Genomic DNA, 125243 nt, shown 5'->3' with positions numbered 1-125243 from the left:
CAGTACATATAGCCCTTTCCAGTGATTCAAGGTCCCACCCACAAGTATGTACATGAACACAAGGGCCAGGGCCCTGTCAGTAATGGCCAGGACTGTTCGCCAGAAGGCTCATTGCCACACACATGTCTGTCCTTTTCTGGCAGCTTCAGGAGTGAAACCGCTGATGGCAGAGTGGCCTGGGCTTCTTTCTCTTCTTGTGAGGACAGATGAGCTCAGTCACTACTGGTTCCATAGCTGTGGGGAGCAGCTTTGGTCTTCTGTATGCTCCAGTAAGAAGCATGGGTTAGGGAAAGGGAAGCAGCTTCAAAACACTGGGAAGCAAAGTGCTCTCTTGATTATTTTCTTTTACTGATTGTGTAGAGAGAAAGAGGGAGGGAGAGAAACATCAGTTTGTTGTTCCACTTATTTATGCATCCATTGGTTGATACTCATATGTGACCCGACTGGGTACTGAACCTGCAACTTTGGTGCATTGGGAGGATGCTCTAACCAACTGAACTATCTGGCCAGGGCCGCACAGTGCTTTCTTAATGCATTCAATTATTTTACACTGGCCTTTGCTACAGGTGAGGGTTATAAACTAGGATGATGCTTCTTGGATTTTCGTGTGCAGCTGATATCACCTGGCTGGTGTGGCTCAGTGTATTGGATGCCAGACTGTGAAGCAAAGGGTCCCTGGTTCAATTCCCAGTCAGGGCACACACCAGGGACATAGGCTGGGTTCCCTGGTGGGGGGCACTTAAGAGGCAACCACACATTGATGTTTCCCTCTTTCTCCCTCCCTTCTCCTCTCTAAAAACAAATAAATAAAATCTAAAAGTTAAAAAAAAAATCACCTGGACATCAGCTTTCTGAGCCTCGCTCACACACTTTCTGGTTTGCAGGATCGCATGAACCTGAAAATTGGCTTTTCTAACAACTTCCAGGTGAGCTGACGGTCACTCTGAGAAACACTGAATTGGAGGGAAATCCTTTCATTCTCTGAGAATCGGGACAGCTGCGCTGGGATTTGGAGGCACAGCACAAACAGGACTCTCCCCAGATTCCAGGCTTAGAATTCTGGGCTCAGGCCTGCTTTCGGATGGGGCAGGATTTCTTCCAGGGCAAGGGATGGGGGCAAAAATCAAGACAATGGCCATATGAAAGTGGGAGGGAAAACAATGACATCTCCTCAAATCAGAGATTTAACCATTGAAAATAACCCTAAGAACACGGTGACATGTGGACAATTACCACCTCCTGTCTGTAATGAGGAAAGTGGGACTCAGAAATCGATAACCTTCCTGGAACCGGGCAGGGGTGGGCCTGGGACTGCCTGGCCCTGTTCTCCTGCTGCCCAGCTTAGCCCTAAGCCAGGCCGCCCTAGCAACGAATTCCGGCTCCACCTCTCAGCCAGCTGGTTGCTCAGCCTCTCTGTGCTTCGGCGGGCTACCTACAAAAGGGAGGTGCTGGAGTCCCTACTTCAGTGGGCTGTTGTTAGGACTGACGGAATTAACATGGATGAAGTGCCTAGGTCAGTACCTGGCACACAGTACTGCCGTGTAAACTAGTACCCACTGAAAATAAAGCTGGATGCCCACCAGAGGACACGCACACCTCCAGAGGACAAGCTCAGAGACCCACTATTTGGAGGTTAGGGAGCACCCAGCCTTGGGTGGGGGTGGGGAACAGGTCAGAGAGTGGCCACGACGTCTTAGACCCAAATCTTGGCTGGCTGTTCTCTCCAAGCTGCTCCCCTCCAGGATCCGACTCCAGACCAACCAGGCTGGGTTCCAATCTCCCCTCCCCGTGACACCTCTAAACGAGCAGCTCCAGGTTTCCTGCCCGCCAAGGCCCCCGCTTGGGGGCGCGGGGAGGAGGGCTGGCATTTCCTGGCGGGACCGCCAGCAGCGTCACCCGCTCCTGGACGCTGGGACAGTGCGCTGACCGACAGGCACCAGATGCTATTTCGGGCGGCGCCCGGCTCAGCTCCCAGTTTCCGTTTTTCCACCGTCCGTCGGAAACAGGGAAGGGGGAGGCTGTAGACGTCACGGGCCCCCAGTCCCAGGCAGGGGGAGGAGGGGGGAGGGGGGAGGAGGGGGAGGGGGAGGGGTGGGGAGGAGGCGGCTGTAGGACAGGTTAGGACCAGCAGGCCAACACAAGTAGAGGGGGTGGCGCAGCAGGGCTGACAAGAGCCCGAGTCCCTTGTTCTCCCCACAGCTCTTGGGCAGGGTCGTTGCCCTGTAAGATAAGACAACCGACTGTAGGTACCTCATAGGCAACTAAAGTCGGAATTCAAAGCTAAGTGCAGAATCCTTCCCCATGTCCCTTGGCCTCCAGGCAACTATCTAAGGAAAGGAGAACCAGAAAAACCTCTACCCCCCCACCCCCACCCCACCCCACCCCTGGTTCCAGGAGTTCTCCTTCCCCATCACCTCCCTAATTCTTTCAAAACAGGTTTTCTATCCTAAATACATGTCGTCTCGGTCTGCCTCTTGCCATGTCTTCTGCGAGCACCCCAGTCCACACTCCAATCCCCTTTCCATGGACCACACCACTGGCCTCAGAACTGGTCTCCCCACATCCTTCCCACCCCACAAACCTCTTCTTCACCTCACAGCCAGAGACATTCTAGAAATGCAAATCTGATGATCTTTAGGACCTTTACGCCTACCCTCAAACCAAATAAATAAAAGGGTTCTCTCAGAATCCTTTGAATTGTCCTTAGGCTGCTCAAGACTTGCTCCAGCCTTACGGGATTCTTTTCTGTCCCCACGAGGCCCTTCTGCTCTGGCCCTTGACCCGCCTGGAAGGGTCCTGATGCTCACTCTTCTACCCACCCTCGGCTCCCACTCTCAGTTCCGAGTCCGGGCATCATTTCTCAGGGAAGCGGGCCCTGGCTGGGCTCTCTGACGCGGGAGTGGCCAGGGGCTCACAGACACGAGACGACTCGCCCAAAGGTGCCACAGCCACGGGCGGCAGCGCAGGGCCCTCAGACTTACATGACTCCAACCCTTTCTACTGGGTTGGCCAAAAAAGGCTGTCAGGTTTTTTTCTGTAAACTAAAAGACATTTTTCTTTTTCACCAATAACATTATTGATTTGGATACCCTAAGTGTGTCAGTTATCTGCCACATGGTATGATGTCAGTCGTTCTCAATTACTGTCTCGATTTGATCGCTATCAACTTCAGCTGGTCTACCTGACTGTGGAGCATCGTCCAGCAAGCAATCTCCAGCACGAAACTTTGCAAACCACTTTTGACACATTCAATCAGTCACTGCGGCTTCTGCATACACTGCACTAACCTTCTTTTGTATTTCAGTTGCGTGTATACCTTTCATAAAATAACAAAGGCATAATATGCTGCAAATGTTGCTTATTTTCTTCCACCTTCAATATTAAAATAGCTACAGAAAAATTCGTCAATGTTGATTTAAAAAAACACACACTGATATGACAGCTGTCGCAATACAATCTAACAAAATTATTTCCAATGAAGTTAAAGACCGTTAAGCACTACTAGACACGTCTTATGGAAAACAACAAATGAAGTGTTTGGCCAACCCAATGTGAGGTGATACAGCCAAGCAAAGGCACTGGAGACCAGAACAGGGAGAGAGGAAAGCCAGCCCCTCGCAGGAAGGCTTCAGGCAGGAAGTGGCATCAGGTGAATCTGGAAGGATGGATGCGAGGAGAGGACCAGCAGAAGCTAAGACGCAGTGGAAGGAGAGTTAGAGTTCACAGCTGTAGAAGAGGCAAGGCTGCAGCTACGGGTGAGAGAAGTGGGGCCGAGCAAATCACAGAAGCCACTCCCCAGCGTCCCCTCTCCGCAGTGGGTGTAGCCGGGCCAGGGGAGGCCTTGTGGAATTGCACTCTTTTTCTCAGGACATGGATGGCCCTTCCTGCGTGGGGTTCTGTAAAAGTAACCTTTACCCACATGACACCCTGACTTCCACCAAGAGCGCAAGAGGAACAGGGGGGACAGACAGGCTGCGCTGAATGAACCGAGTCTTCATGGGGAGCTGTCTGGATAGCCAGGGGCGAGCCGGCACTCAGACCATTCAGACCGCAGCCGCACTCTGGGCTCAGTCCTCCACTGGGACTCAGTCTGTGATCAGGCAAAGGCCTTTTCCCTAGTTCTCAGCTCCCAAAAGGAGCTCAAAACCAGAGGTTCCGGAAATAGAAAGCGGCCAGGCATTGTGGGTTCAGCTGTAGATTGGGAAGTGAATACTTGAGTTTGGGTCTTGGTTTTTGTGCCGAGGCCGTTTCAAGCTTGGCCAAGTCACATCTCTCTGTGCCTTAATTTCTTTCTCTGTAATACCAGCTAGAACTCTCATACAAGTGCCTATGATGTAATCTGGGCTCTGGGCTGGGTGAGATTTCATAGATTACTGTCCTCGCCATCACTTTTTAAAGATCATTCTATTCAATCCTTGCAACCACTCTGTGAGGTGGGCATTACCTTTCACAGACAAAGAAACTGAGGTTCAAGGCTAAGGGACTTGTAAGATTTGAACCTGTGCTATTATCACTCCACCATAAAAGAAAGAACCCGGATACCCTCCGGGGGCTGAGCTCCAGTTCCCTACACCTCCCTGAACCCAGCTTTCTACCCCACAGTACAGATCCTGTTCCCTTCAACCAGTGAAGCCCAGATCTTCCTCCACGCCCAGGCCCCAGCTGTCCTTCTTCGTCAGCTGGGCTCTGGAGAGGACTCTGCACAATTTGCTTCAAACCCCTGCTCCACCACTCACTAGATATGGTACATTGGAAAAGTCACTATTATTCCCTGTGCCTCGGTTTTCTCATCTAGCACCAGCCTTTTAGGATTGTTTAGAAGAACTAAATGAGTTGTTTGTAGAGTGCTTAGAACCGTGCTTCAGGAGCAAGATTAAAACGTTTGAAATATTATGGGATGAGGGATATTCCTGGGCTCTGGGCTTTGCGTGAAACGCAGTAGAATGGACATTTTCATCTCTCCACTGGCACCAGTTCTGCCTCCATAGAGCCCTGGGTGCGAGCGCAGCCCGTGTCGTTCCTGGCCAGCAGGCTGCATTTTAGAGCAGAAAAGAGCGGGGAGGGGTGGGGGGGAGGGTGGAAAGGGAAGAGGGGAGGCTGGAACAGGTGGGATTTCAGGGAGTAGCTGCCCCGCGAAATCGGGGTGTCTCGGACACTGGGGAGAGAGTAAAATGGGGCTGCAAGAAAGGGTGAGGAGTGATGGTTTCGGTGTCCCGGGCTTCAGAGGCAGGGACGGAGCACTGGGAGGGGAGTCGCTGACGGAAGGCGTCTGGAAAGCCCGGGAGCCTGCTTTTTTTCCGAGAGGCCTCGAGATCAGAAATGGGGCCCGACCCTTCGGGTCCTAGACAGAACGTCCGACTTTCCGTGAGGCGCATTCCGGAGCCGGTCCCAGCCCCACGCAGCCAGTCCTCACTCCCTCCGGTGAAATTGCCAAATTAAAATGAATCATTTGGCCCATAATGGCCGAGGCGCTTATCGAGGGCGAGCGAACCCGCGGCGGTGCCTTATCTCCGCGGCGCACACCGCCCGGGCGCGCCGCGGCCCATGCTAACGAGGCCTGGAACGTGCGCGGGATTAGAGCGAGTCGGCGGAGCAGCCGGGGGCGCTGCGCGAGCGCGCGGGGGCGGGCGCGGGGGAGGCCCCCCGCACAGAGGCCCAGGCCTCAGCATGGCCACACGCGTCCCCCCGTAGCTGCAAAACGTGAGCATTCTGGCCTTTTTCTGTGGGGAAGCCACCTGCGGCCTCCTGGGAGTCCCCGTCCATTTCCTCCCTCTCGTTTCTCTGCTCTCCGGAGAGCTCTGCGCTCCTCTTCCCTGGGCTTCTTTAGATGGGGGGCATTTTCCACGGACGCCGTCGCGCTCGCCGCCGCCGCCCCTCCCGTCTCAGAGACTCTCTTCCTTCCTTCCCCTTTTCCTTACGCAATATACAGAAACGCGCGAGGCGGTGGTTGGTTTCCATTCTTTCTTCGTGGTTGTGTGCGTGCGGTGGGACTGTGAGGGCGCGTGTGTCGGCGGCGGGCAGCGTGGGCTTCTCCCGAGTGTGGTGCTGTTGGCGATCGGGTGTGCGTCCGAGTGGGGTGGTGTTCGCGCGGTTTGGGTGTGTGGATTCGAGATCTCGGTGGCTCTTCTGCGTTTTCATCATTGCCTATAATGACGTTAGTTTGGCCTCTTGACACGGGTCTTGGTCTGTGTGTGGACTGTGCGGCCTTTGAGATTTTGTCTGGGTGGTCCCGTTCTTGTGTTGGGCGTGTGTAATCTAGACTAGGTGGAGTTGTGTGTCCACGAGCGACTGCGCTGGACTGATTTCGTTGTGTTATAGTGGACAATGAACGGGTCCGACCACGTCGGTTTGTGGGGCAGAGTGGGGCTGTCTCCCTGCCACGGGGCTGGGCAGTGTGTGGTCCTGTCCCCTGGATTGTGTGACTGTGTGCTTGTGTCCTTTCGAAGTGCATTTGCACACCGCTGGCCAGCAGCAGGGAACGCGTGAGAGAGGTGGAGGCGCTAGTTGAGGGGGCTGCCTGGGAGCGGGGAGAAGGATTTCACATTTTATTCCACCTTACGAGGTATTCGGAAGCCACTGTTGGCGTGGATGGACAGCCGGAGGTCGATCGGTGGCTGCTCTGTCCGGAGGCCAGTCTGTGCCTCCGCGTTTTGGGGATTTGCTGATGCGTGGGAGGCTCTTCCACGCTCCAAGCTGAGCAGCGCCCGCCCAGGTCCTCGCCTCCCTGCGAGTAGCTGCGGGCTTGGGTCCCCGCCGCGCTTCGGCGTTTGTCCCGGTCGGTTTCGTGCGCACTACCGCGGGGGGCCGCGGTAGAGCCCGGAAAAGACAATGCGCGCATTCTCCAAGCCTCGAGCCTCAGGTGGGGGCCCTCGGGATCACCTCCAAGGAACACTTCCCCACCCCTCCCGGGTAAGCGACCTTCCCGCCAGGGTCGGGCACCCGCCGTACCGCTGACCCGGGCCGGGCTTGAAAGGACGAGGTCAGTGCTGCCTCAGGTCCGAAGGAAAGGGTTTTGTTTTCCAGCTACAGTGGTTGCTAATGTCCTCGCCATTGTCTTATTAATTAAAATAATCGTCCAGAAGTAAAGCGGCTTTTTCCTTTTAGCTCCTGTGGACCCATAACAAAGCCGGGAGGCTCCCTCCCAACCCCCCAACCCCCCAACAGCAGCTCTCTCGCTCTCTTTTTTTTTTAATTTAAGTTCCTGGATTTAGGGTTGGGGGAGAAAGGGACTGGTCACACAGCAAAAAGCGAGTCCCGACGTAAGACACCGGGAATGAGCGGATTCCTCTTCTTTCCACCCCTCTGCCCTGTGGATTAGAAGAGAAAGAAAATCTCCCGCATTGAACTGAAACCTCAGGGAGTAATTATTCCTGTATTTCCACCAAAATCGGGGCAAAAAGGTTTGCAATTAATCCAAAATCTCCATGAGTGACCCTATATAGGCTGGAAGATATAAACAAAACCTTCCGAAGGGGGGGGGGAGCAAATTAAATCTTGCTACCCCTACACGCTGGAAAGCAACAGTGGGTTTGTTTTCGCCCTCCTCTTTGCCTCATTTATCGCTGCGAGGAATTATTAGAATTCTCCCCTTCCTTGCCGTTCTGAACACTGAGAAATCGAAATTCGTTGTGTAGAGACGGTTGAGGCACTGGTGATCGCCTTCCTTCCTTTCTTTTCCTAAAATTGAATTTATTAGGGTGGCATTGGTTAGTAAAACCATATAGGTTTCAGGTTTACAACTCAATACAACACCATCTGCACACTGCGTCCTGCAGCCATGCCCAAATTAAAGTCTTTTTCTGTCCTCGTTTCCTCCCTTCCTTCTTCTTCTTCTCCCCCCCCCCCTTTTTCTTAATCAATGGGAAGAAAAAACGGTCCTGGGTAGATCAGATACCACCACCACCACCCCTCCTCCTCCGGGATCCCTGAGGTTACGACTCCATTCCTGCGCGAAAGCAGTCTTTGAATTGCGTTCTGGTTTCGCTTTGGGCTGGGGATGGGCAGGTGGGGGGCACGGAGAGAACGGAGGGCTCGGAGGTTCTGCTCCACGGACCACGGTCTGAAGACTGGATTCCCCTTTTCTGACACACGTTCCACACGAGCCCCCCCCCCCCCCCCCCCCACACACACACCGAGGCCGGGCTGCGGGCGACCGTGCGCTGCGGCCTCTGGTCCGGCCTGACGGCTGCCGAGCCGGCCTCGTCCACACGCGGTGCTGAGAGCGCACAGTCGGCCTCGCGGAGACGGACGTCCTGCTTTGAGGGTCCGCAAGCGTTTCGGGAGGACTGCGTCGGGGCTGTTGTCTTGGCCGGACTGGGTCGCTATTCCTGATTGGTCAGGTGTAGGGTCTTTCTATGGGCTGGGGGAGGCTGCGGACACCTGCAGGCGGGGGGGCGGAAAGCGGCTCTCGACTCCCCTGGGCTCGCCGGCGAGGACGTGAGGTAATTCCCAGCCACTGACCCCCATTTCTCTCCCTCCCTCCCTCTCGCCTCCCTTTTTCTCTCCACCCCCATCTTTCCTGGAAACTCGGTCTGGGCGCGGCAGACCGCCCAGGACCACGCCGCGGCCTAACTGCCGGTCTCTCGGCCAGACCCGGGGAAGCAAAGACCGGCGTCCGCGACCTGGACCTGGGCTCCCGCCGGTGTCCGGCGGCGGAGTGGAGATCCTGTGCAGGGGGTCGGCCTCTCTAACTATGCCCCAGGTGAGTTTGGGGGGAACGTTCTCCGTGGAAACTGTGTCCGAGAAGGCCTTGGGTTCCGGCCTGGGTGGGGGAGGCTCAGGACAGAGGACAGTGGGGCCGGGGAACCGGGAGGAGGGGAGGGCGAACCTGGAGCTGGGTGTCCGGCATCTGACAGCGCCCTGACCTTGCCCTCCGTGGCTTCCAGCAGGGCCCTTCCCGTTTTCTACCCTTGGTTAAAAAACAAACAATCAAAAAAAAACCCCAAAACAGAAGCTATTTATTTATTTATTTATTTATTTATTTATTTATTTATTTATTTTACAACTAATAAAACCAGGACCTTAGTCCCGCAGGGCGCTCCCATCGGTTCCGTGGACGTTGCCCAAGGCTCCCAACTCGGGGGAGGCTGCGTCCGGGTGGCGCGGGCCGCCGGCGCCAGAGGACCTGGCAGCAGGAAGAAGGCCTCAGCCATCCTGGCTAGAGAGGGCCCTCCCGACTCGGGTGGGCCCTGGCCGGGGCTGCAGGCCTAGGGTGCGGCGCCGGAGCTCCCCTCACTCCCCTAGCAGCAGGGGGAAGTGGTTCTGTTCACTGGCACTGCGGGGTCTCGAGCGAGCGTACTTGGCGCTCCCCCAGGGTGTGCGGGTGTGAGTGCACTGGGAGGTCTGGAAGCCGGGTCTGGGGCGGTGGCTGTAGCCCCAGGCACCCCGGGGGCTCATTTAGTGTAAGAAACTCTTCGTTGCAGAATTGGGAGCTGCCTGACACCCGACGCCACCTCCACCCCCTCAAAGCTCCCGGGTCCCCGGACTTGTTCGGGCTCACGGAAACGTTCTGGCCGCTCGCAACAAAAGTGAAAATCCGGTGTCGGGTGCTGGGAGCTGGGTTTTGGCTGCACAAAGACAGATGAATTGTAATCGTCGAATTCGCTAATGCCATTCAGTTTGAAACCTTCTCTCCCTTCCCTCATCTTTCCCAAATAAAAACAAATAAACGAAAATCATTCAGGCTTTCCCTTTAGTAATCTTAAACGAAGCCAAGTGATGCGGTTAGTTCCTGAAAACCGACAACGCGAGGTGTTTGTGAGTCTCCCGTGGCATTCTCTGGGGCACGGGTTTCTGGCCTGGGTGATGCGGGTTGCAGAAGAACCCGCTTGGTTTTCCTGAGTTCCGGGGAGGGCCAGGCAGGGAGTGGTCTGCCACAGGCCCTGGGGACCAATCCTAGGTTTCCCACAGGGAGCCTGGGAGATACAGATATTTATAGGTCTCTGGCAGAGGATTTGGGGCCACAGACAACTTATATGGAATATGTACTCCCCTTACTCCTCCAGGATCTGCTCCTACGCTCGGTTGGGGGAGCCCTGGGATTAATCAGAGGGTATAAATGTGTCATAAGGAGAGCCTGAGCTCAGTCCGGTTGCAGTGCATGCCGTCTGTCTCTCGGTTAGAAACTGGGGCTGAAGCACGTGTCACTGGGCGCAGCACGCGTTGGGACAGTAAGGTAGGGAGCCAGCACCTTGGGGCGTGTGTGTTTCGATGCAGAATAGTATATTCTGGTGCATTTCACTGCTGCAGAGGAACCAGGAGGGCCTGCAGGTATTCCTTGGGCACATTTCTAGTGGCCGCACTATCTTGTCAGTCCCATTCTGTGGATACAGATCTATTGTTTCCGCCATAATCATGAACTCGCTTCCAGGGAAGTGTTGTGGACCCACTGCCTTTGCAGCTCATATGCACCCGGTCTCGGTGGATTCTGTTGTTCCTGGGCCCGGCCTCAGGGTTGGCAGACCCAGGGAAGGAGCACAGCCTGAATGGTGATTCTCTGTGGGCTTGTGTGTCTCGTGGCAACTGAGCTGAGCTTAAGAAGAGGTTTCAGAAAGTCCATCCAGTCTCTCTTCTCGTCTGGGAGGATGGCGCCCAGGCCGCCTCCGTCTTGAGCACTGCAGTGGCAGAATCGAGCTCAATGGCTGCCGCGAATGATTAGATGGACTCTGGTTGGGGGTGAATTGGATAGTCGTGTATTTATTTTCTGCTACAAAATAACCCAATTATAGAATTCTGAAAACGGGAAACTTATTTTGAACAGCTTATGAAGCCTGCTGAATTTGGTTTGTTTGTTTTTTAAATAAAACACCTTACAAGCATCTCCAACCTCTGGGCCTAGAGTTTCACGTTTTTTTTGTTTTGTTTTTGTTTTAGCTCTAGATGGGGCCTGGCTCCACTGGCATTGAAGCAGGGTGATGGGAGAAACTGCTCGTGGGGCAGGGGAGCCTCTGTGGTCATCCTGGAGTATGGTTGTGGAGGAGAGGAGTGTCCTTGGCTCCAGGGATGTACATGGGATTGCGTATATGGAGGAGAGTGTAGGCAGAATGAGACCAGAGTTCCACAGATCAGTAGGACTTGGGGCAAGGCCCAGTCTTCAAGTCAATAACAATGTTTACTTGAGCTGTCGCTCAGTGCTTTTAAATGCATGAGGAGGTATTTCCCAGAGGACGTGGCCAAGGCAGAACGGCGGGAGGGGAGTGCTGGAAGGGTGCAAGGGCCTTTATGACACCCCTTCCCACGTTCGGGTGGGAGGCCAGACCCCAGTAACCTCAGGGGCACCCTTTAAATATTCCGGCTCCTGACGGCCTCAGCCGGCCCACCCTTCCAGACCCCACCTCACCTCTGAGTGCAGGTGAGCAGAGAGGGTGGAGCGTGCAGGGAAGTAGGGCCAGGATTTTTATCTTCCCTTCCAGATGTTTCATCTACCGTCTCGGTGGGGGCAGAGGGTGGCTGGGGTTTTCAGCGACTGCACAGAATACAACGTGGGCCTGCTTAGTGTAGACAGACACCCCGACGCGGGCGAATACATGTTGAAAGGGGTGCTGGTTCTCTGGCAGCTCCAGGAGAGGGGACCCCAAGTCCTGTAGCCTCCATTCCTTAATCTCCCTGCTTGCAACCCACCAGGTTTCTAGGTGTGTGTACGGCGGTAGGCTGGAGGCGGTATCGCTGAGAGGTTCTTAAAGCCCCCACCTCCTCGGGACAGATTCCCCGCCAAAACCAAAAGAGGGGCGGGAGCAACTCGGTCGGGGATTTGCTCCCTCCTCTTCCCCTGCGGCTTGAGAAGGGGGACTGGGTGGTGGTGGTGATATTTCTCTCTCGCCTCTTTCTACATTTCCTTCCTCCTTTCCCCTCTTCTGTTTGTCTTCCGACGCTGTATTCCTTTTCTTCCACGGTGTCTGTCGGCCCTTTCTGTCTGTCCTTTCGGCCTCGGTCTCAGTGTCTCTCGGGCACCCTTCCCTCTTTTCCCAAACCAGAGTTCCCCCACCCATCCCAGCTTCCCCAGCCCTGCTTGGGCTTTAGGCCCAGAGGGCCAGTGTGTGTCGATGTGGCTCTAAGTTTGTCGCCTTTTCTCACGTCTCGGTGCGTGAGTTTCTCCTTCTGCCTTAACCCCCTTACCCCACCCACGTCAGTGGATTGGGGTTGGTTTTTAGAGCGGGCGTCCGCTTGTTTGTCTGTCTGCCGGCAGGATGACGGAGCAGCCGCCCAGCGAGGCGGCACGCAGTGACCCCCCGCTGGAGGGACGGGAGGCGGCCGAGGCCCGCATGGCCCCCCCGCACCTGGTCCTGCTGAACGGCGTCGCCAAGGAGACGAGCCGCGCTACCCCAGCCGAGCCCCCGGTGATCGAGCTGGGAGCGCGCGGCGGCCCGGGGGGCGGCCCCGCGGGTGGGGGCGGCGCCGTGCGAGACTTAAAGGGCCGCGACGCCGCCGCGGCCGAAGCGCGCCACCGGGTGCCGACCACCGAGCTGTGCAGACCTCCGGGGCCCGCCCCGGCGCCCGCGCCCGCTCCGGCACCCGCCGAGCTGACCGGGGACGGCCGGATGGTGCAGCTGAGCCCGCCCGCGCTGGCGGCCCCGGCCGGCCCCGGCCGCACGCTGCTCTACAGCCTGAGCCAGCCGCTGGCGACCCTCGGCAGGTAAGCGCCCGGAGGGAGGGCGCTGCGGGCGGGCGGTCACCGGCGTCTGCTCTTCGTGGGCTGCCTGACTGGAGCTCAGGAAGAGAAGGGGTGTTCTAAACTCATGGGCGTCAAAGCCTAGAAGCTGGGGTCCCCGTGTGCAAGTGAGAAAGGAGCTCGCTGTGAGCGTGTGTGGGAGCGTGTGCGTGGGCCGGCGCGGGCAGATGTGGGATGCCCTGTGACTGCAGCGCGCCCGGGGGTGGGGGAGCCGCGAAGGCGGAGTGCAGGCCTGTGGCCGTGGGCGCGCAGAAGCAGGGTGAGTCCTGTGGTTTCGGGGTAAGGGACTCCAGGAGGGAGTTTCTTGAATGTGAGTACCAGGCAAGAGTGTGTCTGAATGTGCTCCACTGTGAGTCCTTCTGGAAGCAGCCGCCCTCTCGGGACAGGTAAGAGAGAAGTGTCTGAGGGTGGTTGGAAACAGGCCCTCTCCTCTGCACCCAAAATCTCTGATCCAGGCCCTGCCTTGGGAGTGGAACACTTCCTCTTCTGTCTAGCCCCTCTGTCCCCAGCTGTGGTCTCTGGCCCCAAGCTTTTCCACCCCTTGGTGTGAGGGTGTCCACTTCCCTGCCAAGGCCAGAGAAGCTGGTGAAGAGATGGTGGTGGGGTTGGGGTGGGGACAGGGGGATGAGGCAGGGATGCAGAGTGTGGGTCATTCCAAGAGTCTGCAGGAGACTCCAGAAAACAGCTATAGAAAGCCCCAGATGGGTGACGGAGGGGGCATGGCAGCCATGTGGGGTTAGGGTTTCCTGTCTGTTGTCTGTCTGTCCACAGGCCCCTTGGGACCAGGGTGGAAGTGGGGTGTTGTGGGGAGGGGACAGTGTGCTCTTTTGTGGTGCTAGAGTTGCACAGCACCGAGTGAGAAGGTCACGTCTACGGGTGTGAGCACCTGTTTGAGAGTGGAGGTTATAGATTATGTGATTGTATTGGGGGAAGGGAGTATGACTATTTGTGGGGTGTGTGTTCATTTTTTGTGTCTGTTCCATATGTTCACTTCTGATTGTGTGTGCGTGTGTGTGTGTGTGTGTAGGGGTGTGTGGGTATGTGACCCTACCACCCCTTGCTTGTTTCACCACGGAGAGAGGGTGGGAGCATTCTGTGTACGCCTGTGTGTGTGTTTCGTGCTCCTATCCCCAATTCAGGTGTGAGGGGACCAGGGCTGCCCCTGTTTTTCCAGGGGTGGGAGGTTCAAGGACATGCAGAGGGATTGCGAAGGAGCCTCTGCCTCACCCCCACCCTACGTGTGATCTTGTGATTTGCCTGCTCCTTCCCACAGTGGGTTCTTTGGGGAACCAGATGCCTTCTCTATGTTTGCCACCAACAACCGAGTGAAGAGGAGACCCTCCCCTTATGAGATGGAGATTACTGATGGTGAGTCTGTCTGTCCCCACCTTTGTTATTTGCCTCTCGTGCTGGTTAGATCCCTTGAAGGAGGGGGCATGGGGACTACTCCTAGGTGTCTCACGTGGATGGGTAGGCTACCTCGGAACCCCCAAATGCTGGAAGTTTGTAACTGAGTGGGTACTAAGGAAGAGGGGACATGGGAGCGAAGATACATTGTGGCCTTTAGCCCACACTTCTTAGGGTCCATTGCGGTCTCCACTATAGCTCTGTTCCTATGCTTAGCAAAGATCCTGGGGGAGGACAGAAACACAGGTTGCCCCTAAACTAAGCACTAACCCTCAAGGATTCCTGCTGCACTTCTTTTTAAGACCTCTTTGGAGTCTGGAGTCTTCTCCTTGCCTGGAATTGCACATTCATGGTGCAATTCTTTCTAAGTCCCTACTTTGTGGGGCTTTCTTGTCCCTTGTTCCACACTCAGGACAGAGACCTGAAGTTCCCTTCTTGACATCATAGATTCTACACTGCCCCTTTGCTTCCCCAGAAGGGCCTCCAGCTATTATGTACTGTCTGAGTAGTCTTTGGCCCTGAACTTGAGGGAAGAGGTTGAATGAGTAGATAATTTGAAGACCCCTTCCCTCTTCCCAAGGATGACCTGATGTAGGAGATGAGGCCCAGCACCAGGAGGCCAGGAGAGTAAGCTCTTCAGACCTGAGGGGTGTGGAGGGAATCCCTGGAGCTCCCAGTGCTGGGCCTGGACTCCTGAAGGAAATACACTTGAGGCCTTGAAGCCAGGCTGGGATTCATGCAAAGGACAGGTGGGAGGGATGTGCATTGAGCTGGAGCTTTTGGAGGGGACCTCTCTGTAGTCTTCTGGAGAAAAGGGATAGAGTCTAGACAAGGAACAAACCTCAAAAGATCCAACCAGTTTGGGGCAACATGGATGTCAGGCCAAGAGGGAAGGGTGGTAGGGTGTCAGTGATGTTAGGTTAGAGAGGGGAGGTGAGTGTACCAAACAGGAAGTAGGCAAGACCAGCCCTGAACTTCCCCAGGCAAGAGGTATTTTCTATGAAGAGTAGAAGCAACAGAAATAGGCACAGAAGAGAGGAAGGAGATGGGAAGGGCGTAAGGGTTTGCAGGGAGTGCAGGAGGGTTAGGGAAGCCATTACTCATAATGTTACCAATATTTACTGAGCATCTATTCAGTGGCCAGCCAGAGAGAAACAGAGGTCATACAGGATGGATAGACTCAGGCAGGAGAGTGAGGAGAGGTGGGTAGTTCTCTGGGGAGGAGCTACAGAAGAATAGACAGAAATGATGGTGAAGGGGAGGGCACATGGGTGCAGGATAAGCCCACTGACTTTGAATCAGAAATTTAACCAAAAAGAATGCATAGTAGTGGAACTAATGCAAGGTCTAAAGTCAGGACTCGATGTGGTTTCTGTTGCTGAACTTCTCTGGGCCTTGGTTTGCTCATCTGTAAAGTGAGGGGTGTAACAGCTTCCTCACATTACTGAAAGTGTACAATGGGGTAAAGTGTTTTTAGTGACTGGCCCAGGGTAGGTGTTCCTTCTGGAGCCTGTCTAGCTCTACCTGTGACAGCAGTCACAAAGCTCCCCTCTCCTCCTCATATAGGAGCTCCCTCAAGATCAGCTACCATGAGTCATGGAGCAGGGGCTGGTTCTCCCTAGTCACAACTGAGGGACTCCCCATTGTCTGGCCTGGAGGCAGAGAACAGCAAGTTATCTGAGGCACCGAGGGTAGGGCTACTTAGCAGGTGTGCTGTGTTTTTCCTAGCTTGGGTCTGCCCTTTGGCAAACAGTCAGCTGGGCTGGGGCCTGTTGGGGTTTGGAAGGACAGCTTCAGAGGCACCGTGGCAGGGGCCGAGTGATCTTTCCCAGGAAAACATGTGTGTGAGTGCACGTGCACACATGTAGGAGAGACGATCAAGCAGGAAGTGTTGGCATGGAGGAGCTGGGTCACAGACTGACCTTGGGGGCAAGATTTTCTCTGTCCTGGCTCCCTTAGCTGTGAAATGAGAAGTGGGTCTCAGGGGATGTCTTGGTTTTTCCTTTCTTCTTCTCCCCTACCCAAGTTTCCACATATTGAGGTCTGGTTCCAGGGGTCATAGGAAGAGGACAAACAAATATGCCAGTACTGGCAATTCCTTCCATATGTAGAGCTTCCTGAAGACTGCTGGGAGCCCAGCTCTGTGATGGGGAGGGAAGTGGCCACCCCAGCCCAGAGCTTGGAAGCACTAGCAGGGCTCACCTCTATTTTCCCTGGCTTTGGGAATCCTGGTCAGGTCTGGATGTAACACAGTGCTTTGTATATCATACGTGCTAGATACACTCACACTGGATACATGCCACTGCTCTGCAAGTCTTAGCACATGAATGCCAGTGAATATTGATTCAGTCTGTAATCAATGTATTGTAGACATGGGTAGACTGAGGCAGCCCTCAGATGCTTGCCTACAGCCTCAGGCCGAGCCTGTGCATGGCTGTCTTTCCACTCCTCTCCTGGGGGAGAGAGCCCACAGTGTAAGTCCTTTTCCCTTTGGTCTCTGCTTTCTCCTCCAGTCTCCTAGCTGCCAGCATGATCAGTTGTTTACTAAATCCTTATGCTGTGCTTTTCATCACCCTTTGAATAAAATCCTCACACCTTACTGCAGGGCCCTGTGGAACTGGACTGAGCCTCCTCTGATCTCATGCACAATGATCCCAGGCAGGCTGCTTTCAGTTCTTTTTCAGGGCCTTTGCACATGCCATTTTGTCTTTCCGTGCCTGGCTGGCTCTTCTTCAGCTTAAGTTCTTACCTTACCTCCTCCAACAGGCCATCCTCAACCAACTCAGCTAAATCTAGTAGTTCCCTTCCATCGTTTATTTGCATTCAGTCTCCTGTCTGTTTGTTATCTGTTTATTACTTATTCATCATCTGTCATTCCCATTAAAATGTAAGGTCCAGGAGGACAGCCACTCTGTCTGTTTTGTTCACCATTATTCCTTAGTGCCTGGTTCTTAGGAAATAATTGATGCACAGATAATAATAGCTAACATTGATTTACAAATGTTTAGTCTGAGATGGGCATTGTTCTAAAGTCTTTGCCCGTGTTAGTTGTTAGATCCATGTGATAATCCTACACTTGAGTGACTAGTATTATCTCCATTTTACAGATGATGGAGCTAAGGCAGAGAGGGTTTGAGTAAATTGCTCAAAGTCACTATCTAGTGAGTAGTACTCAGGAATTGAACCCAGAAAATTTGGCTCCAGAGTTTGTCTTCATAACTAGTGTAATATGGCCTCTTGGTACCAGTGAGTTAGTGAACACATGAATGAATGAGTGAGTGAATGAATGAATGAATGAATGAAAAGCAGCCCCGTCCTCAAATGTCTTACTTCCCAGAGATAAAGAGAGAGAGAGAGAGAGAGAGAGAGAGAGAGAGAGAGAGAGGGAGAGAAGCACAGGAGCATACAGCAACGATCAAGAGTAATGGAGACTCAGGGATGTTAGGGCTGTGGCAGTTGGTTAGATCTCTTTGGAGGGAGTGAGAGGAGTCCTCGGAGAAGAGGAAACAGATGTACTGGGTTTTGAAGGGTGAGTAAGAGTTTTCTAAGTAATTGGAAAGAAGGCATTCTGGGTTTCCCAAGTTTCCCAAAGGATGTTTTTTCCCCCTTCCCTTCAGCAGAAGATGTTTGGGAGATTCCAAATTCATTCTCCTAACCCTGCCCTTGTGCCCTCCAGGTCCCCATACCAAAGTCGTCAGGCGCATCTTCACCAACAGCCGGGAACGATGGCGACAGCAGAATGTGAACGGGGCCTTCGCTGAGCTCCGCAAGCTGATTCCCACGCACCCCCCAGACAAGAAGCTCAGCAAGAATGAGATCCTCCGCCTGGCCATGAAGTACATCAACTTCCTGGCCAAGCTGCTCAATGACCAGGAGGAGGAGGGCACCCAGCGGGCCAAGCCTGGCAAGGACCCCGTGGTGGGGGCTGGTGGAGGGGGTGTGGGAGGAGGCGGTGGTGCACCTCCAGACGACCTCCTACAGGATGTGCTGTCCCCCAACTCCAGCTGTGGCAGCTCCCTGGATGGGGTGGCCAGCCCAGACAGCTACACAGAAGAGCCTGCACCCAAGCACACAGCCCGCAGCCTCCATCCTGCCATGCTGCCTGCCACTGATGGAGCCGGCCCTCGGTGATGGGTCTGGGGCCATCCTGGGCCAGCCAGGAAGGTGCCCTCAGGCCGCTGGGACTGTGGGCTTCTGGGCAGGTGGATGAAGATTAGGCAGCTCTGAAGTAGGGCAATGGACTTGATGAGCTTTCCTTGATGCCTGAACTTTGGGAAGCCCACACTGCCCCTGGGGCTGGCTTTTTCATTTCCCACCTCAGTAGGAGAACAGAAAAGTGGAGCAAAGTGGTAGGTACTTTTTATGAAGACGGCACGGTCTTCTCCCTTCCCCAAATCTTAAGACTTCTCAAGTAAGAGGCTTGAGCAGTACTGCTTTTGGCCTGGAGCTTGGAAGCCCTGTCTTTCCTGAGACCTGGGGTTGTCAGCTCTCACCTGAGGTATTCAGCAGCCTCTGCCTTGCCTTTAGCCCCTCCCAAGCTGGCTGTGTGGCTTTTGTGGCCACACTGTCCAAGTATATAGGTACCCAATAGCTGCCCATTTCTTGAGCCTCATCTTCACCCAGGCCCACGTTGGTCCATCCAGCTTGCCAACTGCTGCAGAGTCACAGCCTCGAGGTGCCTTCTTCAGGGCCTGGTTGAAAAAGACGGCCAGTGGACCACCTGCTCCCGACTACTTGGGCCAGAGGGTCAGAAAACCAAGTGGCCCTTACTTCTTGCCCTGAGGATTGAAGCTTTACTTTCTCCCCACTGAGACCTGCCTTCCCAATTCTTGTGGCTGTGGGGACCAAGTCTGCAGCTGTAGGCATGCCCTTTGGGCTTTGTGTAATGGCAGAGAAGGGAAAAGTGATCAGATGAAATTGAACAAGTGCTATTTGGGGCACATGGGCTTCAAAGGCCGGTTGTGTCTCAAGAGCTACCTGCCTCTGTTCTCAGCTACACATCCCTGTTTCTGCAGTGAGCAAATGCCAGTGTGCTGGTGGGCATGTGCTGGGGCCAGCAGTTGATGGGGGCCCTGTCTGTGCATTGTCCAAGATGCTCAGAGGAACCTCCCTGCTGCAGGATGTCTGTTAGCTAATGGTCCTGGTTGGCGTTCTGAACCGAAATGAGCACAAACTGTCCTAGGATGCACCCTGGCATGTGGGGTTTCCCCCCCCCCCGGCACTTGGGACTTTTTCTGACTTTAGTGATTGGTGGGATCTTTAGGTCTTGATATTAGCCAGGATCCAGTCTCACTTGTAGGACACAGGGAAGCCAGTCCAAAACCAGGCCTTAGCTGGGACTCACAGATGCACATATTCACTTAGCAGAAGCTTAAACACCCTCGACTGTGTCACTTTCAGTCATCACAGATGTATGCGGGAGGCTGGCTTAATGCAATAGGAGTGGCCCCCTCCAAAAGCTGTACATGACATTTTTGTAAGTCAAATCTTTATCCTTCATCTTTCAAAGAATACTACTGCAAGTCTTTTTCTAAGTGAAGAATCCTTTTGCAGAGTGGACCACTGCCCCCTCCTTGACCTTCTGTGTCAATCCAAGTGATGGGACATGGTTTTCTTAAGGTGAGGCCTGCCTGTGACTTGCATTTCAAGCCCATGGAACAAACTGCAAACAAGGCCTGCACACCCGTCATTGTACCCTCAAGCCACCCCAGCCGCCCTCAGCCAGGCTCTGCCTTTGAGGTCAGAGGGGAAAGATCCGATGGCCCGGCCCTGCCCATGGCAGTGTGGACCAGCACTGCAGCGGTTGGGAAAGGTCCCACATGTTTTGGGTTTCCGCTCAGGGCTGGCCCTCACCGTGCGGGGGCCTCGAGTGCAGCCTAGTACAGCCACATGATCCCCGCCCCCACTCCCTCTCCTCCTAAGTCGTGAGGTCCAGTGCGTGGGGATGGGAGCACCATGGTTAACCCTGTAGCACTCTCACTGTCTGTCCCATGTCAGCCCCCAAAAATCATGTTAGTGAATATTAGGAATGGTTCCTTTCCGGTACTTGGAAGCTCCTGTGAGAAATCCCGTCTGCCTGAAGACAGAGTGCCTGTCCTAAGGCTGTGTGTGTACTTCCCGGTGGGTTTCTCTGACTGGGGGCTGCAGTGTGGATGGGTGCATGGGTTTTAAGAGACGGATCACACATTCTACTGGGGGCTCAGCTCCTGCCTCCCTCTTCTCTCAGACTACTAGGGTGGCCTGGACAAATGGTCTCTTTCAGTGCCAATTTCTCATTCACACCCTGGCTTCCCCGTCTCCTAGGGCTCTGGTGGGGGCTGACTGGAACCATGAAAGTAGAATCCTGAGACCACAAAGAACCCCGCTGCCCACAACGGCAGTCTTGCAGCGGGGGTTCCCACCCTGAGTCCAGGAGCTAGGCAGTGGGCAAGTCTACCTGACCACTCAGCTTTGGGTAATTTAGGTTCTAAACCGTTTTTGCCTGAGTTACTGTATCTAGGCTGTTCTACTTTCTTCATGATTGACTTCGTTTCTGTCTCATTCCAAGGCAAGGTACAGGAGCGAGAATGGATAAGACACATGGGAACACGGGCAGAATGTGCAAAATGTAATGCAACTGCCTAAAATGGGCCTGGATAGGGAGGCACAAAGCTTCAGGTCTTTGTAAGAACTAGAGAAGATCCATATTGTATTTTCCCTTCCCACCCGCACCCCCCATACCCTTCTATTTCCTCTGCTTCCTCCTCACCCACGAAAAAAGGGCAACATTCTAAGAACAGTATCTGTACTAAAGGGAAAACATGGAAAGGTAAAAAAAAAATGAGAACAAAAATGACCGGAGGGACTCCCATCTTTTAAGAAAAATTTATATTCTTTTATTTGTAGTGGCAAGAGACAAGATGGTACAACCTTTATCCTTTTTCCAAAAACAAAACCAAGGGCACAGAGTCTGTAGTCAGTCGACAACTATCTCGGCCTTTGGGGGTGGTCTGGTCGTACTGGTGATGTCAATGGTACGTGGCCCCCACCGAAGGCTTGCCCCTGCCCATGTACATAGCGCAGCGCTCCTGTGGGCGGGCCCAGCACTTTCCCTCAATGTTGTACTGTACGTGATGAATTGATGAATCATGTTGGTCTCCGCATTTTTCTGCAGAAGAGGAGTAACCGCTCCAGGTACCTGACCTTTGTACAGTCCAGAGGCCAACACTGTGGGCGTGTGACTCTTTAGTGACAAAACCCCTATGGTGATGATGTGTGTATATATATAAGGATATATTGGGAAGATTTCTAAATAAAAGTTTTACAAAGGGGGCTGGACTTTGTGCTTGCATGTTGCACCCATAGGCCTGAGCATTGGGACATTAAAAGGAAAGGCACGAAAAGAACCTGGCTCCCCCGAGATGGGGGCCTCTGGGACCCAGCTGTCCTCTGAGGGAGAATCCTACCCCTCCGAGGGCTTCCCCAGTAGGGTTGCCATTCTTTTCCCTCTTCCAGGCCTCTCAGAAGGGGCCTCTTCCCAGCACTTGTGCACCAACACTTTCCAGTCAGGGCTGCCCCACGGGTATGGTTCAGCTCCCGTGGTTGGTCTGGTGCTTTATAAAAATAATTAAGTTTTTAGAGCAAGAGGATGGGAAGGAGAAAGAGAGGGAGAGAAATGTCGATGGTTGCCTCTCATATGCATCCCAGCCTGGGACCAAACCTGCAACCTAGATATGTGCCCTGCCCAGGAGTCGAAACTTTGACCTTCACTTCGAAGGATGACGCTTAATCAACTGAGCCACATGGTCAGGGTGGCAAGGTGCTTTATCAGAGGTTCAAGACAGATTAAGTCCTCACCAAAGGAGGCTCCCAGGTTCCCTGGTGGCTCCCAGTAGAGGCGGCAGCCCTTATTTCTGGCTCTTGATGGTTGTGGGGTGTAGGTCTCACATAGGGCTCAGGAATGGAGGCTGAGGCTTTGGGGTTAGCGAACAGAGACTTAGGAGTGGGAATACTCTTCAGAGGTGGGGCACTGGGTTCTGAGGAGGCCTCTGCATGGGGATGCTGGACCTTGGATCTTTAGGACCCCCAGTAGGTTGGGCAGGCATTTCCAGTGGAGTACCAGTCCTTTCTTGATTTCATTTAACAAATATTTATTAAGCACTTCTATTGAGCTGGGTATTGTTCTATGTACTGGGGATCCAGCCATGAAAAAAACAGTAATTCCTGTTCTTGTGTTGCTTAAATTCTAATAGGGAGACTATGAACACAGACATACACGATCACCATAAATGGGTTGATCATATGGTAAGTTAGAAGGCAATTAATATTAAGGAAAAAAGATGTGCCACGAAGGGAAGTCCAGGAAGTCCATTTTACCTAATGCTGGCTCCCCTTGGATGACTCATCTCGCCAGGTTTGGATCGTGACTGTCCTGTCCTGGGTGTTTCCAACTGCAGCTACGGGGGTAAAAGCTTAACAGTGCTTGGGGTCATGCTCTGGCCTGTAGGGAAGATCTTTGGTTTTTGGAAGACTGTGTGTCTCTCCCTAGCCCAGTGTTAGGAGGTCTCTGTGCAGGTGGGATGGTGAGTCTTAGCTCTGGGGCAGGGGGATCATTGGGGCCCTAGTGGTGACTGACAGTGATGGGTGGGTCCTGGACCCAGGATCTGACCTCTGCTTACAAGCCTGAGGAGCAAATGGTGAATGGATGAGGCACAGAGACAGAGAGAGGAGGCCAAGGCAGCAGTCGGGGAGGCGGGAGAACACTGGGAGAGTGTGGCGTTACAGAGGCTAAAGCAAATGTGGGGTGAGCCAAGCCCAGTGCCTCTGAGAGGTCCAAAAAAAGGCCTGACTTGTGGGCTGGATTTGGCAATGTGGAGGTCACTGATGCCACTGGTGAGAGCAGTGTCAGGGGGGCATGGAGGCATCTGCCTGACTTGTCATGGATGGAGCATGGAAAGGAGGAGCATCTGTTTCAGAAGGTCCTTTCCCAGGAGCGGGCGAGGCTGTCCGTCTGCAAAGAGGTCAGGAAGAGTCCATCAGCTCTGTGGCACCAAGGCAGAGATTCTGAGACTATCAAACGTCCAGGCTGCCCAGGGCCCGGGGATCATCTGGGCTAGTGTCCTTACCTGCAGATGAGAAGACGGAGGCCCAGAGAGGAAAGGAGTCTTCCCAGGGCCACATGTCCCGTAAATAATGGCAGCAGTGGCAGGCAGGGCAGAACCAGGCTTTCTGCCTCCCAGGACAACCTGTGCCCCCCACAGGGAAGGGGCCTTGCCTGAATGGCCTGCTGATCTTCCCAGCCTCACTCTCACCATCTGCCCTTCGTTCTCTGTGCTCCTATTGACCCTTTCTGGTCCATTTGTTTCTTTTTGTAACTATTCAGTGCTCATACTTTTTGTTTTCACCCATCCTCTGCTCCCACACTCCCTGCTGGTTAACTTGTCCTCAGCATTCAGGAGACTTTAGGGGGTCAGCCACCTCCTTTTTGTCCCCACAGGCTTTCCTTCGTTCTGTGCTGCCTGCTGCTTGTCCACTTGTCTGCTTCCTGATTCAAACACGAGCTCCTGGAGGAAAAAAAAAAAACCACGGTTGATTTGTCTCACCCTGTGTCAGACCTTTCCCAGGTCACGTTCTACATTTGTTGAATGAAAAGTTTCCCCCATATAGAATGTTTTAGCTGGGTTTTGAGGGCAGTATGGAATGAGAGGGTGGAGGGGAGATGAATGGGTGGGAGACAGGGTCACTTCTATAAAATGCCTGCTCTAGGTGCCCACCTAATACCACTGTCCTGGGCTGGTATGGGGCCAGTGACAGTTCTGGTTATCATACTGGACCTGGATGGAGTAAGGTGGGGTGATGAAGATGAGGAGGCTGTGTATCGGGTCTGTTCATAGCAGCCTTGCCTCCTCCTGCTGCCCGCTGTCTCCTTCCTACTTATAAAACAATGAACTGTCCCCAGCATCCAGCACACCCGCTCTGCCCCTGCGGCCTGTGTGAGCCAGGCAAGCACCTCTGACCAGCCTTCGGGGGACAGGCCATGGTGCTGGGCACAGTGTCAGGCAGCAGAGGCTCAGTCATCATGAGTCATAATAAGAAAAGAGCAAGACAAGATCACATAGGGCCCCCTCCATTGTCCAGCGGAGGAAATGAAGCCTAATGAGGGGATAGGACTTCACCAAGGGACCCAGGGTTTGAATTCTGGTCTGAATCCAAAGGTACACTGGGAGAGTGGCTCATTGGCCCTCAGGAGAAGAAGAAACAGCCAATAGGGAGTTGGTGCTCTTACAGCAGATAGGCCTGCACTCTGCAGTGGGGGAGATGGCAGCTCAGCTTGTCCAGCCATCTGCTCAGGGCCACGGGCGATCCTCGTGGGTTCTGGAGAGCTTGCCCACAGCAAGAGGTTCAGCTCAAAAACAGACTCCGGGGCAGTGAGGACAGTCAGTGTGGTGTCAGCTCTGGGAGGGAAAGGCTGGAGCACAGGTGGGACTAAGCAGGGAAGGCAGCTGGGCCACAGAAAGATCCCTTTGGGGTCAGGCTTACCTGGGTTTAAGGTACACTGGCACACTTACTATACCTGCTGTGTGACTTTGGGTAAGGCATTGAATCTCTCTGAGCTCCAGTTTCCTTGTCTGTTAAATGAAGATATTAACACTCATCTTACAAGGCTGTCTGTCATGTGATTTCAAAACAATATATGTTAAGTTGTTATGTTTTGGAGGAAGCAGCTTTATTAAACCCCATGGCTGGCACGGGGTTGGGGTAAGGCTGTACTTGGGAATGGCAGAATAAAGGAAAAGCATAAAAAAAGAAGTGGTCACAGCAGCAGGGATTTCTCTGGACTTGCCCCATGCTGGGCAAAGCTGGGGAGCTAGCAAGGGACCTTTCCTTGTCCCTATCCCTAGAGGGCTCATAAGCTGCATGGAAGTGGGGTATAGGGAGGGATGCAGAGCATTACAACCCTGGAGGCAAGTGCTGTGAGAGAGAGACACACACACACCCAGTGGCTTATGGGGATTGGTTCTGGCAATGGAGGCCCAGAGTAAATGTTTCTTGAATTGAAGGAGTTTGAGGAGGATGCTGGGGAAGACTTCCTGGAGGAGGTGCCATTTCCTTTCTTCCAGGAGTCTTTGCAGTGAGGCACAGCCTGATCTGAGCCCCAGCATCTTCTCTCGGTGGCAGAGTCAAGCCGCTCCAGGGATACTGTTCTTTCCTTCTGGGTGCCCTACTCCTGTCCTAGCTACTTAGGGTCAGGCAGGACTGGGCTGCCGGAGCTACCCAATGCCCACTGTGTCATTCTCTTGGCTCCTCCTTGTTCTCCCCCTCATTTGGTCCGAGCCCTGCCTCCCTCCCCAGCTCCTGGCCTTCTCTGTCCACACAATAACAGGATGTGATCCGTTCGAAGAGAGGAAGTGGGGAGGACGGGCAGTGCTGATAGTGCATTTCTGACTCTCCACGCCTCTCCTCCCCTTTGGACCAGCCCCTGAGTCTGCTTCCTCCCCCAAGCCATGCCCAGACCTCTCTCCAGGTTTGGGAGGGATCAGTTTAGGATCTTCAGGCTGCCCTCAGGCCCGTGTATGTGTAAGCCCACTGAAAGAAACACACTAGCCCTAAGCAGGACCTGCCCTCCTGGCTCTGGCTTTGCTGCCTGGAGACAATTGTCTGAGACATGAAGACTCAGAAGCTTGCCTGACAAGCTCTGGGCTCTAAAGTATTTTCTTGAGCTGCTGGAGCCTGAGGATGGCAAGTGGGTCCCTCAGCCTTCACATTAGCAGGGCTCCACCTACCCACCTCTTTCCCCAAGTCCAAGTAGGCCTGCCCCAAGGCAGTAGGGAGACAGTGTATCAAGAGGTCCGTGCCAAGCATTGGCTGTGCTCTGCCTTGCACAGGGTGGGGGGTGGGCTGAACAGATGGGAAAACTGAGACTCTAAGAAACAAAGGGACTTGTCTAAACTCAACATGAACTAAGAGCTAAACTGGAGCTAGAACTTAGGCCTCCTGATTCCCAAACTGGCATTCTTTAGACAGTGCTGTCCAATAGGGCTTTCTGTCGTGAAGGGCCTGGGCGATATTTGCCCTGCCCAGTGTGGCGGGCACTAACCACAGGCAGCTATGGAGCATCTGAAAAGTGGCTACTGCCACTGAAGAACTGAACTTTTCCTTTTGTTTCATTTGAATTCATGAAAACATAGACCTATTAAAGTGCCACTTTCCCCCGGAAGAGTGAAGTGGATGGAGACTCTGATCTGTCGGAGTGCAGAGATGTTACATGGATTCTCAGTGAAGAACAGGGTGTGGCAGAACCAGGCCAAGGGCTCCAGATCCCAGACCCAGGAAACCGGGGGAGCGGATGTGGGCCACCACAGGTCAGCCTCACTGCACTCTGTGTCAGCAGCTTATCTCCAAGGGATGTGCTCTCAGTCTGCTGTCTCACCTTCCGCATCCCCCAAGAACCCAGTGCAAGGGGACAGCCACTCCCATTCTACAGGTGAGGAAACGCTGAGGTCAGAGACCATGAGTGGTTTGTCCAAGATCAAGTGGGAGCCAGTTCTCTTACCCCATAGTGGGTGGAGCCCTGAACACTGCCAGGATCACTGCAGAGAAGGACCCCACAGTCCCAGCCCTTAGGATGAGACCATTCTGAGGGGAAATTAGAGGGGCTCCCCCTCCTCCCCCCCCCCCACACACACATTACGGGAGGGAGGTTTGGCTATTTGTTATTTCGTGTTCCCTGATTCTTAGAGAAGATAATCCCTCCTGGCTGGGTCTATCATGCAGATGGGAATCTGAAGATAACATCCCTTCCTCCTGCCTGGTCTCTACCCCTTTGTCATCCTATAATCAAGCCCCCTCCCCTCCCAGACCCCTGTCTTTCTGAGACCCAGTGGAGCGACGGGACCAGGGTGGAAAACCTTTTCCCATCCCATGCCTCGTGACAGCTCAGCCAGCTGAGACCCCTCGAGCTCAGGGTCCTCAATCCTTCCCAGCTCACCCTCTGCCGTCTGGGACCAGTGGTGCTCCGGGGTCCCAGGCTCTGAGCATCTCCAGGGGCCAGGCCTTCTGCCCTCTGGCTGTTCCCACACAGGCTGGCCAGGGCTCCTGCTTGGAGCGCTCCGCCCCTCTCTCCAGCTGCCCCCTGGGAGCTGCGTATTCAATGGGCTATCAGGCTTCCTCATCACTCCCACGCCCCCTCTCCATTACCCCTGAGTAGGTGGGATCCAGACAGACAGAGGCATTTCCAACCCCAAGTCCCCAGGCCACCCCTCCCAGGATGGCCTGGGACCTCAGCTCTGATGCGCTACCTGCCTTACCCTGCTCAGGATGAAGTCCCGGGAGGCTGCGATTCTGTTGTCTGGCAAAGGCGTGTTCTAAAGCAGCAGTCTAAGGGAGATCCCACTGTGCTGGGATTGCCCTGGCGGATGATGCCGACGGTACTAAGATTTGACTCCATGGGTCTAATGACGGGAAAGTTGAGGTCTCTAAGGCCCACAGAATGTATCACCCTAGGAGCCTTCATGCCATTCAGGGATTGGAGGCTCCCTTTGGCTTTGCCGCCTGCAGCAGACGGTGTGGCAATGTAAGGAAGGCTCACGGGGCAGGCAGGACAGGGTGGTGGCTGCCTTGCTTGGTTATTTTTGGGGGGAGGAGGGCAGGGTTGGCCACAGGACCCTTCAGGGCCCACATCTGCTCAGTTGGGGCTCTGCCAAAGCCGGGCTGGCCTGTCCAGTTGCCGGGCTGCAGTGAGGCTGGAAGCCTGGTTGGCAGTTTTTCTGTGTGATGCTAATGAGGGCAGTGGCAGGCGAGGAGGGGGAGGCAATGCTTTTGTCCTGCACTTGTCCTTGCTGGAGGGTCCTCAGAGAGACGAGGGGCCCCCCTCAGATCCAAGTGGCCATGATTAGCCTGCCATCACTCACTTTGTTGGCTCCCAGTGCTCGGGGGGGGGGGGGTGGGGTGGACAGAGATTGGGGAGGGAAGGACTCCCCGTGTTTTCCAGGGAGCATCCTAAAAAAATCACTCTAGTTTAAAGTTGGAGTGAAAAATGGGGCCCAAATTTCCCTCCAACATCTTCCCTTAAGGGGCTGCTGAGCTCCTCAACATGTTCCACATCCATCGTCTCTTACTTTCTCACCTCTAAGCCTTTGCATACCTGAGGAGCCTTCCCTGCTGACTGCCACCATGGTAACCGTTCTCTGTGTTAAACTCGATCTCAGATGCCGCATTACCTGGCTTCCGCCACAGGCAGCAGTCTCTCCTACTTCTGAACTCACAGAGCCCCTGGACCATATCTGGCCGTTGCTCACCATCTGCCCATAATTGAGTCCTGACCTCACCTCCTGTTTTTCTGTGAGCTAGTTGACACTGGCTGGGCCAGTGTGTCACTCACTGGCCACTCACCGGTGGCTCTTGGTTAACCGAGAGGGTCTTGGTTAACTTTTGAGCTTTTAAGAGAACTAGTAAATATCTGGTGAAGTGACCTGATTTTGCCTTTTTATGCACATTTAGTTTTTAAAGATTTTATTTATCTTGTTTTAGAGAAAAGGGAAGGGAAGGAGAAAGAGAGGCAGAGAAACATTGATGTGTGAGAGAGACATGAAGCAGTTGCCTTTCTCACGCCTGCAGCTGGCAGCCTGGCCCACAACCCACGCATGTGTCCAGATTGGGAATCGAACCAACGATCTTTCAGCCAGGGCTGCACATTTACTTTGTTTCATTCTAAATTATGAGTTTTAACCCCCTCCAACAAGCACTTCTTGTTATAAAAATTCTGGAAAGAATATAAGAAAAACAAACAAACAAACAAACAAATCACAAACTCAGTCTAAACTCAGAACATTTTTGTTGTTCATTCAGAAAAAAATCTGCATATTTTGCTCCAGTTTGAAATTATTTGTATTTTGTTTAACTTTTGCCTGCAGCCCCAGCCTTTTAAAGTCATTTTCATTTTGAAGGTCAAAGTCTGACCTTTCCAACGAAAGCTTCAAGGGTGAAATGGCCACATTGTTTGGGTGCGGCTCCTTGACCGAGTTTGGGGCAGTGGTGAACATGTTGGCCAACATGTGGCCTGTAATGCCTCTCACCGTCCCACTGGGGCTTCTGCTCTGGAAAAGAGTTGGTCTGGCACAGGGCAGTGCGGCTCAAACCTGTTATGCCCTGTTTCGACCTGGGAGATCCTAACACTTACCAGGTATCCTCAGCTACAAGTCATTCAGATGCATTGTTCTCCTGCCAATTCAGTGCAGCATTACCAGGAACAGAGGCTCAGAGAAGTGAAGCCTCTGTTCAGCTCACACAGCTAGTGGTGGGTGAGGGTCCTTCTGGGCCCCAGGAACTGCAGCGTTGAGACCCTGCACCCATTCCCTGCCCTTGCTATGCTCTACCTGCCTCCCTCCTGCGCAAGCTCGCAGCTCTTCCTTGCACAACTCTGGTGGCAGGGAGCTCACCACCTTTCAGGGCATCTCTGCCATCACTGGACAGGCTTTTCTCTCACTGAACCTAATCCAGCCTCTCTGTGACTCCTCTCATCTCCACCGGCTCCGTGCTCAGAGGGCACAGGCAGGGCACAGTTTTTCTCCCTGGTCTGGAACTGCCCCACGGATATTTGGGGACCGAGACCCTCTTAAGGTGGTTCCTTTTCAGGCTGCAAATATCAACTTCTCCAAATATTTAAGAGACTAGTGGCAAAATTAGTAACAAGGGAAGCAAACAGTTTTAGTTAGGATAACATACAATCAGTTGCATGACTCCAAAGGCCCTGAAACGTGAGGCATGCCTGCTGCTTGCTGTTGATCATACGTGGTAGGAAGGCCGTATGTGTCGCTGCTTTATTTTCCCTTCAGTTCAGATGGAGATGTACCCCCCAGTCCTTTTAAACAGGCATTTCTGAGGGCTGAGTCCTGGCCCAACTTCTCATCCTTCCCTGTCCTGGGCCTCATCATCCCTGTCTTCAGTTGCCATCCACAACCTTCTAGATCCCAAGACTCCCTTTCCAGCTCAGATGTCTCCCAAGATTGCTGGACGGACACGCCAAGCTGTGTCTGTGAACTGCCCTAGAACCCGCCGCTGGGCTCGTTGCTCATTGCGCGTCTCCTCTACTAACACCCGAGTGCCCAGGGGCAAGGCTGTGGAGCTATAGTGCTTTCAGTGGTGCTGGGCCCAGTACAGAGACTTCAGAAAGTTTTGTTAAGTGAATAATACATGTTCTCTCTGCCCCGCACCCTCCCCAACCTGCTGTTCTTCTAGTACTCTCCAGTTGGAAAAACAGCACCAACGTCCAAGCGTTGTCCAAGGCAGGGAACTAGGTACCACCTTGACTCCACTCTCCCGGATACCTTGCTCCCCACAGCCTTAGCCTACCAGCTGTAGCCCTTAAATTGCTCTTTGACCCTCCCACTTCTCTCTATGCACCATTTTAGTTAGTCCCAGCCACACCGTCTCTTTCCTAGGCACCCTCCACACCCCCTTACCCCCCTGCCCCCCAAAACAGCCCACTCTGTTTTGTTCACTGCCTTGTCTAATCCATTCTTTAAGCTGTGGTTGGGGAGAGCTTGCTGAAATGCTAGATTGCCCACATTACACCTTAGCCTAGAACCCTCTGATGGTGCCGCATTGTCTGTAACATAAAGTCCAAATTTCCTCACAGGTCCTGCAAGGCCCTCAGAACCCTTTTCCAACCATCCTCTGCTCCCTAACCAGGCAGCTCTCCCTGCCTGCATGCCTACCCTTCTGCCCTTTCCCAAACCCAGCACTTCAGACCTCTCTGTGTCCTGGGGGAGCTCCTCAGTGCCTGCCTGACATCTCCCACATGTACCTCTCCAGCCTGGACCTTGCCTCTTAATTCTAGGATCACATTTACATCCCCAAACCAAACTCATGACTCCTGCCCCTCCTGAAGCTTCCCTATCTCAGTCTATTCTAGCCGAGCAGACTCAAAACCTTGAAGCCGCCTTTGGCTTCTCTCTTTCTCTCGTGTTACAAATTATATTGGCTTTGCCCACAAAATCCGTCTCCTTTCCTGCCCTCTTCCCTCAGCCTCACTGCCTCAGGGCCTTTGCACTAGCTGTTTGTTCTCCTTCACGGCAAGATCCTGAGATGCTCTTCTCTCAAACAGCTGAGCTTCCTCACTTTCAGCTCTCTGCTCACATGTTGCCTCTTAAAGGAGCCTTTGCTGACAAATGTGTATAAAACGGCACTCCCTGCCCTGCCAGCACCCCATTCTCCTGATCCTTTTGTCTTTCCCATATTGCTCCATGACCTATTTTATCTATTTGTGTATGTCCTGGTTGACCCCTCTAGGGTGTTAACTCTGTGTAGGTGGGGACTTTGCTTTGTTTACCACTGTATTCATATATTTGTTATATGAATGAATAAACTTTATTTTTGATTTACTTTTAGAAAGAGGGGAAAGGAGGGAGAAAGAGAGAGAGAGAGGGAAACATGAATCCATTGCCTCTCACACACCCCCAACTGGGGATCTGACCTGCAACCCAGGTATGTGCCCTGCCTGGAAATCAAACCTGGGATCTTTCAGCTTGTAGGCCAGTGCTCAATCCACCGAGCCACACTGAGCCGCATCTCAAGTTTAATGAATAAACTTGAGACTTACTACTTACTACCTTTTTAAAAATTTTCTAAGACTAAATGGCATCTTCATTTATATAACTTTAGCATCCTTTTATGTCCTTTGAAACATTTGGTGCAACTGAAATTAGAAAATTGTACAACGTAAGCTCTATCTTGGTCACAACTGTATTTCAAGTCCTGTGTCACACACTAAATCTGTGTTGAATGAATGAAAGCAAGCCAGAATGCTGTCTGGAAAACTGATCAAAAGTAGGTGCTTGACAGAGGGACTGAGCCCTGGGCTAGACATAGGGATGCCTGGGGTTTCACCCTACCTCTCCTACTAACTTACTGTTTGACCTTCAGTCAGTGACTGTCTTTTCCTGGGTCACAGTTTCCCCAGCTGAAAAATGAGGAGCAAGATGGCTCTACTCAGGATGAGCCATTACGCCAGGAGAGACTGTGATTCCGGAAACCAGCACCCCAGCTTGGTGCCACTGCAGGCCCGTGGCCTTGGGCAGGACAGCAGGGCTGTGCTGAACCACCAGGTAAAGATTTTGCCTGGGGACCTCCGATGGCAGGCCGGGCTCCGGGCACAGGGCCAGCCCTTGAGTTTCTTGGCTGAGCGAGTGGGCAGCAGGAGGAGGTGATTGATCTTCCCTGCTGGGTGGTCCTGGCCATAAATCTCACTGGTCCAGCAGAGTTGCCTAGGACCCAGGAGTTGCAGCTAGCACATTCCTTGGCTTGGCTGGCTCAGAGGGGTGCTTTCTGCCCCTTCCAGCTTCAAGGCACAGGGCCTTCTAGAGTGGTGAGCACCCATCTGATCTGACCATAGCTCCCGCCCTGGCCTGCGTCCTTAAAAACTTCTGTCTAGAGAGTGTCAATCTTTCTCCAGGTCTGACCTTGAGATCACTAGCATTGCTTTGAGCCAAACTGCCCAAGGCTTCCAGGTGATCCAGGACTTCTTAACCTTTTCTGTGCCTTGAGTGGTCTGAGCAAGCCTAGGCACCCCTTCCCAGACTGGAGGTTTTTAAATGCATTCAGTAAAATGTGTAACATTGCAAAGGAAATCAATTATACTGAAATACAGTTATCAAAATATTTAAAGTATAAGTTTGTAATATGGTGAGTTATGTGTATTTTTATACTGTGTGAAATAACACGACCCAGCAGAAGGTCCAGTGGCTGTTATACACCCACAGTGATGAGCACCAATGGCGTCTCCAGTTACCTGACACAACTGTATGGTGATAGAAAAATATCACAGAGGCACTTTGTTTTGATGCCTTCATTCCTAATGGAAGAAGATGGTAACTTTCAGTTAGAGGTTAGTGAATAACAGATGTGATGTATTCCCTGAGCAAGTTCATGAAGCCCTGAGTTCTGTCCATGCACCCTTGTGAAGGGATTGCTGAGTCAAAGGGGAACCGGGCAAATGAAATGCTGAGTCTGAGAGGAGACACAGTCCTCACAAGCCCCCTTCCTCAGAACCTGATTACGACATGAAAATCTATTATAATCTGTTAACAGAGTCACAGAGTCACAGGCTTCCAGAGCTGCAAGGGCCAGACCCCTTATGCAGATGCCCCTGCTGGATGAGTTGTCTCCTTGCTTCTGCTTGTGCACCACTAAGGATGGGGAGTTCACTCTCATTCTGAGACTGGACAGCTCCAACTTCTCTGAGGTATGATGACATATAGAGATGAATCAGATGGAGGCTATGTCCCCCCTCCCGCCCCCGGCTAGAGGATAGAAAGAAAGAAGGAACCAACACAAACTAAAATGCTACTGCTATCTGTCAGGCCAGAGGTAGGCACTGGGTATACTGAGACTTGCTGCCTTACAGTGCTTTCTGGGGGTGCACTCAGGCGTGGTGCTCAGTACCTGGTGCTGGGGTGACAGAACATGATGCCTTCCCTCTGGGGAGACAGACATTAAGGGAGTGAACACAGAAACCAATATGTAATTGCAACTGGTGATTAACAGCTATAAAGAGACGAGCAGGGAGGACTCATACAAGGAGAAGGACTCACAAGAGGAGTAACTTCATATGGGGAAGAGAGGAGGTCAAAGCAAGCTCCTTGGAGAAAATAGTAATTTAGGCAAGACTTAGAGGAGCTGGCAGCATCTGCCAGGCAAATGGGACGGGAATTCCAGGGCAGGCGGAGGGGAGAGCAAGTGTGGGGAGGCCCTGATGCAGGTAAGAGCTGGGCTACTGCTGACTGACAGGAGGCTCTGGGGCCACAGGAGGCTGGAGAGGAAGGTAAGGGCAGGGCATGGAGTCTTCAAGCCCCTGCGAAGGAGTCTGCATATTGTCTGAAGAGCTACTGGAAGCTGTTGCGGGGTTTAAGCAGGATCTGTTTGAAAGAATCAAAGTCTCCAGGTGCTCTTAGGCTTGCAGCAAAGACCTTAACAAGACAAAATATTATAAGAATGAATGAAAAAAAGCTTTTATTTCTGTGCTCAAAACATCCTGCTTTCCCTCCGGCTGAGCTCTCTGCCTAGATGCCTTCTTGGGGCTGCTTTTCTGCTCACTCCAACAATTCAGCCAACTTTTGTCCTAGCACCACCTCTTCCAGGATGCGGGCCTGAACAATTCAGTCCTCTGCAATTCCCCACAGCACAGCCCTGAGCATGCCATGCTCACTGTTCTCAGCATTGCTGCTTGCATGATAGTGCCCACTCTCCCTTCCTCCAAACCATCCCGGATGGGGGTGAAAGTGAGGGGCTGGAGGGAGGGGAGCTGCAGAATCTTTAGCTGTAAATTGTCCCCCCCCCACACACACACCCGCCCTCTGGGTCGTCTGGGATTGGAGCTGAGCTCTGCCACCTGCTGGCAATAACTGGAATGGCAGGCAAGGTGCCGTGGGGAGAGAGGGGACTCAGGGGAATTAGGCCCACTTGGGCTTTTCTGAAGGGTAAGCCCACGAGGTTTAGCTAGACAGGCCTCTCCAGAAAGCCTGATGATGCCAGATGGCAGAGCTGGGCTGGGAACAGGAAGAAGGAACTGAGCATTGGCGGAACAGCAGCTCAGAGATGAGGACACAAGGTCCAACCCCACAGGGCTCCTGAAGCCTGAGTCCAGATGTTGGGTCTAAGCCAGACCAGCAGGGGGGCCCAACTTGTTGCCATGGGGACCCATGGCCGTGTACATACAGCTGGGGAACTGACCCCTGCCATCAGCTGAACGAGGACACCCAAAGAGCAAGGACCAGCCTCAAAGCCAGTGTCCACCCACACCCCCCCCTTCCGGAACAGCTTGTTTTGCTCTAAAGCTTGGGACTTTGACCTGGGAGGTGTATTTTCCTCTTGTTGGTCACCTGATGTCCTTCCTGCTTATCTCCCTCCCCCATCATCCCCAAAGTGTGGCTCAGGGAATCCTTCCCCTTCCCCAGGAGTTTTAGGGATGCTCAGGTGAGGGAGGTAGGACCTGGGACTTGGGGACTGATGGGAGAGGCTGGCTGCTCCTGTGAGTCACCAGCTGGTAGGGGCTCACAGGAGTTACTTCCCTGCCCATGTCTTCTTGGATGTCTCCTTTCTGGGTTTCTGGAGCACCCCCTCTCCTGGGGTTCCTTCCTCCTGCTCCATCCTGACTCCTCTTTGATGAAAGACCCTCGTGTGTTGGGGCGGTGTCCTGGCCTCTTGCTGCTTCCTTCCTTTCCCCTGTTCCCCTCTCATCACACGTGAATGCACACACATGCATGCACACACACCCCGAGAGACCATGCACTCTCATGCCTCAGCAACTTGCACTGTGCCACAGATAGCTCCTAGGTTTTGCTCTCTGCTCCAGGGATCCCACTGCCTTCTGGACATTTCCTTCTGGAGGGGCAGCAGGCACCACAGGCATGATATTCCTAAGCCTGTAGCTCATGGTTCCTCCTGAATTCTGAAACTTGCTCTGCCTTGTCCTAGGCACCACCATTCACCAGCCACCCAAGTCAGAATCCGGGAAACGCCTGCAGCTCCTCCCTGTTTCTCACCACCCACACCAAGCTAGTCACTGTCTTCTAGCAACCACATCCCATCTATTGTACCTCTTCCAAAGGCTTCAGATCTGTTCCTACTGCCACTGCCCTGATGCAGGCCATCGCTGTGGTTGTGTGACTGCTGTAGCAGCCTCCCCATGGTCTCCCTCTCTCCAGGCTTTGTATTTCCTTTTCATTCTCCACTCACTGCCTAGAAGTGTTTTCTCAAATGCAAACCTGACTGCATGACTCCCCTTAAAACCCTTGAAGAAGACATTGTGGATGTTTGTTAAATTCAACCCTGATCCTTGCATTCCAGGCAGTGATTCTGTGGCTGTTCATTAACATGCATGGTGCCTACTCTAGACAAATTTTGTGCCAGAAGATTCTGAGGACATTAGGTTGGGGTAGAGAAGCAGAACAGGTCATACATATATGAGAGGTGCCACTTGACTCCAAGCCAAGTCTCCCTCGATTGCCTTGAGACACCCCATCTTTGGGTGGAAGTGGGCCTACTGCACTGCCCTGTGCACACCCCACCCACGTCCATGCCCAGACACGTATAGGAAGCAGGGACAAGCCATGATATCCAAGTGCTGCCCCGAGAAGACCTGTTCTACATAGAAAGAACTGCCCAGGAGGTCCTGTGAACAGCAGCTTGATGGCTTCTGGCCAGGGAAGCTGGGGAGGGGTTTCTAGCTCATGCCCTGGATTCTGGCAACCCTCCGTCTCTAGGATTTCACCCTGGTCTGCTGGCTCCTTCTTTCATGGTATCTAAGGAGCTGGACTTTCAACATCTCTGGCTTCCCATACTCCTGGTCCTGGGGAGTGGTGGGACAAGGAGACCCAGCATAACCCTTGACCCCAGGCCTTGACAGGTCCTTGGGTCATTCTTAGTTCCTGAGCTGGAAGGCCTGATGGACTCTGTGTGATCCTGAGGGTTGAGGGCCTAGGAATTCTGGCCCTGCATGGGGCCTTGCCACCTGAGGGTGTCTGTTCTTTGCCCTCCACAGCAAGGCTGAGTTTTGCCACTTGTATTCCTGTGGTGGGTGGAGGTGAATCAGAGGTGTGTGTAAAGACTTCTGACCAAGTCCAGATCCTGTCCCAGGGGGGTTCCACCCAGATTCCAGGAACCACATGTGGGGCCAAGAGGAAGAGCTGAACTGAGCCAGGTTGGCGGGGCTACGCAGGGAAGGCTGGGGACTGGGAACCTTAGGCCCTCTGTGGTGACCCCCATGGGAGAGGGTGGATTGAGAGAGCTACTGAGCTGGGCCAGGAGCCAGCGCTGTGCAGGACTGTTCCAGGACTGTGTCCCAGGACTGGGTCTTGGCTGAGTAGGGACAGGTGAGGGGAGAACAGTAAATAGGACAGGTTCCGTGGGAGGGGACAGCTTTGACCTTTCTCTAGCCTCTGGGGTTTCCCCACTCTCTCCCAGCCAGCCAGCAAATGTCTTAATCCTACTGTCTGCCTTCCAGGAGGCCCCACCCGTTGGATTCACTGTATGTGTCACCTCTTATCCCAGAGCCCAGCCCCTCAGCCAGGAAGGGGGGCCTGATGTAAAAACTCCAGGAAGGTCTGGGGCTTGGAGGGATGGCCCCCGACTCTCCCCATGCTCCCCTGGTCCACAGACCCACCTCCTTAGCCAGCCTTCTAAAGGTGACCTCAAATGCCAGCTCCTGTGGGCTGGGCCCTGGCCAGGGAGGCCAGGCCTGGCAGCTCATTACCATGGGAGGGAGGGCAGTTTCTCTCCACTTTCCCTCCTCCTTCCCCCCTCGCCTTCTTCCTTACCAGTTCCTCTTGTCCGGGGCCAGACTGAGCTCGGGTTGATCTCAGCTCACACCAGCAGCCCCCACAGCTGCTCTAGGAGCCCTGACACCAGCAGCCAGAGGGAAGGCCCAGGAGCTGCCTGCAGCCATGTCAGCCCTCAGCCTGGTCATTCTGGGTCTGCTCACAGCGGTGCCATCTGCCACCTGTCAACAAGGTTAGCACAGGACTGAGCCTGCAAGGTGGCTGTGTGGTGTGGATGGCTGGGCTGGGTGCTGGCAACCCAGGTGTGGATGGCGGGGGGGTGGTCTTGTGACCTTCATCACCACCTTTGACATCTGTAGCTTGGAGGAGGGAACAGGGGCTGGGCTGGTGGAGGGACCTCCAAAGGCAGAGACCTCAGAGCCAGGCTTCTGCCTGTGACTTGTTTTCAGCAAATGAGAAATGCAGGCAAGAGGGGAAATTTGGGTCTCGGATTGGGGAGAGGAGTTGAGAGCCAAGCTCTAGGAGCAGAAATTTCCCTAGAGATGGCTGCGTCCTGAGAACAGGGGTCAGGGCTGCAAAGAGGGTGACAACGGGGCCCGACCCCTTGTGCCAGGAAGGAGCAGAACTGTCACTGGTTTGCCCATGGCTTTGGCCTAAGTTCTTCTTTTGGTTTCTTGGTAGGGGACAGTGCCCCGGTATGGTCCCCACCATATACCTCAGCTCTTTGTCCAGCTCTGCCTCTCTCTTGTTCTGTGGCCTTGAACAAATCACTGCCCTTCTCTGAGACTCAGCTTCCTCATCCACCTAACGAGGACAATAAATCCACCCTGCCTACCTCCCAGGGTGGCTGCTGCGTCAGGGGTGTGGGAGGGCTTGGCACCGGAGAAGCACCACGCCCCAGGATCTGTCTGCCCTGCATTGTAAGGGCACTTATGTAGCCAAAGTCTGGGGACTCTGCAGGTGGAATTTGGGTCCAGAGGGGGCTGGCAAAGATTCTTGCAGGGTGCCCTCCTAGGCAGGTACCCTGAGCTCTCCTACACATCTGCGTCAACTCTGTTTCTGGGAAAGCTTCTTGGAAATTGAAGACCAGAGGGGTTGAGTAACTTGTATGGATCACAGAGCAGAGCAAGAGGGACAGGGGTCAGATCACTTGTCTCCTACCCCATGCTCTGTCCCTTGCTCTGTGTCTCACCCTAGAGTCCAATGGAGGAAGAGGCTGGGACTGTAGCCTCTGGTGTACTTGGAGGGAGCTGGCTGCAGAGTTTGGAGGAAGCAAGGAGGGGCCTCCCAGGGCTTGAGCATTAACTCCTGATTCTTGAGCAACCACTAACCTGAGGAAAAATTGAGTGTCAACTGTTGTGTTTTGGGGGGTAAACAATGAGCCAAAAACATTGATTTTTGGCAAGTATGGAACTCAGAGTAAACACATTGTGAATCTTTTGTTACCCAAGGAAAGAAGCCAGATCTGACCTGGCCACAGAGTTCCGAGACCCTTCCCTACCTCCTTCTCAATACCTGCCAGGCTCAGAGGGGGTTCAGAAAAAGCCTTCCCTACAACAGGAGGGCTTTAGGGTAGACTCAAGGAAGGACTTTTGAGTGAGGGGGAGGCAGAATAAGATTTCTGATGCCCAGGCCGGTCCCTCAAAATACAGGATGGCAGTAGGATGCAGGTGTTTTGGCCTGGAGGCAGGACCCTCTGAAGCCTCCTGTTAGCTTCTGTGCCCTCTGAGACCTCTGCTTGCTGCTGTGTGCATGTCCTCTGGAGGGGCCAGCTCCCTCAGGCTCAGAGAGCACAGTGATGTGCAGGGAGATAAGAGCCCTCTGAGGCTGCCAGTGGCTGAAGGCAGAGACTTCTAGGAAACTTTGAGGGTTAGAGTTGGTGTCAAGAGTTGAATTTAACTCTTAAGGGCCAAAAGGCAGAAAGAGGGCCTTGACCTGTTCTCTGGTCTACTCCTGGGCACCTAGTGCGAGGAGCTGAAGGGGGCCAGGTTTTGAAGCTTTTTTCCTGGCCCCCAAGACCCAGAGGAGAGCCTCTCTGTCTTGCCTTCAAAGATGTTCTGTCCCACCCCTCTCTCCAGGCACCCCAGCAACCCTAGCCCGGCCTAGGTCATTCCCATGCCCTACCCAGCACCAGAGAACCCTTGTCACAGAACAAGATCTTCCAGATGCCAGCCCAGTGGTATCAGCCCTGGCCTGCCCCAGCCTCTGGGAGTTGGGGAGGAGGGGAGCCACTCCTGGTTGGCGGGACCCAGGCCAGCTCTCCAGGGGGCTGCCCTTTTGGTCCCTGGAGCCCAGGCACTCCCTGGGGGGCCCTGCATGTGATCCGTGATGGGGGGGTGTTGTTCTGGGCTATGTGGACCTCAGACATAGTATTCTGATGTTTGTTCCCTCTTCAGCTCCTTGTTCCTTCTTTGAACTTGCGTCTTCTTTCCTCCAAACCTCCACCCCTTTCTTAGGCTCAGTGGAGGGTCAGATGGATCCTCCTTCCTACCCCTGCTGCTGCAGTATGTCTCCTCTGGTCTTGGCAGGTGGCTGATAGCCTCTGACACAGGCCTCAGCCCTTGGCATGGGCTGCCCTCCCTCCCTTGCTCTGCACTTGCTGTCTCACTGTGTCTCAGACTACAGTAGCACCCCCCTGCTCCCCTCTTTCCAGGCCTGGGGAACCTGCAGCCCTGGATGCAGGGCCTTATTGCTGTGGTCGTGTTCCTGGTCCTTGTTGCAATCGCCTTTGCTGTCAACCACTTCTGGTGCCAAGAAAAGCCGTGAGTGCTTTCTGGGGCCCTCGGGTTTGGGACACCATGGACAGGGTGGCCCCAGGACCATGGCTACTGCTCCAGCAGCAGTGAGAAGGGCCTCAGAAACCCTGAGTCCAGTCCTCTCACTGTGTGGAAGGGACACTGAGGCCCGATGTCTTGGAGACTAAAGCGCCAGCTGGCCAGCTCCCAGACCTGCCTCTGATGGCCCCACAGCTCTGGTGCTCACACACTGTGAGGTCAGGGAAGTGTCTTCTCCTCCTGGAGTCTCAGTGTTTCAATCTGTATAGTTGGGACAGCCGCCCGGCCTGCGATGGGGGCCATAAAAGCCTCTGGAAAGGGAGGCTCTGTCCTTCCTTGGGGTCAGCTGCTGTGCCACATGCTGGGGTACAGAAGGGTAGTTGACAGAGAACTCCTGCATTCCCGACTTCCCAGACTGGAAGGGAAGGCAGACATGGAAGCAGCCATCACAAGTGCAAGTCCTGGTGCTGAGGGGAGTGCAGAGAGCACTGCAGGCCTGGCCTGGTCTGGGGACTAGGATGTGGTCCAAGAAGGCCTCCATCTGATTGCACTTTCTTCCCAAAGCCTGAAGAATGAGGAGGAGCCAGCTTCAGGACAGGGTGGCACCGGAGGGGCTGCAGTGAGGGCAGAGTGCCCCAGGGCCCTGAGTCAGTCATGGCACTGAGGGAGAGGGTTGTGGGCTGAAATCTGGCCCACTCTGCACTTGCCAACCTTGGGGCAGGGCTGCAGCTGCCCCAGCTCTCACTACAGCTCACTGAGGGAACACAAGCACCTCACGGGTGGAGACAGGGTAGGAGAGGTCCCAGGAGAGCTGGTGAGGAAGGCAGGGCCAGGGCGAGGTAGATCCTTCTACACCAATGCCCCAAAATGTGGGCTTCTCCTTAGTGCTGTAGGAATCAAGTGAAAGTTACAAGTGGGTCTATGCCTGAGCCAAATCACTCTGCACCTCGTGGTGGATATGGGGGGTAGGGGCCTGTCTGCAGGTGAGGAGAGCCATGAGGCAGCAGGGCGTGAGGTCAGGGGAGGGTCTGGTCGCTAGCAGTGACAAGGGGATGGAGAGCAGGGACAGGTCTAAGCTGTCTGCTGTGTAGGTGTCAGACTTCCTGGGAGTTGGGGGAGGAGGACAGCGATTGGCCAGAGGGAGGAAGGACAGGGAAACATTCAGCCTTCTGACCACAGCCTAAGACAGAACACCAAAGCAGACCTGGGGCAACTGCTGAGTTTAATCTGGGACACACTAAAGTCTGAGGAGCCAGTGGGATTTCCAAGGAAAGGTGAGCAGCGGTAAGGCTCCCTGTGACCCTCATGAAAGCAGTTTCCTGGGAGGTGAGGGCAGAGGCCCCACTCAGTGGGTTTAAACTTAAATAAGAAGCCAGGAGCTTTTCCCTGCAAGGGTTTCCTTTCTCCACTCACTCAGCTCTGTCTTCAGTGACTGTTGACCGTGCTGCTTCTGCTGCCCAGGAAAGGTCTGTGGAGATCTGGGCAGACCCTGAGTTCTGCTGGATCTGTTCTGGGCTGAGCTGAGGCCAGAAGAGTGAGGGAGACTGGGAAGGGCCTCAGATCAATCTCTTGCTAGTCTTGGGCTGGGACCTGAGGCTGCCACTGTGGAGCAGGGACAAAGGTGTAAGAGTCCAGGGAGGGGGCCAGAATCGGGTGCTGACAGGGGCTTCTGCCAAGAGGCAGCAACCTCTGCCCTTGGACTTATGAAAACTGGAGCCCAGAACAGGGCCTTGCTGGACATGGGGAGGAGGGGGAACAAAAGGGAAAGGGGTCCAGAGAGCCCTACTTATGAACTCTGTCCACAGGGAACCCCAGAACTCTGCCGTGCCCATTGAAAACAAGGCAGACGGGATCCTGGTAGGGACGGAAGGAAAGTACTCCTCAATGGCGGCCAGCTTCAGGTGAGATGCTCCAGGGGCCTATGGGGACCTTGGGACCAAGTGCTTCTGACAAGGGAGTGGGGTGGGGGAAATGGGGACTCATGTGGGGAAGAGCTTAGCGAGGGGAGAAGGTTCAGTGAGGGGAACTGGTGAGCCACAGGGACTTTATGTGGGCTGCAGGGCTCCGAGGGGACAAGAAGCCTTAGTTTGGCGAGAGGGCCCAGGAAGGGGATGGGGACTTGGTGGGGCAAAGGGCTCAGTGAGTGGATTGGGACTCAGGGAGGGGTGCAGTGGGAAAAAGAGGGTTGATGAGGGACAGGGACCCTGAAGGGATGAGTGAAGGGACTCAGAGTGGGGAAAGAGCTCAGTAGGGAGATGGACTCAATGGGGAGGGGTCAGCAGGGACTGTATGGAGGAGGAATGTGGGGTTCAGGGAGGTGGTGCTGAGAAGGGAAGTTGGTGCTCCAGTCTCAGGTGCACAAGACCAGATGTGGTCAGGGGAACCCCCTTCCAGGACTCAAATGTTTTATTCTGAAAGATACTGTTCTCACAAGCACAGGCTGGGGCAGAGAGAGAAGGGGATGGGATGGAAGGTATAATGACCACTGTCATCCTCTTTCAGATCTGATGAGCATGAGAATGCATATGAAAATGTCCCTGAGGAGGAGGGCAGGATGCGGAGCACCCCCATGTGATCCCACTTGCCTGTGGCCACCAGCACCAACCCTGGGTGCCTGGAATCAATGCCCCTCCTCTGGGCAGGAATCTACTGTATTAGGCTGACTCCTTGAACCCAACCCTGCCTTGAATTGTCCCAGCCAAGTTCAGAACTCAGACTGCGTCTAGGTTAGGGCTCAGCTGTGGCTCTGGGGTCTCCTGGTAGCTACTCAGTTCAATTCCGTAGGCCCTTCTGAAAGAGACAGTCAGCTCAGCACCTCCCATCCTGCCTCACATTTCCTTCCTTCACTGTTGAAATGGCCCTTATTTCTGTGAAATAAAGACTTTTTGTACTTCCAAGGCTGAGGCTCCAGGCTCAGAAACAGCCCCTCATGCTTCCAGACAGCCCTTATCTTGCTTTCTGCACCATGACAATCACCTTCCAAAGTCACCGTCGTGGTGGCTTTGGCAGATTACCCAGGAAGTCCTCTCTGGGAAGTCCTATGGGGCCAGGGAGCTCTCCCACTCTACCCTTACTCCAGGCAGCACCGACCCCCTCCTCCATGCTGCCTGGCATTGTGGCACTGTGGTGGGCTCACTTATCTCTCATCCATTCAGCCCTAAGCCCGCCCCTGCCCCCTGCATAGCCTCTCTCACTGGGCTTTGGGTGTAGGGAGCACCAGGAAAGTCTTGGGCTAGGATTTAAGAAGCCCAGATCTGAGTCCCCACTCCTCTCCTGACTTGCTATGTGACTTTGGGAAAATCTCTGTTCTCTCTGAACAGCAGCTTCCCCTCTGTGGCAGGTTTGGCCAATGTCACCACAGACTCCCAGTCCAGGGGTGGGGATGGAGTCAGGGTCCCAGGGAGAATGAAGCTGGCAGGAGAGGAGAGAGGAGACATGACTCAGCAGCTGGCTGACCCTGGAGGCCCCTCACCTCCAAGACTGTCATTCTACCGGGAACAGCCTCTGTCTCTATGGCGTGACAACCTGAGTCAGACTGACCAGGGAGCACTCCCAGATGCAGAGCAGTGCGGCTGGAAGGGAGGAGGCAGTCCACCTTGTCCCCAAGATTTCCCTCTAACCCCCGTCCCAACCTGTCACAGCCCCCTCGCTTCCCCATTACAGCCATTTCTCTGCTATTCAAAGGCTTCACTCAAATACCTCCAGGGAGACCCATCTCAAGTCTGAATTATCCCTTCTCTTTTCCCTGGGGTCCAGTTTGCAGCCTACAGCAGTGGGAAGAGCCCTGAGCAGAGGGATGGCAGGATCTTTGTTCCAGGCCCATGCTTGCCCTGCTGTGTGAACTCGGGGCAAGTCTCCTCTCCTCTCTGAGCAGCTCAGTGAATTATGGCCATAGCTCTTGTGAGTTCCATTCTAGGCTTTTGCTTCAGTGGTGATCAAGATAAATTTCAAGGTTACTTCACACAGAGTATCCTGAGCAGACACACCGCTTGCTGGTCATGCTTCAAGGAGCCATCACCTGGGTCAATGCATTCTCACCCACCTCAGTCAGTTTAAACTCGGCATATTTCTTTTTTCCTGGCCCAGCCAAGGTTCCTCTTCCTCTAGGAAATCTTCCTTGATTAAACCAGAGGGCAAAGCTAGGGGACCAGCCAGCCAGCCTCTCACCTACTGAAGGGGAGACATGGAGGTACCTAGAGGGCCTCGGCTGAGGTACAAGCACACACTTCTTCCTCTCCAGACTCCTGGTCTGGACCTTTTGGCTATCTCGATCGGATTCTCCTTGCATGAAGCTACATTCCCTCTCACTGCTGCCCCCAAGTTGTCCCTGATGGATGGGATGGGCTTCAGTCTGGCCCCCAACCGGCCTGCTAGGGTCCAAAGGCAGAGCCACCACCCTGCTGTCTCCCTGCTGCAAGTGAAGCCAGCCCCTCTCACCTGTGAAGTTTTACCAGGTGGATTGGGTGTGCAGGGGCCTGCCTTGGTTCCTGGGGCAGGTCCCCAGCCCTCTGCCTGGACCTCCTCAGCCCCCTCTTCATGCTGGCAGGGGGACTCTGGGGGTCCTTGCAGGTGCTGGGCTGGCACTGACCTTCCTTCCCCCCACCCCCTTGTTCCTGCCCTGACAGGGGCAAGGGGCATGGAGCTGTGGGCCCCAGAACTGATGGAGCCCCTAATCCTTATCGCTAGTTCCCACCTGCCGGCCTAGCCAGATGAGAGAGGGGAAGGAGGCTGGGCCCGGGCCAGGGCGGTGCTTAATGACCCTCTGGGGGCCTAATCTCAGACTGGCAGCCGCTGAGTGGCTCAGGCTTGCTCCTGGAGGAGGCTGATAACGCACCATCTGGGCCCCCGACCATCTATCGGGGTAGCACACACAGTCCCGAGGGGGCGGTGCTCACCCGGGCTGGGGAACGGAGCCTCCGGGCTGGGAGCGGGGCGGGGCGGGGGGTGGTGGTGGTGGTGTGTGTGTGTGTGTGTGTGTGTGTGTGCTCTCCGCCCCCGGCCCCTGGGGGAGGGGATTCTTAGCTCTTAGAGTGACAGCTGAGGGGGAGGGCCCCGGCCGACCGAGCGGTAGGACCAGAGCGGAAGAAACCCCAAAGGACCAGGGCTCCTTCACTCCTTCCCGCTCTCTCCCCACCCTTCCCTCCCCATTTAGGACCTCTCCCACCCAGACCCGGTGTCTTCTTCCCTCTCCCAGCCTTTTTCTATCTCCGATCTCCAACAGTCTGTTTTTGTCTCTTTCTGAGTGCGTCTCTTTGGCCTCCATCTCCTTGTCTCCGTCCCCTCTGCCCCTCTTCCCTCCACCTGAGCTCACCGCTCACCGTCCCCTCTCCGCCCGTGTATCCTTTCTCTATTTTCCAGCTGGTTCTCCCCGCTGGCTCTTCTCCCCTGTGTCCCCGCTGTTCCGCCTTCCACACCTTGTCCAAGCTGCCCTGATGTGGCCATAGGTGGGGAAAATGCCCTAATCTCATTGGAGACACTTCTGTGTGCGGTATCATTTCCCCCGATCCCTCCGCCTGCTCTTTGGGTGGAACGCTGAGGTTGCCCAGACCCTGGTTCTAGGACCAGCAGGTTCTCTTACTGCTGTAGGACATTCTTGCTCCTCCTACTTCCTTGAACGGGACTAGGACCTTTCTTTCTCCTCCCCTACCTAAAACATATGACTCTCACAGGGTTACAAAGTAGATTACACCCAAATTCAGGCACTGAAGCCTCTACTCAGGAACTGCAGATTCGTAGATGGCGTCACAGCTTACTTCGGTTAGACCTGAAAAAGAACTTTCAGCCTGGAGTTCTATCTTGAGTGTCACCTGTTATACATAGGCCGGAGTGCCAGGTGAAAGAGATGATTCCCAAGGTTACTTCACTCATGCTCAGGGTATCACGAGCAGAAATACTCCTGGCTTTTTGTGCTTCAAAAAGCCACCAGACTGGGACTACTCCTGGGCAGTCTCCTCTAGCACAGGGTAGAGCTGGGGCATGGGGTGCAGAGTGCCACTAGGAGGGGATGTGACCCAAGTCACACACACTTTGCCCTGTTCCCTTGGACCAACCTCACAGGTGAATCAGATGGCTAGAGCTGTCAGACTTGCTCTGGGACCAGGACAGGAGGCACCTGCTTCCCCTCCAGACCTGACCTAGGGCCTGGACGCCCTCCCAATTTTCAGTCCCTGGAAGTACACACAGTGGCCAAGAGTTTGAATTTGACAATCTTCCAGTCTTGGGTTTGGATTCCAGCTGTGTTCCTCACTGTTCGTGGGACCACTTATTTAGATGCTCCATTCACTTGTCAGTAAATTGGTTCTGTCATGTATTTCCTGTAGGGCTGCTGGGAAGAGAAGAGATCTTGGGTGTTGTTATCACACCCGAGACTTGCCAGAAGACCCTCGAGGCTCAGCGTACATGTCACTTCGTCTGGGAAACTCCTTCCCTAACCATGGGTCAGGTGCTTCCTCTGGGCTACTCCAGCCTTCTCTGCACTCACCCCGACTTGTCTGTTTCCTTGTCTGTGTTCAGCTCCAGCCTAGGTCTGATTGCTCCTCAAGGGCAAGAATGGGTTAACTTCCCTCTCTGTGTCTCCAGCACCCAGGACAGGGCTGGACTCAGAAAAAGGGAAGCCCTAGGCTTGGTGAAGAGACCCAAAGGAAGGGACTAAACCTCCGTCCTCTGTCCAGCTGTAAGTCTGTCCATACCCCTCAATCATGGCACACCCATGCACATTCTCTCTCTCTTCTCCCCACCCTGCCCCCTCTCTAGTTCAAGGTCCTGGGATCAATGAGAAGCTTCTCCTGAGCATCACTGCTCCATCTGATCTTCCATTTTTTAATTTGTTTGGTAGGGTTATTTATTTATTTATTATTTTTTAGGGGTAGGGTGCTCTCTGTCTGTAACTTGGGCTACCATCTGGTGGCTGCACTCTCAGCAGAAAAAGCAGATTCAGCAGAGCTTTTGAACTTGAACTTCAGGTGGGGCTCTTCCCTCTTAAACATTGAGACCAGAGATCCCTAGGAACTCCCACAGATTGTTCCAGCTTCTTGCTCAGTCTTCACATGGGCTTCAAGGGCAGCCAGGCCTCCAGCGACCCCTCCTTGTTGCCCAAGAGGCCAAGTCCATGAATACCTCTTTCTAAGCACTACTGGTGGGGGCCAGGCTCTTGAGGGCTTAGTCTTCTTGGTCCTGATGACACATCTACCTTTCTCTCAGAAATGGTCTGGGAGCCCAGAGGCTTCTACCCTGGGGCATTATTTTGGAAGACAAGAGACTACCACATTTTGGTGCAGACCTTGGCCCCTGGAGAAGCAGGAGAGAGAGAGAGAGAGAGTTTAGTCAAGGATGATGAGTCCCAGTACCATTCTGAGCGAAGTGGAAGATGGTGGAGCCAGGGAGACTGCACCGGGTTGTGTGGATCATGTCCACCCTGACCAGGCCCTGAGAGCTGGCTTGGGCCTCCATCAGCCTGCAGAGAGGGGTGCCTATTTCTGATGCTCACAAAGGACCCATGTAGGCTAGTGAATGGAACTGAGAATGGCAAGTCCCAGAGGACAAGCAGGAGTATGTATGTGGGGTGACAGTGTGGGACTCAGGATCCTGTGAGACATCAGCGGAAGATGGAGGAGGACAGCTGGGGATATAGTTCAGGTCTGAAGTTCAGTTGAACAGTTAGTAGTTGAGCCAGAGGTTTTGCCTTCAATTGGGAGGTTCAGAGCCCAACTGAAGTCTGGGTCAGGCAGCCTGGATACAGCACTGCCCTGACACTTAGGATCTGTGACCTTGGGTAAATCAACTGCACTCACAGAGCTCCCATTTACTCACCTGTTTAATGCACCTGGGGGCATTAAACAGTGGCTCTCTAATATGAGATGTTGTGACAATTAAAAGCAACAATGCATGTAAAATACATAGACTAGTGCCTACCACAGTTAGTTCATGATAAATATTAGCAATTGCTTAAAAAATCCTCACCCAAGGACTTTTTTCATTGCTTTTAGAGATAGAGGAAGAGAGATACAAAGGTAGAGAGAATAATAATAATAACAATAATTAGAAGAAGAAGAGAGAAGTAGAAGGAGGAGAATAAGAGTAACATTGATGTGAGAGAGAAACATTGATTGGCTGCCTCATGTACATGTCTTTACTGGGAATTGAACCTGCAACCTTGCAGCATATGGGATGATGCTCCAATCAACTGAATCACCAGACCAGGGCTGTTTTTTATTAATATTTTGTTTTAATATAATATGTTTTTAGATATTTTATTTATTTATTAAATACTTTATTTATTTTTTTTAGAGAGAGAGGAAGGTAGGGAGAAAGGGAGGGAAAGACACATCAATGTGTGGTTGCCTCTCGTGTGCCCCTTACTGGGGACCTGGCTTGCAACCCAGGCATGTGCCTGACTGGGAATCGAACTGGCCACCACTTTGTTTTGAAGGCTGCACTCAATCTACTGAGCTATACCAGCCAGGGCTGTTCATTTATTTATTTTTTTTAAATATTTTTAAATTTATTTTTAGAGAGAGGGGAAGGGAAGGAGAAAGAGTGGGAGAGAAACATCAATGTGTGGTTGCCTCTCGTGAGTCCCCTGCTGGGAACTGGCCTGCAACCCAGGCATGTGCCCTGACTGGGAATCGAACCTCGATACTCTGGTTCGCAGGCCCCGCGCTCAATCCACTGAGCTACGCCAGCCAGGGCCTGTTTATTTATTTTTAAAGAGGGGAAGGGAGGAAGGAAGAGAGGGAGAGGAACATCAATGTGTGGTTGTCTCTCTCATGCCGCCTATTGGGGACCTCGCCCACAACCTAGGCATGTGCCTTAGACTGGGAATTGAACCGGCGACCCTTTGCTTCACAGGCCTGAGCCACACCACCTAGGGATAATATTTCTATTATTATTACAGGCATTTCTATTATTATTACACACCCTTCGCACTCACTCCTCCATGTCTTTCACATCCGGCACTCTGCAGAGACTGCTCTCACCAAGGGCACTAGAGTCCCCTCTTCTCGTTACTGGATACAATGGCTTATTTTATCCTCTGCTCTCGACATAACAGGACAGTAGCCATTTTTTCCTGAGGGGCTGCTCCGGACCACCTGCCCTCTGCTCACCAGGCTCCCAGGTGCGTCACGGTGCTGCTCTCTGAACAACACCGTGGACTCTGAGTTCCGTGAGACACAGGCCCCATCTATCCTGTTTATTGTAGTATCTGTATGTTCAGCACAAGCTGGACATACGGGAGATCCCTAGTAAATACTTGTTCAAGGAATGACATGGGGACCTTATGCACTCTGTTATTTACATTACTTCCTTTGAGGTATCCAACTTCTAAATCAGCACCTTCAGCCCCATTCCCTCCAGTACCCAGTTGCCTCCTGCTCAACACCTCAAGTACCTCAGGTCCAAAATGAAAGACTTGGTCTTTCACCAGCCTAAGTCCCTTGTTTCTGTTGGTGGCACCACCACCCATGCTGAATGCCGCTCCCTTAACTCTACCTGCAACTCCCCTGCTTTGAGTCTCCATCTTGCCTGGGGAGGTTTTGTTTTCATTCTGGCTGAATGCTCAAACCATCCTTCACACTGTCACTAGAGAGTCTTTCTCCAAAGACAGAGCCAACCAGAGTGGCTCTGAAATCCTTCACATCTACGAGGCAAATCACACTCTTCCGGGCAAATCACACTCTTCCGGGCAAGTGCAACTTAGTGGCTGTGCACAAGGGCTTGAAGCCAGACTTCCCTGGGGAAATCCCACCTAGCCAATTTTTCAGCACTTGAACATAAAAACAAAGAGCGAAATTCTGGCTATCATATAGCCTTGTGGCTAAGGGTAAATGAGCTAATAAATGTGCAGAAAGTACGTAGTAAATATTCAGTGTTGGCAACAAGCCACCATAATTTTCCTTTCTGCTTTGCTTGCAATATTTTGAGTAGCCACTAGATGGCCACATTAGAGGCTTTCTGTGACTCCACCTCCTCCAACGTCTCCTCCCTCCCCTTCCAGTCCGTTTTTCTCAGTGTTGTCCCTGTTCAGGGCTTGTGATTTTTCCTACTGCCAGCCTCACCTGCTTCAAGATGGCTCTGTTTCCCTCCCATACTCACTGGGTGGGTTATACTGTATGTCTGTGAACTCCTAGGTGGCAGGACATCTCCAGGGCATCTGGCATAGAGTACCTGTATAGAACAAGTGGTCTGTATCTTTGAATAAATTATATGTGTCAGCCAGTCCCAGCTCAGCCACTTAAGTTGTGTGAGCTTGGACAAATCACTTAACCTCTCTGGGTCACAGGTTTTTTTTCCTTAAGTGAACACATAAAAGAGGATCTACTTCATAGTTTTGGTGAAAGTCCAGTGTAAAGGCCTAGCATCCTGTAGACCCAGCACCACCATGAACAGCCACTTGCCTGCCAACCATGGCTCATTCCCATTGCCCACCAGCTGTTGCTCACCCTAAGCTCTCTTCTGTCAGCTGGCCCAGCTGAGGGTATGAAAAATGTTTTACTTCTTCCCAAAGTCCTTCTTTACCAAGTGGGTCAGAAATTAGTCTGCAAGCCAGCTGGGCTGGGTAATTAATTGACAGATCAGTTGAGCCCAATGTGCTCCTATTTTCTTGGAAAGCACAGCTCTAGCCTCATTTCCAACACCCCACCTTTCCCCTGTGTGACTGTGCTCCTGATCCTCCATTTCTTTATCCATCCCAGTTCCTGATATCCCAGCTCCTGATATCCCAGGTTCGTCTGGAGTCAGGCTGAAGGTCTGGGTCCTGGTTACTCCCGATGAATCTCTGTGCTCTGACACTGCCTCTATCTAGAATGACCTAGTTAATGTGCCTTTTTCCATTATATTTCTGACATAAGGCCCCTTCCTTAGGACAAACTCCCAGGAGTGGAATAACTCCATCAAAGAATATGAGCATTTCCATGGCTCTTGTGATGCACATTCTATTGGTTTTCCTAAGTGTTGAATACTTTAAAATTTACTCCGTTACACCACAGTGTAAATAGAGAGGCAGGCAGTGGATTCTTATTCACTTTGAGGCCAAACATTTTCTAAAAGTTTGTTTACAAAGTATAAGCTCTATCTTTTTGCCAAAGATCTGTTCCTCTATTTTTTTTCTATTTCTTGCAATGTCTTGAAGAGCCACTAGATGACGGAGCCCACACAGTCCCTGGGAAGATATTCAGCAGATGCTGGATCAGCATCCCACATTTTTGTGTGCCTAGAGGGAAGTGTGTTCAGGCTCAGGGTCTGAGTGCAGTGGCAATTGATGTCATCCTTGGGGAGATGTGAGGGTGGCCCTAGTAGAGAAAGCCCTGTCTGGAAGTTAGTTGTTTGGGATTCTAGGACTGGCCTTGCACCAAGCTTAGATTTTGTTTATTTCTTGAGGACTTCCTATTTGCTACGTATTGTACCAGCCACCACAGAGAGGCATCCATTACCAGGGTTTGTGTCTTAGGCAACTGGCTGTTTTATGGAGGTCTCAGGCAATGTAAACGTGTATGCTCTTGGGCTACCAGGCAATATTTATTCAAATGGAAGTTCTGATGATTGAATTTGTTAATCAGGTCACTGTGATGCAGGAAAATATGTCGACTAAGGTGGATGAGTTTGGCCTCATTAAACTTGGCTTCCAGGATAGATCTGGAGATATTGAGAGAAGTGGAGCAGTGTCCTCATAGATAACATAGCTCATGGTGAATGGGTTTATTTCCTGTCTTTTGGTCTCTGAGCTGTCCACCTGGGCACTGGCCTGGTGACTGAAGACACACTCCATTATGGTGTCCAGGGTCATTAGGAAAGGTGTTCAAAGACTTTCAGATATAGATTCTGGGTAATGCTCCTGTCCCATTTGTCTTGGAAAGAGAATTGAAGACCACACCCTACATATGCTCATCTCCATTGGTTCCTTTCTCTGCATGTCCCTGATCCTCAAACCTTTATGGGTGCCTTTGAGAGCTCTTGGAACTCTGTAGTAGAGAGAAATGGTACAAAATAAATGTGCATTATAATTATAACTCCTATAAAACAAACCAACCTGCAAACAACTGAAAGGAACTGAATTATCTACTTCTTCGACTTCCTCATAAGGCTCTGCCAATATTCTATAAGGCCACCAGAAAACAATTCAACCCTCTCTAACTAACACAGCCTCTACCATTCATTATACACCATGTACAGAATTTAATAAAAACCCAGCCAGCATGCCAAAAAACAGTCTAATTGACCAAAGAGCAAAATAAAACAAGAAACGAGGCAATCGAAACAGTCCCATGGATGATCCAAATATTGAATAGCCACACAGAGACTCTAAAATAACTACGATTGGTGTGTTTTAGAATATAGAGGAAAACTTGGAGGATTTCATCAAATAATATAATCTATAAAAAAAGAGTAAAATGGAAATTCTAAAATAATTTAGCAAAGTTTTATACTTTGGGTATATAGGCATGAACATGTTTTTGTAAAATTTATTGCTACACATTTCATAACTTTGGCTGCTACTGTAAATAGAATTGTGTTTATAATTTCATTGCAAGTAAGTTACTAGGCACAGCCCACACCTGAGGAGTAGGGAGTTCTCTTATACTTTCTTCCTTGAGGGTGGAATATCTACATAAATTATTTAGAATTCTTCTGCATGGGAGATCTGCCTCTTTTCACCACTTATTAATTTATTTAATAATTTATTTGTATCAGTAGGAACTCGTGGGAATATTTTGGGTTATAATTTTATACTACCTGACTCATCTGGTTCAAATTTTTCTGGCTTCAGCTATTGAAATCTCTTTCAACTGGTTCCTGTGCTTCTTTGACATGAGCCTATCAATGTTTTGTTCTGTTGTTTTACTTTCTGGCACTACTCCAGGCTCATCTTGTATATTTCCTGCCCTGGTTCTAGAGTCAACTATTTCTCCAGGGATTCTTGGTTCCTTTGATTGGAGAAGAGTATTGGATACCGAGATCTGAGTGCTAGGTGTGGTCATCGCGTGCTCAGTTCATTGCTACTAGGGTGTCATTTCTTTTAGGCCCTCTTCACTCACAGAGCAAAGATATACATGTCTGTATGTTAACCTCAGTATATACACATATCTAGAAATATCTCTACATGTAACCATCTATGTCTACTTTAAATTAAACATGAGTTCATATTGGTATCTCCAACTCTACCCCATTATTACATGTATCATTACATGCGATAGGTATGATATATATATATCACATTTCATTTATCCATTCACCTATCAAGGGGCATTTGGGTTGCTTCCACTCTTGGCTATTGTGAATAATGCTCCTATAAATACAGATATGCAGATATCTGAGATTCTACTTTTAGTTCTTTCAGATAAATACCCAGAAGAAGGACTGCTGCATAGTATGGTCATTCTGATTTAAGTTTTTGAGGAAACACCACACTGTTTTCCACAGTGGCTGTACCATCTTACGTTCCCAGCAACAGTGCATAAGGGTTCCAAGTTCTCCATACCCTCATCAACACTTGTTATTTTCTGTTTGATTCTTTTATAGTGGTCATCCCAGTGGGTGTGAGGTACGCTTAAAATAGTTGAATGCAGGAGGGAAGGAATGCAGCGGGCAGAAAACTTGGTAAGAAAAGAGCAGTGATCCCTTCCACCGAGAATATACTTTCTTCTAAGGAACCTCATTGGTGTGGATGCAGGTAGATTTTTACACTGGGATGAGTTATTCCAGCATTTTTACCTGCACGTTCCGAGTCTATTGGGTGCTTCAGTCCTTTCAGTAGACCCTGCTTTAAGCACTTAACCTTTTGTGGCTCAGGTGTGCCGAGACAAAAAAATGGCCAAAACGGAAGAACAGAGCAAATCTCCAGAACAAATACAACTACACCTAAAACAAAAGCAAAAGCAAACTAAACAAACAACTAGAATGGGAACAGAATCACAGAACTGAAGATCACATGGAGGATTATCAGCAGGGAAGTGGGAGGGGGAGAGAGAGGGAGAAAAGGTACAGAGAATAAGTAGCACAAATGGTAGGTAGAAAATAGACAGGGGAAGGTTAAGAATAGTATTGAAAATGTAGAAGCCCTGGCTGGTGTAGCTCAGTGGATTGAGTGCAGGCCTGGGAACCAAGCAACCACGGTTCGATTCCCAGTCAGGGCACATGCCTGGGTTGCAGGCCAATTCCCATCAGGGGACTCACAAGGGGCAACCATACATTGATATTTCTCTCCCTCTCTCCTTCCCTTCCCCTCTAGAGACAAATAAATAAAATCTTAAAAAAAAAAGAAAATGTAGAAGCCAAAGAACTTATATGTATGACCCGTGGACATGAACTAAAGGTGGGAGGGGGTGTGCAGGACCGAGGGGAATAAGGGGGGGGGGAATGGGACAACTGTAACAGCATAATCAATAAAATATATCATTACAAAAAAAGATAGTTGAATGTATGTTTTGTATGTGTTAAAGGTAGATTTACATTTTCATTTTGTTCATTTTCTCTTTTGATCTTCAGCACAGCTCTGTGAAATATTAGCTGAAAGGACATGTCCATTGGAGATAAATGACGGTTTGCCTGGTGTTACCATATACTGATTGCTAATCCAAGGGTGTTGTTGGCATGCTGGACCTGGTTGTTAGGATTGGTCATTATAATTTAGGACTGCAGCTTCATAGAAGAATAGGGGCTATGCATGTATTAACTTTTGCTACTGATTTCTGACTTAACTGCATTGTTGTCTGATAAGATGGTTTATATTAAATAAATTCTTTGAAATATTTTGAGAATTGCTATATGGTGTTGTATGTGCTCAGTTTTTGTAAATGTTCATTGTATCTCCATAATAATGAATTCTTTCTAATTTCTGGATGTTGAGTTCTATATATTTATTAAATCAAAACTGTAAATTATGTTAGATTGAATCTTGTATATACTTACTGTATTATAATTATACAGTAATTATAAGTCTATTCATATTTGAGCAAGTGCACTAAGGGGCCCCACCAAAATTGTGGATTTTCTTATGTGTCCCTTTAGTTTTATCAATTTTTAATTTATGTTTTGAGGTTTTATAAATATGCTTAAATATTTAGAATTTTTATAGTTTCCTGGTATGTTGAATATTTTTCTTTTTAGTGCAAAGCCTCTTTTTTCCCCCTCTCAGATATTTTTGTTTTTATGTAATCTATTTTGTAATATTAATATAGCCAATAATATTATGGATCCAATTTCCTGGCATGCATTTACCATCCTTTTATTTTCAGTAGTTCTGTAGTTTATAATTTAGGAATGTCTTATATTCTAAAAATGCACTCTGAGAGCTTCTGTCTTAACTTCTATCCACATTTGGTGATTATCGATATATTTGCATATGTTCCCACCATCTCTCTTGGTGTTTTCAGACTGTCCTTCCTTTCCTATGTTCTTTTTTTCTTCCTTTTTAAAAATATACTTATGGGTTAATATATTGAGTTTTTAAAAAATATTCTACCTTTTCCTATTTTATACTTTACAGATTTAGAATTAATACATTTTATTTCTGTCCTTTAGTGGATATGCTTGAAAATTTTAGTGCACATGCCTGACAAAATCTAAAATTATTGGGTACCCTCCTGCCTCTCAAAAGATACATATATTTTAGCCCCCTCTAATTTCAGTCACTCTCACTTGGCTTTAATAATGACAGTTTTTGTTCTTCTTTTACAATATGTGTGCACATCTTCATTTTCTTTTCTCAAAGCCTTTGGCAGTAGCCAGTCTGCCCTTCCATGGCCCTGGCTGCGGGATGTGTCCTCTGATGTAGTCACTGATGAATAGATTTCCAGGTCTTATAAATCTTAGAAAAATTTCTCCAGCCACTAGTTCCTAAAGGGTTTTGAAATCGCTATTAAATGTTGATTCCTATCCAGTGTTTTTCAGCATGTATTATTAATATCATTTTTTAAATTATTTGTCATAATGGTTTGTGTGTGTGTACATGTGTATACATGTATGAGCATATCTGTGTGTATATACATCTGTAGCCATAAAATAAAACCTGATATTGGTATATAGTAATCTATACATAATTACAAGTGAAATTAGTATAAAATATTTAAACCAAACAAAATGCTCAACAATATCTGGTAAAATAGTATACCATTTACTTAAATATTTTAATGGATAATTAGAAGCTCCTACATCATTAGGGTGATGCTGAAATTAAGTGAGATTATAAATGCAAAGTGGTTACTGTCATCACTGCTACCATTAATAAAAAATTATTTGGGGTTTTAATTAGATGACAACATGAACACAAGAGACCCCCTCCTACCTACCTATAACCCTCCTACCACACCTTGATTCCTCCCAGTGTTCTTATACTATTAACTATAACTTAACTTTAAAACAAAATATATATAATCATTATACCCTGGGCTCTAATATTAGGAAATTTTTTTCAGGTACAAGTGGAGCCCATTCTTGGGTTTCAGGAGAACCTGAGCTGAGGGGGAAGCAGGCCTGGTGGGGTGTGGAGACACCCTGAAGCGGAGCAGAATCAAGGCAATGGCCACCTTTAACTCAATCATGGCAAAGTGCTGCCCAATGCAGTTCCTGTGGAATCGAGAGAAAATTCGTAAGATACTGGAATAACAAGTCTGATGTTCACAATACGGGAACCTTTTCATTCCAAACGCCATATAAACTTCTGTGCTTTGTGTTTACTTGTTTCCTTTATGAATGTGACCTGGGAGGCCCCAATGCTACACCCTCCCTAAACCAGGTGGTACTTGGACTTGCTTATGGAATTGTTTCTCCTGGGAGGACCTGATGTGAAACTTGGTGACTACCATGGTAGCACTGTATCGTATAATTGTAATTTGCTAAGGAAGTAAACTATGATTGTACAATAGTGCATATTTCATACACACAAAGATAAATTCGTGAGGTAAAGGATGTGATAATTCACTGGATGGGGAGGAATCTTTCTACAGTGTATATCTATATGGAAACACTATGATGTACACTTTAAAGATCTTATAATATCAATATGTTAATTATACATCAGTCAAATTGAGTTTTAAAAAATCTCTATTTTTAGAAAAAAAATAAAGGCAGCATGCCTGCATAGGGGGTGGACTGCATTGAGCCTACAAGCAACCGCTTGCATCATGGGAAGGCTTGCTGGGGTGAAGCCATACAGGATGTAATAGAGAATGGGGTGTGCTTTGTGAGACTGACTGGCCCTCTCAGAGGCTCAGCGAGGCACCATGATCTCACAGTCAGGTGAGAAAAAGGGATTGCATGGAAGAATTTATAGAGGTGAGGGGCTAAAGTAAAAATGCTGTGTCCAAGTAAATATTTTTGTGTATATTTAACAGTTTTGAGTTGTCCTCACCTTGGTCCAGCTGAGAATGGCAAGAAGGAGTGGGAGTGTCTCTTATTATAATTCTCCTGAGAGAACCTCGAAGGGTCAAAAACCTGAAATGAGAGGGCACCCACAGCACCACGAACACATTCCTTAAGCTACTAGGTAATGCTGATTCAAAGAAATATACTGTGAACCACAGGTATAACTTCAAATGTCCAAGCAATCACAGTTTTGAAGGGGGAAATGAACTAATAGTAAAATTTATTTAATATAAAATATTACCATTCTAACATATACCTAATATAAAAAATTATTAAAGAATTTCATATTTTTAGTACATGTTCAAACTCCAGTGTGCATTTTTCTAGCACATCTCAGTTTGGACTACCCACATTTCAAGTGTTCAGTAACCACATGACTAAAGGCTACCACCCTGGACAGCGCAACTCTGGAGCTATGATCTTACCTGGCTTTCTGATTCACTAGTCTGTTACCCAGACTAAGTCAGGGGAAAGCACAAACACTATGGCCAGTAGTATTATTTTTCACTTTGGAGGTAAGAGAGCATCTACTCGGAAGTCAAGTGAAAATGACTACATGATCCGTTGTTACTGAGCTATGCAGTCCAACTTTCCATTACATGTAACCCGACTTTAACCTCAGCAGTTGTATAAGAGGAAGCATTCACACAGGTTGTGTTTCAAGTTTTTCAGAACATTGAATCAAGGAACTCAGGTATGCTAACCATCTGCTTTTTGCTTCTCCAGGTCCACTCTCCTCCCTGCTCTGGGCTCTGAGAAGCTTACACACTCGTTGTCCTGTTGGGTTAGGTTAAGAAAAGGCACTGACAGGAGATCTGGAGGGTGGGAGGAGAGAGCACTCAGGGTTATTCCCTGGGCCCTTCCCTGCCAGGCTGTCTCAGGCTGACTGCATGCTCTATTGATAGCTACTACTCCTGTCTGATGGGCTTTCCTGGGAGCTCTCTTTCCCCAGGTTTGTAACCCTCTCTCCTGCATTTCATCAGGCCTAACAGTGGAAAGTACTGTGGCAGTTATTTTTTGCTTTTCCTAAACCCTAACCCATACTTTTATCAATAGTTCCTTCATAAAACTCTCCTGAAATGCCCAGCTCAAGGGGATCATTGATTTCCTGCCAGATTCGGGATTGTTATATCCAGCAAAAGGGAGTTTGAGTCACCTCAATTACTGCTGACCATCTACACTCTTGCAGACATCTAGGTAAGGGCTTGCTAGAGCCTGTTAAGTAACTGGCTATGGCCATTTAGGGCAGCCTGTGTGACATTATGCCAATTTGTTTATTCAAAGCAGAGATAAAGTAGGAATGGGGGAAAGGACAAGTTTTCCCTTAGTGGAAAAGTTTTACATCTTTGGTTTTTATGTTTATTTTTGTTTGCTGTATCATTTGCCACTTCCATGCTTAGCTAACAAAAAACAAATTGCATAGCACTAGTTCTCTGAAGTATTTATGTGTAACACAGTCATACCTTGGGGTTTTCCCAGATGGCAGGGTTGTGGTGAAGACCCCAAATACTGAGAACGACTGTCATTCCTGAGAAGCAAAGAGATAGAATTGATTGCAGAAAGAACAGCAAGCAGTGGGCTATTGTTATACCACTATTCACTAAGACTTATCTTCCAGAAGGGAAGGAGCTGGCTCCTGGCAGAGCTCTGCATGATGTAGCTGATGCCAGCCATGAAGGACCCATGAGAAGATCAGGCTTGATGGCACCTTAGTTTTCGAAGCTTGACCGACTTAATACATGATTCTGTGTTAAAGAGCAATTGGTATTGTGTCAAAACATGCTTATGTTTTCTGTTAGCTCTGAAAATTGTTTATGCTCTAGTCCTTCCTTCCCCACGGGGATATGCTCCAAGACCCCCTAGTGAAACCCTGAATCTGCAGATAGCACTGAACCGTAATTATACCATGATTATACCTATAAATACATACCTATGATAAAAGTCTAATTTACAAATTAGGCATAGTAAGAGATTAACAACTAACAATAAAATAGGACAATTGTAACAATATACTATAATAGAAGTTATGAGTATGGTTTCTCTCTCCCTCAAAATATCTCCTTGTACTGTACTCACAGTTCTTCTTGTGATAATGTAAGATTAAAAATGCCAAACCTATTCCTGAATTGGTATAACCATCTCTTACTTTCAGGAAATGGCTGAGTGGACTCATTTCAGGGACACCTTGGAGAAGTCTCTGCATAGGTTCAATGCTTTCTAGTGCACTGCACTACCATCAGTCAGAACTTATTTTCTATTTATGTCTTTCACCCACAAATTTAAAGTCTTGTCCATTGTAACTAGCATTGTTTATGCACTATGGCCATAACTCTTGCAGTTTGAAATACAACAGAAAATCTACACAAATTTCTTTTTCCATTTTCACAATTCCAAAAACAAAATATTTATGTTTATGGCAGCGGAACTTATGAGAACTGTCACATTTTCCCTTAAAAAAAAAAAGCACTTTACAGCTTCTTTTATGCATATCCAAATTGCTGCCATTACTACTCTTGTGCTTTGGGGACATTACTAAGGAAATTAAGAGTTTCAGACCCCAGATGATTGCAGGTAAGTGAAGTAGGGAAAATGAAATCACGCATAGGGAGGGACTACTGCATATCTATTAAAGGACTATAAAGCACCCACTGGAGACAGTTTGAGGACATAAGAACAGAACCATAACTCCCCCAGGCATATCCAAGGACAATTTCTGTTCCTATTAAGAGAGTGGGGAATTTTGGCAAATATCCATGTAGTTAGGGGATTAAAAGAAAAAACAGAGGAGAGAGACTTTAGGATTATTTGGTTACCAAAAGTAATTCTGGTAAATTGATTTTTCTTTAAATATATTTTTTTATTTTATTGATTATGCCATTACATTTGTTCTATTTCCACCTCTCCATTCCCCTCCACCCTGCATACCCCGCCCCCATAACTCCCCCCTTTAGTTCATGAACACATGTCTCAAGTTCTTTAGATTCTATATTTCCCCTACTATTCTTACCCTCCCCCTATCTATTTTCTATCTACTGTCTATGCTACTTATTTTCTGTACCTTCTCCCCCCTTCTCCATCTCCCACTCCCCTGTTGCTAACCCTCCATGTGATCTTCATTTCTATGGTTCACTCCTGATTTAGCTGTCCTCTTAATTTGCTTTTGTTTTAGGTGTGGTTGTTGATAACTGTGAGTTTGCTGTCCTTTCACTGTTCATCTTTTTTATCTTCTTTTTCTTAGGTAAGTCCCTTTAATGTTTCAGATAATAAGGGCCTGGTAATGATAAACTCCTTGAATTTGATCTTATCTGAGAAGTACTTTATCTGTCCTTCCAATCTAAATGAAAATTTTGCTGGATAGAGCAATCTTGGATGTAGGTCTTTGGATTTCATGACTTGGAATACTTCTTTCCAGCCCCTTCTTGCTTGTGAGGTCTCTTTTGAGAAATCTGCTGACAGTCTGATGGAAACTCCTTTGTAGGTGACTGTCTTCTTATGTCTTGCTGCTTCTAGGATTCTCTCCTTCATTTTAATCTTGGCTAATATAATTATGATGTGCCTTGGTGTGTTCCTTCTTGGGTCCAACTTCTTTGGGACTCTCTGAGCTTCCTGGATTTCTGGATGTCTATTTCCTTTGCCATAATGGGGAAGTTCTCTTTTATTATTTGTTCAAATAAGGTTTCCACTCGTGGATGTTCCTCTTCCCCTTCTGGTACCCCTATAATTTGGATGTTGGAACATTTAAAGATGTCCTGGAGGTTCCTAAGACTCTCCTCATTTTTTTGAATTCTTGTTTCTTCATCCTTTTCTGTTTGGTCATTTTTTTCCTTTCTTCTGGTCTACTTCCTTGATTTGAGTCCCAGTTTCCTTTCCATTACTATTGGTTTCCTGTGCTTTACCATTCATTTCAATTAGTTTAGCCTTCATATGTTCCTCTAATTTGTGACTAAAATCAACCAGTTCTGTGAGCATCCTGATCACCAGTGTTTTGAACTGTGCATTTGATAGTTTGGCTATTTCTTTTTTTTTTAATTTAATAATTTTATTTAGTTATTTTTCAAGTACAGTTTTTTTTGTCTATTTTTCCCATCCCAGCCTCCCCTGCCCCTTGCTCCCCACCTCCCTCCCATTTCCACCCCCCTTAGTTCTCGTCCCTGTGTCCTTCCTATTTGTTCCTCCAAATCCCTCCCCCTTTTTCCCCTTAACTTCCCTTCCTTCTCCCCTCTGGTCACTATCCCTTGTTCTCTATTTCAGTGTCTTTGTTTTTTGGGTTTTTTTTTTCTGCTTGTTTGTTTGTTTTGTTGTTTAGCTTCCTGTTAAAGGTGAGATCATATGGTATTTGTCTTTCAACCCCTGGCTTATTTCACTCAGCATAATGCTTTCCAGTTCCATCCATGTTGTTGCAAAGGGTAGTAGCTCCTTCTTTCTCTCTGCAGCATAGAATTCCATTGTGTATATGTACCACAATTTTTGGATCCATTCATTTACTGATGGGCACCTAGGTTGCTTCCAACTCTTGGCTATTGTAAATTGTGCTGCTATGAACATTGTGGTGCATAGGTTCTTTGATATTGATGTTTTAGGATTCTTAGGATATAATCCCAGCAGTGGAATTGCTGGGTCAAAAGGCAGGTCGATTTTTATTTTTCTGAGAAAATTCCATACTGTTTTCCATAATGGTTGTACCAGCCTGCACTCCCACCAACAGTGAACTAAGGACCCCTTTTCCCCACAACCCCTCCAACATTTGTTGTTTGTTGCTTTGTTTATGATAGCCATCCTGACTGGTGTAAAGTGGTATCTCATTGTGGTTTTAATTTGCATCTCTCTGATAGCTAATGATATTGAGCATCTCTTCATGTGTCTCTGAATGTTCTGTATGTCCTCCTTGGAGAAGTGTTTGCTCAAGTCCTTTTCCCATTTTCTAATTGGGTTGGGTGTCTTCTTAGAGTGGAGTCGTGTAAGTTCTTTGTATATTTTAGAGATTAAACCTTTGTCTGAGGTATCATTGGCAAATATGTTTTCCCATACAGTTGGTTGTCTTTTTAATTTAATACTGTTTTCTTTAGCCATGCAGAAGCTTTTTATTTTGATGAGATCCCATTTGTTTATTCTTTCCTTTACATTCCTTACTCTAGGGGACATATCAGTAAAGAAGTTGCTGTGTGAAATATCTGAGATTTTCTTGCCAATGTTCTCCTCTAGGACTTTTATGGTGTTATGACTTACATTTAAGTCTTTTATCCACCTTGAATTTATTTTGGTGTATGGCGTAAGTCTGTGCTCAAGTTTCATTTTTTTGCATGTAGCTGTCCAGTTCTCCCAACACCATTTGTTGAAGAGGCTATCTTTACTCCATTTTATGTTACTGCCCCCTTTGTCAAATATTAATTGACTGTACAGAGTTGGGTTTATTTCTGGGCTCTCTGTTCTGTTCCATTGGTCTATGTGCCTGTTTTTATGCCAGTACCAGGCTGTTTTGATTACAGTGGCCTTGTAATACAATTTGATATCAGGTATTGTGATCCCCCCTACTTTGTTCTTCTTTCTCAAAAGAGCAGCTGCTATTCGGGCTCGTTTATGGTTCCATATAAATTTTCGAAGTGTTTGTTCTATGTCTGTGAAATATGCCATTGGTACTTTAATAGGTATTGCATTGAATCTGTATATTGCTTTGGGTAGTATGGACATTTTGATGATGTTAATTCTTCCAATCCATGAACACGGTATATGTTTCCATTTGTTTGTGTCTTCCTTGATTTCGTTCTTCAGGGCTGTGTAGTTTTCTGCATACAGGTTTTTTACCTCCTTAGTTAGGTTTATTCCCAGATATTTTATTTTTCTTTTTGCTATATCAAATGGGATTTTTCTCTTTATTTCTGCTTCTGCTGATTCACTGTTGGTATACAAAAATGCCTTTGATTTTTGGATATTGACTTTGTAACCAGCTGTTTTGCCAAACTCATTAATTAGTTTGAGCAGTTTTGGGGTAGAGTCTATAGGATTTTCCATGTACACTATCATGTCATCTGCAAACAGTGACAGTTTTGCTTCCTCCTTTCCTATTTGGATGCCTTTTATTTCCTTTTCTTGCCTGATCGCTGTGGCTAAAACTTCCAATACTATATTGAATAGAAGTGGTGAAAGTGGACAACCTTGTCTTGTTCCTGATCTTAGTGGAAAAGCTTTTAGTTTTTTCCGCATTGAGTATGATATTGGCTGTAGGTCTCTCATATATGGCCTTTATTATTTTGAGAAATGCTCCCTGTATTCCCACTTTGCTGAGTGTTTTTATCATAAATGGGTGTTGTACCTTATCGAAAGCTTTTTCCGCATCTATTGATATGATCATGTGATTTTTGTCTTTGCTTTTGTTTATGTGATGTATTACATTTACTGATTTGCGTATGTTGAACCATCCTTGCATCCCTGGGATGAATCCTACTTGATCATGGTGTATGATCTTTTTGATATATTGTTGGATGCGATTTGCCAATATTTTGTTGAGGATTTTAGCATCTATGTTCATCAGCGATATTGGCCTGAAGTTTTCTTTCTTTGTTGTGTCTCTATCTGGTTTTGGAATTAAGATGATGCTGGCTTCATAAAAAGAATTTGGGAGTTTTCCATCCTTCTGGATTTTTTGAAATAGTCTGTGGAGAATAGGGGTTAGCTCTTCCTTAAATGCTTTATAGAATTCTCCTGTGAAACCATCTGGTCCAGGGCTTTTGTGTGATGGGAGTTTTTTGATTACTGCTTCAATTTCTTTTGCTGTTATTGGTGTATTTAGATTTTCTGCTTCTTTTTCACTGAGTTTTGGAAGATTGTATTTTTCTAGAAATGTGTCCATTTCCCCTAGGTTTTCAAATTTCTTGGCATACAGTTCTTCATAGTAATTTCTTACAATCTCTTCTATTTCTGTGGTATCAGTTGTAATCTCTCCTTTTTCATTTCTGATTGTGTTTATTTGTGTCCTCTCTCTTCTTTTCTTGATGAGCCTACTTAAAGGCTTGTCTATTTTGTTTATCTTCTCAAAGAACCAACTCCTGGATTCATTGATCCGTAAAATTGTGCTTTTAGTTTCTATGTCATTTAATTCTGCTCTAATCTTGGTAATTTCCTTCCTTCTGCTTGCTCTGGGCTGTCTTTGTTGTTGTTCCTCGAGTTCTTGCAGGCGTAGGGTTAGGTTGTTTGTTTGAAATGTTTCTATTTTCTTTAGGTAGGCCTGTATTGCTATAAACTTCCCTCTCAGGACTGCCTTCGCTGTGTCCCATAAGTTATGGGTTGTTGTGAGATCATTTTCATTTGTTTCCAAAAACTTTTTGATTTCTTCCCTAATTTCATTCTTGACCCATTCGTTGTTTAATAGCATACCATTTAGTCTCCATGTTTTTGGGTGTTTTGGGTTTTTTTCTTTGGGGTTGGTTTCTAATTTCAGTCCCTTGTGGTCAGAGAAGATGCTTGGTATGATTTCAATTTTCTTGAATTTTTTGAGGCTCGTTTTGTGTCCTATCATGTGGTCTATCTTTGAAAATGTTCCATGTGCATTTGAAAAGAATGTGTATTTAGCTTCTTTGGGATGAAGGGCTCTATATATATCAGTTAAGTCCATTTCATCTAGGGTGTTGTTTAATGCCACAATATCTTTGTTGATATTTTGTTTGGAAGATCTGTCCATTTTTGATAGTGGGGTGTTCAAATCCCCTACTATGATTGTGTTGCTGTCAATATCTTTCTTGAAGTCCTCTAAGATTTTCTTGATATATTTGGGTGCCCCTATGTTTGGTGCATATATGTTTACAATGTTAATGTCTTCTTGGTGGATTCTTCCCTTGAGTATAATGAAATGACCTTCTGGGTCTCTCTTTATGGACTTTTTTTTGAAGTCTATTTTGTCTGATATGAGAATTGCTACCCCAGCTTTTTTTTCTTGTCCGTTTGCTTGGAAAACTTGTTTCCAGCCTTTCACTTTTAGTCTGTGATGGTCTTTTGTCCTGAGGTGAGTCTCTTGTAGGCAGCATATGTGTGGGTCATGCTTTCTTATCCACTGAGCTATTCTGTGTCTTTTGATTGGAGAATTTAATCCATTTACGTTTAAGGTTATTATTGATAGGTACTTATTCATTGCCATTTTTGTACCTGTGTTCCTCTCTGTCTCCCTCTTATCCTTCCTTCCCTTAGAGCAGTCCTTTTAGTATTTCTTGTAGAGCTGGTTTGGTGGAGGCATATTCTTTTAGACTTCTTTTGTCTTGGAAGCTCTTTATTTGGCCATCTATCTTGATTGAGAGCCTTGCTGGGTAAAGTAGCCTTGGTTGTAGGCCTCTGGTTCTCATTACTTGAAATATTTCTTGCCATTCTCTTCTTGCTTGAAGTGTTTCCATTGAGAAGTCGGTAGCTAACCTTATTGGGGCTCCCTTGTATGTTATTTCTTTTTTCTCCCTTGCTGCCTTTAAGATTCTCTCTTTGTCTTGGAATTTTGCCATTTTGATGATGATGTGTCTTGAAGTGGGCCTCCTTGGGTTCCTCTTGGTTGGGACTCTCTGTGATTCCTGGATTTGTGAGACTTTTTCTCTTATCAAATTAGGAAAATTTTCTCTCATTACTCGTTCAAATACGTTTTCTATCCCTTGTTCTTCTTCTTCTCCTTCTGGTATTCCTATTATTCGGATATTATTACGTTTCATATTGTCTTGCATTTCTCTTAATCCCTCTTCATTCTTTCTGAGCCTCTTTTCATTTTCTTGCTCTTTCTGTGAGATGCTTTCTACCTTGTCCTCCAACTCACTAATCCTATCCTCCACTTCATCTATCCTACTTTGGAAACTTTCTACTGTGTTCTTCAATTCGGAAATTGTATTCTTCATTTCCTCTTGTCTCTTGCTGATAGTTTCCATTTCCTTTTTGATGTTGCTGTAGTTTGCAGAGAGATCATTATAGTTTTCCTGTAGTTTCTGGTAGTTCACTGTGAGCTCTTTGAACTTTGTAATAACCAGTGCTTTGAATTCACTGTCTGATAGTTGATCAGCCTCTATTTCATCTAACATTCTTTCTGAAGTTTCTGCTTTTTCTTTCATTTGGGGATTGTTTCTTTGTCTTCCCATTGTTTGAGCCTCTTCTTGTTAGTCTCTGCTTCCAAAATTGATCTGTTCTGAAACACTGGTTTTATGGTGTAAACTTCTGTGGTATGATCCTTGTGAAGTTCAGTGGTGCAGACTCCTTGAAGTTTCTTGATGTTCTTAGTCTCCACCTGCACTCACGCTGGTCCTCGCGCTGGTCCCTGCGTTGGTCCCCTACCACTGCTGAATATCCCGGCTCTAGTAGCCGCCTCCTCAAGCACCCAGGCCCGTTACTATGGCAGTGGCACAGAGGCTAGGAGTGTCCTGGCTCCCGTATCTGGCTCTCTCTGCCGCCCAGGGCCATCACAGGGGCTTGGAGTGTCCCGGTTTCCGTACCTGACTCCCCGGCGTCTAGTCCTGTCTCTATGGCAGTGGCACAGAGGCTTAGAAAGTCCCAACTCCCGTACCTGATTCCCCAGTGTCCAGTCCCTTCGCTATGGCAGCAGAACAGGGGCTGAGACAGTCCCAGTTCCCGTAGAGGGATCCTCTGCCACCCAGGGCTGTCTCAGGGGTTTGGAGTGTTCAGGCTTCCGTACCTGACTCCCCGGCGTCCAGTCCCGTCGCTATGGCAGTGGCACAGGATTTGAGAGCTTCCCGGCTCCCGTAGCTGGCTCCTCTGCTGCGTCACAGGGGTTTGGAGAGTCCCGGCTTCCGTACCTGACTCCCTGGCGTCCAGTCCCGTTGCTATGGCAGTGCGCGAATGTCCCGGCTCCCGTAGCTGGCTCCTCAGGGTCCAGGCCTGTCTCTACGGCGGCGTCACAGGGGCCTTTGGTGTCCCAGCTCCTGCAACTGACCCTTCCGTTGCCCAGGCCAGTAGCTATGGCATCGGCACAAGGGTGTCCCCGCTCCGGTTCCTGACTCCTCTGTCTCCCAGGACCATCACAGGGCCTTGGAGTGTCCGGCTTCCGTACCTGACTCCCTGGCTCCCAGGCCTGTTGCTCTGGCGGCAGCACAGGGGCCGCGTGAGACCCAGCTCCGGTAGCTGACTCTGCCGCCGTCTGGTGTTTCAGTGTCAGTCACAATCTCTGGTCTTTTAATTTCATAAATGCTGGGTAACCGATGGTTTATTGTGCTGTTTCTCTGTAGATCTGCCAGGATTTTCACCCATGAGTACAGGAGCTAGTATCAGCTCCATCTTACTCCGTCGCCATCTTCCCAGCATTCCTTGGTACTTTTCAGAATTCGTGCACTTAGGCTGTTGCTGGTCCTCAGGCTCCTTCCACAGAGACACTGCAGCATATGCACTCCTTTCTTCAAAGAAAGCTCAAGAATCTTCATGGAGAAGCGCGTGTGTGGGGTTCGTCCACTCCCCGCCCACCTCCGCTAATGATCCAGCCGAAAGGCAGGGGTCAGTCCTGTCCAGCCGGCTCTCGCGTCCATGGTGCGCGCGGCCCAGGTGGAGAGCAGTTTGTGCCGCGGGCCGGCAGGATCCGGGGCGCAGGGCAGGAGCGATCCGGGCGCCGGGGCCACGACACCTGGCTATTTCTTCATCACTTAGATTTATCGGCTCTGGGGCTCTGAGTTCTTCTTGAGCCATGTTTTTATCTGTTTGTGCCTGTTATGTATGAGGAGAGGCACCTTAGGCGTTCACCAGGGCGGGGCCACCCAGGTCTCTGGTTTGTGATGCTGTATGTGGGGGTGGGGTCAGAGAGGGAGCAATGGCGATCCTCTCCGCTCGCCCAGTTCTCTTCACCGCTGGCCCCCTGCTTGTTTATCTGAGTGCAAATGTGCAAGCCCGCTGCCCTGTGCCTCTCAGTTTCAATTCTCACCTCTTCACTGGTTTATCTGCACGCAAATGCTTGACTGACTGCAGCCAGCCAGCTGTGCCTCTTCCCTGTGTCCGCCTAGCCGGCACCTGGGATCCACACCCTTGGCTAGCTGTGCACCACCCAGGTTGGGGGATCTTCCCTGCCTGACCGGCTCCACTGCTGGCTTCGCCCCTCTCACCGGTTTAGCTGAGCAGTTTGTTGTTTTCGGACTCTGTATTGTCTATTTTCTGTGTAGTTTGGTTGCATTTATTGTTGTTAAAACTTTGTTGTTTTTAGGTTTGGTTGTACGAGGATGCAAAGTGTTTCCACCTATGCCTCCATCTTGGTGGAAGTCCTGGTAAATTGATTTTTGATCTGTCAACAACACCCTAGTAAGTGACAGGTTGTACCTGTTACAAGCAACTCTGTGGGCTTGTTTCCAAGGGCAAGAATAAATAGAACACTGAAGCAGATGTGTGAAGCATGTCTCATGTGACCCTCTGCCTCCCACTCACCCTGCACAGAAACCTGTGTTGTACTGGAGAGCCCTGTTCTCTGGGCAGGGGACCTCATCATGAGTTCTAGCTCTGCTCATTGCCCAGTGGAATTTTGGCTATTGTAAAAGTATCTGAAAGTGCTTTTCAAGAGGAAAGCACTTTACAACTGTTTGCTAAGATCATGTTCCAGGGAAAAAGTGAGATAAAATGTTTGAAGACTCTATGTAAAGTATTAAGTGCTGCTCATTTATTAGGGTGATATGATGATGATGAAGCCAAAAACTTTCCTTGGGTCTCTTAGATAAATAATAATGTTCATCTCCCATGAAGTCTCACCTGGGTCTCAAACTCAGCCAAACAATCTTATATTAAAAACAATGTCCTAGAAGGAAAGAAACCCTGGGTTTGGATTCTGGGAACACAGGCTCTGGGTATAACTTGCTGCAAATGGTTACGTGCCTTTGGGACAGTCTCTGTGACCACCATGTGATCAAGGCAATAACCACTGAGCTCTTACTGAATAGGTGCCCATCCTTAACCAGTGTCTTTAGGATTGTCTTTTTAACTTCTCCAAGAGTTACAAAACCCACTGGTCTTTTACTGTAGTCCCTAGGATCCCACCATTTCTAGGAACTGCTTAAGGAAAGAATGCAAAGACCTGCAGGCAAGGAACGTCCATCTGGGAAGGTTATGGGCTTCCTGAGTTCTCTGGAAATGGCTGTGACTGTAGGCATCAACCGGAGTGACTCCTTGATACACATTGTGGTATATGACATTTCACCCAGCTGGTCCCTGTAAATATAAGGAAAAAAGGAAGAAACTCAGACACCACTTCCAGTTTGTAAATATTTATTTTTTTCTCCTTCATAATTGTTCCTGGTGAATATCATCCTCAGCTTAAAACTATTTTTCCATCTGGTTTTGTGATAGAATGTTAAAATGGGACTCCTGCCTTAGGGTCAGCTGAGGCCCCAGAGGAAGAAGAACCATACAGGTGCCAAATATCCTTATTATAAAGTGAGGTACTCTCAACCAGATGGAAGAATAGGTACATACACTTTTCTACCTCGCACAATCAACAGAAGGGCAACAACAAATGTAAAAACAAGAAATAACCAGAACTACCAGAAAATCAAACTGTATAAAAGTCCAACAACCAAGGAGCTAAAGTAGAAATATTCATCCAGATTGGTAGAAGAGGTGAAGACAGGAAGCCAGGGCAGAGAGGACTCCCAGCAAGGTGGCTGTTGGTGCAACAGGGAGAGCAAGGAGGCGGTCAGTGGACCAGATGGTCCCACATTTGGGTACAGATAAACTGGGAGGAACAACTGAAGAGCGAGAGAGACCACACAACCCAGGGTTCTAATGTGGGGAAATAAAGCACAAAAACCTCTGACTGTAAAAACCTGTAGAGGTTGTGGGCAGAGAAACTCCCAGACTGATAGGAGAGTTTGTTGGAGAGACCCACAGGGTCCTAGAACATACACAAACCCACTCACCCAGGAACAAACACCAGAAGGGTCCAATTTGCTTGTGGGTAGTGGGGGAAAGCCAGTCAAGATCTGAGGAAGCCTTATTGTTCCCTGTCTGACCCTTCCTCCACAGAGAGTGCCACAACACAGTGCTGTGGGTTGCTCCACCTTGTTGAATACATAAACTTCACCCCCTACTACATAACAGGTGCACTAAGATGAATAAATATGGTCCAAATGAAAGAACAGATCAAAGCTCCAAAAATAGAAATAAGCGATGAAGAGATAGCCAACCTATCAGATGCAGAGTAGAAAACACGGGTAATCAGGATGCTCACAGAAATGGTTGAGTATGGAAGCAAAATAGAAGAAGTGAAGCCTATGCAAAGTGATATAAGGAAATTGTACAGGGAACCAACAGTGATGGGAAGGAAAACTGGGATTCAAATCAATGGTTTGGATGAGAAGTAAAAAATAAACATTTAACTGGAACACATTGAAGAAACAAGAATTCATAAAAAATGAGGAGAGGCTTAGGAACCTCCAGGACAACTTTAAATGTTCCTACATCCAAATCATAGAGGTGACAGAAGGAGAAGAGGAAGACCAAGGAATTGAAAACTTATTTGAACAAATAATGAAGGAGAGCTTACCTAATCTGGCAAAGTAAATAGACTTCCAGGAAGTCCAGGAAGCTTAGAGAGTCCCAAACAAGTTGGACCCAAGGAAGCACACACCAAGGCACATCATAATTACAGTACCCAAGATGAAAGATAAGGAGAGAATCCTAAAAGTAGTAAGAGAAAAGGAGACAGTTACCTACAAAAGATTTACTATAAGACTATCAGCTGATTTCTCAAAAGAGACCTTACAGGCAAGAACAGACTGGAAAGAAGTATTCAAAGTCATGAAAGGCAAGGACCTACACCCAAGATTACTCTATCCAAAAAAGCTATCATTTAGAATGGAAGGATAGATAAAGTGCTTCCCAGATAAGGTCAAGTTAAAGGAGTTCATCATTACCAAACCCTTACTATATGAAATGTTAAAGGGACTTATCTAAGAAAAAGAAGATGATCAAAAGTATGAACAAGGCCTGGCTGGCGTAGCTCAGTGGATTGAGCACGGGCCTGTGAACCAGAGGATTGCGGTTCGATTCCCAGTCAGGGCACATGCCTGGGTTGCAGGCAGGTTCTCTGCAGGCCAGTTCCCTGCAGGGGATGCACTAGAGGCAACCGTACATTGATATTTGTCTCCCTCTCTCCTTCCCCTCTATAGATAAATAAAATCTTTTAAAAAAAAAGTATGAACAATAAAATGACAACAAAACTCACAACTTTGAACAACTGAACCTAAAAAGAAAACAAAAACAAACTAAGCAAACAATTAGAACAGGAACAGAGTCACAAAAATGGAGATTACATTTAGAGTTATTAGCAGGGAGAGGGGAGAATGGAGGAAGAGGTACAGGGAATAATAAGCACAAATGGTAGGTACAAAATAGACAGAGGGAGGTTAAGAATAGTATAGAAAATGGGGAAGCTAAAGAACTTATATGTGCGACCCATGGGCATGAACTATTGTGGGGGAATGCTGGTGGGTAGAGGGGTGCAGTGTGGAAGGGAATAAAGGTAGAAAAGAAAATGGGACAACTGTAACAACATAATCAATAAAATATATTAAAGAATAAAAATAAAGTGAGGTGCTAAAGTACTGGTAAAGGATTTCCTATGGAGATTTCTGAAAACCAGTTTTGCAACACTTAACTCAACATACAAATGAAGAATGTGTAAGGGATGGCTAAGGATTGAAGAGAGGAGGGTTAAGAGTTTTGATAGTAAAAAAGAAATCCTTCTAAGAGAATTGTTGGAATGCCAAAGTGCCATGGAAAATGGAGGAGGGTGTTTGTTTGCTCCCATGTTAAGCAAAGGGGGGCTTTAAGACTATTGTTCATATGATCTGACGTGTGCTCCCTGGAGCCTGGGGATGATAGGACTGATAGGAAAGCCCCTCAGACAGACAGGGAGGCAGGACAGAGCAACAGGGACAAAGCAAGAATGCTCCCATGTGTCCCATGGGCCAATGAACTGGCCAGAGGGAGAACTCTGGTACCACCTTGAAGGGAACTCTAAGGACAAGAATTTCCTTTCCCCATGAATCACCTCTACAAAGTCCCAGTGAGGGAATCTCCAAAAATACCCACAGAAGCACCCACCGAAAAGAAAAGGAAGCATTTGAATATGCACCAAGTTCAGAGGGCAAGATCACAATAGTATCAGCCATGCTTTCCCCTTATCCTCCCTCCCTCCTGGGACCATTTCTGGAAGGGTCAGAGACAGCAGGGTGGTGCAGGAGCTGGTCAGTGAGAAGGAGTCAGCCATAGTCCCCTACCCTCTGCTGGCTTCCAGACTCAAAAGAGTACTGAGCTGGGATAGAGAGAGATGCTCCACGTGGAGAGGAAATTAAAGATTTTAATATTACACTGGATCAGACAGCTTAATGTCAGGAATGAGATTGCTCTTGTGATTTAAATCAGTTGGAATATGTAAGATTCGCTCCAGGTTTCACACAGGAAGAACAGGCCTCACACTGCAAGTTTGAAGAGTTGGCAGGAGAAGAATCAAGTTTTTAATTTGCACCCTAGCTAACCAGGTTGATTCAATAAAATGATTGCATATGTTACTTACTTTATCTGCTTTTCTGATTATTTTTTTGCATAGGGGTCTGGGCCATTTAGTAGTGTAAAATTTTAATTTTGACCTCTTTTCTCCTTGAGCCCAGAGTAAAAAGAGTCATGTGCTTAGTCTGGAACTTTGCATAACTGAGAAAAACAATGTTGGCCATCTCAGCCCTGGTGCAAAAAGAAGAAAGAAATTTTAACCCAAAGCAGAAATGGGCTGATAATGAGACAGAGACATTGAACAACTTCTTGGCTTTCCCAGAAGTGCCTTTTTACAGTGTGGTTTTATTATTTATCTAAAGGAATCATCAATTCTCAGAATGCTCTGTATAAATTTCCTTCAATGTAACTGTAAGGCCATATTATTAATAAAAACATGTTTTATTCCCTATAATATTATTGCCATTACTCTGATTAAAATAAATTGTTGTTAAAAGATCCTTTGTACTTTCTCTTCTCACCTGGAAGGTTTTCATTATTGTTTTTCATATTTCACATAAGCCAAATAATAATGAGAAAGGTCATTTTTGAGTTGTAAATATTACCACAATAATCATATGAAAATCTAATTAATGTTGAGAGATAGTATACAATTTTTTTAAAATTTTTATTTAATTATTTTTCAAGTACATTTTTTTTGGCTATTTCTCCCATCCCAGCCCCCCCACCCTGTCTCCCCAATTTTTTTAATTCAATGAATGAATGAATAAAAATGACTACCCAACACTGCATTTTGTGCTATAGAGTTCAAGCCTTTAATTTATACTGGGAAATATCTATTACTTTGTTATAAAAAGTGAGATTTCTACTATACACATATAAATTCAAATTTTCCTTTACAAATGTTCTAATTGAGCTTATCATTGCATTTAAAATATGATATTTCCCCCCTAATCATGGAGTTGCATTGCCTTTAGCTTATCTATTTTTCTGCCCATTTGATCAGAAAACAAGGATATGTGAATTATCTACCTAGGATGAAGAATGTGTTTTATATCATGGACACGTGTGTTCTTTGCAAACAGCATGATTAAGAGGCTTCATAAACCTGGGCTTCATTAACAGCAAGATATGCTCAAGTCTAGCAAAATGGAGTTGAAGTTTTCCACCTGGCTAACTATTACCCATTCTCTAAGAGGCACCTGAAGCAACACATCTCCCAGGAAGTTTCCCTGAGCCCCCATGTCCACTTAGGAACCTGTCTTCTAAGTCTCTGTGGTAGCCAGCACATCTCTCTCGTCCTTATCATGCTATTCTGCAATTATCTCTATGGGAGTTCTGTCTCCTGTGTTAGGGTGTGAGCTCTTTGAGGGTAGGATGCACACCAAATCTTGCATGTATTTTTAATGCTTCAGTACTTAAAATGTCCTCAATCCATATTTAATAAACTCAACTCAACATCAGTGTACATCATTTAGTACTATGTTCAAAGTCCAATGCTAAACCTAAGAAATGAATAAGGAGATGGGAGAGAATGTCTACAGTGAGGCTTACGTGATGCAGATGCTCATTCAGGTCTCTCAGAAGAGGAGCCCCACTTCAGCCTTACCACTCAAGCTCTACATGCAAGTCTAAGGATCAAGTCCCCATTTCCAATGCACCAGAAACTGGGTGAAAGAAAGACATTTCACACACTACTGAATATAAAAACAATGAAATAAATAACTTATGAATGCATGAACCTGGCTTGCAAATTGAAAAGGGATAACTTTGAGCCCCTTAGAAAAAAGAGCAGAATGATAGTCTGCCTCTTCTGCTGCCACACATACTTTGAAGTACTACAGTCAGCAATGTACCAGAAGAAAGAATGAAACAAAATCCCAGGAGGAAACCCCGGATGAAATGTCTAGAGAGGCAGATCTTACCAGGTGATAGAAGACCCATCCCCCAGGATGCCCCTGATCTCTTCCCGGCATCTCTCCTGATGCTCAGGGTTCTGAGCCAGGTGGTAGAGGAGCCAGGCAATGCCCCCTCCTATGGTGTCTTGCCCTGCCACCATTAATGTGTTCACCTCAGAATGCAGGTCGGTATCTGAGAAACTGTTGCCATTTTCAGCCTAGAAAGTACAATAGAGATATTTTCATGCAATTACAGCTTATAGATGTTTGGAGCCTCAAAATAATGCTCTGAAAAATATAGCATTTCCAATGACAGTTCAAATTTTCATTTGGTCCAAAAAATAGATACTATGAGACACACTTTGCTTAGAGCATAAAACTGGACCAAAGATAGGTAAGGAAAGCAGGCCTTGCAGAGTTCCTCCAATCATCCTGCCAGATTTATCCAGATTTTCCAGTACCTCATCATCAATATTTTATCAGCTTACTCTGTGAGACATTTCCTTATTTTACTGAACTATCATGGATTTTTCTGATACTCACCAAACCTGTCAAATCAATAAAAATATTTAGTCTTATCATATTTTCTCTAGTGACAAAGTTGCAGAATTCTATCTTTACCGCAAATTTTATGGAACCAACTCATCAATTCAAAAGCTTTGTTAAATTTAGTTGATCAGTGTTGCTTTTCTCTTCTCTCCTTCCATTCATCCACCTACCCACACAATTATCTGGACATATGAGCAGGCTCAGAAATTTGAAAGATTTACCTGGGCAGAAAGGATAACATCCAGAAAATCCTGATACTTCCTCTTCTCAGTGTTACCCTGTTCCTTCTTATCTTTGACGGATTTCCTTCTGTCTTGGATTATCAGCTCTGTGGTAGAATAATAACCCCCATTACTAAAGTGACAACAAAGTAAATCAAAATAAAATAAAATGTAGAGCTAGCCATGGCCCACAATAGCTTTAAATCTTACCTAATTTCCTGAGGACAGAGTGGGTATACCTATTTAACCAGATTTCATTTTTGCAGATGTTTATTTTCCTATCAAATGACATTATTTGATCAAAGTTCCAGAGACAGATGCTTCCAGTCAAGATGGTATAGTAAGTAAATGCTGTACTTGCCTCCTCCCATCACCACCTCAAAATTACAACTAAATTGTAGAACAACCACCCTTGAGAACCACCTGAATACTGAACAGAAGTCTTATAACCAAGGATATAAAAAAGGAGCAAGCAAAATATACCCAGAGACATTGAAATTAAGAACAAACTGACAGTAACCAGGGGGCGGTAGGAGGGGATAATGGATGGAAAAAGGGGGAAGTGTTTTCAGGAACATCTATAAAGGACACATTGACAAAACCAAGGGGGGTTGGGATCAGGGGTGGGAGACAGAGATGGCTGGGGTGGGGGATAATAGTGGGGGGGGGATGGAGACAACTGTACTTGAACAAGAATTTAAAAAGTAAAAAAGAAAAAGAAAACAAGAGAGACACACTGAAACTGGTTGGAGTGGTAGGGACAAGAAACCACTTGGTTCCACACCCATAGGTGGTAGTTAAGAATTGAGAAGGACATGGATGGGCCAATAGCAACTAAGATTCAACTACAATCAGAGGGTTCACATAACCCACACAAAAGACATTTCTAGAGCACCTGGTTCAGGTGATCAGGAAAAGTGTGCCACTGAGTCCCATGAGACATCAATTACATAAGATAACAAGATTGAGAGACATAGCAGATCAATGCAATACACAGAGAGAAACACAAAAAGGCAGACAAAGCTGGGGGGAAAGAAACATGCTCCAAATGATAGAACAAAAGAAATCTCTAGAAAAAGAATAGAGATTCTTTTTTGAAAAACAGAATCTATTTTAAAAATAGAGGCAATGAAGCTACCAGATGCAGAGTTCAAAAGCTGAAATGAGATAGCAACATTTGTACCAGACAAAATAGACTTTAAAAGAAAGGCTATAATATGAGACAAAGATAAAGGATCAATCCAATGTGAGGATATAACCCTTGTAAACATTTATGCACACAACACAAGAACAACTAATGACAGATATAAAGGGAGCGATCAACAGTAGTACAGTCATAGTAGGGGACTTTAAAGCACCATTGACAGGAATGGACAGATCATCCAGACAGAAAATCAACAAGGAAACAGTGGTCCTAAATGTCACATTAGACTAGAGGAATTTAACAGATATTTTTAAAATATTTCACCCCAAAGCAAGCAGAATATTTTTTCTTGTACATTGTTTTTAAGCACACAGGGAATATTTTCCAGGACTGACCCCATTCTAGGCCACAAAACAAGTCCCAATAAGTTTAAGAAAGGTTAAATCATATGGGACAGTTTCTTTTATCACAATGGTATGAAATTAGAAATCAAGTACAAGAAGAAAACAAAAAAACACACCAACATATGGAAGTTAAATAACATGCTACTGAACAATGAATGGGTTAACAACGAGATGAAGGATGAAATCAAAACACCCCTTGAGAAAAATTATAATGAAAATGCAATGACTCCAAGCCTATGGGACACAGCCAATGCAGTTCTAAGAGGGAAACTCATAGCAATGTAGGCTTTCCTCAAGAAACAAGAAAAATCTCAAATAAACAATCTAAACTTACACCTAAAGCAATAAGAGAAAGAACAACTATCATGGCACAAAATGAGTAGAAGGATGAAATAATAATGATCAGAGTGGAAATAAAGGAAATAGAATCTAAAAAACAATCCAAAAGATCAATGAAACCAATGCTGATTCTTTGAAAAGATAAACAAAATTCATAACCCTTTAACCAAACTCATCGAGAAAAAAGAGAGAACCCAAATAAGTAAAATTCAAAATAAAAGATGAGAAGTGACAACTGACACCACAGAAACACAAAGCATTATAAGAAAATACCATGAACAGTTATATGCCAACAAATTGGACAACCTAAAAGAAATCCATAAATTCCTGGAAACATACAATCTTCCAAGACTGAAGCAAGAAGAACACATCAAAAAACTTCTTTCCGCCCCCCCAAAAGCAAAAGACCAAATGGTTTCACATGTGTATGGTACCAAACATTCAAAGAAGAACACCTAACCTTCTCAAACTATTCCTAAAAACTGAAGAGGAGAGAAGGCACCCAAGCTCATTTTATGAGGCCAGCATTACCCGAATTCCAAAAGCAAAGACTTTACAAAAGAGGCCCAATGAACATAGATACAAATGTTCAACAAATTATTAGCAAACTTCATTCAATAATACATTAAAAAGGTCATATGTCATGATGAAGTGGGATTTACTTGTAGGATGCAAGGCCAATACAGCATTTACAAATCAATTGATACTATACATCACATAAACAAAATGAATAATAAAAATTATATGATCATATAAAAAGGTGCTGAAAAAGCTTTTGACAAAATCCAACATCCATTTATAACAAAAACTTTCAGCAGAGTAGGAACAGAGAAAACATACCTTAACATAATGAAGGCCAGATGTGACAAACCCACATCTAACATAATACTCAACAGTGAAAAGGTAAAAGTGTTGTCTTTAAAATCAGAAATAGGACAATGATGCCCACTTTCATCACTTCTATTCAACATAACACTGAAAGTCCTAGCTAAAGCAATCATACAAGAAAAAGAAATAGAAAGCATTCAAAATGGAAAGAAGTAAAACTGCCATTATTTGTAGATACATGACACCACATATAGAAAAATCCTAAAATTTTTACACACACAAAGAAACAAAACTCTTACAACTGACCAATAAATTCAGTAAAGTAACAGGATGAAAAATTACTATTCAGAAATCGGTTGCATTTTTACATACCAGTAATGAACTATCAGAAAGAGAAATTAAGAAAACAATTCCATTTAAAACTAATAAAAATAATATACCCAGAAATAAATTTAATCAGGGAGGTAAAATGTATGTACTTGGAAAATTATAACACATTGAAGAAAGAGATTGAAGAAGATCCAAATACATGGACACATATATTGTGCACATGGATAGGAAGAATTAACATCTTTAAAATGTTTATACTGCCCAAAGCAACCTACAGATTTAATGCAATCTTTATCAAAATATCAATAGCATTTTAAATAAAACTAAAATAAATAATCCCAAAATTTATAAGGAACCAGAAAAGACCTCAAATAATCACAACAATTTTGAGAAAGAACAAATTGGAGGTAACACTCTACCTGATATCAAACTATGCCAGAAGGCTCTAGTAATCAAAACAGCATGATACTGGCAAAAACCAAACACATACATTAATGGAACAGAATAGACAGCCCAGAAATAAACTGATGCCTATATGATCAATTAATCTGTAAAAAAAGGAGGCAAAAACGTACAATAGGGTAAAGAAAGTTTATTCAATAAGTGGCTTTGGGAAAACTGTACAGACATACAAAAAAATGAAACTAGACCACCCTCTCAAAATGGATTAAAGACTTAAATGGTAGACCTGAAGCCATAAAATTCCTAGAAGAAAACATATGTGGTAAACTCTCTGGCATTGCTTTTAGTAATATTTTCTGATTATTTAGCTTAGGAGAAAAAAATAAATAGGACTATATCAAACAAATATGTTTTTGCACAGCAAAACAAACCATGAACAAAACAAAAAGGCAACCTAGTGAATGGAAGATTTTTGACAATGAGTTATCTGATAAAAGATGTGTCTTGCAAATTTCCTAGGGGTAAACATATTTCATGTTTCCATTTATTCAGTTCCAGGAACTGTCTGAAGTACTTTAAATATATTAACATATTTAATCATTGCTACAAACCTATGAGATAGGTCCTCTTTTACCCTCATTTTACAAATGAAACTGTAGGAAAGCTGTAAGTAACTTGCCCAAAATCACACTGCTGTTAAGTGGTGGGACTAAAGTAAGATGAATTAACTGCTTAGTAAACATTCTGTAGTATGGGGTTTACTAAAAGTAATGTTGAATTGCTTAGAAAGTTTAATCTCTTTAACTTTTAGGTTTATGTTTCATTAAAGCTATTTTTAAACCATTCTTTTTTTTAACTTAAAAAATTTTTTTTATTCCAGTAAGAATGTTTATGCTGAGATCTACCCACTTACCACACTTTTAAGTATACAGTACAGTATTGTTAACTATAGAAACCATGGTGTAGAGCAGCTCTCTAGAACTTCGTCATTCTCCATAACTCAAACTTTATACCCATTGGACTACTCCTCATTTCCCCCTTTTTTGAATGTACGTCCCCATTTACTCTCTTTCCCTGATCATTCAGGGGAATGTATAAATATTTTTCACTTGTCATTACTACTACAATCATGTTGCAAAAAGCTAATTGCCATTTATGTTTTGAAATAATAAGTGCCCACATGTTATGTTATATTTGTACTAATAAAAGTTGTGCAAAATAAAAATTATATGATATGTTGAAAACTTTTCATAAGACCATGACTGTGGATGTAGCAAGCTCTTCTAAAGGACTTGAATTATATTGGAGCAATGTCCATATCAAAGCTTCATTAAGAACGAGAATGCTATAAAAAAAAAAGAACAAGAATGTTTTCTGTTTTCACACTGAGGTCTGCTCCTCTACGCAGACACAACATGGTTATGAAAATGGATGCATTTGGGCAACCGAGACCCTAGAAATACCTGTGTACTGATGCAGAATGTTGGCTATCTTCTGTAAGCGGCGGTAAGCTGTGGTGAATTTGAAAATCATGTCATGGTGCAGTAAGAAAGTGTACAAGTGTTTAAAGATAATTTTGGAGCCTTCAGATATCGCATTGACATACTCATCATGGGAGCTAGAGAGAAAAAAGGAATAAATGTCAATAAATGACCTAAGTAATGGCAAACAAATGTCTTCTTTGCCCCCCTGTTACTGACCTGTTTATCTGGCAGTTGGTCTCTTTGCTGAAGGTACATTTCATGAGTGCATCCAGAGTCATCAAGCTGATGTCCCCAGAGACCTCCACAAGTGTATCCTGAGTGCCGCACATCTTCTCCCATTTACCCTGATACAGGAAGTCAAGATTAACAACATCACCATCAGTGTCTTTATCTGAAGACTTCTCCTTGACCCTGCCCTTAAGCTGAAATGGAGACAAACCTGACCTAACAGGAGCCAAAATCTATACAGGCAAATAAACTGTTTACTTAGCATTAGGACAGGGAAAACATACATCCCGCTGGGTAAGAAAGAGCATGGAGCACACCAGGTATCCAATAAATGGCCAAATTAAATATCATTGGCCTGTCAATTATTACCATAATTCTGCTTTGAAACAGATCAGAGTTCCAGTAAAACAAATAATCTCTGGTACAAGACCTGTAATTACAAGGGGCTCCCCAGGGTTTGCCCATCTTTAGTTCCCAAACAGTTAGACAACTCATCCATCACAATTCTCAACCACCATAACCACACTTAAACTTGGGACATTAAAGTGAAAATGCAAATAAATCTCAATGTGTTAAGTTCAGATCAACTGACATTTGAGCACCTCTGCCTACAGCCACATGCTCAGGATTTGAAGGCCACACAAGAAAAGGCAAAGAGATGGTTTTCTTGCTTTTACCTAAGTGTCAACTGTTAGCAATTGCTTTCACCCTGAATTATGTAAGTTTTACTGAGTACAAAGGTGAGTCTAGAAGAAATGAGAGCAAAGGGGAAGCTCAGAGCTGGAGGTATTTTGGCACAATCCAGCAGAGGGAGGAGCTCTGACAGGAATCTCAGGGAAATGTGGGACCTAGAAGTTAGGGAGACAGAAATGTTTCTTGAAATGGATATAAACTCAAGTACTACCACTGGGTGATACACAATTGTGCCTTAACTGGAACAGCACCTGAATCAGAGGAGCATGCCCTCTCCCACTCTAACCTGCACCTCAAGCTCTCACCTGGACAACTCACACTGGTACTCACTTGCACCACAGTTCTGGCAGACTTGAGGTTAAATTAACTTCTGTGAGCAAGGCTGAGAACAAAGCCAGTAAGTATGTCTCTCTTGTGGAAAGGAATAGGTTTGCTGATGAAGGGGGGAAAACTTTGGCTTTATTTGTGATATTGGAAGTGTTTATGATGAAACCATATTAGTGCATTCCTTGTATGATTTTTAAATAAGTACAATCTACAATGTTATCATGTACAAGGGGGCTTTTAGAATAGAACTCATATATACATCAAAGACTGCCCACAGGAACACTCTTCTTGCCCCCCTTGGAAGAGTGCAGGTCACCTCCTAATGATCCTCTGTTATCTACAACAGGAAACTCACATTCGCAACTGTAATATAGACACTTAGTCTATGTCCAGTCATTTATGGTGATCAGGCAAGTTCATTTCAGCCACCAAAATTTTGGTCATGCTAACTCACTCTGCCTAATTTACTCATCCATATTATTCACATATTCAAGTCCAGCTCATGTTTCATGATAACTCTGAGTCTCCTCCGAATCTGAAGCTATTATAGCTCCTCCAGTTTTTCTGACTTGTCACCCAGAGCATTTACCATTTTAATCTTACTTTTTAAATTTATTTCCATAGGTTCTCAAAATATATCTAAGACGACCAGATCTTCACCTTTTTTTATCACCTGAAAATCCATAGCAAAGGCATATATAGAAACTGTTGCTAGTGAGTACTTGTATATTGAGTAATTTCTAGAAATTATTCCCCTTTGAATCTTACTACCCACCAAACATATGTGTAATCCAATCCCTGTTAGAAGTATTTTGCAACACATCACAACACTTGTATCCCTTTACCTACCAGCATTATGTTCACAGACTGGGTCAACACATTGACATGGGATTTCAAGATATTAAAATTAAATGCAGGAGTTATTACACATCGGTGCTGGAACCACATGGGTCCATTTAGGCTCAGTAGTCCTTCTCCTTGAGAAATAAAAGGCACAAAAGCATTTTATTAGAAGGTATGGTGAAGGGGAGATGAGGAATACACACCATGGGGTGACCATGATACACAAACACAACATAGCAGAATATCAGATAGTACTCATATTTTAAGATCAAAGTAAATTTTGATGTTTATATCTGGGATGAACGTATTTAGCATTGCCAGAAAAAATCCCACTTTATAAAGCCTTATGAAAGTGCTCATTTTCAAATCATCAGTTACTACCCATGTATTCATTCACTTAAGTAACATTAGTTACTACCCATGTAAGTCACTTAACCTTCCTGAGGATTGGTTTTCTCAATAATCAAGTGTGATAAATATTTACTTCACTGTGTTGCTTATTAAATGGATATATATATATGGCACCAGCCTGATGTCTAGCTAACAGTAGAAACAAAGGATTCATCTTCTTTCACTCTAAACCAATCCCAACTACAGAGTGAACACAAAATTCACAAGGAACTAGAAAAGAGTGTGCATTATGTCCCCTGATATCTCCTCCTTGAGCCTTATGCTGTGCTTCACACCCATTAAGGATACAAAGTGGAAACACTAATTAAGGCTAATGCCCCAAATCTTCTGAAGCAGGGGGGTCATTAAAGATTTGACTTTAAAAGAACCATGAAGCTTATAGATATAATGGCTATCATACACTGAGGGCTTACAACATACCAACCTTGCAATGCATGACTTGAATATGTGTTTCATTTAATCCTCACAACACTCTGGAGATGTGACTCTCTTTCTTATTTTCAAAGGTGAGGACACAGAGGTTTAGAGAGATTAATTGACTTCCCAAAGACCATACTCATCAGTGGGAAGGAGGAAAAGGATTCAAATTCAAGTAGCTATAACTCCAAAACACATATTCTTTCATTTAATTCTTTTCTTTTCTAACATAAATATCAAATATATGACCAAAAGTCCTAATTTATCTATTCATAGAATATTTCCAAACTGTACTGTGGGGCAAAATTTTACTGATTTGCATACAGAAATACGGAACTCCAAAAAGAAAGGGAATGAGACAAGAGAGAAGAAAGGGCAACATAAAGAATGTGGAGGGTGAAGCTGCAATTTTAAAGACAGAAATGGGACATATACACACATATGTGTCTTGAGAATGAGATTTTAGGGAGAGAAATGGACAAAGAGGCTTCCTAGGAAGTTGAGCTGTGTTGACCTTAGCATGCCCTCTTGACCTTCCCCCTAGATAACCTGCAGTGTAGATCTACCATATTCTTAATGCTTTTAAATTCTGACTTGAGTTCCTTTGGAGTGCTCTACAATAGAAAGGGGACTTCTAGCAAGAGAGTAGGTCACCCTTCTTATTTAAACATACATACCGATTAGTGGAATCAAGAACTTGTATAGGTACTTGGACTTGGGATCTGCAGAGTAAGCCAGAGAAAACAAAAGACAGCATTAGAAGAAAGTTATCAAAGTTGGTGAAGATTCTCTTCATTTGCTTCATTAACCACAAATAGAAAAATGGAGCCCAGGGCTTACTTCCTGCAACCCTTGGTAGGTGCAGGGGTTGGGGCAGATGGCCAAAGTCTAGGTTCAGGAATCAGAGAAGAGGTCCATGAGGCAGACAAGTACGCAAACTCAGATCCTTTCCTCATTTATACTTCCTACCACACACACAGAGATTATTCTCAGGTTACAAAGTTTCCAGAACAGGAGCCGGGACAACCTATCATATGTTTCTCGGAAAGCAAATTACCTATTACCACAGGGGTTGGAGAAACACCAGTAAGTAAAGTACAAATACCTATTGGGGTTTTTGTGAACTCTAACGTGGAGGTGTTTTACAGCTCTTGCCCTTTAAGAGGTGACCTCATTGAGACCAATACAAGAGAACTGGGGAAACAGGAAACATGGGAAAGACTGTTTTCTTTTATGAGGTTTTTCTAAGAGTAATGGAGACAATGGCACAGGGAAGAAAGGTTTAAATATCAGACTTTAATTTTACAAAGTTGGGGCATTTCAATGTTGTGCTATGAGATAATATACCATGAAAGTCTTGAAAAAGAGTTGGATGTGGGAGTCAAAAGACTCAACCCCAAAAGGGAACACAGTTGAGAAATATGCAAAAATCAAACACTAAATTTGGACCATTTTGAAGAGATTAGACTGAGTAAAATCATGATCTGGTCTTCATGGTTACATACTGAAGCAGCACAGGCAGAGCTACCTCGAAATCCCTCTGAAGACTCCTGAGCAAGAAAGGGGCTGGGGCTGGGGACTGTGGCTGACACTGAAGTCACAAAACCAAAAAAGGAAAGAAAGCCCTTGGTGATCTGGTGGTGCCAGCTGGGCTTTAAGATACAGTGACCTAAAAGGCCTATGAGAGTCTGAACTAGACAGGGACAGGGGGGCATGGGAATCCCCTTCAGGATTGGTGGGAAACCTCTCCACACTTACTCCAGTGTCTCTTAAAGGCCCAATACTAATCATTGCTGCAGAATTCCTTCAGTATCCTACTTGTGGCTTGTGCATATCGCTCTTAGCAGGATGAAGTTCCTGAGATTCATTCCTTGTCTTACCTGTTCTGCTCAGAAATGTCCTTGCATAGTCCGGGTCACAGATATAAAAAAATGCCTGAAAAGGCCCAAGCCAGATGGGAAAGGCACATGGGTATTTTTTTACAACCTCCTCAAGTTCCTCCAAGTTACCATCCAGAAGTAACTGCAATGGAAATAGCAAGGGAAATTAGAGATGCCAGCCAGTCTAGACTTATGTGCTTGTACAGACTAAAGTGAGTTCAGGGCCTGGATAAGGTCACCAGGCAGGGGGCCCTGACTCCTTTTCTGGAAATGGGTGAACATGCTTTCCTTGGAATTTCTAAGCTTGAGGTACAAAAAATCCTAAACAAGGATAGTTTACTTATCATCCCAATATAAATACATGTCCTATCCCCAGACGAAGTCACTGTCAAATGATGTACACTGTGAGCTGTTTTCCCAAATGAGAGGGTGAAGGAAGCCAAGTAACATAGCCTGCCTCACCTGCCAAGGTCACACACTTGGATTAGGAGTGGAGTCTGGAAGCTGCAAAAGATTTTTTTTCCTATGTGGAAAACTAACTAGTAGCAGGTTGAACATGACCCACCATCTTGCTCACTATTCCTCTCCCTTTTCCTCTCTCTAATTACTGGTGAGTGATTTTTCCCTAATGACTTAATAGTAAATGGTTCTCTCTAAATACACACCAATTCCATCTACAAAGAAAATTCAACTCTTTTGCCATATAACAGCACAAGATTCCATTATACAGGTGTGTGAAGCTTGAAGCAAACTCCAATGCAAAACTCTCAGCTACTGCCATCTCTTCCTATGCACTGCTCCACTTGTTCCTGTGCAGCCCTCACTGAAGCATCACCTCCTCGCAGTAAGTAAACTGCCATGACTGTTCTACCCTGACAAACAACAGGAAGATAAGAGAGAAGACTGTTTAAAATAATTGCATTACAGCCCTAACTTAGTGTGGCTCAGTTGGTTGGGTGTTGTCCCTCAAAAAGAAAGGTCATCTGTTTGATTCTTGGTCAGCTCACATGCCTAGATTGCAAGTTCAGTCAGTCCCTTTTTGTAGCTATGTTTTTCTACCTGTCTTTCTCCTTACTTCCCCCATCTCTAAAAATAAACAAATAAACAAACAAACAAACACAACCCCCCCCCTGCATCATGGCCAGTCTGATCTCTCCCCACAGCTGACAACTGAAAACATTTAAATTAGCCAGTGACTCCTCCCTACCTTGAAGTCAGCCTAAATGCCCCAGGCTTCTGTGAAAAAAGACTCAACACATCAGACCAGAGTCCACACGAGTGAACGGTTTCCACAAGGAAGACATCCAAATTACTGCCTAAGGTAAAATACAGAATTTTCTGTGGCTTGATGTGCAGAATCTATCTTAATCTAGTTCGAACAACTGTGTGTCAGCTATGTGCCACATGAAGAAATCCACAGCCATGTGAAGAACTAAAGATCTCAGTAATGGTAAATGCATGGGCAATTATAAAAGCTAATATTATTGTAAAAGTACTTTGTAACTCACCTTTTGTTTTCTACATGCGTGTAGAAAATAATGCATTGAAAAGAACTAGTAGTTTATGTTTTTAATAAAACAAGGAATCTTGGTGGGAATAGATTTAGAGGCAGGGTACTAACAGGCACCAGCCTTCCTCTACACTACAAATTTAAACCAGTCAATATTTTTTGAGTGATTGGCTGGGGATGTTCCCTGCTTCACAAGTATTTTAGGAAAAGAAAGTGAATTTTCTCTAGTTGGAATGGATTAAGGTTGCAACTTAGCACATTTTCTGCAATTACTAAATATTATTTAGGGTAATACTTAAAAAATTTAGCAATATGTGTGGAAGCCTTTTTAAAGTGCTGGATATATGTGCAAGAGCTTGGCGAAGCAGAAATGATCCAGAGTTACACCGCTCTTTCTTTTTCTGGAATTAAGCTTTTGAAATACCTCCCTCGGCCACCGAAGCTTCTGGTCTAATGGCTCCAGGGTGGGTCCCTTTCCCTGTAGGAATGTGAAGGAGCAAGCCTAACACAAGGAAAAAATGTGGAGAGCCACAGGCTGGGCCAGAGAGGTCTGTGAGGCAAGGAAGGATGGAGAAAGGGAAGGACACAGCCGCCTCTCTGCCCTCCATGTTTCCAGCATCCTCCTACGCCCCTCCCTTCATCTACCTTCCGGTTCCCGGTGAACCAGTGCGGCGATGGACCGGGAAAGGCGCGCAGATCTCGCAGCAGCTGCTGCCTTCGCAGGTAGAGCTTGATGGTCTGCAGCAGCCCCAGAGTCAGGAAGAACACGAACGCCAGGTAAAAGGACCTCGCCCAGCGTGTGTCCAGCCCGGCGAACTCCATGACTGGGTACTGCTGATTGCCGGCAGCCTCCGGGGATCCCGGGAGATGATGATCTTCCAAGCCCGGTGGTTGGGGAGGATCACCCTGACCACTGCGTCTCTGTGCTCCCTGGGAAGCTCCCTCCTTCCCCAGGCAAGAGGAAAAGCAGTGGGATGAGCAGCTCAAGCTTGGCCAGAGGAGGCAGGCTCAAGTTCCGGATTTCTAACCCTTTGTTAACCAATGCAAACCTCTATTCAGGCCGACTCCTTATAGTCTCCCAGAGTGATACATGTCAGGCTGGACAATCTTCAATCAAGGGAGATCTGAATCTAGGTGTTGAAATAATGCCAAGATTGAGTCATCCTTTTTCTTCATTGCCACAAATAAATGCTATGCAAAACTGCTGTGTATATAAACAAACTGCTATGCCAAAAGACCTTTCCTATTCTGAAATTTTATCAAAACCCACAGAGTTCTATGGGCTGCTGGTGGGCATGAATGACTGTTATATTTACATAGTGTGGTTTGTCCAGTGGTGTGCTTGTAAAAGTTTTACAACTGATGCTCCCTCTGATTTCCAAAGTTTGAGGATGTCCACCATGTCCTATTTCAAGCTGCTAACAGAGGACCCTGAATCCTGATTTGGGAAGAGATGCTGAGCAACATTCATTGTATAGTAGTTTCACCACACAGATACAATCAAGCCCTGCAACACAATTATGGAACGCGGTGCAAAATGAAAATATGGGGCCCCTTGTTAAAACTTACTAATCAGACAATGACAACAGAGCATTAAACCAAGCACATACCCATCTGAGTGCAAGATCCTGTGTCACTGCTCAGGTTCCATGCTCATGAACTCAGTCCTGGACACAAGAGACATAACTTTGAGAGCATAGATAGTAGTAAATGTAGTAAAGTAGAGATTATTTAGAGTTTTTTTTAAATAACTTATTCAGCAGTGAAGTAGGATCCAACAGACCCGGACCCCTAAGCTGCTACCCCTCATTCCCAACCTTCTTTAAAGGAATTGTCCAAAATTCACTTATTCATTCATTTATTTATGCTAAGATAGGGACAGGCATGAACAATAACCCAATCCCTGTTACTACTTTCTATTCCCCTCCCTGTCACTTGCCCCGCCCCCCGACTCCTATCACAGTTCCTGGACCAGCTTTTATTTGTCAGGTTAATGCTTAAGACAGAATTAAATAATGATGATTTCATCTGGACCAAGTACTGGCCCCTTGAATGTTCCATTTTGTGCCAGTCCTTGCTTCAGTTCTTTCTTCCCTAGACTGTTCCACTTCTTCCTACCTCCATCCATCAGCTAGAAGTTATGTGACAGCACCTCAAAATAATGGTTTATATAATCAATGCACAGGACATTGGCAAGGAAATTTTTTAAATATGAAGAACTAGTGAAACTTGCAAAGCAGATTTTATGCAAAGGTCCAAGAGCCTATAGTTCCTTTATTTTCTTCCTTAATAGCCTGGAGGAAAAAGAATGGAAATGTTCAGGAAGGAGGCATAGAGCCAGTCTCCACTCTCACTGCTGCCTCCTGGACACCGGCCAGTGCTGGGCACTGCCAGTAACCCAAGAAAAATCAAGGGCAAGTCTTTCCATGGGAAGTTCACAATCTGGTGGAGGGGACAGAGAGAAAAACAAAGGGATACAGTGCAATGGATAAATGCTACTATTGGAAGGATCTGTTTGGATTATCTAAAACCTATTCTATCTTACAAATAGGGAAATTAAAATAAAAAAAAAAAGAAAAGCAGCTTGCCCAAAGCCCCTTTCCTCCAGACTGAGAATTCCAAGGTCCTTTCTCCTTTCCTCATGTCTCTGTCACTGGATGGGGTCTGGGTCCAGAACAGGTGTGCTGTGTGCCTTAGGCCCACCGGTAGTGTGTGGGTTCTTGACCTCATGTAGGAAACATTCCACAACATGAGTCCAGTTGATTTTGAAAGCTGTTTGTTAAAGCTGGGCACAGTGAAACAAAAGAAGGGCTGAAGGCAGAAGAAGCAACAGGAGAGAGACAGTCAGAGAAAAGGGGGGCCCTGGAGACAGGTTTAGGGGGCTAGCCTAGGAAGAACTGCTGCTGCCCACTGCTCCTGCCCACTGCTCCTCTGGTTGCAAGTCTCATGGGGTCACTTAGAATTCAGGAAAAAGACAGCAGAAATACGAGGGATGGGGATGCTCCAGAGAGGGCACAGCATGATTGCTTTGTCCTGAGGCTTTTATGTTTCTTTGGCCAGCTGGGTTTCTAGTGCAGGTCTCAGGAGGGTTTTAAAAGAATATTCATTAGATTTTCAGATGTTTCCTTCAATATACTGTTCATCGCAATGGGTATAGAAGGGCCAGGGGTTATTTTGGTCAGTTGTATTTTTAAAGAACATCATTGTAGAGGGGCCAGGACCAAGGCCAGTCTTCCCCAGGAGGGTCTGTATTGTGTAAGCCATTTGCTCCTAAGTGTCCTTTGTTAGGGAAAATGAAACTGTGTGATTCATTAGCTGGCTATAAATTGCTCAAATTATTTGGCCTTGTTTAATGATTTTTTTTCTCTGTCTCCCTTATTTCACTAGTCAAAGAATTTCCCTCGCTTCTTACTATTTTGCTTCATTGCTCCATTAGAGACTTCAATCCCTCAGATCATTTAGGGTTGATGAGGGAGGACAGTTTGTCTTCAGCAAGTGATTTATGTTAACAAGGTCATGGTCCTGGCTTATGTAGGATATGGACGTCTGTCCCTGCCTGATCTAAGGGGGTCAAGGGAATGGGATGTGAGACTGGAGCAGAGAGGCCATTGGCTGACTCTTCTGAAGTAGGGATGGACCGGAATCTCTAAAGTGTCATCATCTTGACCTGGTTTTGTTGTATCCCAGAGGTGACAAATTTGACAAGATCGTTAGGGGAGTGGAACACCTGAGATTTTATCTGAGAAGCATTAAATCCAACGGGGACAGAAAAATTTCTTTTCTGGGAGAGGAGGCTGCGTGTATCAACAGGCTAGTAGAAAGAGTATCAGAAATATGAGAAAGATAATTATATTAAGGCTTAGCTATTATATCATTTATCTGTAACAGGCTGGTTTTTATCCTCACCCAAAGACATTGTTATTCATTGTTTTTTAGAGAGAGGAAGAGGGAGAGGAATGGAGAGGAGGAGACAGGGAGGAACATCAATGCAAAAAGGAAGTATTGATTGGTTGCCTCCCATATGTGCCCAACCTGGGAATTGTTTGCATCTGGACTAGGAATTGAACTTGTATCCTAGGCATGTGCCCCAACCAGGAATTGAAACCAGAACCTTTCAGTTATGGGATGGCGCTCTAACTAACTGAGGCCCACTGGCCTGGGAAGGATTTTGTTTTTTGAAGAGAAGCTTAGGTCCTCCATAGGATCACATGAGTAGTTCTCAGACTATGTTTCCTGTGGGGACTCACCAGAACCAGGTTTAATTTGAGACAAGTGAACCCACCTGGTTATTCCTGTGAGCTTTATTGCAGTTTGGGTGCTTAGTTGTGTCTACTATTGGCTTTCCACATGAGTCGTAGTTGGGACTCAGGACAGTTTTCCCTCCTGCTTTTTAAATAGATAATGTCTCCAGGTTTAAACTGATTGTGTTGATAGTCTTTATTGGGGGCAGGCAGAATTTTGTTTCTCTATTCCTGTTATGTTTTTGAACCTGTCCTAGGTTCATGGTGTAAAACAACAGCTGAAGGATTTCCTCATCTATTAGCAGGTCAGATCTGAGAAAGGGCCTGCCATGGGTGAGTTCAAAGGGGCTAACTCGAAACTTTCCTTTAGGTGCAGCTTTCATTCTCATGAGACCTAAAGGTGACAGGCACCGATGACTTTGAGGTTTTGTGGAAAAGATAGACTAGAGTCCTTTTTAGGGTTTGATTAGCCCTTTCTACCTTATCCAAGGATTGAGGTCTCCATGATGAGTATGAGTGATAGTTGGTTCCTAAAGCTTAAACCAGCCATTGTGTAATCTTGGCTACTAAAGGGGGTCCATTGTCACTCTGTAAGTTTCTTAGTAGACCAGCCTAGGTAAGGTTTCTTTTAGTAAGTACTTGGCCACCTCAGTAGCTGTTTCTGTTCTGGTAGGAATGGCTTCAGTCCATCTGGTGAAAGTGTCTACAAATACTAGTAAATATTTAAATCCAGCTTTAGGTGACATCTGACCATAACCAATTTGCTTATCCTCTCCAGAGTATGTTCCTGGCTGTTGTGTTGGTATCTGGAGGGGAGGAGGAGGGACGCCACTCTGGGGGTTACTTTTAGAGGACATCACACATACTAGGGTCACTTTCTTTCTCATTTTATGAAAACTTTATAGTATTTTGATGTATTTCTGTGTTAATAAAAGCATATTCTTTGATATCAGCTGGCCCAGTCTCTAGAGAACCCATTCTCTAAGGCCCAAGAGACCTCCTCAGTGGTGTAGGGGAAACTTCTGGGGGCTGAGGGAAGTAGGGGGAACTTCTGGGGGCTGTCTCTAGGGTGATTGATGAAGACCAAGCCGCTATCTTAGTTGCCTGACTTGCCAGTGTATTGACTTAGATTCTATCTGTGTTCCCCTTTTGGGGGTCCTGGCACTGTATTATAAAAATTTGGGGGGGGAGTGTACAACTGTCAAGAGTTCTGAAATTTGTTTATGTTTCATGGGGCAGTTTTGCTGTTCAAAGTCCTCTGTTGAGTCAGTATGGATATTACTATATTTTGCTATGTATAATGTGTACCCCCATTTTGTGTGCATTATCCACAGGATTACTATTCCTATGGTATGTAATCATTGTACCTATGTATAATGTGCATCCTTATTTTTCCCCCAAATTTTGGACAAAACAGGGCACATTAAACATGACAAAATACAGTAAATTGGAAGGTTTCCCCCCCCCCCCATTTTTAAGGCCATAGAGAATACTACAAGATCAGATTTTTGGGCTAAAGTAGTAGGGGCCAGGTTTTTTTCTCTATTACTTCCTAAAGACTAACAGTGGGGTACCTGGTCTTTCTGGCCCCACCTTGTATGAAACTGCTGTCATTAGTAATCCATTCTGCTTCAGGTTTACGTAAAGCTTCATCTTTTAGGTCAAGCCTGCTTGGATATACTTGTTCAGTAGTTCCTATGCACTGGTGTGTGGCCTGGGCTTCTGTGTTTATTGGCAGAAGGCTGCCAGGATTGAGAATTTGACAAACCTTCAGGGTTAATTCAGGAGAGTCAGGGAGGAGAGCCTAGTATTTACTTAACCATCTCACTATGACCATTGATGTCCCTCTATTTCTAACAGAGCTTGTAGTTGATGGGGGGTTTATATTCTCATGGCTGCCCTGGTTAAGTTTATTGACCCCTCCTACAAGGAGACCAGTGGCACCTATGGCTTTTAAATAATGTGGGCAGTTGGCTACTATAGGAGCTAATTGTTTTGAAAGTAAGCTGTGGTCTTGAAGTCAGGCCTAATATCTGGTGAGGAATCCCAGTGCTATTTCTTTAGCACCCAGTGTTTTTCTGCTATAGGTAGGATTGATTTTTTCTGTAGATTTGGCAGCCCCAGTGTAGGTGCACTGCTGAGCTTGACTTTTAATCCCTCAAACACATGGTGGCATTCAGGTGTCCAGGCTATAAGTCTTTTGACATCTCCCTTTAAAGTCTCATATAGAGTTTTAGCAATTAGCCCCAAACCTGGTATCCATAAGTGGCAGAAGCAGGCTTTTCCTGAAAATTCTTGAAGCTGTTGTTTATTTTGTGGGACTCTGGGAGCCAGTGTGGCCCATTGTCTTTTGGGTGACAGGGTCTGGACTCCTGTGGTACCTAAGTGTGATAGTTTTGTACCTGCTGGGAGGTTATTTGGGAATTTTCAGGAGAGACTTTATATCCTCTATCTGTGAGGAAGTTGAACACCAGAATGGAATTTTACCTGACTATTCTTTGTTAGTACTAGAAATCAGTCATGAACATACTATGGAAGATCTCATTGGTTAATTGGAGTTCTCTTAAATTCTTGACTAAAGCATTGTTAAACAAGAAAAAGTGGGGACTTTTTCTAAAGCCCTGAGGGAGCACAGACATGTATATTGGCAAATTTTCATAGTTTGGGAGTTAGTCCATTCAAGCACAAGCCAGTGCTAGAAGTCAGGATAAAGGGAGATGCAGAAAAAAATCCTTTAAATCTAACAGTAAAATATTTGGCTTCTCCTGGGATGTGAGTTAAGATAGTGTAGGGGTGGAACTATAGGATGGACTGGCATTAAAGCCTTATTTGTAGCCCTTAGCTCTTGCACAAACTGGCATTCTCCATTTGGCTTTTGTATTGGGAGAACAGGGGTACTGCATGGGGCCTGACCGGTAGGACCTGAGAAGCTCATGCTTTAAATCTTTTTTCAGTGAGAAGCTGAACCTCTTTTGTTAGGATAGAGTACCTCTACCCCTGATTTATAGATATCTTGATAAGAGGTACATTTGATGCCCTGCCTAGTGTTCTAGTGTTCCATGCCTTGGGTTTGACTTGGATGGGGGCAGATTCTGAAATATTATTAATTTCTTGTTGAGGGTGAGAAGTTAGATTGGCCATCAGGCATAACAATGAGGGTTCAGAATTTCCTGTCAAGATTGCTGCACAAGGAGGCTTGGCTTACCTCTTTGTACAACCACATCCAAATTATAACTACTATATAGAACAACCAACACTCAGAACCTTCAGAAATGGAGTAGTATAAATATCTGAAAACTACAGAATTAAAGAAATCACATTCATACAGACTGGAGAAGGGGCGCAGACACAGAATGGGCTGATCCTATACTCATGTGTGGTTGGATAAAATCTTGGGAGTGAGGAGACCCAGCCCATAGCAGTCTTCCCAGCTCAGGGTTCCAGTGGCAGGAAGACAGCTCCCAACAATTTCTGGCTGCAAATAAACAATGGGATTTGGTCAGTGGAAGAATTGCTAGAGCCCCAAGCAGTTCCTCTTTAAGAACCTACACTTGGACTCACCGATAAGACTCACTCCCTCTGAGCTCCAGCACTAGAGTAGCAGTTTGAAAGGCACCAGTGGCACACAGGGAGAGTGCCTGTCTAGCTTCAAGGTAAGCAGAGGCCATTGTCCCTTTTTTGAACCCTCTACCAACAGAGCCACAAAGCCTGCAAGCTGGTGCCATATCTGAGACTCCATCAACCTGGTTAACACCCAACAATGGACCAACCCATGCCGCTTTTCCACATAAGTGTCTGGTTTTGGCTCATTCTTCATAACTCCTGAAATACTTTCAAACAATCAGCAATGGTCCTCAGTGAGCTCCAGGCCCACTGAGGCCCAGCACTAACAGCACTCAGCCTACATTAACAGCTTGGCTTTGCCTGAGAATCTCCGACAACATCACAAGTAGCTGTCATTTCAGATTGCTTTATAGTTCAGTTGTGGTGGCCCCAGGCAAAACACAGTTGGGCACCAACATTGCCCTGCATGGGAAATCCCAGTTCTGGGCACCCAGTGGGCAGCTACAGACCATGTCAAAGCATCACCATCACCCTACCCCTGCACAGCTGATCCTCCACAGAGGGCAGATGTTGGTGGTCTGTAGTGACAGCCAGTCCTTGCTTCTTATTGGTCTGGGTAAATCCTTCTGATTTGACCTGCCGACATCAATCAAGGCTCAACTACAGAGGAGGTTTCACTCAGCACAAACAAAGGGTATACCTTGAGTTCCAGCATGTGTGATAAGAGAGGCTATGCCACTGGATGCTACAGGAAACCTACTACATTTGGCCATACTACCAAGACACATAGTCAAAGCAGCTCTACCTAATACATAGATACAAACATAACGAGGCTGCTGAAACAAGGACACAAAGAAACATGGCCCAAATGAAAGAAGAGATCAACACTCCAGAAAAAGAACTAAACAAAATAGAGATAAGCAATATATCAGGTACAGAGTTCAAAACACAGGTTATAAGGATGATCAAGGAACTTAATGAGGACATCAACAGTGTAATAAAGACCTAGTCAGAAACAAAGGATAAACTAATTGAATAAAGAACAATTTACAGAAAAACAACAGTAGAGTGGATGAAGCTGAGAATCAAATCGATGATTTGGAACATAAGGGAAGCAAATATCAGCCAATAAGAACACCAAAAAGAAAAAACAATCCAAGAAAAATGAGGGTAGTGTAAGCAGCCTCTGGGTCAACTTTAAGATGTCCAACATTCACATCATAGGGTTGCCAGAAGTAGGGGAAAAAAAGAGCTAGAAATTGGACATCTATTTTAAAAAATAATGAAATTTTTTCCCCCTAATTTAGTGAAGGAAATAGACATGCAAGTCCAGGAAGCACAGAGAGAGTGTGCCAAACAAGATGAATTTAAAGAGGCCCAGTCCGAGACACATCATAGTTAAAATGCCAAAGGTTGATGATAAATAGAATCTTAATAGCAGTAACAGAAGTTAGTTACCTGCAGGAGAGTTCCCATAAGACTGTCATCTGATTACTCAAAAGAAACTTTGCAGGCTAGAAGGCATTGCCAAGAAATATTCAAAGTCATGAAAAGCAGAGACCTACAGCCAAGATTGCTATACCCAGAAAAGATAGAGTTTATTTTTTTAATAAATTTATTTATTTTTTTTGAATTGTTTATGCTGTTACAGTTGTTCTATTCCCCCCCCTCATTCCCCTCCACCCTGCCCCCCCAACTCCACCATTACCCCCCTTTAGCTTATGTCCATGTGTCTCAAGTCCTTTAGGTTCTATATTTCCCATACTATTCTTGCCCCCCCATCTATTTTCTATCTACTGTCTATGCTACTTGTTTTCTGTACCTTCTCTCCCCGTCTCCTCCTCCCACTCTCCTGTTGCTAACCCTCCTTGAGATCTTCATTTCTATGTTTCCACTCCTGATCTAGCTGTCCTTTTAGTTTGCTTTCGTTTTAGGTGTGGTTGTTAATAACTGTGAGTTTGTTGTCCTTTCACTGTTCATGTTTCTTTAACTTCTTTTTCTTAGATAAGTCCCTTTAACGTTTCATATAATAAGGGCTTGGTGATGATGAACTCCTTGAATTTGGTCTTATCTGAGAAGCACCTTATCTGTCCTTCCGTTCTAAATGAAAGTTTTGCTGGGTAGAGCAATCTTGGTTGTAGGTCTTTAAATTTCATGACTTGGAATATTTCTTTCCAGCCCCTTCTTGCCTGTAAGGTCTCTTTTGAGAAATCTGCTGACAGCCTGATGGGGACTCCTTTGTAGGTGATTGTCCCCTTAGCTCTTGCTGCTTCTAGGATTCTCTCCTTCGTTTTAATTTTGGCTAATGTAATTATGATATGCCTTGGTGTGTTTCTTCTTGAGTCCAACTTTTTTGGTACTCTCTGGGCTTCTTGGATTTCTTGGAAGTCTGTTTCCTTTGCCAGATTGGGGAAATTTTCTTTTATTATTTGTTCAAATAGTTTTTCCACTGGTGGTTGTGTCTTTCCCCCTTCTGGTACCCATATAATTCGGATATTGGAGCGTTTATAGATGTCCTGGAGGTTCCTAAGCTTCTCCTCATTTTTCTGAATTCTTATATCTTCATTCCTTTCTGATTGATCATTTTTTTCTTCCTTCTGGTTCACTCCATTGATTTGAGTCCCAGTTTTTTTTTTTTCATCTCTATGGGTTTCCTGTGGAATTCCATTCATTTCCCTTAATTTAGCCTTCATATGTTTCTCTAATTTGTGGCTATAGTCCACCAGATCTGTGAGGAAGCTGATGACCAGTGTTTTAAACTGTGCGTCTGAGAGATTTGCTATTTCTTCGTCACTTAGATTTATCTCCGGGGCTTTGAGGTCCCCCTGCAACATTTTTGGTCTGTTCTGGCCCTTTAAGTGAGAGAAGCGGCGCTTTGGAGTCCCAGGTCGCTGGGTTGTGACGCTGTATGTGGGGGCGTGGTCAGAGCGGGAAATGGCGGTGCCGCCGCCGGTCCGACCGCTCACTCCCTCACCCGTGCGCAACCGGGCAACCACAGTCAACTCGCTGCCACCGCCTCCCCACTGACTCCTCCGTAGTCGCTCACCCGGTGGGCCGCTCGGTCGCTCACTAGGTCCAATCCTGGGTTTGGAACCCGTGCGACTGGATTCGCGCGTCTGGATTCCGCGCCCGTGTCGATCAAGCTCTCCTTTGTAACTCCTCACCCGACGCCGGTTTCGCCCCTTACCGGTCGGGCCGAAGAATTTGTTGTTAGCGGACTTCCGAAAAGTTCAGTTTTCCGTGTTCTGGTTGTGTTTTCTGATGCTAATATTTAGTTGTCCCTAAACTTGGTTGTGTGAGGAGGCAAGGCACATCCACCTAAACCTCCATCTTGGCGGAAGTCCTCCCAGAAAAGATAGAGTTTAAAATCAAAGGGCAAATAAAGAGCTTCCCAGACAAGAAAAAAACTAAAGGAGTTCATCATTATCAAACCGTTATTATACAATGCTAAAGGCACTTATATAAAGAAAAGAATATCAAAACTATTAATAATAAAATGACAATAGAACATGCCTATCAAAAATTGAATCTAAAGAACAAACTAAGCAAACAAAAGTAATAGAGACACAATCATGGATACAGAGAGCATTTTGATGGTTCCTAGATGGGAGGGGACTTTGGGGGAATGCATGAAGAGGTAGAGGATTAAGAAGTACAAATTGATAGTTATAGAATATCCATAGTGATGTAAAGTACAGAATAGGAAATGGAGTAGCCAAAGAATTTATATGCATGACTCATGGACATGAACAAAGGTGTGGGGATTGCTGGAGGGAGTGGGGGGTGCTGGGTGGAGCAGTGCAAAGGGGAAAAAATCAGGACAACTTTAATACTATAATGAATAAAATTTAAAAAAAACAATGAGGGTTCATTATCTTCCTTGACAATACTCATAGGGCTATGGTAGTTCCTAGACTAGACAAGCTGTCCCTCCTTAATAAGGGGATGTGTCACCTAGAGCTACAAGAAGGGCATGACTGAAAGTCAGATTCCTTTGACTGCAGCCAAGGTGTTGAGTGGAATGGTAGTGTTGAGGATGCCCATTAACCCCAGTGATCAAACAGATTTTGGTAGAAAGTGTACCTTGTGAGTAAGTCAGAGAAGAGTAAACAAGCTTGTGTCCAATAAAAATGTAATGGGTGCCATGGCTGGTGTAACTCTGGCTGCAAACCCAAGGGTTGCTGGTTGGGCTCTCAGTCAGGGCAAATGCCTGCATTGTGGGCCGTGTCCCCAGTTAGGGGTGCACAGGAAGCAACTACACTTTGATATTTCTCCCTATCTGTTTCTCCCTGCCTTCCCCTCTGTCTAAAAATAAATAAAATATTTAAAAAGAATCTAATGGGCTTACATGCCACATCAAGGGTCACCAGTCTTCTCTGTCATGGTGGTTAGATGATCAGTGGGGTGGTAGGATGCCTCAGACACTGTCGGTTCTCAGGTTTTTCAACCATCATTGGTTTTGAGGTACTAAGTTCCATTCAGAACTGAGTTCCATTCAGAATGAGTTCAGGACACTCATTTTTCCAATGGCTTTCTCTCTTGTAAAGGAGGCATGGTGTAGGAGGCAGTAGAGCTTGAGTCAGTTGTGGGCCCTCTTTCTTTTGGTGTCCTTCCTTCCTGTTGTAATAACATTGTCTCTTTGATGTTTGTTGTAATACAGGGGCTGAATGACCTTGATGTAGTGTAGAACTTAAAGCTGCAGCTAATAAGTGAGCTTTTTGTCTTCACTGGGTGGCTTTTTGCTCATTTTCTGCTCAAGGTGAAGCCATCTGCAGATCACTTTGTAGCTTATGCCATGTGATCCTGGGCAGAACATAGGTGGTGGGTGACCTCAGATGTGCCAACAGCAATCAAGGCTCAACTATAACAAGGGGGAGGCAAGATGGCAGAGGAGTGAATGGAAGCCACACTAACCTCCTTCCAGGACCAATCTAGAAATACAACTAAACTGTGGAGAGATCACCTGGAAAAAAGACTTGAACAATACTGTGAGAGAAGCCTTATAACCTTGGACAGACAGAATAATCAGCTTCAGTACTAACTGACTGGGAAGGAGTACAGTGGAGACTTGTGAGGGCAGGCTAGGTGCCCACAGGCAGCAGCACCAGAGGGATCATTAAGCAACTGTTTGGATTCCTCTGAGAAGTGTGGGGTCTAAACCCTAAGCTGGGATCCCCAGCCTAGAGCACCAGAGCCCAAAGAGTACACACATAACAACTGATGGTAAAAAGTGGCAGGGTTGCTCTCTGCCAGAGAAGAACAACTGTAGACACAAAGAACCATTTAAGGAGCCAATGCACAAATTTTTATTTGTAGCCACTTACCCAGAGCTTAGCCAATGGTGGGGTTAGAGTGCACTGGAGATGCTTGAGGAAAGACTGGGGATGTAAGCTTTGGGGAGAGAGCTGAGAGGGTAGCTGCTGGGATCCCAGTGGTGAGTCATCCCACATTCCACACTAGCCATCCTGTTCAGGCAGGCCACTCCCTTAGTTGGCAGCAGCCTGAGTGAAAACAACAGCCCTGACCCCATAAGAGACTCTGTTCTGGTTCTTTCCTGCTTAAGCCTGACTGCTAAGTGCAGAATGACTAGATTAACAACTGAGGGAGTCATCCACAGACAGTAGATCACTGGCAAAGGTGGGGCAGAGTGGACTAGAGATGCTTGAAGAGAGACTGTGGACAGAGGCTTTGGGGAGAGAACTAAGAGAGTAGCCACCAGGATCCTGTTGCTGAAATCATCACCCCTATGGCAGCAGCCATCCTGCTCAGGCAGACCATTTGCCTCCAAGCAGCAGCAGCCTGAGGAGAAACAATAGACCCAACTGAAGGAGTGATTCTCCCCACCCTATGGGGCTTAAGCCTGACAACTGAGTGCAGAATGAATAGATTAACAACTGAAGGAAACAGCCACAGACAGATTGCCACAAAACAACCAAGACTACTTTATCCAGCAAGACTCTCAATTAAAATGGAAGGCCAAATAAGGAGATTCCCTGACACAAGAAGCCTCAAAGAATACACTTCCTCCAAACCAGCTTTGCAAGAGTTGCTAAAGGTTCTGTCTTAAGAAAAGAAAAGAAAAAAAAAGGAGTGAAAGAGAGAGGAACACAGGTACAAAGGGGTAAAATAGCAATGAATAAGTACCTATCTTAAATGTGAATGGATTAAATGCTGAAATCAAAAGACATAGAGTAACTGAATGTATAAGAAAACATGACACCTACATATGATGCCTACAAGAGACCCACCACAGAACAAAAGACCTACACAGACTGAAGGTGAAGGGTTGGAAAAAGATATTCCAAGCAAATGAACAGGGGAAAAAAAAAAGCGGCGGAAGCAATACTTATATCAGACAAAATGCACTTCAAAACAAAGGCCATAAAAAGAGACAAAGAAGAACACTTAATACTCAAGAGAAAAATCCATCAAGAAGATATAAATATTGTAAGCATATATGCACCCAATATAGGAGCATCCACATATGTAGGGAAAATCTTGGAGGACATAAAAAAGATATTGACAGCAACACAATCATCATAGGGGATTTTAACACCTCTCTGTCAAAAGTTGTTATATCTTCCAAACCAAATATTAACAACAATATTGCAGCATTGAATAGTGTTCTAGATGAATAGATTTAAGTGATATATATAGAACCTTTCACTCCAAAGAAGCAAAATACACATTCTTTTTAAATACACATGAAACATTTTTCAAAGATAGACCACATTATAGGACACACAAAAAAAGCCTCAACACATTCAAGAAAATTGAAATTATGTCAAGCATTTTCTCTGATCAAAAGGGACTGAAACTAGAAACCAACCTCAGTGAAAAACATCAAAAACACTCAAATTCATGGAGATTGAATAGCATGCTATTAAACAATGAATGGGTAAAGAATGAGATTAAAGAAGAAATCAAAAAGTTTCTGGAAACAAATGAAAATGAACTCACAATAACCCAAAACTTATGGGACACAGCAAAGGCAGTCCTGAGAGGGAAGTTCATAGTGATACTGGCTTATGTAAAAATGATAGAAATACTTCAAGTGAACATCCTAACCCTACATCTACATGAACTTGAGAGAAAACAACAAAGACAGGCCAGAGCAAATAGAAGGAAGGAAATAACCAAAGATCAGAACAGAATTAAATGACATAGAGACTAAAAGCACAATTCTAAGGGTCAATAAATCCAGGAGCTGGTTCTTTAAAAGGATAAACAAAATCAACAAGCCTTTGAGCAGGCTCATCAAGAAAAAAGAGATAAGATTTAAATAAACACAATCAGAAGTGAATGAGGAGAGATTACAACTGATACAACTGACAAAGTCTCTATGGTCAATAAATATTCAACAAAGGGGGCAGAAGCATAAAATGGAGTAAAAATAGCCTCTTCAACAAATGGTGTTGGGAGATCTGGATAGCTCCATGCAAAAAAAATGAAGCTTGACTACCACCTTACGCCATACACAAAAATAAACTCAAGATGGATAAAAGACTTATATGTAAGTTGTGATACCATGAAAGTCCTAGAGGACAACATAGGGAGAAAAATCTCAGATATTCCACCCAGCAGTATTTTCACTGGTATGTCTCCTAGAGCAAGGGGCATAAAGGAAAGACTAAACAAATGAGACTTCATCAAAATAAAAAGCTCCTTCATGGTAAAAGAATGCATCAGCAAAATAGACTAACCATATTGGAAAATATATTTGCAAATGATACCTTATACAAGGGTTTGATCTCCAAAATATATAAAGAACTCACACAACTCCACTCCAGGAAGAGAAACAATCCAATTAAAAAATAGGCAAAGGTCCTGAATAGACACTTCTCTAAGGAGAACATACAGGGGGCCCAGAGACATATGAAAGAATGCTCAACATCACTAGCCATCAGAGAGATGAAAATTAAAACCACAATGAGATACTGCTTCACACAGGTCAGAATGGCCATTATAACCAAATCAACAACTAACAAGTGCTAGGAGGTTTTGTAGAAAAGGAAACTCTAGTGCACTGTTGGTGGGAATGCAGACTGGTGCAGCCACTGTGGAAAATAGTATGGAATTTTCTCAGAAAACTGAAAATGGAACTTCCTTTTGACCTGGCAATTCCACTGCTGGGATTATACCCTAAGAATCCTGAAACACCAGTTCAAAAGAACCTATGCACCCCAATGTTCATAGCAGCACATTTTATAATAGCCAGGTGCTAGAAATAGCCCAGATGCCCATCAATAACTGAGTGGATCAAAAAAACTATGGTACATTTACACAGTGGAATACTATGTAGCAAAAAAAAGGACATGGCTCTACTACCCTTTGAGACAGCATGAATGGAACTGGAGAACATTATGCTAAGTGAAGTAAGCCAGGTGGTGAAAGACAAATACCATATGATATCACCTATAAGTGGGACCTAATCAACAAAGCCAACAAACAAGCAAAATATAACCAGAGACATTGAAATAAAGAACAAACTGACAGTGACCAGAGGGGAGTTGAGAAGGGATAATGGGGAGAAAATGGGGAAGGCTTGTCAAGGAACATGTATAAAGGACACATGGGCAAAGCCAAATGGGAGTATACTGAATAGTGTAAAGTGGTTATAGTTGGGGTGGTTGAGTGTGGTGGGGGGGAAATGGACACAATTGTAATTGAACAACAATTTTAAAAAGAGAGAAAAAAAGAAAGAAGAAAAGGCTCAACTACAAGAAGAGAGTATACACAGCCCACACATGGAGCAAAACACGAGAACACGGCTTGGGTGATAGAAAAGGCTATGCCACTGAGCCCTACAGGACAACTACTAGAAGGTCATTCTACCAAGCCTGTCAGACATAGATAGCAGTTCTATCTGATACATAGAAACAAACACAGGGAGGCTGCCAAAGTGAGGCAAAGAAACTTGGCCCAAATGAAAAAATAGAACAAAACTCCAGAAGAAGTACTAAACAAAATTGAGACAAGAAATCTTAGTAGATTACAGATGCAGAGTACAAAATACTGGTCGTAAGGTTGCTCAAGGAACTTGGTGAGGACCTCAACAGCATAAAAAAATTCAGTCAGAAATGAGGGTATACTAATTAAAATAAAGAACATTTTACAGAGGATCAACAATAGAGTGCATGAAGCCAAGAAACAAATCAGTGATTTGGAATATATGGAAGCAAAGGCAACCAATCAGAACAGCAAGAAGAAAAAATAATTTAAAAAATGATGTCAGTGAAAGAAGCCTCTGAGACAACTTCAAGTATAACAACATTAACATCATGGTGATTCTGGAAAGAGGAAAGAGAGCAAGAAATTAGAAACCTACTTTTAAATATAACAGAAAACTTCTGTAACTTGGTGAAGGAAATAGACATATAGTCTAGGAAACACAGAGGGTCCCAAAAAAGAAGAACCCAAAGAGGCCAACCCTAAGACACATCATAATTAAATGCCAAAGGTTAAAGACAAAGTGAGAATATTAAAAGCTTCAGGAGAAAAGTAGTTCTTTACCTATGAGGGAGCTCCCATAAGACTGTCACCTGATTTTTTAAAAGAAACTTTGCAGGCTAGAAGGGATTGGCAGGAAATATTCAAAGTGAGCTAAAGCAAAAACCTACAACCAAGATTTCTCTACCCAGCAAAGGTGTCATTTAGAATAGAAAAACAGATAAAGAGCTTCCTGACAAGAAAAAGCTGAAGGAGTTCATCGTCACCAAACCAGTAGTGTATGAAATGTTAAAGGGTCTTCTTTAAAAAGAAGATGATCAAGTATATGAACAGTAAAATGGCAATAATTACATATCTATCAACAATTGAATCTAAAACAAAACAAAAAAACAGAACAGGAACATAATCATAGATACAGAAAATGTTTTGATGATAGCTGGATAGAAGAGTGAAAAAGGTGATGGAATTAACAAATACAAATTGGGAGTTACAGCATAGTCATGGGGATGTATAGTAGTGCATAGGAAATGAGTAGCCATAAAACATATATGCATGGCCCATGGTCATGGATAATAATATTGGAATTGCCTGAGGGAGTAGAGGGCATGCTGGGTGGAGGGAGGCAAAAGGGGAAATTGTGAAAACTATAATAGCATAATCAATAAATATTATAAAAATAAATATAAAAAGTACATTGAAGTCATCTGATCAAGGATACACTTTGTTGATGGATGCATAAATGAATCAGGAGGCTTTGGCTAGAAATAAATGACAAAGATTAATTCAGGGGTCACAGGGTTTACAAGCCAAAATTGCAACTAGGCAACACCCAGAGTGTTCCAAAGAAGAAAGAAAAGTTGAGAGTTCTTATAGTAAAAAGTACATTTTGGGGAAGAATCTGTCCTGTATTCTTAGCCTCTGGATGATCTGAGATGATTATCTTTCAGATGTCCAATGGTGTGGATAATGTATGTCAGATGATCTGGAGATATGAACATTCTCTTCTTAGTCCTTCAGAGGGAAATCATAGGGTTATCTGTAGGAGATTTGGATAATATAGACATAGACAAAGATGTATAAAGTTCAAAGTTCTAAGTTCCTAGGCAAACCAAAGCATGAGTAGAAATATTTCCTCATGCCTTAACCTACTTGATTTTAGTAATTTAGTAGGTTGACTATACAGTGACTTCATTTTATTTCTGTACTCTCTATTCCTCAATTTGTATAATACTAAGAACAGTAAATTGTCAATAATAAACAAATGCCTTCAGTGACCCATTATATTTGTTTGAATTGGGTGCAATTCTAAAAATGATAGTTTTACCCGAGCATCAATAAGTAACATAGCTATTAGATGTAATAGCCTCTCCTGGGCTAGACTCTCATTTGGAATAATAATAACAACAACATCAAAATGATACCGAATATTTATATATATTCCATTCTCCCCAGGTGGGCACTACCAGACCCACATTATAGATAAACAAATGGAAGCCTAAGAAAGCTGAGAGTAACTTGGCCTAGGTCTGTCCTCCGTATCTCATGGTGCCTCCACAGTATCATAAGTTCCCTCACCTGCCAGTCCTTCTAATTTCACAGGGACACAAGTGAGTCATAAATTTACCAAAATTTCATTATATTTATTTACATTCATTATTGACTATATATTAACATCTTATCTTAGCAAACAATACAAAAGGACAATCACCTGAATTACACATTTTGAAATGTTCAGTATTACCAAATTTAGATAATCTATTTCTGTTTTCCACATGACCAATATTCATATTTCTTTAAATTACTCAAACTTTATGAAGCTTAGAGCAGAGTTTTCTACTCCGGCTAAAATGAATTCTGGTCTCTACACAACATTAGAAATATATGCCCAGGTTCCAACATTTTTGTAAAACAGAACCCAAACTTCTCTGTGGGCAACAAAAAAACTTATTTTTCTAAATGTAAATATCACATAGCTTTATTAACAAAATGTTATCCATTTTGATAAACCCAAGCCCTATGTAAACAAACATGAAACCTTAAAACCTAAGGTAAAACTCGACAAAGAACAAAGTAAAGGAAATGCTTTGTATTTGCAAGCACATTAAAAAATGTTTAATAAACTTAAAATATTCCTCTATAATTTGACATTAGTCAAATTACAAATAATTTCATTTTTTTTCCAGTTGCTTGAACTTTCATGGTTAATGGCACTATCTCTATTAATCACAGTTGTGTTACTTGATGTGGACACCGGCCTGTGGTGTCCACAGCAATATGAATGAGACAAAATAAATTCACACAGACTACTGAGTCCTGTGGAGGAAAAGAGATGGGTTGACTTCTCTCTCAAGAGGAGAGCACCCCAACCCTTGCCTTCACAGGCTTTTATTGGATCCAATTTGCATAGGAATACAGGGTGGTTCCATAAGGCTCATCTATCATTGTCAGGCAGAAATGATTAAACAATAGATAACATTCAAAGAACTCTGAGGGCCTATTTTGAGACAGGGTGGGATAGCTAAAGAGCCATAAAACTTTGAGGAACAAATTCACTTCCTTCGTGGACCCTTATTTAATTGAGAGCATTCTAAACAAAGCAGGTTTCACAGGATTTTACATATTCTTTCTTAGGCCTGATCGCCCTAGGGGACCTGCCCTTTCCAGCAAAGGGCTGCACCCACCACTAGCATTGTTTCCAGCTTAAGTCAGGTAGGGGAAGTAAGGCAATCAAGAGATTAGGAGACTTCTTCCAGACAGAATGAAGACTCAGGCTATGTCAAAGCCAAGGGGCGAGGGTCCATCACCCCTGTAGCTCCCAAGTCCTTTCTTGTCTTAGGTCATTTCTCCCTTGAGGCATCTTACCCATCATTGGCTAACTGATCAAGCATTGGGGGCCAGGCAGGGTGAAGTAAGAGGAGCAGAGGCAGCACTCCTGCCAGGGAAATAAGCTTTGTCTCCTTAGTTGCTTATGGTCTGAAGGTCATTCACTCAGCCTTAGCCATGGGTGTGGTTACAGCTCCTGAAACCAGGCAGGGCAGTTCCCAACAGTTACTTAAAAAATTCTAATACTTACTATGCAGAAAGAATTCTACTATAGCAACAAAAGGAAGATTATTAAAATAAAAATTAGTTGAAGAAGTTGTTTTGCAAAACTTGCATGTATGTTGATTGTATTTATAATGATGATCTCAGTAGATTTGCAGAAGCATTAATTGTTCAATTTCAGTTTTATTTATTTTTTCAAATAATTAAGTGTATTGATAATAGTTCTGATGTGTCACTTGATTTTATTGCCAGTTTTATATATTTTACAATAGATTTTCATCCACTTGAAATAACTGGGTTGGAGGAAGAAATGCAAGTATGTCAGCATCTGTAGTTTAGCTTTTGTAATATTACAATTGTCAAGTAATCTCTCTGTCAACTACATAACAAAAATTATGTTTAAAACAATATTGCCTAAAAATCTGCTATGAGTTGGGAATATATGAATCTGGATATGCTTATCAACTAGGAGAACAGCCTTTAAGTTCCTGCTCTGTATTAAATCTTCCCAAGACAAGAAATATTGAGCAAATATATCAGAGCAGGAAAGGCAAATGTGTATTAATGTCTGCAAAAATTATCCTGCTGTGTTTTGGATCTACTTGCAAATCAAACCTCTGACTAGTTTCCTGCAATGTGCTGCCTTTGTGAATGAAACATAACTCCTGAACTTGTGGTATTTGAGAAAGTGGCAACTTCTCTAAGACTCAGTTCTCCCAATTCCAATAAATGGAAATGACAATAGCACCTACTGCCCTCAGCTATTATGAAAATTAAATAAGGTTACAAATGCATAACACTGAGCACTATGCTGAAGCAGCGAGTGCACACGTTTCTCAATACTGTAATTATCAGAGAAACAAGCACTCCACTCAGGGAAGTGAAGTGAGGAGTATGTCATTCACCCATTCAGTCACAAACAAAGATGCCTTAAACAAATCATATGTATATAAACAACTATATTCCATTAATAAGCATATATGCAAAGAGCTAGAGACACTCTCATGCAGCTTAGTATCTACCACATATTTCCCACTGAGTGCATATTAAGTAAATGATTAACCATGGTCCAAAGTCTTTCCTTAAATGCCTTAATCCCCACATTTCCCAAAGCTCTGGAAGAACCAGCCTACCTTTCAGAAAATAGCAAGGTGCCTGTTCCCTGAGAATGAAGCTGAAAGCTTGAAATTATTTTATGTGCTGCTAAAGAACCACAAAACATAGTTAAAATCTTTTTGACAGAAAGGATTTTCAAATGTGCAGAAATGAGTTAGATAACAAGACTAAATAAAATATTTTAATTTGCTTTTTATTTTAGGCAAACCAACTTCCTTTGGGGGCCAATGGACTTTTAGACTCTTGCAACTTCAAAAAAAAAATCCATACCTGGGGGGCTTCCAGTCAAAATGGCCAAGTAGGTAAAATGGTACTTGCATCCTTCCATAACCACATCAAAATTACAGCTAAACTACAGAAGAACCATCATTCAGAACTGCCTAAATTCTAGCTGAACAGCAGTCTTGTGACTCAAGATATACATAAGATAGCACATGCAAACTGGTATGAGGACCAGAGATGCAGAATGAGCTGGTTCCTTACCCACCTATGGTGGTTAAAAGTGGGAAGGGATATCTTGGCTGAGGAGGCCCTCCATGAGGAACAAAGGGCCCCAGCTCCACACCAGGCCCCCAGCCCATGCTTTCAGTGCTACCAAGAGAAGCACTGTAATGTACTGAAATGTACTGTTCATTCCCTGTCATGTACTGAAAGGAAGAGTACATGACAGGGAATGAATATTCGAGTATACAAAGCAGAGGAACAGATCCACAATTTGGAAGATAATATATCAGAAAATACCCAATCCAAACAGCAAAAAGAAAAAAGAATACAAAAAATGAGCATAGTTTAGGGAGTCTATGGGAAAACTTCAAGCATACTATCATTCCCCTCATGGGGTGCTAGAAAAAGGATAGAGAGAGCAAAGCAATGAAAACCTATTTGAAATCATAATGATGGGAATCTTCCCTATTCTGGTGAAGGAAATAGATATACAAGTCCAGGAAGTGCAGAGAATCCAAAAAAGATTAACCCAAACAGGCCCATAGCAAGACACATCATAATTAAAATGCCAAAGGTTAAAGAGAATCTTAAAAGCAGAAAGAGAAAAGCAGTTAGTCTTCTATGAGAGAGCTCCCATAAGACTGTGAGCTGATTTTTTAGCAGAAACTTTGCAGGAAGAAAGGATTGGCATGAAATATTAAATATAATTAAAAGCAAGGTTACACAACCAAGATAACACAGCAATGGTATTATTTACAATCCAAGGGCAAAGAGTTTCACAGACAAGAAAAAGCTAAAGGAATTCCTCACCACCAAATCAGTATTGCAAGTAATGTTAAAAGTTCTTTAAGAACAACAATAAAATTGAAAGATATTTAATAATAATAAAATAAAGAATGAATCAATGCAATACAAAAAAGTTCTTTTTTAAGAAGAAGGAGAAAAGATTAAAAATATAAATAATAAGATGGCAATAATTATATATCTATCAACAATTACTAGAAATGAAAATAGATTAAGTGCTCTAATCAAAAGACATACCATGGCAAAAGTGATAACAAAACAAGACCTTTACATATATGGTGTCTGCAAGATACTTACTTCAGATCAAAAGATCTGAAAGCAGACTGAAAATAAAGGGATGGAGAAAATATTTCATAAAAATGGAAATGAAATAAAAGCTGGGTAACAAAGATTATACCAGGGAAAATAGACATTAAAACAGTCTTAGCAAGAGACAAAGAAGAGCCCAGAAATACCACTTCTGAGTGTTTTCTTTTTTTAAATTATATTTTATTGATTATGCTATTATAGTTGTCCCAATTTTTTCCTCCTGGGCCCCCTCAACCAAGCACACCTCTTTCCCTCAGGCAATTCCCACACCATTGTTCATGTCCATGGGTCCAGCATAAGTTCCTCGGCTACTCATTATCCTTTCTTTTCTTCCTTCCTTCCTTCCTTCCTTCCTTCCTTCCTTCCTTCCTTCCTTCCTTCCTTCCTTCCTTCCTTCCTTCCTTCCTTCCTTCCTTTCTCTTTCAACTAAATTGGGATGATCTGTTACATAAATTTCCCCAAATTTGAAAGACAATTTCCTGTCTACCTTGTCTTAAGTTTGGCACCTCTAATTGTTGCTTATCCTGGATCATGAGATGACTAAGTTCCCAAAAATCGTAGGAAGACCACAGGCTTCTGTGTTTTACCTGGCACTGAGATAGACTCCATATTTCTGGCTGGTTGACCATCTTAGTCTTATGGGTGTTCTGCTGCTGGGACACTGAGTCTGCCTTCCTGAGCCCACAGTGACTATTAGGACAGAAAGACTTGGAGATGGGAGGCAGGTGAGAGGTCACTTGAGACAAATTGCCAGCTGACAATCTCAGGAAGGGATGGCAGCTCATGGTCTGGACCACAGATGCCTCCTGGGGGATGCCTGCCTTGTTTGGTCCCCTTCAGTTTCCTGTAATTCCCTTCGGTCTCAAAGTCGTACGGTCTCTACTGAAAAAGAGGAATTTCTGAGATGTCCTAAATTAATTACAACAGGCCAGAGTGTGAAACGATGAGACAAGAGAGGTTTATCTGTTACTTGCAATGCAAAACTAGCAAAGACTTTATGTTCCTGAATGTATATTCAAACTTTGCCTTAACTTTTAAGTGGTGATTTCCTCAATTCACTAAGGAGAAGAGCTAGGTGCCACCAACTTCAGGGAACCTCTGCTTTGCTTAATTATGAACTTTTCATACTGCTGCCCACACTATCTAGAGGAACGAACATTTCTCCTTTATGACGTGTGCACTATCCCAGAACTAGTTCTGTTTCACCTTCTTGCACCACCTTTATCTTCATCTGTATCCAATGTAAATCTTTTCAAAACAACTCACAACTTTCTCCCCACTACTTGATGTGTAAAAAACCCCATGAACTCCAAAAGCAAACATGTTGCATTCTCCACCCAACACTGACGCTGGTGGTTTAGACTCATGTCCCAGGACCTGATCGTTTCTCTAGTTAGCTCAATAAAACTTTTCTTTCAAAACAGTTTTTTTTTGTTGTTGCAGGTATTTCATTAATAGATTCACAAAAGTAGATGGGACAGGAAGTACCCACTCAGCAGCATGAATCCACATTAATTTGGCCATTGCCCAGGGAAAGCAGGGCCATAGTAGAAACAGGTTCTGCTCTCCTCCCATCTCCATGTCTAGAGCAATGTCCATTCCCCTGGAATTTTTAAAAATCAGTTTTCTAGAATTGTTGTGAGATAAAAATAATTTTTTTCTCAGTGAGTAGAACACATTGTATTCATTAAATGTTAGCTATCATCAAGTGTTATAAACCCAACTATATAGAAAAAACAGAGGACTGAGAGAGGAGAAAAAGTTAGAGATTTAAAACCAAGCTTTCTGACTCCAAAGTCCACTATTGTCCCTCATGCTGATGATGAAAAGCTGGTGCTGAGTCAAGTAAGGGAGAGTCAGGGTCCAAGGGTCCCCGGGGTTAGAGTCAGAGGGGTGGAAAATAACCACAGAACTGGGGGGAGGTTGGGAGAAATGGGTGTAAAAGATTATATACTCTGGCCCTTGGGTCTAGACAGGAGCCCAGGATTTAAGGGAGAAAGTAAACAACTTGTGTTGTGTAAGGAGTCACCTGTGATGAGGTAGGGCAGGGAAAGAGGGTGTTGTGAGTAAGAGTGTGGACAAGTGAAGGAGCAGGTCAAGAGGAGAAGGGACCCGTTGGAAGGTTGTTTGCCAATGAAATTTTTCCAAATACATTTTGTTTTTGTACCCAAATTATGGGCCTTAGATTTGATGTTGGGGAAGAGAATTGTGAAAACAGTGAGAGAAAGAGATTAACCTTGCTTTATGTCTTTCTCTTGTATAGATTATCTCCATGACGTTTTCAGTGCCTAACTCCCACCTTGGCACTCTCCACCTGATGAACTCCTATTCATCCATGAAGACCCCATGCTCTTCCTTTAGTTTTCTCCTCTGGGTAGACCTAGCCCACCATTCATTCCACCAGTAAAGGCCTTATCATATTTTATTGTACTAAGTATTTTCTGACTTTACCTACTAGATTGTGCACTCAAGGAATACTTGATGAGTGAGTGAGTGAATTAATGAATGAATGAGTTTTCCTGTTCCCTTTTAAGGAAAAAGATTATTATCCCACTTACATACAGAGAAACTGAGGCTCAGCTAGTATCAGTTGCTGACTCCATATGTGGTTGGCCACACCTGGGGCTGAACCTCCTGTGTCAAAGGTCAGTGCTCTTTGCACCAGCACATGCACCTTGCATCACAACTGAACGGTGGATTGGCACAAGTCTGGAGAAAACTTCCCAGGCAAGTAGGCAGGCAGTTTGGAGAAAACAGAAAAAAATACTAACCCCAAAAGAAACTATTAATGGCTGTTTTCTGCTGACCACTTTACTCTTTTTTCAGACTGGTGATGGCAGTGCTAAAACCCTGACAAGTTACTGGCACATATGAGCAGGAAGGCTTCTAGGACAGTCCCAGATAAGGAGTACTGGCATTTGAGTTGCACCAGTAAAAAGAATTTCTTTCCCTCCCAGCTCTCATTCCCCAAACCCCTGTCCTGTGAGCTCTTTAGAGGGTACCATCCCCTTTTCTGAACCTTCAGACACAGCACAGTGCCTGACATACAGGGATGCTTGACTCAGGTGTGCAGACTAACAGAGAAAGGAACAGCTTGCAGGCTGGGTGACAGACAGTGCTACCCAGCCAGCTCTGTTAGCACTGGTTCGTGGGGGAAGGGTGCAGAGCAAGGTGAGCAGGCCACAGAGAGAGACTCACCAAGGGTGGGTCTGTGGATTGAAAAAGCCTGAGGAGGTGGGGTGCTGCAGAAACCTGAGGCTTCTCTTTTCAGAGGTAGAGGCCAAGCAATTATCAGTAGAGTGGAATCAAAATGAGAACTGTTAAGGTCAACCACAGAGAGACAGAAAGGCCCAGTATGTTCATGCAAACTGTGGCACTATGACTTCCAGACTATTTGTTGATGTGGAAAAATTGTGACTTTTATTGATGTGTTTGTCACATTTCTTAGCTAGAAGTTGACAGAAGGAACCACTAAAAAGTCCTCCAGTGGAACAGTGGGGTGGGGACGGTGGGGTGGGGCAGGGTTTAGCAACAGGAGGAAAAATGGGGACAACTGTAACTGAACAATTAGTGTTTTAATGTCCATGAAGGACTTTTCCATTACACTGATGGCCTTAGATGATGTGTTGACTCACTGAGTGTACCTATATATACATACATATATATATATATGCAAACACAAACACATATATATACTCACTTTTATATATAACTAATATTTGTAATATCAATAATAACTAATATTACTCATGGTGTGAATCATCTCTTAAGTTCTGGAGCCAAATTTTCCTTGCTTTTATAATACCGCCTGGGATTTTCACATATTCAATACCTCTGTTACTGGCTAAGTTGGGAATTGAATATCACATGTAGCATCCACATTGAAACTAATCCTTCAGACAAGATGATAAGTGACAAGGTAGGCATAAGTATATGTGCTCTGTTGCCAACTACCTAGAGTCATATTCCAGTTCTGCCATATATTTTAAATGCCTTCTCTATGACTCAATTTGCTCATCTGTAAGTTAAGAAAGATGATAATTATAGCACTCAAGTGTGTTATTATTGTATTAGAATAATGCCTAGTACAGACCAAGAACCACCATTACACTCACTCAAAATTGTATGAATTTCAAATAATTTTAGTGCCTATGGAGGACAACCATGTGGAAGGTACAAACTCACTGTATTCAGTAAAGATGGAATTCAGCAGGACTATGGAAAGGGGAAGTAATGTCTTCGGAAGTCAAAAAAACCAAACTTGCCCATTTCCTTCCTTTTCCTCCCTCCAAAACAGAAGTATCTGCCACGCCAGCAGAGTTCACATCTGATGATTGCTTGTGTGGCCACATTATTACCTGTTCAATTACTCTCTTTGGCCAAAGCCTGGGGGCCAGGTGAGCACTGGGTATTTGCCTACAGGGCTGTGACCCCTGCTACCGTGGGTACCATCTCTTCTACAAGAGTCTCTACTGGCTGTGGCCACACATGCTCAGGGACAGATGGCAGTCCCAACTGGTTGACCTGAGGGTTGACAGACCAGTAAGTGCCCAAAATGGCCTAGAGAGAGGAATGGAAATGCAGAACACAGTTAAGCTCCCTTGGGTCCCCAAGAGAACTTAAACAGTGCCCAGGAGCAGAATTTTTAAGAAGCTGACAAGCTTGGGCACCGAACAGTCTGAATAAAAGGCATGCTACTGGGCTGAAACAAGGTCTCCCAGGCCCCTGCTGGGCCAGTAGGAGGGAACCTTGAGCACCAGGTAGCATAGCTGGGGTGGTAAGAGGCTCCCACTAGTCAGTCCCCACCTTGGTTCAAAGGAGAAGGGCAGCCCCAATAATGCACATGATCTGGGAACATAAAGCATTCTCTTTAAGTACTTCAAGCAGGATACTTAGGTCATGGTGAGTTTATCTGTCCACCTGCACCCCTACTCAAACATAAGCTGCACGATAACAAGGACTTTTGGTGTTCATTGCTGAATCTTTAGCAACCAGGATGTCAATGGACCCAAAGTAAGTGCTCAATGCATAGTTATCAAATAAATGGGTTTGTGAAACCATCTACTCTTGTGTGTATTTGCTCATCCAGTATAGGAAACCTTTTTGGATGTCTTTCCAGCCCATCTGCTCTGAGATTTCTTTTGCTAAAAAGGGTGGTCCCTTGAGTGACCCTCTCCCAGGGCCCACCACCTGCTTGGTGGTGTCTTACTCAACCCCAGCCACAGTTGATTGTAGCAGATGAACACCTTGGCCATATTACAATCAGGTCCTCAAATAGGATTCCCAGTATCCATCAGACATGACATGTGGTAGAATGGTGCCAACTGGTAAGGGTACAAGTACTCTTTCCTCCATGTGACCACAGCTCCGTGAGGACAGGGATTATTATCTGTTTATTTGTGATCATATTGCCAGCTTCTAAAAAATTGCTGGATGGACCCCAGTAAATACAAGGTAAGAAATGAAAGCATGCAAGTAGAGAGTGGAAGAATGAGGGATTCAGTCCTGGCCACTTTCCAGTCCCTGTTACTGTCCCTCCTGCATCCTGGCTGCCTCCTGCCCTAAGCTCTGTGAAACACCTTGCAGCCCTCAGCCTTCTCTTTGTCCCTTTTCTCTTTCTTACAGTAGCTCAAGATTATATCTGTCACTTGCAACAAGAATTTTAAACAAGACTCACTCATTCACTCTCCTCCACATGCTCATTCATTCCTTCTCACACTTCTTTTTTAAAATTTATTTTTTCATTGATTATGCAATTACAGTTGTTCTATCCCCCCCCTCATTCCCCTCCACCCTGCCCCTCCATCCCCACCATTACCCCCCCTTTAGTTTATGACCATGTGTCTCAAGTTCTTTAGATTCTATATTTCCCATACTATTCTTGCCCCCCGTCTATTATCTATCTACTGTTTATGCTACCTATTTTCTGTACCTTCTCCCCCCTTCTCCTCCTCCCACTCCCCTGTTGCTAACCCTCCTTGAGATCTTCATTTCTATGTTTCCACTCCTGATCTAGCTGTCCTTTTAGTTTGCTTTCGTTTTAGGTGTGGTTCTTAATAACTGTGAGTTTGTTGTCCTTTCACTGTTCATGTTTCTTTAACTTCTTTTTCTTAGATAAGTCCCTTTAACATTTCATATAATAAGGGCTTGGTGATGATGAACTCCTTGAATTTGATCTTATCTGAGAAGCACTTTATCTGTCCTTCCATTCTCAATGAAAGTTTTGCTGGATAGAGCAATCTTGGTTGTAGGTCTTTAGATTTCATGACTTGGAATACCTCTTTCCAGCCCCTTCTTGCCTGTAAGGTCTCTTTTGAGAAATCTGCTGACAGTCTGATGGGGACTCCTTTGTAGGTGACTGTCCCCTTATCTCTTGCTGCTTCTAGGATTCTCTCCTTCATTTTAATCTTGGCTAATGTAATGATGATGTGCCTTGGTGTGTTCCTTCTTGGGTCCAACTTCTTTGGGACTCTCTGAGCTTCCTGGATTTCCTGGAAGTCTATTTTCTATGCCAGATTGGGGAAATTCTCCTTTATTATTTGTTCAAATAAGTTTTCCACTCGTGGCTGTGCCTTTCCCCCTTCTGGTACCCCTATAATTCGGATGTTGGAGCGTTTAAAAATGTCCTGGAGGATCCTAAGACTCTCCTCATTTTTTTGAATTCTTGCTTCTTCACTCTTTTCTGTTTGGCCATTATTTGCTTTCTTCTGGTCCACTCCATTGATTTGAGTCCCAGTTTCCTTTTCATTGCTATTGGTGTCCTGTGCAATTCCATTCATTTCAATTAGTTTCGCCTTCATATATTTGTCTAATCTGTGGCTATAATCAACCAGTTCTGTGAGGATCCTGATCATGATCACCAGTGTTTTAAACTGCGTCTGAGAGTTTTGCTATTTCTTCATGGCTTAGATTTATAGGCTGTGGGGCTTTGAGATCTTCTTGAGCCATTTTTGGTCTGTTCACACCCGTTAAGTGTGAGGAGCAGAGCCTTGGATTCCCAGGTCACTGGGTTGTGATGCTGTATGTGGGGGCATGGTGAGAGCGGGGAAATGGCGGCCCCCTCTGTTGTTTTGCGCAGCTGGGTGAGGAGTAGAGCCTTAAGTGGTTCACCAGGGCAGGGCCACTTAGGTTGCTGGGTTATGACACTGTATGTGGAGGCGGGGTCAGAGCAGGAAAATGGTGGTGCGCTCTGCTGCCGCTTGCCGCTGTCTAATCGCCCACTCCCTCGCTTGTCTATCCATGCACGAATGCGTGACCACAGTCAACCCGCAGCCCTGCTCCCTTGCTGTTTCCCCGTGGTCGCTCGCTGAGTTGCCCACCAGGTCCAATCCTGCGCCTGGATTCCGTAAGCCTGAGTCCGTCTGACCGAGTTTTCCTGTGCAACCCCGCTCTGCCAGCTGCTGGTTTCGCCCCTCTTACCGGTCAGGCTGAAGAATTTGTTGTTATCAGACTTCCGAAAAGTTCAATTTTCTGTGTTCTGGTTGTGTTTTCTGTTGCTAATATTTAGTTGTCTCTAAACTTGGTTGTGTGAGAAAGCACGGCGTCCCCACCTATGCCTCCATCTTGGCGGAAGTCCTCACACTTTATTCTTATAAAAATAAACCATAATTTCTAAAAGCCACACTCTAAGAATACAGAGATTACAGATATTAAAGGTAAGTTTGCCAACATGGGGCCAGCAATTTGAACACTGGGTTGAGATATGATAGTACAGACACCCAGGTTACTGTGGGAACACTGGGGTCAGCAGGCTTGGGTGTAAATGGGCTCACCTGGGCATAGCCTTTCAAGGTTTCCTCATTCTTCAGTGAAACAGAATGTAATAATCTGTCCACACTCACAGGTGTGCCTTAATCATTACACAATTGTATCACTTTGTTGGAGTGCTTAACAAATGGGGTGGCTAAAACAGTAAAGTTGAGTTCTCACAGTTCTGAATACTAGAAGTTCAAAATCAAGATGTTTGTGGGGTTGGCCCCTTCTGAAGACTGTGAAGGAACCATGTGCTCAAGGCCTTTCTTCCTGGCTAGTAAACCACAATCTTCTCCACATTTCTCTTTAAATCATCTTCCCTCTGTGAATGACTCTTACTGTGTCCACACTTATCCCCTTTAATAGAGAGTTATATTGGATTAGTGCCCACTCTAATAACTTTGTTTTAACTTAATTACTTATTTAAATATGTTATTTCAAATAAAGTCACATTCTAAGGTACTAGGGATTAAATATTCAACATACAAGTTTGAAAGGGCCATAATTCAGCCAGTAACTCTCAGTCTGGAAAAAAGTCTTGTTCACCATTCTGTTCATAACTGAATGTTTATCAAACATGTACTATATATAGCTTCTAAAGACAGTTCTGAGTTAGAGCTCAACCAGAAGCCAGAATCTGACCTTAGATCAAGAATCCAGATCACTGCGTGGCTCATCAGAACCAGTTCCAAGCTTCTAATCATGGCTGATCCAGAATTATCTAGCTGTGGTTGCCCTACTCTTCACCAGCACTTCAAGCACCAGACCTAAAGGGAGAGGTTTTATTGATTTGTCTTTCCCTTGTTTACAGTTCCAAAATGACCAGGAACTACAATGGCTTCAGAAATAGGTAGAAAAATTCCCGTGTGCCTGTCCTCACTGGCTGTGGGGGAGCAAGGTCAACCTAGTGGTTTATGATTCTGACTACATGAAGATGATCCTAGGAATATTAGGTGAGAGTGAAACCTTAATTGTGACTGGAACAGCTATTCTCTCTTTTGGTACATGGCCTTGGGTTCCAGAAGAGACCTGTGGTTCTGCCATCATTAACAGAAACCTCTACCAGCCACTTTCCCAGCCCAAAAAAAAAGCTGAAGGCCAACAATATCTGTTCTAACTGAATGCTTAAACAGCTGTGTGAAGCCATTTTTTTCTTTTATTATCTCTCTTCTTATATTAACCAGACTGAGATGATCTGCTATGTAAGTTTCTCCAGATAAGAAAGACAATTTTATATCCACCCTAATCTGGGTTTGGAGCCTATCCTAGGTCATGAGATGACTAAGCCCCAACAAACTGTTAGAAGACCATGGGCTTCTGTGTTTTCTCTGGCACGGAGGATAGAGCTTGTATTTCTGAGCAATTGACTATCCTAATCCTGTGGGCATTTTACTGCTGGGACACTGAGTTTGCCTTCCTGAGCCCACAGTGACTATTAGGACAGAGAGACTGTGGGCTAGGAGGCCTGTAGAGGCCACTTGAGACAAACTGCTAGCTGACAATCTCAGGAAGGGATGGCAGCTCATGGTCTGGACCACAGATACCTCCTGGAGGTGCCTGCCTTGTTTTGTCCCCACTAGTTTCCTGTAATGCCCTTCCTTAACTTTCAGACCCAGAAGCTCATGGTATCTATAGATTCCTGGCTCCCTGGATTGGTAAGTGTGTCCAACCAGGACTGTAGAGTCCACTTGCCTTACCAAGAGCTATCTCCTTGACTCACAGAGAACAATAGGTAACCAGCACTATATCACTGTTCTCATCAAGCCTCATTTCTCTTCTAACAAAGCCTCATTACTTACAGGTTGTGATGAGAGCCCCTCTGAGACTCAGCTTCTTACATCAACTCTCAATGCACCCCAGTGTTTTCAGAGTGACATTTACTTACAATCATCTATTACTAGACCCCCTACTCTATCTCACCCTTTAACTCACAGCTGTCATAGTGATATCCCATGTACCTTCCACTTTGGGAAATTCACATTCCTGAAATACACTGGCATTTCCTTCCTTTGCCCATGATGTACCTTTTTCTGACATCCCTGGTTCCTTCCAAATTGTCCCCAGTCATCCTTCTGATTCCGTCTCCCCATGCCCACACACCTATCTGTGGCTAGGGTATGGTTTGCTCCTGTTGAATGAACAGACCTGGCTCCAGCACCAGCAGGTGCTGACCCCAGCCTTCTACTCTGACATCCCAAAGCCCTACCTGGGGATCATGGCTGACTCTGAACTAGTGATGCTGGTAGTAAATCCATCCCTCTCTCATCTGCATACACCCACTCTCAGCACAATTCACATGGTCCACATTAGAATGTGTGGATGCTTCAGACATTCATCAGACACATCCAACCAGACAAACACAGCCAATCAGAACTTACCATGTGATAGAGCTTCCCAAATTGAATGGGACAGGAGGTACCTAGTCTCCAACTTGGATTCACGCAGTGTTGGTCATTGTCAAGGGAAAGGAGGGCTATGGAAGGAACAGGGTCCATTTTCCTTTCACTTCCACATCTTCAGCACAGTGGACTAGAACAAGGTCCTTCCTATGGAAAACAAGACAAACTGCCATTTTCAAGCCTGGGAAGTGGCAGCTTCAGTGACAGGGTGGACACGCCAAGGTGTCATTCAGGTGGACTCTGGCTTGGAGTACAGGGCTTTGACATGAAACTGAGTCACTGTGTGAAAGGGAATGGAGATTACATCCTCACTCAGACAGGTCCTGCCATCGCATCATCTGTTACCTGGTCTCCAATCTCAACAGCTGTGCTTATCTGATGAATGAAAAGAATTAAAGTCCCTGATGTACCTTCCTTAGCTGCAGTATTTGTCACTTAGGTTTCCTCTTGCTGTCACACAAATGTACCGTAAAGCTGGAGGGCACAGATCCTTCCAGAGAAGATTCTTGTTTTGTCCCCCAAGGAACAATATTTTCTGGCCTGCCTGAAAGTGGTTACCATCATAACTTATTCCTAAAATTTATACTTAATTCAGACCATTATAAGGGAATCTGTTTAATTACATAATCAAAGTTTCTAAGAATATAGTTCTCACTATAAAAACATTTGCTTTACTGTCTCAGTACACTATAATGACTGTGTTCTGGTTAGTGGAGGGATTCCAAACAGGTGTCTGGAGAGACAGCTTAGTTTTGTCAGCAGAGGCCTACTGGCACGGTAGTATTGGGTCAATGTCCCCCTGCCACCACAAAACAAATGGGGGGACCTCATCAGCCAACTCCCATCTGGAGATCTTTGAACATGTCTCCTTGATGACCCTGGACACCATCATGAAGTGCACCTTCAGCCAGCAAGGCAGCATCCAGACAGACAGGTCTGTGATGATCCTTCAGCTGCAGGGTTTTTCTTTCTATCAACTGATATTGACTCAGTGGAGAAGCAGTTCGGGCAGCTGTGATGCACACCAGCTCAAAAAGCAAGAATATTTGAGAGCTGTAGACTATGGACAAATTCTAGCCCAGACAAAATCTTGACTCAGCCACAGATCCCTGATCCCTGGCACAAGGAGAATCCTGATTACTCATATCACCTGTAATATACTGAGGGTCTCAAGGGCTGTAGGACAGAAGTGATGAATGCCTCAGTGTCACCTGTTCCTACTGTTTGTGGGAACTCTCACCTAAAACCCACCTCCACCTCAGAGACAGAGGTTTCTCAATACCCTAGACTTTTCTGTATCTTTTCCCTTCAAGAACTCCCAGTCCTACCTCCAGGCCATTGCGGATGTGAAAAAAACTCTTTTATTCTCGAATGAGAAGTTTCTTCTACCAAAAAGACATCATTAATGGGCTGACTCCTGAGGGCTCCTGGACCCACCTGGCCTGCAAGTTTGCCAATCAACACACAGATTGGATCCTCTGCCTGGGCTGTTTCCTTCCCTTGTCAGGCACATGTCAAAGGGACTGGTCCTGAACCTCAGGAAGAGCAGGTCCCCTGATGCTCTTCAGGAGCTGTGACACACCCACCCTGGGTACTTTTCTCGTGCAGGGTTAGCCTGTGAGGAGCTGAATCTTGGGCAAAGAGAGAAGCAGGTGGGCATTGCAGTTTGGGTAAGAATTTGAATAGAGCCTAGAGGTTGGGAGTTGAAATACTTATTTTATTTTCACTTCATTCTATCCAGAACTTGAAACAACTTAATAGGTAGTTATTCAATAAAATGATAAGCCAAATATGAAAAACAAGGACTGCAGGAAAAACCTAGGGGCTACGAATTAATGTGCTGCCCAGTAGTTATAACTGGACCTCATACTCATGGACTTCCAACATCCCTTGTCCTGTCTGTTTTGTGGGGAAGATACACCCAGCAGGAGAAGGCACCTGGGCCCCACTTCCCTGGGTAACTGACTGAGTGTGGACAGGACAGGGAAGGATCCTGTCACCGGCACCAAGGACATGGAGGGTGACTACTCACCAATCCATGGGAGGAAAAAGTCATACACATCAGAGGTTTTAGGGTCTGTAGGAGACAGAGAAGATTAGATCAAGCTTGGATTGGGAAATTCTCCCCAAAAAGCTAATTGATAAATAGGATGTGAATCTCTGCTGCCCAGACTTAGGGTGCTGGCCCAGGACTCCACCCCACATGGTGCCCTGAGCCCTTTGCTCTCAGAAAGTCCTGCCCTCTCCCCAGAATGTTCACCTCATCAGCTGTACATGGTTTTGGCAAAGTCAGGATAATAGATGTTCAGGGAGTCAAGGAACTGTTCATACCAGAGTGGGTGGGCATAGGGGAACTTGTGGGCCCAGGATACCATCTTGTCCAGGCTCACTATTTGCTGGATTTATAATGGTGGCAGAAGGCCTGGCCATTCAGGAACCTGACATCATCTGAGTCCCTCAGATAATAAGTCCCTCAGCCTGCCCAGGAAGGCCCTGGGAGCATCCCTCCCTCCTCCTACATCCCATTCCCAACCTGTCACCCAGTCCTATCCATCTCTGGGGTCAGTCCCTCGTCCAGCGACAAAGCCACTGCTTGTAGTCCAAGCCACTATTTTATTGCACCTGGGTTGCCTCAACCACCCCACACTGGCCAACTTGCTGCCTTCTAGTGCCTGCTACTAACCCTCTATCTACATTGCATCCAGAAAAAGATTTATTTTCAGCATTAACACTTTCTATTAGAAAGATAACACTAGCCTGTTGTGCAAAAGAGAAGCACCTTGAGTCCTTCTGGTTAACATTTGACATGTTTTTACTGAGGACCTACTATGTGCAGGGTATTGTCTAGCCATTTAAGAGAATGCAACCTCTTTTATTCTATGGGGAAGACTATCCTTTCATTCTGTGGGGAAGACTGATAAAAAACCAAGTAAACAAGTTAAGTAAAATAATACAGACTATAGTAAGTTCTAAGAAGGAATAAGCACTGTGCTACAAGGGAGACTAACACGGATGACCTGCTTGGATAAGAATGATCCACATGGCCTCTTGTTGGATATGACATTTAAGGTGAAAACCAGAGGATGATAAGGAGCTGGTTGTGTGAAGAGTAAGGGAAGGGCATTACAGGTCTATCGAACAGCAGATACAGAGGCTCTGGGGTGGGAAACAGTGTGTCTTCCAGGAGCCACCTCATGGTGGGACAGTGGTCTGACATGAGGATGCAGAGATCATTCCGAGGTGGTGTGTGCCCTCTGGGAGTTTTTCTAACTACATCTATGCACCCAGAGGTGTTTCTATAAAAGTAGAATACACAATAAATACCTTTCCAAGCCTGACTTTTTTTTCACTTAATGTGTCTTGTCATTCTTCTCAAACTACTGTATTTAACTGTTCCTCAATATTTTTAACAATTATGCCAATATAGTGATGTACTATTATGTATTTTTTTCCTACTTTGAGAGGGTGTGTCAGAACCTTCAGTGGCCTGCCTGTGGTTCTCAGAATAAAGTCTGACCATCATTTGTGAGGAGGTATAGATAAGTGATAATCTTTATTAAGCGCTTGCTGTGTGCCAAGCCTTCTTCCAAACACCTTACATCTTGACATCATCCAGTCGTTACAACTCTATGAAGTCCCATTTAAGTGAAGAGGAGCCTAAAGTACAGGGATCTGAGGTTCCTTGCCAAGAACCGCATAGCTTGTAAGGGAAGTGGGATGTGAACCAAGAAATCTGACTCTGTGGCAGGTTATCTTTACAACTTGACAGACCTGCTTTGAATATGGATTTCCCCTCTTTGTTAGATGTGTGAACCTGGGCAATTTCTCTCTGAAACTGACTCTCCTCATTGGAAAGATAGGGATGATGGTACTTAACTGATAGGACTGCTTTGACATTAGAAAAATTATGTAAGGCATGTGTGTTATGAATTGAGTTGGGTGGCATTTATGGCCCTTAAATAATAAAATATGCTTAAAAGGACCGAGGGTTTGATGCTTCACAAGGTGGTTCCTTGATAAGTAGTTTCCCTCCCCTTAAGCCTACTTCTCCTTTGCTCTTCCTACAAGCCTCCTTCCTGCATCTTCTGACACATCTTACTCCCAAATGCCCCCAGCTACAACGAAGAATATTCTCTGAACATGCCCTAAGATACTTCTACCTACAAGTAAAGGATTAAAAAACCTTGTCACTGGCCTTCTCTTACACTATCTAACCCTGTTTTCCTAGACCTTTGATCCCTTCAGGATGGCAACTTTGCTGCTAGGCAAAATGGCTGTAACAAAAATGAACTTTGGTTGGTAAATACATCTGGACTCGGAAGAACCATGAGTGAATGTAAACACCTGATGGAGACATAGGCTTTGGGTTGAGTGTGAGTTTATGTCTCTTGCGTAAACCCTGGGACAGTCAATGAGAGTCTGGTCCGTGGGGCTTGGGGATTCGAAGACAAGGTGAATGCATACCCCACAGTATGGGTATCATTTCCCTGCCCCTGGCCAGCCCCTGAGAAGCAGGTGGATGGCTGATGGCTGATGTGGATGTTGTGAGGAATGCCTAAAGTGCCCTTGCTGGCAAACTGCCTATATCCTCAGAGATGTCTGATGCTAACTGTCTAGGGCAGCCTTGTGTGTCTGAATGTCTAAAACTAAGACAGTCTCCTGGGGTGTGGCATCATGTCTGTGTCTTTGCTGATACCATTCCTTGCTCCACATATACCCTCTAGCTGAGTACTGTCTGTTCCTCAACATCCAACCAGAATGCCCTGCTCCAGGAACCTCTGTATCCTTGACTGAGTGAAATCTCCCTCCTCCAGGCCTCTCCAGCACTGTTACTACCTTACCCATGCTCTGATTGCTGTTATAATTGCTTGCTTCCGCGACCAAAAAATAATAATGTTAATATTGGCATTCATTGAGCATTTAATGTGGTCAGACACTGCATTAATCCTGATATACAAATTCTTTCATTTAATCCTCAGAAAATTCTACAAGACAGACACTATCATAATTTCCACTACATAGAGGAGGCAGGGAAGCTCTGTCACATGGTTTTTTAGCAAAAGAAGTGGGATTCACACTCAGGACTGCTGACTCAACTCGGCTGTGAGTTTCAAGTGCACAGATCACATCTGTGGCATGTCTGGGTCACTGTGGAGCTCAGCACTGGGCCTCGGAAACAGTAGGTACTTGATAAAGTATGTGTAGAACAAATGCTCTGAATAGAGGAAATGAAAAAGAGAAAGACAAGAAAGGATTAGAGAGAGCACTCAAAGCATCTGGCTATTGCAAACACTGGCCAGAGA

At 45.9% G+C, this 125243-nt stretch overlaps 3 protein-coding genes, 2 long non-coding RNA genes and 1 pseudogene across 14 annotated transcripts; 4 read left to right on the top strand and 2 right to left on the bottom strand.

Annotated features, from left to right (window-relative positions):
* The first annotated feature begins 5546 nt into the window (after positions 1–5546).
* TAL1 (TAL bHLH transcription factor 1, erythroid differentiation factor) lies at positions 5547–19066 on the top strand. 8 transcript variants are annotated; one of them, XM_037132693.2, is made up of 5 exons: positions 5547–5700; positions 8545–8701; positions 12185–12631; positions 13941–14035; positions 17751–19066. In XM_037132693.2, exons 3-5 carry the CDS (start codon positions 12186–12188, stop codon positions 18203–18205), a joined length of 996 nt encoding a protein of 331 aa, XP_036988588.2. In that variant the 5' UTR covers positions 5547–5700; positions 8545–8701; position 12185; the 3' UTR covers positions 18206–19066. The 8 variants fall into 8 exon arrangements, with proteins under 8 accessions (XP_036988588.2, XP_036988594.2, XP_036988595.1 ...); XM_053673450.1 differs by lacking the exon at positions 5547–5700 and adding an exon at positions 5724–5946; XM_037132696.2 differs by lacking the exon at positions 5547–5700 and adding an exon at positions 5969–6909.
* Positions 19067–21379: 2313 nt separating this feature from the next.
* Positions 21380–35814, bottom strand: LOC128628605 (uncharacterized). Of its 3 annotated transcripts, XR_008393034.1 has the most exons (6): positions 35647–35814; positions 24627–24681; positions 24339–24521; positions 23827–23886; positions 23179–23616; positions 21380–23063 (listed from the first exon to the last, which is right to left on the bottom strand). It is a non-coding gene; the product is annotated as an uncharacterized LOC128628605 (long non-coding RNA). The 3 variants fall into 3 exon arrangements; XR_008393032.1 differs by having other exon boundaries at positions 24339–24681; XR_008393033.1 differs by lacking the exon at positions 23827–23886 and having other exon boundaries at positions 24339–24681.
* A 1529-nt stretch (positions 35815–37343) lies between these two features.
* On the top strand, positions 37344–42997 carry PDZK1IP1 (PDZK1 interacting protein 1). Its single transcript, XM_037132708.2, has 4 exons — positions 37344–37558; positions 39980–40088; positions 41906–42001; positions 42603–42997. The coding sequence occupies exons 1-4, from the start codon at positions 37492–37494 to the stop codon at positions 42673–42675; spliced, it is 345 nt and encodes a 114-aa protein (XP_036988603.2). The 5' UTR covers positions 37344–37491; the 3' UTR covers positions 42676–42997.
* Positions 42998–56341: 13344 nt separating this feature from the next.
* Positions 56342–87752, bottom strand: LOC119039830 (cytochrome P450 4X1). The gene is made up of 12 exons (XM_037132703.2): positions 87462–87752; positions 85307–85448; positions 84104–84148; positions 82605–82732; positions 80724–80851; positions 80487–80641; positions 75577–75683; positions 74834–75024; positions 69475–69608; positions 58922–58986; positions 57445–57527; positions 56342–56660 (listed from the first exon to the last, which is right to left on the bottom strand). Exons 1-12 carry the CDS (start codon positions 87636–87638, stop codon positions 56492–56494), a joined length of 1524 nt encoding a protein of 507 aa, XP_036988598.2. The 5' UTR covers positions 87639–87752; the 3' UTR covers positions 56342–56491.
* Positions 81606–112169, top strand: LOC119039831 (uncharacterized). The gene is made up of 4 exons (XR_005080699.2): positions 81606–81825; positions 86037–86150; positions 108435–108530; positions 112053–112169. It is a non-coding gene; the product is annotated as an uncharacterized LOC119039831 (long non-coding RNA).
* Positions 112170–112457: 288 nt separating this feature from the next.
* Positions 112458–121473, top strand: LOC119039824 (cytochrome P450 4A11-like; annotated as a pseudogene).
* Positions 121474–125243: the final 3770 nt, after the last annotated feature.

Source organism: Artibeus jamaicensis, unplaced genomic scaffold (genome assembly GCF_021234435.1).
Source record: "Artibeus jamaicensis isolate MK-2021 breed Jamaican fruit bat unplaced genomic scaffold, CSHL_Jam_final contig_866, whole genome shotgun sequence".
NCBI classification, from domain to species: Eukaryota; Metazoa; Chordata; class Mammalia; order Chiroptera; family Phyllostomidae; genus Artibeus; species Artibeus jamaicensis.
This window is presented reverse-complemented; position numbering and strand designations above follow the sequence as displayed.

What these genes read in the sequence shown, in the direction of transcription:
- TAL1 (XM_037132699.2), top strand. Translation starts at nt 12,186, where the DNA reads ATGACGGAGCAGCCGCCCAGCGAGGCGGCACGCAGTGACCCCCCGCTG. An exon ending in CCGCTGGCGACCCTCGGCAG is followed by an intron (nt 12,632 to 13,940) that starts GTAAGCGCCCGG and finishes TCCTTCCCACAG; the next exon opens with TGGGTTCTTTGGGGAACCAG. An exon ending in TGAGATGGAGATTACTGATG is followed by an intron (nt 14,036 to 17,750) that starts GTGAGTCTGTCT and finishes TGTGCCCTCCAG; the next exon opens with GTCCCCATACCAAAGTCGTC.
- PDZK1IP1 (XM_037132708.2), top strand. Translation starts at nt 37,492, where the DNA reads ATGTCAGCCCTCAGCCTGGTCATTCTGGGTCTGCTCACAGCGGTGCCA. An exon ending in ATCTGCCACCTGTCAACAAG is followed by an intron (nt 37,559 to 39,979) that starts GTTAGCACAGGA and finishes CCCTCTTTCCAG; the next exon opens with GCCTGGGGAACCTGCAGCCC. An exon ending in TCAATGGCGGCCAGCTTCAG is followed by an intron (nt 42,002 to 42,602) that starts GTGAGATGCTCC and finishes ATCCTCTTTCAG; the next exon opens with ATCTGATGAGCATGAGAATG.
- LOC119039830 (XM_037132703.2), bottom strand. Translation starts at nt 87,638, where the DNA reads ATGGAGTTCGCCGGGCTGGACACACGCTGGGCGAGGTCCTTTTACCTG. An exon ending in TGGACGTTCCTTGCCTGCAG is followed by an intron (nt 58,987 to 69,474) that starts GTCTTTGCATTC and finishes TTTGCTTCTCAG; the next exon opens with GAATGACAGTCGTTCTCAGT. An exon ending in CCATTCTCAGCTGGACCAAG is followed by an intron (nt 56,661 to 57,444) that starts GTGAGGACAACT and finishes TCGATTCCACAG; the next exon opens with GAACTGCATTGGGCAGCACT.